We start from the raw sequence: 144,179 nt of genomic DNA, 5'->3' as shown, positions 1-144,179 counted from the left end.
TCCATGCTTATGTTTTTTTAAAAAGCAAAATGAGCACAATTAAGGATCGTTTCATTAATCTATAAATGTCTGTAAGAAAGCAGAACAGCCTGCCTGTCCTCAAAAGGATGCACCCTGCTTATTTTGTAAGCCTCATGACAAAAATTGAAAACCACTAACTACTTTGTTAAGAGTAGCCCTAACACAGTAGACTTGTATTGAACCACTAGCCTGGAAGCCGTAACTAACAAGGAAGTGCATGCAGCTCAGTGCAGGAAATTTTATGCAGAAAAGTGAGCAGGTGGGTGGTGGAAGGTTAGAGCTCCATTTCCTTCCTCTGCACTCTTTACGGAAAAACAGCACGCTGCTGTGTTATTCACTCCTCCATTACTAGTAAAAAGCTTCTTCCTCTTTGCATGCTAGTAACTTATTTACAAGGCTGCAGGGGTGCCTGCGGATGTGCACTGCGCTGACTCCCCAAGTAATATCAATTTAAAGAAAACACCACCCCAAAGCAAACATTTTAAAAGTAGAAATCCCTAAATTATAGGCATTCTGTTGGCATTACCAACTCCACTTACTTCTTCGATGCAACGTGCGCCTTCGGTGAGTGAGGGTGTTTGGGTGTAAGAGAGAGCGAAAACCACCAAGTGCATTCGATTTCCCCAATAACTTTCCGCCTGCGGCGTTCTTCAGCGGCGCGGGGGGCCGTGCTCTCTGCGTGACGCCGCGCGACGCCGCCCAGCCGAGGTTGCCCGGTGTAGCCAATGAGCCGCCAGGAGAGCCAGGGCGCGTGCGCCGGGGAGCCCCGCGTGGCTATATAAACATGGCTAACGGAGAGCGGAGCCGCTTGGGGGCTGTTCCTCGGGGCGGGTCTGGGAGGCGGCGCGGGGCTCCGTAGGGCGTTGCCGGCTCGCGTGCGCCCCTGTCCTGGCTGGAGCCTTCTGCTCCAGGCGAGAAGTGCCTGGCGCTACACGTGCGCGCCTCTGAGGAGGAGAAGCCGGCAGCGGCTGCGGGACCATGTGTTTTCTGCAGCCGTGCCCCTAACTCTTGCTTGGTCCGCGAGCGGTGCAGCCTCTGAGGCAGCTTGTTTCGCTGGGGACTCTGCCGCCGCCGCTGCCGCTGCTTTTGCCGCAGCGGCGGCAGCTTCGCCGGCTCCTGGGCCCCCTCGGAGGCTGCTATGCTGTGGACTCGCTCGGAGTCTCCGCCAGGCTCCCGCACTTTCCGCCGCGCGCCCTCTCCTCCATGACGACGCCGGGAGCAGCCGCGCCGGGGAGGGTCCTGCCCTCCGGGTCTCCGGAGCTCGCTGCCTTGGCGGCCGGCCCCGCCGCCGCCGCCTTGAATGGGACCGGGGGGCTCCGCGAGGCCCCGGCTGCGCTGCGCGCCCACAGCGCGGCGCCGCCCGCCTTGAACGCCGAAGTTTCCCTCAGCAGAGTCCCTCCTCCCGTCGCCCAGCAGCCCCGAGCGGCGCCCGCTCCCAAAGGGGCGCCTCCGGCTCTGCAGCTCCCCCAGACGCCCGGCGCGGGGACCAGGCTGCCGGCCCCTCAGCCCGGAGCCCCCAAAGCCCCGCAGACGGTGACGATACAGCTACCTGCCAACTTCCAGATCCCGCCGGGTGAGTTGCCTTCTCCCTTTCCTGGCAGCGCTCCTGTAGGATGAGGCCAGGCGCCGCCGCCAAGTTTTGTTTTGTTTTCAGCTAACGGGTCAAGTCATCAGGGACCTAGTGGCGAGTTGTGGGCATCGTGGTGGGATGTGCCTTCTAAACATGAGAGCTGGGCCGATTGCTTCGTGGCAAAGAACTGATTCTCATGCAGACGGTCCCAGGTTCAATTTCTGCTATGGGGGGGGGGCGGGGGCGGAGGACAACTCCTAAGCAAGTTAAATGGTGTTTATTGTGGGGATGGAGTAGCCTTCATCACCCCTTCCGATCTTTCGCAGCACCTGCCCACTGAATGTTGTTGGCACCAAAATGCCAGCCTGTATCTCTGCCTCCCTCCCCCTCCCCCCGCATTCAATGCAGATTCCTTGGGAAAATCAGATAGGACTTTAAAAAAAATGTTTCCAGCAACCCATCTACAGTATCTGTACTGTATGGTTCACAGCATTAAGTCTTTATATGGAAACACTGACTCAATATTAAGTGAACTTTTTTATGTTCTAGAAGTGTGACATAGACTATCATAGAAGTAAAGGGAGAAAGTTAGTATTGTAAGCCCTTTAAAGTTTCACTTGCTAATCGCAGATCAGTGACTTAAAAGTTCCCAGTGCACTCACACAACTGCATATTTGCGTGAAATGATTCCACTGAACTGTTGCTAAATTGCTCATCTAAGTTATGCTTGTGCCACATATAATAAACTGACATGAACTTTTTTGCCTGCCTGAGGTAGGCTTAGTTTCCTTCTCTTCTCCCTGCCTGCTTGCAAAGATGTAATATACTTGCAAAAGTTTTTCAAAATGTTTTGACACCCAAACTTTTAATGTCGAAGTTTTGATATCTTGTGCTATTAAAATGTGATTTGACGCTAGCATCAGCTTTGAATTGGTATCATATTTTTCTAATTAAAGTTCTACCTTTTTGAGAAATTGATATTACTCTCATTTACCCAGACTTCTTCATTACTTGACAGGTGCAGGTGGCAGGTGTTAAAATGAGAGAATATTAGGAGTTGGAACAAACTTAAATATTAGCTGTTAGACTTTGGTATGGCAGAATTTCTGTGTAGCAAATGTGACAATACGAAAATAGTTATCTAATTAGCACCCCTGGCAGGAGTGCCACTGCAGGGGCCTGTTCAGACATTGCTCTTCTTGTCACCAACAACATATGTCATGAAATCAGGAGCAACTTGACAAGTTTCAGTCTTATTCATTGCTCCCTTGGTATGCATGAAAGGGAGTGATCATCCTAGGAGATCCTGCAGTTCAAACTGAGTGTGGGTGACCTTGGAGTTGGTAGTTATCTATACCTCATGGTGCTGCTTGTCTTTTTGAGGAAACGTGGCAATGCACTGATTTTCCTGCCCTAATTTTGAATCTGTGCCAATGTATCTGTTGAAGGAAGGTCACAGGTTGGTAGACTCCAGAGCAGCTGCAGCTTATTTCCTCCTCATTTGTTTCATATACATTTTAACACTAGTGGCAGAAAAAACTCCTGCATAGTGGTGGCAGAGCTATTGTTGGTCACACACAAACTTTGCCACAACAAACATTACTTGCCATGAGTGCCATTGACTGACAGAGTGGCTGCAGGCCCAGAGCAAGTAACAAGTTGAAAAATGTACCTTACCATATTATCCAAGTATTAATTGTTGCTGTTTGTCCATGCTGCTAGCTGTGTTAAGGATGACTTGTTACATCAAGGCAACCTGCAGTGTGTCTTCACTGACAACATCTGAGCATTACCGAAGGCATCAGTGATAGGGAGAATTTGCTGGGAAAAATATTGCTACCATATTTTTCTACATAATGTTTTCAGTTTTAGAAATTCATTGTTTCATGGGATTGGCTGCATGAAAAAAATACATGCTGAGCTAGGCAGCTAGAATGAATAATAATGCTAGTAAAATGTGCAACCAAAGTCATAATTTCTTATGACTGTTCCCAAGAAAACACAATTACTTATGCATACAGGTATTCTAGCATGCTAAAATGAGTATTTAACAGTTTTTGACACCTTAATTTCCCCCCTCAAGTCTAAAGTCTGTGAATTGTAACATCTTAAAATATTTTGGAGCTTTATCAAAAGCTGCATTTCTGCTCACTCAGACTTCTGTACATGCAATTGAACTTCTCAATGTACATGCAATTGACACCCTCAAATTCAGCTCTAAAGGGTTTGGGTGACCCTCCAGAGCAGATTTTTTTTTTTGCGGGGGTGCATTAGGGAAGGAGAAGAAACAAAATCCCATGTGTACAGAAATTCACAGCACCCCAAATAATGAGGGCTGCAAGAGCTGGTCCAAACAGAAAAAAATTAACTGCCCTCCTAAAAAATCAAGCAATGTACCATATGGCTTTCCTATGGAAGGGAGTTCCAGGGATTAGATGCTGCTATAGAATAGTGTTTACAAGCATTTAAATACAGTCAAAGCTCTCTATCATTATTTTTATTGAAACATAACACGTTCTTAATCAAATATTTCTATTCATCTATTTTGAGCTGCTAGAAGGAGTTGAGGTTTTTATACAGCATGTTAAATTAACACGGAGCTCATTTTTTTTACTTTTTTAATAGTGTAGTTAAGCGTGATACATCAAACCATAAATTTAGGGCGATGAAACATCTTCTGATTCAAAATTTTCCAAAAAGTCCCACATCGCTGTTGGACATAGCCATAATATTTTTTGTTTTTCTTACTAAGATTGCACAGCTTTGAAAAACAGTAGCTGATATTGCAACCCACATGAGCGAGACATCCTTGAATGCTCAGCCTCAATGGATTGGCATACATAGGCAAAGCTTGTTTGTCCTTGTCTCTACCTTTGCCTGTCCGCCACAGTGATTTCCTTTATTCTAGTCAAAATGCAATTACGTAACCCAACTGTGCTGATGGTTTCCAGATTTTGACATGCTTTCTACAACAGTTTAAATTGGCAGCATGAATTTATGCATCTGCAGTCTCCCTCTGTGTCTTAAAAAAAAATTCCAAAGAGTGGCAGACAAGTAAGAACCTGTACATGCATCTCTAGGGATAGCATAGGATGAAATCTACTTTCTGCGCTTTGGCATTAGAAGTGACTTATGTGAGGACTAGGACAATTACCTAATTAACACATGCACTCTCTATTTTTTGAAGCGATTATTTTTAGATGCAAGCATGAGCTACAGTAGTCATTATCGTGGAAGAATCATCCCCTTCTACTAGGGAATAATGCCTCTTCTATAATGCTGATAGTATTAGCACATTTAAGACAAATCATTCTGATTAATTGGGGGTATGCTTTTAGTCTTTTAAAATCAGCTAAACTTGTCAATTAATAAAAATGGGATTCTGCAATAGTGCCAAAATAGAGGGTAAAATATAATATTGGGTAGACACTCCACTGCACTGTAAAATCCATGTGACCCACAGTGAAGTCCGTAATGAGCAGCATATGGTCCACCAGCAGGCTAGTGCTTAACTACAAGGCTGGCTGTATGCAAGTTGCTGAAACCAACTTAGAAATTGTACCAGCAAGATTATCTAGAAGTTACTGATTTTGTTTTTTCTTTCTGTTTGCTACTGTTTTCTGTTTGGTCGCTACTTTTTCTTGCTTTCTGTTTGCTACTGTTTCTGCAACTTGCTTCTTTTGACTCCTTTTGTAAACAGTTGGCTGAACAGCACATGTGCTTGACGGCTCTGGGGAGTTGGAAGCAGTTTGCCTCTTCCCCTTAAAAAATACTGCAGATCAGGATTTCCTTGAGTCTAGACTGGGGATGTCTAAAATGCTGGTGGCAACTGTTAGTACAGGCTAGAGCTGCAATTCTCTTAACTACCTTGCAGGGAGTGTCAAGAGTGTTGTGTCATCACTTGTAGCCCATTATTCATTGTTCATACAGTTGCACACACAAACACAATAAAGCAGTATTTCTTTAAAATACAACTTACTATATCATCGAATACACCGGCACCACTTTAGCCAAATCCTTGGGTGAAAATCCACTTTTTACATGCTGTCAAAAGTCTGTTGTCATTGGTACTGATTGCACCTCAAAGGCCAGGGTATTCCAGAGAGAGTTGTGAGGGTCCCTGCTATTGAGAAAGTTGTATTTATTATACAGGATTAATAATGTACTGAAAGAACTTATTTGCATTCTGCACTGGGAATGGTTGTTCTTGCACACTATTATTGCCATTACTCACTAAGGTAACTATTCTTGAACTTGGCTAAAGAATTGGGAAGTAACATTTTCTGCTTTGTAGTCAGCAAAAGCTGGTGCTCTGAAACAGCAAAATTGTGGAAGCTTATGAGCCAGGCCCAACCTTCCCCAACCTGATGCCCTCCAGATACTTGAACTGGAACTCACCTCACATCAGCTGCAGCCAGTGAAGCTGTGGCGGGTGATGGGCATCATAGTCTACACCTGGAGGGCACCAGATTGGGCAAAGGTTGCCCTTGAGCAGGGGTAGGGTAGCCAAGTTTGCTGATGGCACTAAATTGTTCAGGGTGGGTAAAACAAATGGGTTGTGAAGAGGCAAATGCAATTCTGTGTAAGCAAGTGTAAAGTGATGTAAGTTGTCGCAGAAAAACCTTAATTTCACATTTTAAGAATGTGGGGTCTGAACTTTCTGCTATGAGGAAAGGCTAAAACATTAGGGGCTTTCTCAAGGGTTTCAGAAAGTTTTCTGATGCATAGGAAATTTATACAATTCAGAATTTCCCAATTTCTAAAAAAACAACCCCTCCTAATATCCCAAATTTTACGATGGGAACCATTGAACTTTCAGCCTTTAGCATTCAAAGGGAACTTGTCATAAGTGCCTTTGTAGAGGTCTCAGCTGATTAAGCCACTCAGTAGCATTTTACTGGGTTGTGTTTTGAGGACCTGAGTGTGCTCCACAACTTACTTTCATAGTTATTCTTCCCTATGCCTGTCTAAAATGCAGGAACAGGTAAGTGGAGGCAACAGAGGGAAATATTAAAATCGATCTTAAGTTCTCTGGCACAATAATAGCTTCTTGCTTTGAAAACCAAAGCAGAAGTATATTGCACTACTGCATATATAGTTCTGCATATATAGTTCTGTTCAGATAATTCCTGGGTTGACTTAGCAGTTATTAGAAAGATTTTCAAAGCTGATGAGCAAGATAGCAATAGCTAGGGTACCTGCGCAGTGACACTTTTGTTGCTGTTACCAAACACTGCCTCCTGTGGAGCGAAGTAGCAAATAGGTTTTCTTCTGGTAATGTGTTGCTTACCTGTTCTTGGGATTCTTCCAGATGTGCACTGTCCCCTTCCTTTCTATGCTCAGGGGCACCCAGCCTCCTAGGCAGCTGTTCTAAGGCAACAGACATCAGGCCACCACACACAGCGCTTGTTTCGGTTCAACCCTGGAACTGTTTTTCCAGGCAGGTGTTCAAATGTGGATGAGTGTTTGCACCATTAGATGGCAGTGTTGTACAACTATGTTGCAGTTAGCGGACAGGATTATAACTATTGCAGAGCCATGTGCTTCATTCTTAAGGACATTTGGACACATGATGCAAAAAGTGCCTCTTGGCCTTTTATGCAGCCCATGTATACAAGTGAAAAATAAATGTAGGGTAGAAAGTAGAACAAAGGCACTAAAGCTTTGTGGCACCCGGGCTACCCTATGTAGATTGTGTATTTTGTACTGAGATGTCAAAGCATTTTTTGGTGTGTGTGCGTATGTGGTTTTTTTTACAGCTAGGTCCTGTGCATGCATACTTATGAATAAGTGTCAGCCTGCATGGTAAGCTTATTTAGACATGTGTGCTTAGGATTGCAGTTTCAGGTTTGCAAATTGCAGATGAGCATGAGACCCCTAATTTGCAATTTTGTCTTCATTTATACTCCTGTACCCAGCACTTCTTTACCCACACCTTTGGGAGTTGCTGATAGTTGGAAGCACTTGGATGTTTCTTACTACCCCTCTTTACACACTGCTACTCTTTTTGTGGGACGTGGGTGGCGCTGTGGGTAAAACCTCAGCGCCTAGGACTTGCCGATTGCATGGTCAAATGGTTCAAATCCCCGCGGCGGGGTGCGCTCCTGTCGTTCGGTCCCAGCGCCTGCCAACCTAGCAGTTCGAAAGCACCCCCGGGTGCAAGTAGATAAATAGGGACCGCTTACCAGCGGGAAGGTAAACAGCATTCCGTGTGCTGCGCTGGCTCGCCAGATGCAGCTTGTCACGCTGGCCACGTGACCTGGAAGTGTCTGCGGACAGCGCTGGCTCCCGGCCTCTTAAGTGAGATGAGGCGTTGCTCTGACTAGTTTCTCTTTTCCCTCTCCCTCGAGACCAACACAACCAATGGCTCAGCCCCTTCCATTTTTCCCTGTGACGGGGATCCCCCTCTCTCTGAAGCACCCCTTCCTCCCCAGACTCACTATCCTCTTCTCTGTCTTCTGAGGAGGACTCAGTACTGAGCAGTGGAGATCGTTCCCTGTATCCTCTAATTCTTTCCTCCCTCGCTGCCTGCAGTTCCCTGACAGGTACCTTTACCTTTACCTTTTACTCTTTTTTTATTAATGAATTTTATATGTTTGCTATTTATCATACAGTTTCTGTGAAGGGTGAACTATAAAGTCAACAATAAATTAAGTTTCAAGCATTTCCTCCTCTGAAGCCACAGTTTTCCCGTATGTTTACCAGTCCCCCTCCTCTTTTCTTTCTTCTGCCTTCTCTTCTGTTACTTGTGCCCTAGTTTATCCTTCCAAGCTGTCCCGGATCCTTCTTCCTCCCCCAACTTGGAACTACACATACCAATTAAACCTTTTCTCTAGCAGTGGTCTGTAGCTGAGAGAAGATATCAAACGCTGGCCTTTGTTAGGCTCTTGACTTGCTACTTGCAGAGTAGCTGAGGGAAGTGTTGGTGGGGGTGTCAAGAGCTTTGAGATGGTTGTTTCTCCCTAGGGAGAAACGAAAATGGGGGTTTTGAAAGAAGAATCACTTGATAGTGTTGTAATAGACAGCCATACCACTCTCTTTAGAAACAAACAAGCTTCACAAGGTTTTATGTTGGTTTTGAAGCAGCCTTGGTTAGAGGGGACAATAGAGCAGCACTTTCAGCTCTCTAAGTTCTTGTTCTCTAACGGCACCTACCATTTAGAGGATTTAACAAGTACCCAGTGATTACGCCTGAAATTATTGTAACTTTAAACGTCCACCGCCCCTATGTGGAAAAGAGGAACATACATTTCTGCATGGTTTCTTGGCCCTTTTAAGGATAAGTTGGAAGCCTTATTAAAAAGTATATTTAGCAGGGATGGGGAACTTTTGGCCCATAGGACAATCTTGGCCTGCAAGGCCATTTCCCCCAAATGTGGGATTTGTGATATCAGCTAATGGGCACTAGGGCTGGGTTAAATCCTGTGTTGGCAACATGCCCCTGTTCCAGCGGTGAATAGTTTGTGGAAGTAGGATTAAGAAGAAGAGTTTGGATTTGATATCCCGCTTTATCACTACCTGAAGGAGTCTCAAAGCGGCTAACATTCTCCTTTCCTTTCCTCCCCCACAACACTCTGTGAGGTGAGTGGGACTGAGAGACATCAGAGAAGTGTGACTAGCCCAAGGTCACCCAGCAGCTGCATGTGGAGGAGCAGAGACGCAAACCCGGTTCACCAGATTACGGGTCTACCGCTCTTAACCACTACACCATGCTGGCTCTCTTGGGAGGGGTGTGTGCCTATGAGGCAGACTTCCCCTTACTACTTTAATATCATAAACGTGGATAAGTGCCTTAAAATTGGTATTAAAATGTTAGATTCTAGAGTTGTATATCTAATTAAAAATTCCTGATTTGAGCAAAAGAAGGCCTCACCTTTTTTTTTTTTTTTTTTAGAATGAACCTTGTCTGGTGAAGAATATCAAGCATGAGATTTCTTGCCTAAAAAGAAACACATAGGTGGTCTCAGAAGTGTGCAGTCACACAGCATTGTCTATCAGGACTATGATAATTACTTTTTAAGTAAGGCAGGACCTCCCCTTGGGTGCATCATGGTCTTTTCAAAGGCAGGTGAAAACACACCTTTGTCCAGGCCTTTGGGGCTGGGTCTGAGGTGCAATTTGGCTTGTTTCTCCTGGCTGCATTTTCATTTTGTTGTTGTTGCCGTTTGATTTTGTTCATGATTGTTTTGTGTTGATTTTATATATTCGTGATTTTTAAGTGTTTGTACCCTGCCCTCAGACCCCTGAGTGAAAGGGGGAGGGTTATAAATATGTGTAATTTAAAAATATTTAATACAGAAGCCATTGCAGGACTAACATTGCGGTGTGGCATTTTCTTAACATCTCTATATTGCAAGCTGTGAGAGCAGAGATGCATGACTAAACTAGACCAATTCAGAATTTATTCTTAAATATGTTTGATGGATTTTTAAAAGGCCAAACAAAAAGCTACGTCTGTCATAACACTAACTGGAGCACAGCAGGAATGTAGTAGTCTGCTGTTTAAACAGAGGAACCTAGAAGGGAAATGTGCAGTACTATAGAAGGGAAATGTGCAGTGTAATATTGCATAATTCATGTACTGTTTATGCTGTCGATTTCTTGCTTAAAAGTTTGGATTATACAAACTCAGATTTATGTACTTGCTCTTAAGACTGTGCAGTGGAAGGATCTGATAGTATCTTCTTTCCTGCAGGAACGGTTCTTGTCAGAAGCAACACTGGACAGCTGATGCTGCTGTCCCAACAAGCACTTGCTCAAGTTCAAAGCCAATCCCAAAAGAACTCAATTGTACGACAATCATTGCCTGCAAATGCACCTACAGTCAAAATACAGACTGTACAGGTAAATACCTCTGTAATAGCAGTTTTGTTGTGTATTTCTTCTGCTACTATAGCTTTTCACAGGACTTGGGCCAATGTATGTCACTCTCAGGGATGTGGGTGCAGCAGTGAAGTGAATCTAGTCTAGATGCAGGAATCATTTCCATTTTCTGCTGGCACCACTTGCCCGTACGTAGGAGCTTAAACAACTTTAAAATGTTAAGCCTTAATTGCCTATATAGTACAGTGATTTTCTGTTCTTTCCTCTGCATTCAACTTGCTCATACCAGCTATCACTGTTACTACATGGATGGAAAAATTTCAATACTTAGAAATAAAAACACTTGAACAGTCATAGCCTGAAATGCTTCTTAAGTCATAGCATTTCTGCCTATCCATAGAAAGAAGCCTTATCTACTTGGCGTGCTACTGGATCCTCTTCTGCATCATTTGCATCTTCCTGTTCAGAAAAGACTTTTGCCCAGCATATTTGCAGTTGGGACAAATAACACTGATGTGTCCAGTTAGAAGGAAATGGTGCTTGGCTGCTTACCCGATATTTCCTTTTGAGGCTTTTACCTAACAATATATATTCTATTATCTTTCTGAAAGAATTCTGGAACTCAAGTACTGAAAGTATCAGCTGCTCCTCATACAACAGTGACTTGGACAACTCCTTCTGTTAATTCTAATGTTAAGAAGCCTGCTGTAATCCAGGTATGACTTCCTTGTTATTTTCTGGCACTTAAACCTTTTAGCCCACTGAGTCACAAATCTAATAAATGGCCAGGTGGCTTTATAAATCATGTTGTGTGTATTATTATTATTATTATTTTACATGTACCCAATGGTGCACTTGCCAATGGAACTCAAAACATACTGAGGAACAGGAAAACTAACCCCCTCCCTGGTCATCTGCCTCATTCAAGTTGCCATATGGGTTGGGTTAGTCATCCATATTCTCCAGCCTATGGTAGTGTCTAATGCCTGAATCTGACTGCAATAAAGGAGTCTACCTCTAAACATAATGCTTTATGAGCTGTCTTCAGTGATGGTCATTCTCAGCTCCTGGTGGTTGATGGAAATGTGCATGGTTGTTAGGATTACTATCTGTCAGACAAAATCGTTATTGCTAAATCTAAATGTAGGTTCACATGAGCTAATCTGCATGCATTATGTTATGTGTAGCTGTTTGCTTTCTCCTAAAAGTGTGAATGGGAGACATTAATGGAAAGTTGTGTTGGAGGGTAGTAGGCACCAACACCAGTAGAACAAAGGTGCCTTCCTGATACTAATATTAATGTAGCAGCTTTAGTTTTGCTTTTTCCTGTCAGAATTGAATGTTTAATTTAAATGTTTAATTTCTTAAATGTTTAATTTCTTCCAGTCAATAGCATCAACAAATAATAGCAGCACCACAGTTGTGGCTGCAAAGTCTTTGGTTACCGGACCAGTGGCAAAGCCTCCTATTTCTGATTCTTCTGTGCTCTCTCTTGCTACGAAGCCGGTCTCTGACACGGAAAGTAGGACAGTAGCACAGGTCAGCACCTCTAAAGTTAGTGCAAAGTAGTCTAAGATTGCTTACCTTTCCCAGTATTTCAGAACTGAACAGAAGTTAATTTACTCTTTTGGCTTCCTATCAGGAAATGCTGGAAAATGTGGAAAAGTGCAAAAATTTCCTAGCAACACTAATAAAACTGGCATCCAGTGGGCCTCAAGCACCTGAAATGGGGCAGAATGTGAAGAACCTGGTACAAAGTCTGTTGGTAAAAGTTCATCTGCAAGTATTTGTGCCCTGATCCTAAATGTATTTACTCAGAAGTGATTTGTGTGCACACAGGAAATAAGGGTGTGAAGTACGGGATGGATTAATTACATGGGGGCATACTAGAGGCCACAACATCATTGGCTACGGTGCACAGTGGGGCATGGCATAAGGCAAGGATCCCAGTCATCAGGCAGCCTGGCTGCAGGCCAATGTTTCAGTTCTAGCCTGAGTACTGGGACAACATTCAGAGAGAGGCAGGATTCTCAGGCACATCATGTGAGGCACTCTTGCAGACCTCTCAAACAATGAAAGACTCCTTTCCCCCCAATAAGTTTTTCTATACCATGTTTAGATATGCATGTGCCTTAATGTTGGAGTGTCATAATTGCCAGAAGCTGATCCCATTCTTTTTCACAGAGTGACTGGTGTAGAGTGTATGATATGGCAATACTTCTGTAGCTGTTTTTGCTTTTCCTGAGCATGTTCAGAATAGGCAAGTTAAATACTGCCTGTTATAGTAACACATGCTGCAAATACAGGTGGGAAACAGGAAAGAGAAGCTAAACAAATAGGAAGGGTTTTGTTTTATTTTACCTGCTTCTGGATACAAACTAGGAGAAATTTGACTCTCTGCAGTCTGTCTCTCTAGTCATGTGGCAGAAATATTGCACAATTTTTTTTACCGCCTTGGTACATTTCCAAGTTTCTAGTAACAACTTAGAAATCTAACTTATTGTTCGCAGTTGCTGGTTCTTAACCAGTGAAGAATTAATCTTAGATTCCTTTTGGGAGCCTGCTGATACTGTACACTTTCTTCAATTTAATTGTTGACTAGAATATTCAGCGTATGAAATTGTTAATACAAGAAAGTGAGTGAATTGGTGGGTTCAGTTTAGGCACATCTGGAGAAACGACACATTACATTTGTGCAACCATTTCCTTTCCTATCTAGGAAGCCAAAATGGAACCTGAAGAATTTACTAGAAAACTATACATTGAGCTAAAGTCTTCCCCTCAGCCCTATCTTCTCCCTTTTCTCAAGGTATGTTTAAATGAATTTGGTCCCCATTTTAAGTATCAAAGTGGTGATGGTCCTTGATGGCTGGGTGAAAGGTTGTTTTGAAATGTCAGGAGAATTAATTTGTAAAGCAAAACACACTGGGACTCAGCATGAAGTGGTTGGTGTGGGAAAATGAGCCTCTCCAGTGAAATTCTGTCCATGCCTCCATGGTGTTGTGATGAGAATTGGGACTCCCCAAATCTGTGATATCAGACCATGTAGTGTGAGGCTAGCTGGCACAAACCTGCATGTACAATTTCGGTAAATTCTATCCATTCAGGGGAAACTTCCTGCCCATTCAGGTTCTTGTGGCTCTCACACATGCAACAAGAGCAGGACTTCAGGACCAGCTTCATAAATGTGTCTGGGATGTTGTCCAGTGTGCTTAAGTCTCCTCTCAAAGTGCAGATTTGTTAATGATTGCAAAGGCAAACAGCCTGAACTTTAGGAATCTTCCTTGAAGATCAGATGTGATAATTTGTATTGTTTAGCTGGTCTGCTAGTTGTCTTTTTAATGTTTTAGCAGAGACATTGATACTATTCAATGAGACACAGTGCGGTGTCACTGGTGGAAGGAAAATGCAGGATCTTAATTTTTTTCTATTGCTTTCTTCCTTGCGTAGAAAAGTATGCTTGCCTTACGGCAATTAATGCCTGACGCGCAGGCCTTTATACGGCAGTGTCTTCAACAATCAGGACCACAAACAGCTCCTCCTATTTGTAGCACAGCATCATCCGCTTCTTCGGTACCTGCTGCCAGCACTCCTGTGACTGTGACCTCTCTTAAAATTCCGACGGGGATACCCTCCCAACAGACTTCAGGCCCAGTCCTCTGTACATCAGGAGTGACAAGAGGATCTGGTTCTCTTCAGCTTGTTCAGACCACGCCTGTTTTGTCAGGGACACTCTCCCTTCAAGGTGCCAGTCCCGTTCCCTCCACTAAACCAACTACTGTGAGAGCTGTACATCCAGTCTTCTCCACTGCAATGGTGGCAACTGGTACCACTTCTCTCCAGGTTGTGAAGCCAGTCCATACCCCTGTAATGTCGTCATCACCTGCATTTACTGCTCCTAGTTCTGTAAAGCCACCATCTTCTGCTGCACCAACATCTCTACAAGCTCTGAAGCCAACCTTGACTACTGCTGCACCAGCTGCTACAACAGCAGTGACCGCGTCTCTCCAATCCATAATGCCAGTTGCTGGGAAACCAATCACGATCAAAGTTGTCCATCCCAGTTCTGTCCTTTCCCATTCAGCTCAGACACAGGCTGTAAAGGTAAAGTAGCTGATAAGTTTATCTTGCTCTTGATCTGTAAAGCTCTGAAGTTTTCTAACCTTAGCAGTTCAGCCGAGCCAGCAATTCAAAGGCAGTTTATCAGCATATAATTAAAATGGCACTTGTTCATTTGCCCCTTATGTACCTTGCATAACTTGACACCTGAGATGTCCATTGTAAAAGGTTAATAATATACGAGGAAAGGGGCAGTATGGAGATATGTGAGTACTAAGCAACATTGAGGAATATATCTGTCTGATAGTAGTCCACTCAAAGAATCAGGAATGTTTAGCACCCATCTCCATGAATAAAACTCTGGCAGATACTAAACAGAGCAGCTTTCTAGGTATTTGACAATGTAAACTAAGCATTCCAATACCAGAACTTTACTGAGCATGAATACTTGAACTGCGTGTGTGTTTGCACAGTTCACCCATTCTGTGTACTTCACCGTAGACAGACCATTATATCTTGGCCTCATTCCCATAATACAGATTGGGGGGGGGGGATGTGGTCTACTTTACTGGGTTATTGTACGGATTAAAGACTATGTTACATACTTTGAATGTTCAAGGGCTGTACAAATGTTAAATGGTGATGGTTGACTCAGCTCCCCACTGCTAAGTCTGTCTCATTTGAAGTCACCATAGGTACTGTTGTTGGACATCCCTTTTCTCCCTGATCTACCAACTGAAAGAGATGTTAAAGTTACCGTGCAGTTATTTTCTGTTTGATAAGGAGAGCAGGAAACCTTTCACAGACAAATAAAAGAAAGCACTACTTCATGCAGCACATAGTTAAGCTATGGTACTTGCTCCCGTGGGAGGCAGTGATGGCTGCCATCTTGGATGTCTTTAAAGGAGGTTCAGGCAAATTCAGTGGCTACCAGTGGCTACTAACTGTGATGGCTGTGTTGTGCCTCCACGGTTGGAAGCAGTGTGCTAGAAACTGCAGGAGAGGAGAGTGCTCAGGTCCTCCTTGTGCATTTCCCACAGGCATCTGCTTCTTGGCTACTGCAAGAACAGGATATTACACAAGATGGGCCATTGGCCTGATCCAGCAGACTTTTCTTAGGTTATTAAATTTGCAGTGCTGCAAATTGTACATACACAGTGTGGGAAGAGCTCCATTATTAGGTATCAGATACGGCCTCTTAAGGACAGGGGTGTTTTTTTCTGTCTGATCTATAACGTTTTCTGGACTGTTCTGTCTCTAGAATTGGTGCTCTTCATCCTTGGGATCCTTAGACGCTGTAGAACAGCAACTTTAATAATTCCTGAGAGTTAGGGCTAAGTGACAGCAGATGATGGGATCTGTAGTCCAGCTGGAGAGCCAAAGTTGAAGAAAACATCAATGTTTCGCTTGGCAGTTTTAAAATGCCCATCTAGTTCTTATTTCTAGAGGTTCATGTCACTGGGAAGATTCTAATTACATCCCATGGAAATGGAACAGTTTTACCCTGATTTTTCATGTTTGGGGTGGGGTTAAGCATCTCCTGCTTTTGGCATAAAGTTCACACCATTCAAAATTCACCACAGAACCCCCACATCAAACTTGTTAGTATTCTGGAAAGCTGTTGAATATGTGGGAGCAGGAGAGGTTAGAAGGCACTTTTAGTCTTGTAAAACATTGGGGGTACATAATGTCTTTAACTGTGAGCCATGGCAAAATGGCTTCTGATATTTGCCCTTTTGAGTCGTAGCAGTAGGTAGCTTTGATCTCATTTTATGATCAAACAGATTTATTTAAGATAATTTCATCCTGCTTTTTGACATTATCCCCAAAGCAGTTTCATGTGTTTAAACCAACATCAAACAGCCAATAAAACAGTAAAAAAATTGAAGAGGAGCACCAGCGGTTTGACACAAGTTCATAAATTCACCAGATCCACAAATCCCTTCTGAAGCAAATTCCAGCTGTCCTAAACAGGAAAGACCAGGGGGAGAAAGTTTCATAATCTCATTGGTGCCACTGGGAAGGGCCTGTTCCATATTGCAAACTTTGGCGCCTCTGATAGAAGGGAGAACACTGAGCAGTGGTTCTATCGGTGTCCTTTAAGTGTGCAAATAAGTTTATATTGGAATGCTCACAAAGCATGTGTCCTGCCAATATGATTGTACCCATTATTGCTGGAAGAGGGGGAGTGTAGTCAGACTTCTTAAAGCCATTTGACATCCTAATGTCATTTACAAGCTTGATCTTGGATGACTTGGTCAGCCCTGATCCAAGTGTTGCACTTTCATGTGCATGACTAACTTGATCTAATATTGTGACTGTTTAGGTTTGCAATGTGTGCTGAGTACTTTTATGTGTAACTTTTCCAGATAGTCCAGCAGCCTTCAGGAAGTATCTTGAAAAAGGTCACACTCGAACAGGCTTCACTCCATGCTGTGAACAAATCAGGTGAAAAAATGCCATTAAACACTTTGATCCAGTCTAGCCAGCTTCCAGCAGGTACAGTTAAAAGTTATCTGGCTGATTTCAGACCTCATACCCAAACCATAGCTTGCCTAGTTTTCTGTGAACTGCCTTGAGACCTCCGGGTATAGGGCAGTATATAAATTCAAAAAATAAATAAAATAAAATAAAAATTGATTTGAACCATTGATTGCACACCATGCTGTTTCCACTTTACAAATGTATCACTGTGCTTGGTGGGGTGTCCTGCATGTCAGTGGGTACAGCTCAATGTTTTGTCTGATGTCAATAAGCAGGGAATTCCAAAGTGTCCAAAGTTTCTTACAGCTGTGGAACTAGTATTATGTGGCACCTGTAATGGCACCAGTTCCACATATCAAAGTGGTTGAGTGGGCACATTTGGGTTAAGGTGATCACGCAACTGAACTGCTCCCTAGCCATTAAGGGCTTTATATACTTGGCCAGGTAAGAAAAGGACAACCACTGCAGATCTCTGAGCAGGGGTGTTGCATGCTCACAGATTCTCATGCCTGTCACCAAGTGAACTGCTGCTGTATGCACTAACAGCAGTTTCTGGGTTAAGCACAAAGGAAGCCCCACATAGAGTTGCTTGGTTGCAGTAATTCAACTCTGAAGTCACCAGGTTCACAAAAATGTTTAAAACTGGGATAAGGTAGGCTTGGGCATCTCTGTTAGTGTTGCACACTGTAGTTAATTACAACATGTTACTCAGCTGCTAAGATACTGGCACTTGTTGCCAATTTTCCAGGCTCAAAGTTGTAAACAACTTGGGCCAAAAATACATTAAGAGTTTGTCTGATTCTATGTTCCATCACTGAGATCCTCTGATGACGAACTTCTAGTGGTTCCACTTACCTCTGATGTTTGTTTGGCCTTTACTATGAGCCAGAACTTGGTTGTGGCAGTTCCAGACCTGTAGAACTCACATCCAGAAGAAATTCAGCAGGAACCATTTCTCGCTTTTTTCCAATGTCTTTTGAAAACTATGTTGTTCAGACAGGCCTTTTTAATATGAATTATCTCTTTTTAACCTTTCAGTATTTGTTGGTGCTTTTTAATTTTTTTATGAATGTGTGGATTGTATTCCTAAATGTTGTATACCAATTTGATGTTTTTATGAAAGTCTGAACTATGAATATGTCAATAATAGGTACCATGATACATGGAAAAACAAATTCCAGTATTTGTTTATGATAGCTGAGCTTTGGCTATCATGATGGTTTTATGATGATAGGAATGAACCCAGATGAGCCTCGGGCTGCTGAAGTTCCCCTCCTCTCAACAAAGCTCTACTTTCTGTTACAAACCATCTATAAGATTAACCATTTTAGGGTTAAGATGTAACACTACACTGTGAATAAGCAAAAGCTTCTGTTCTGTCTTCTTGGCCACACTGGAAGGTGGCCAGGAGTTTTGAGGAGGAGCAGCTTGCCCAGGCTTGTACCATTTACCCTAAGCTTTCTCATGAAAGAAGGTGGCGCTGTGGGTAAAACCTCAGCGCCTAGGACTTGCCAATCGTATGGTCAGCGGTTCGAATCCCTGCGGCGGGGTGAGCTCCCGTCTTTCGGTCCCAGCTCCTGTCCACCTAGCAGTTCGAAAGCACCCCTAAGTGCAAGTAGATAAATAGGTACCGCTTCATAGCGGGAAGGTAAACGGCGTTTCCGTGTGCTGCGCTGGTGCTGGCTTGCCAGAGCAGCTTCGTCACGCTGGCCACGTGACCTGGAAGTGTCTGCGGACAGCGCTGGCTCCTGGCCTCTTAAGTGAGATGAGCGCACAACCCTAGAGTCGGACACGACTGGCCCGTATGGGCAGGGGTACCTTTACCTTCTTATGATATCCTGAATACCAGAAATGCATTTTCCCAGTGATAGATGCTACCTCTTGAATATTGGCACAGTACTATCCATTGACCCATCCACAACCTTTAAGAAAGATGGCTGGACCTTGCACAGCAAATGTATTAACTGTGCTAAAAGCAGTTGTCTAGAAAATCACTTGGAGAGTTCTCTTAATTACAAGAGGGAGCAGCCTTTGTTAAAGGCAACAGTTACAGATAACTTTGATGTTGGAATATTCTTGGCTATAGCACAGTTGTCCAGGTGTCCATGTCCTGATAAAATAACTTGAGCAGATAATGTGTATGGGAACTGCATTTTGACCTTGAAGCAAATACACAGCTTTCGTTAAAAAAAAAAAACAGAAAAGAAAAATCCTGGACACAGTCTCTCCAGATATCTGTTCTTGGGTGCACTGTGCGCTGAATGTCATTAAGGATTTTGCTTTCTGCTACGGATTGTTCATCTTTTTTTTTTTAGGTTCCATTGTGAAACAAATTACCCTGCCAGGAAACAAAATTCTGTCGCTTCAAGCATCTCCTGTTCAGAGAAATAAAATAAGGGAGAACAGAACAAAATCCTTCAGGTAAAAAATAAACAAAGCCGGAAGTTTGTGTACTATGCAAAAGCCTGGCTGGGAGGTGGGGTGTGGGGGTGGGTGGGAAGCAAACAGTCACAGAGAATTGAGTGATGCCTAAATAAATATTTAAGATTTCTGATGGGAGTTTTTGCTTCCTTGGTTCTGATGTTTTAGTGCTAATGAAAGGAAAAGCCTAAAAATTGCCCTGCCAGCTGTTTCAGATATTTACATTCCAGAGCTTGATTGGGTTATATGCTCCTGAAGTCCAGGCTTTCATTTATCTAGTTGCTAATCCTAGTTCTTTTATTTTGAACTCCTTATCGTGTCTTCTAACTGTCCAACTCATTAAATGAATTCGCACATTGCAAAATATCAGTATTGCTACCTCACTGAAGGAAAATACAATTTAAGTCTATGGGAACTAAAACTTCACACATTTTAAATCTTTGGATTTGAGATTGCTTTATCCTAAGCAATATGAATAAAATGCTTGAACAAATGATACATTGTAAAGTATATGTGAGCGGATTTTAATTGCACACTTAACATTCAAAAAAATATTAATGAAATTAGATAATTCAGTCAATTCTTGTTGGAACACTTAAAGAAAAAGTGTTCTTGTTGGAACACTTAAAGAAAAATAATGTAATGCAACATTATTATGAACAAAGATTGTATTTCACTGATCCTTGATGAAAATAAGTCAGCTTCATTAATAACTCTACATACCATATTTTTCTTAGTTATTCTGTTGGGGTTTGAGGTAGTCAAATATACTATATTTGCCCATTGCTGATAGATTCAAGCTAATTCTAAGTTGGCAAACTCTATTCCTTTTAAATAGCCCAGCAGCATTTTTGTAGGGTTCAGAAGGGTATCATACCTGTTAGCTGAATCTTAGGGTTTAATACAGACTTGAGATTTATTAACAGATTTCAACTGAAATCAAATGTGTCTAGTTGTCTGTGATTGTTGGAAAAGAAGCTGTATTTGTTTTCATCACCCTGAAAAAATCATTTTAATGTGGCCAATAACTGGAAGGAAAATCCCTTTCAGATTTCTGTTGCATAGAAGGCTCAGAAGTTGACACATTAGTGTAGTCCACTCTTGGGGCAAAAAATCACTCCAGAAGATCTTGGCCCCTTCCTTTATTGGGCTCTAGCCTTTCCCCTTAAACTAGTGCTGTGCTACCTTTTGGTGTAATAGCACGAGGATTTAGTACAAGTCTGTGCCATGCATAAAATGTTTTGGGTTTGGGGAGGGAGGCAAGGATGTCAGTGGCATCTTGTGCAGAAGGGGAACCTTTGGCTGTTCAGATGATGTTGGGACTACAACTCCTGCCATCCCTGACCATTAGCCATGCTGGCTGGGGCCGTAGGGCATAAGTATGGCATTCATCTAAGTTTTAGACACTTCAATGCACATAAGGTAGGCCCAGTAACCCTAAGACTCTGGCAATATCTGGTGGAGGGCTGTAGGTATAAGATGAGAAAGCAACTCTACTAATTTAGTGCTAGTATACTATGGCAGGGACGCGGGTGGCGCTGTGGGTTAAACCACAGAGCCTAGGACTTGCCGATCAGAAGGTCGGCGGTTTGAATCCCCGCTATGGGGTGAGCTACCGTTGCTCGGTCCCTGCTTCTGCCAACCTAGCATTTCAAAAGCACGTCAAAGTGCAAGTAGATAAGTACCACTCTGGCGGGAAGGTAAACTGTGTTTCCGTGTGCTGCTCTGGTTCACCAGAAGTGGCTTAGTCATGCTGGCCACATGACCCGGAAGCTGTATGCCGGGTCCCTCGGCCAATAAAGGGAGATGAGCGCCGCAACCTCAGAGTCGGTCACGACTGGACCTAATGGTCAGGGGTCCCTTTACCTTTTATACTATGGCAAAAGACTGTAGCAAGGGAGCTTTCCCCCTCCAAATATGGAAGGTTAGGGTAGCTACTTTAGCTGTAGTTCAGGAAGTTTCTGTTCTCACTACTACTTCTAAGTTGTAGCATAAGGTCTGACATCACAGCAGTTAGCAGCATCAAATGCTCTATTGAACTTCTACCATATAATTAAAACTGAAAGATAACTGTGATAATTCATGGCTGTTAAGGAAGATTATTTCACTATCTCTGTCTGCAGATTCTAGCTGGAAGTTACACTACCTACAAGAGACTATGTACTTGGGGGTTGAGGGACTTAATGCTTTCCCCAAACTCTGGTCTGTGGACCACATAGAGCTTCATTCACATGGTCCATGGGCTGTCTGTGCTTGAATGTGGAAGGTGGTGCATCCATCATGTTAAATATTCATATTCATTTTAATTGCTATTTCTTGGTTTCATTTCTTACATTGCGTTACAATTTGAATTCTATGGAATTCAAATTGTAATGCAATGACATACAATATATGGGAAATAAAAATATGATCAAAATCATGCATCACCTAGCACAGCACATTAAAATCGCTACAACATGCAGAAAAAAAACATTAAGTTGGTCCACCAAGACCTGTTGCAATTTTCAAGTAGTCCATGGTGAAAAGCGTTTGGGAGCCATTGTTTTTGCAGCATCACACTTCGGTAAAAAGAATGGTAATCTGAAATCCTTCATCCTAAAGCTAGAACAATCTTACTTTTGTCCAGATGTCTTAATTTTGCTTTTTACCTGTGTGAGAGCTTTCTTAAATAGAAAGAAAGACAATGAACACAGATGAGTATGTAGCTGCTACCAACCTAATCCTAGATTAAATTTTAAATTGTTCCATGCAGATTTTGATTAGCAGCCTCTGGCTGGCATCTTACGGGTTTTAGCTCAAACCTGTCCTTATTTTTAGAACAATTGTGTAATTAAAATAGTGAAAAGTGCAGGGCCAATATTTGAACAGCAGAGGGTGCTAAAGACTTGTTTGTCAAGTTTTTGTGTGTGTTTCTTCATTGAAAAGTTTACTAAATGAGATATACTAAATGAGAAAACCAGGAGGGACTTGCTTCAATTGGAAAGTTTGATTAGATCAGTGTACTCCACACTTAAACATTTTATTAGTTTGGTTCATAACTATGTCCTTAAGTAGAGAAGCAACTTCTGTAATTGACAAAATAAATGTCCCAGATTAATGGTTTCTGTGAATAATCCATAACTACCACAGGAGGAAATATTATTGATGTTGGCAAACAGTCTGATCCTGGGGACTCAGTCCCAAGCATACCTGCTTGCTAGGTCCTAGTGAAAAGATCAATTCATGCCACCCCCTAATCTTGAGCATGTTACTCAGTGACCCTTAAGTGCATTTTTATTACCATGTTCACTAAAATATGAACAAATGGGTTCAAGACCAATCCCAACAAAATCCCACTTCTTTCCTTTCAATACTTGTAATACTTGTAACTCTTTTTTTGCTTGTTGAAAGGAATATTTTTCCTTGTGGTACCATATCAAATGCTCTACTGGAATGAACTAGAACGGCCCCAGCTTGCATATCAAATTCTCTTAAATATTAGGTTAATTGAACAATTGAACCCATGTTGCAATACACCCTTGTTACTCATTTTGTTGTAGTAGTAAAGTTCCTTTGACCATTACACAGACAAGTTCAAGTCCTTGTTTCTCCTTCATTTCTCTGATAACCTTATTTTTAAAACTAAAAGATCGAATACTTTTCTGACTTGACTGTGCTTATTTTTCTATGCGATCTTGCTCTTGGCAAGCTTAAAGTATTGGGCCTACCTTGAATGAGCTGGTGCTGTGTCCACTGCTACACACACACACACACACACACACACACACACACACCGTATTTTTCGCCCTATAGGACGCACTTTCCCCCCTCCAAAAATGAAGGGGAAATGTGTGTGCATCCCGCGGGAGTTCCCGCCGGGCTCCCTAGGCTTGCGGATAGCAGCCTGCACCCCGAAGCTCAACCTCGCCATTGTTCCCGGATCCGTTCTGGGGGCTGGGGTCGGGGAATTTTTTTTCTTTATTCCCTCCCCCCCCCAAATAAGTGCGCCCTATGGGCTGGTGTGCCCTATAGGGCGTAAAATACGATATATATAAGCTCACCCTGGATCCCCTAGTCTGTGGTTGTCATTGGCTGGTTGTGGCAGAGCAGCTGCAGGCATTATTGGGTACAACCGATAGTCTGGACCCATTTTAGTCTGGTTTCAGACCTGATGTTGGGATGAAATCAGCCTTGGTCTCCCTGAAGGGAGAGCAACAAGCAGAGTGCAACCTTTGTGCTTTTGCTTGATTTCTCTGTGGCTTTTAATACCATCAACCATGGACCTGGACTGGCTGTGTGACATAGGTGTCAGGAACATTGTTTTATGCCAGTTCATGCTACCTGCAACATCAGTTCCAAAGAGTGGTATGGGGGGTGTTCATCAGGCCTGTGACATTTGTTATGAGGTGCTGCAAGGAACTTGCTTGTTCCCCAGTGCTATTTAACATCTATATGAACCTATTGGAAGCAGTCATTGGGGGATATGGAGCCATGTGTTATCAGTATGCTGGTGGCACACAGCTCTGTTTCTCCACAGTATCGGATCAAGAGCGGCTGTGTGTGGCTGTACTTGTGGGCTGTATGGTGGGCCCCCAACAAACTGAGATTAAGCCCTAACAAGAGAGAGTGGTTCTGTGGGCAAGTGGTTCTCGTGTCCAGGCAATAAGTCAGTTACCTGTTCTAAATGAGGTTGAACTTCAGTGCTTCAAATTGCCACTTTCCCAACAGTTTTCCCTCTGCAGAATTTTGAATTCTTTACAAGGACGTTCCCACTTTCTTCTCTGATCCTAATCTCCCTACCCACAAAGTCTCTTCAGTTGTTGTTGTTTTTAATGTCTCACTCAGCCTTCAGACTTCTAATCATGGTCAGTGACGACTTTCTCAGGAGCCTTCACTTTCCCGCTTATGTCATTTGTAGAGAACTATGCCAAAGTCGCCAAGTTTACCTAAACATTGAACTTGCAATGCTAAATTCTAGCTAGTGCAGATCAAAGAAATAAAGCAGCCTAGTTAGTGACAGGACCTACGGTCATGTTGGTAAGCACAGTGTTTAATAGAACAGTTTGCCTTTATAACCCAATACAAAATATAATAGAAATTTTGCTTGTAGAGATGAAGATGACATCAACGATGTGACTTCTATGGCTGGGGTCAACCTGAGTGAAGAGAGTGCATGCATATTCGGTTCGAAATCTCAATTAATCGGCGCAATTATCCGGTCTTGTCCAGAGGAGCTCTTCCTTTCTTCAGATGCACTGCAGAAGAAGATCCTAGAAATGGGTAAGAAAATTGGGGGGCGGGGGTGGGATACTTCAGAATGCAAAACAGGCTGCATAAATCTTAACTTTGACACCACCTCTTTCCTGAATGTACTGTTGTTGCTCTGTACTGAGTTACGGAACTTGTATTTAAGCAGCCAAATTTTTAAATAGCAAATTAGCTTGGATCGCAGCAGCACTGAAAGTGAGATTATGAAGCAATATTAATCTTAAATATGGGAAACTATAGATTTTGGCCAGTGCTTTGCAGTCTTTACTACTCAGTGCTAATGTATAGTTAACACACGTCTGTTTGGTTAACACATGCAGTCAAAGACTTCAACCCCTGCCCAAGAAATCTTGAAGCAAGAAACATGGGAATTGGGTGGATGACCTGTTCTTGCAAGGGCTTCATTCACCCTGCAGGAACAGGTTTGCAGCCTGGGAGTACCTATAGATTCCAGCCTGTCACTGCATCCTCAAGTGCAGTCTGTGTGGCTAGGAGTGTTTATGCTTGTCTTTGGTTTGTTCACCAGCTATGGCTGTTTATGGACTGGGATAGCCTGGCTACAACTGTCCATGCTCTGTTGACCTCCCATCTTGACTACAGCAATATGCTTTGTGTGGGACTGCCCTTGAAGACTGCCTGGAAGTTGCCACTGGTGCAGAATGCAGCTGCTAGTTTAGTGAGGCAGCACAATGTGACTGTCATGAGTCCTGAAAGTGCTAAACTCTGTTTAGCGTGTTAATACCAGCATACACAGCGCTATGTGGCTCAGGCCACTAGCCACCTTGGACCTATAATCAACAGGGGAGACCTAATTTGTTGGTGGCACCCAGTTGATATTTATTGCTGACGGGGCTTTCTAGGTGGTGGTTTCCAATTTGTGAAATCCCTTTACTGAGGAGATTTTTTTTACTGATGTTATGAGGGTTTTGTTCTATTTCTGAGCAGGCCAGCAATACATCTTTGAAGCAGTAGATCAGAGAGATGTTCCATGAGCCATTGTGCTGGTGCATAGGCTTCTGGGGCCATTTGACCAAGCAGCTATGAGAAGGATAGTGCCCAACTCATCAGCCAGACAGCAAAGAGATCCAACAGCAGTGCTTAAGGCAAATCCCACTATTGGTACAATTAAATAGGAGGGGATGTTCTAGGGTTGTCTTCCCCTTAAAGATCTTTTTGGGTGTGCATACCTTTCCCCTATGGTTGGGGTGGGGGTAGAAGGTGCAGGTATGTCTTGGCCACAGGTTGCTCCTGGAAAAGGGTTACCGGTATGTCATGTGAAAGTCTGTTCCAAAACCACCTTGACTTGGATCCCCAGCTTTTCTCCCCTGCCCCAAAATGGCCTCAGCCAGAGGAAGGCGAATGGCAGAAGCATATGGCCACAAACTGAAGTTAGGTGGCTAGGTCCTACAAAGCCTAAATCATCTAGCTGCAAGTGTTTCAGATATAGAGCACAGACGCTGTTTAGTAACGGGGACTCTGCATGCAAAACCCAAAGAGTTAAACATTAGAAGTGTGAATTTAATACTGTACAAGTAGCATTTTTCATTGTCCTTCATGGATGAAACTTGGGCACACACCTTGGTTTAAAATTTAGCATGGCCACCAGGGGCCAAACAGAATTGCTTTGGAGGCTGCATTTGGCCCAAGGGTTGCAAATCTGCCATCTCTGCTCTAAACAAATCCTAGTTTTCTTTGTTTTCCCAAATCTCAACATCTTAATTTCCGCAAATGTTTGCAAGCTACCAACAGTGAAGCTGCTTTGCAGAAGTGTAAAGTGCAGCCTAAACCAAATGTTGGAATATGCTTTCTGCCCATAAACAACTTAATGTAAAAGGTGATCATTTTAATATTAAAACAGTAGCTTGTCTTACTCTCTGCCGAGGTTCGTGATAGTAGCCAGCAACCCCTTGCACACCTTTTTTGAGGGTACATTTTATTCTTGGCATGAAATATGCCTTTTCTGCATTAGTATACTTGTTGTTTTAAGTTCTCAAATCTCTGAAGGGGAGAGAGTGCAGGTTCAGGAAAATGCCTTTGGGTCTGCATTTAATAGTAATTTTGCTTCCATGGCACTGAATTGCCTGGGCAGCTGCTACACCTTACGAAGCCTGTGCTGAAAGCAGGGTCTGTTGTCAACCAGAGGAAGCCTTCATTAGTTACATGCGCTACTGCAGAGCACTGCAGAGAAGATGCTTAGCCTTAGTGTAGGGTTCAAGCAGCTTTCCTTAAAGCAGTCTGCCTCTGTGCCATTGCTCTGAAAATATTAGGGGGAGTGAAGGGATGCAGAACGAGAGAAAAGCAGAGCTCACCCAGGCAAGCTGCAGTTATGGGTGAAGAGGAAAGGGGGCCGCTTTAAGGCCCTATTGGACTTCGCTGTTTTCCAAGCTGTTGCCTTGAGACACTGGGTCAAGCTGCCATATGCTGTTGGCTGGACTGGAGTATGAAAAAGGCCCAGTATGTTGCGAAAAGCTACTCAGTTCATTAACATGTCAAGATTTAACAAGCACTGTGTCAAAACAGGGCAAAACGTAACTGTGCGTGTGGTTTTGTGTTTTTTTTTAATTACTGAAATTAACCGAATATGGCACTAATTTCTACAGCTACTACTACTTCCCTTCTCCCAACCACAAGCCTTGATTTCTGTATTCTTATTAACTTTGTCCTATAAATGACCTTGCAAGGAAAGTGATTCTAGGGGCTAAGTGAAACAATGTCTATTTTCTGAAGCTGTAGGCTAGGTTTTATTAATGTAATGTCTAAGATCTTTGAAGTTGTGGCTTTACCAGGAAAATCACAATCTCCCAAACCTTTATTCATAATGGGTATGACTTCCAGGGGGAACAGAATGCCTGCTGTGCTAATTATTTCAATTATCAGCTAGTACTAAAACACGTAATGGATTTTCTCTGCCTCCACAGGTAAAAGCCATGACATTACGGAAGTTAATTCAGATGTTCTGAACTTGATCTCCCATGCTACACAAGAGAGATTAAGAGGGCTTCTGGAGAAACTAACTGTAATTGCTCAGCATCGTACGATGACCTGTAAGGTAAAGGAAATAATCATTAAGCTTCTTGGTCTCCTAACAGTCTTGTTCCAGTCAGTGGTTTTTTAAAAAAAAATTAAAAAAAGTAATTGTATTGGCATCCTATATCTAAAATCTGCCTTAAAGTATGCTTCATCATGGACACAGGAGGTTCTTGGCTATTAGGTTGTAAGAATAAAATGCAGTCATGGAAATGGCAATAACCAAAAGGAAGCTAGGTAAAGGTAAAGGGACCCCTGACCATTAGGTCCAGTCGTGACCGACTCTGGGGTTGCGGCGCTCATCTCGCTTTATTGGCCGAGGGAGCCGACGTACAGCTTCCGGGTCATGTGGCCAGCAGGACTAAGCCGCTTCTGGCGAACCAGAGCAGCGCACAGAAGCACCGTTTACCTTCCCGCCGGAGCGGTACCTATTTATCTACTTGCACTTTGATGTGCTTTCAAACTGCTAGTTTGGCAGGAGCAGGGACCGAGCAACGGGAGCTCACCCCATTGCAGGGATTCGAACCACCGACCTTCTGATTGGCAAGTCCTAGGCTCTATGGTTTAACCCACAGCGCCACCTGCGTCCCCTAAAAAGCTAACACATACCAATTCCACCTACTGGTTCATTTAGACCAGTATATGTCTGCTTTAACTGGCAGCAGTTCCAGGCTTCTCTCTTAACTAGAGTTTCCAGAGATTCCTCCTAGGACTGTCTACAATCCCAAGCATGCACGCCTGTCACTGGAGGTACAGCATGCTTCCAATTATATGCCCCCCTTCTTCCCTGCCTTTAAGTGTCTTCAGGCATCAGTTTAGTTCAGTGCTGGGCCTGTTTTCTGAGCTTGGAAGCTTGAAACTGGACATAGGCAAAAATGGTGGTTGTTTTTTGTGGCGGGGAGGGTTGGAGCGAATGGCTGGTTTTAATAGCTAGTATAGATAAGCTAACTGAAAATCTGGAAATGCTTTGGAGGAAAGTAGCTCTTAATGGAATTTAAATTTAATAAATAATAAAATAAGCAGATGCAATCTTGGTAAGCAAATGTGCATTGAATTTATTTTAAACTTGTCTATTACGTTAATGCAAGCTGACTTGCTTTTAACATCTAGGTTGGGGGCCAGTGGTCCATGTTGTATTTTAAAACAACCATAAATTCTCTCTCCCTGCCCCCCCCCCGCTTTTTAGGGGAATGACAAGTACACAATAACTAGTGATACAAGGGCCCAGCTTCGGTTTCTTGAGCAGTTGGACCAGATCGAGAAACAGAGGAAGGATGAAGAAGAGAGAGAAATGTTGCTCCGGGCAGCCAAGGTGAGAGAATTGTTATTTGCAGAAGACTTACGGCAGCTAAATATTCCTAGACCTAGCTGCTGCCAGTTTGCTGCAGCTGAAAGAACTATACAAGCACATCCATGTAGGGGATGGGTATTTTACAATAATTGGGTACCTTGAGAAGTTGGACCTCAGAGAAGGGATTCAGGGACTCAGGGACTCTGTGGATCCCAAGGTTTACCAAAAAGGTTCAAACTCTGGCAAAGTTTTTCCGCAACAGTGGACTACTACTCTCCATCTTTCCAATATTTTCTATAATAATAATTTTTATTGTATTGTATTTATGCCCCACCTATCTGGCTGGGTTTCCCCAGCCACTCTGGGTGGCTCCCAACAGAATATTAAAAACACGATCAAACTTCAAACATTAAAAACTTCCCTAAACAGGGCTCCTGAGTCCAAACATGTTGTAAACACTTCTTGCATTTGTGTGTTTTTTGTGTAGTGCCAGTGGGCCCCCTTGACACTTGAAATGCGTAGGAAAGATATCCCATAGGGGAAAAAAAAGATTGATGTTAAAAGCAAATAGGAAAACGTCATACACTTTGGTTATATTACTATTTATCACTATTTCAAAGTTGTTGGTAATAAGCCTATGTCTGGGCTGTATGACTCTAGACCATTTACTGAATGCTGCTCTTGCTAAAAACAGAAGTAAGACAGAGCCAAACACTCAAAAATTAGAACTAGATGGTGGGGAGTTTGTAGCCTATCCTTCTATTATTATTTTTGGTTGCTTCATGTTGAAGACAAAAATGGATGAGCAGCAGCTAGAGGACACTTCTGCTTCCAATTCTTAAACCACTTCAGTCATCTCCCACCAGACTTCTCAGTTTTTGGCAGCTGGTACCTCTTGCCAGAGATTTCCATATTGCATGTCCATGGGTCTGTGCAGAATTCAGTAGCCAAGCATAGAAGTGCAGGAAGTTATCTCTTTATATAGCTTTCAGTTTGTCTAACTTTGGTCTGATGAAGATGTAACTCTAGCCCCCTGCAAACTACTGGGCAGGGGACTATATCTTGGGACAGGTGGATTCTGGCTATGATTTGCAAGGACCCAGCATTAACCTTTGCAAAGGTTGCTGGCAACCTTCCTGGAACCACAGGTCAATGGTGCAACAAATATGAATTTTACCTTTGTACAGTAGGGCAGTTCACACCCACACACCTTTCCCTGTCCTCCGACCAAGCAAGCAGAGTTCAAGGACAGATTCCAGCCAGGCAAAAACTCTCAAGAAGAAGGTATGAAGTAGGGCTTGGTGATCAGCATGGCCTGGGGAAATGGGTGTTTCCTGGACAGAGTTTTGAGGGTCAGATAGAGGACTGGAGAGGCCACCTTTGGACTCCCCAGGCCTGAGGTTCCCCATACATGCCTTAGAATTAACTTAAAGCAGTGTTTCCCAACCTTGGGCCTCCAGCTGTTTTTGGCCTACAACTCCCATCATCCCTAGCTAGCAAGACCAGTGGTCAGGGATGATGGGAATTGTAGTTCAAAAACAGCTGGAGGCCCAAGGTTGGGAAACACTGACTTAAAGGGTACATTCCTATTATCCCACATTACAGATCGCAGGGGATGACTGAGCTTTGTGTGGCCTTCAGCAAGTTGCTTATGCACTGAGCTAGGAGCTTCAAGGTTACACCAATTTGCTAATGGACCTAGAAGTCTTTCCTTCCCCTACCGGATGATCCACTGGTAGCTGCCTGGGACCTATTAAACGTAACCTGTTATAACTCTTGCAAATGACCTATTTTAAAATGGCCCAATATAGGAACTGAAAAAATAGGCTCCTTAAGGAGGTCTTCTGCACACCCATCAAATATGGTGCCGGATCTTTTTATCTCCCTCCTTGCTGCTTTTCTCATTTTCCCAAGTGTCTGTTGCTGACATGAACATCATCACGCCTAGGCTGGACCTGACTGACAATGTTAGCATCATTTTTAGTTCAAGCTTCCTCTGGGCTAGAATGGAGGCAGCAGTCCCTGATGAAGAGAGGGTTTTTTTGTGTGTGTGTTTGTGTGTGTGTGTGTGTGTGAGAGAGAGAGAGAGAGAGAGAGAGAGAGCCAATCTGGCTTGAGGCATTCGTTCCCTGCAGCTAAGATTTCCAATCAGAAGAGAAAATTGTAACTTATTAAATATTTAAAGATAATGTTGTGTTTGGGTGCTAGTAATTTCTATTAAACGTCTTTCTTTTTCTTCCTCTCCCTCCCCCCTTCTTTTCCTTTCCTTTCCTTTTTGATAGAGCCGTACCAATAAAGAAGATCCGGAGCAGCTGCGATTAAAGCAGAAAGCAAAAGAGGTATGACTTTTTCAAATCCCCACGCTTTGCCTTTGTATTCTGAGGGAAGGTTGGCAGCCCTCCTCTCCTGGCAATTAGGTCAGGGTTTATTTTGCTGTTGCATACCATTTGCAGAGGCCTTGGGGAAGGACAGGAACTGCTACAGGCAAGGGCAGCACTTCAAATGAGGTCAATGAATTATGAGCTCTTAACATTTTATTTTCATAGTTTACAAAGAACTATTTCTAGACAGGCCTAAACTATACAGCAGTGTGTTTGGTAGGAATATAATGTGGGATTGGGGGGGGGGGAAGACACTTTGAGATTTAGCATCTGGGACTGTACAATAGGCTACATTTTTCCAGGGTAATTGTTCGTTTTGTAAATCTGATACTGCTTATAATTCTTTGGCTGGGAGGCGGTACTGGGATTTAGTTTTAAATGGAAAACGCCTCTGGCTTTTAATTTTCTGGGCCCAGCAGTTTTCTGTTCTGGAATGGAGCCCTTGTTTCACGCAGTTCATGTTTAGCTGCAGGGGTTTTAGTTTATAGCTTAGACTGGTTAAGCTTTTACTCCCAGAGGCCTCTGCATAGCAACTGCAGAAATCAACAAATAAGTTCATTTATGTCTGCTGCAGCCTCCTCTCAGTAGCTGACTTTTTACATTTCCCAATATCCATTTCCTGACTTTTCTAGCCGGAGAGAAAAAAGCTCCACTAATTGGAGCTTATTTTAATTGAGCCTTAATATTGGATCTCACTGGAGTTGCCCCCAGAGCTACTGGGAACAGAATTAAATGAAAATACCTAAGGTTGAAGACTGTGTGAGTGAGATTTTTTTTTTTTTACTTGACCTACAGATTCTTTTCCCCGCTGAATAAATCAAGCCTGTTCACATTTCTGATTAAGGATCTGACAGCAGACAATAATAAAGACAATTGAGGTGTGAGATGTGTGATACAGAGCTGAAGAAATTGGTTTCTATAGTTACTTGACTGATTCCATGCCATTTTTAAGGATCTCTGTGGTAAATGAGTGGTTGTTGTTTTTCTGAGCAATCTTTTTCTTAACTGTGCCTCTTGAACTATCAAATTTGTTGTTGCTTAACATTGCTACGGTTGGCTTCTAAGTGCCAATAGCAGCAGCAGCAGCAGCAGCAGGTTATTTATGAATGCTTTAAAGGGCCCTCGTTGTTTGGATTAATGTAGGAGGAGAGGCAGTACAAATGGCAATCCCGTGAAATGGTCTCGGCATCTATGCACCAGACTTCAACCAAAGTAAAGGAATGCCCACAGAATGCAAGGAGAGCATAAGTGAGGGAATTTGGACCCTCTGCATCAGAAGGTTTCCTTAGGCGCGTTGAGTGGGATTGACGTTATACATCAAAATATGCATATTACTTACAACTTACCATTGTTACTTGCCTAATGCTACTTCGTCTCTGCCCCTCTAAGTTTTGCTATCAAGAAAGCAGTTCCCTATAAGATACTCTTAATGGATATTTACCTCTAGTTGTGCATTTTACTACCCTAAACCTTGGGAGGAGTGACTTGAGAATGGTGCAGTGCCCAGTTATGGAAACATTTTGACTTCCTTATACATAACGCCATTAGTGTTCAGTAGTGCTTTAGAATGCAAAAGGTGAGCTGCCTGCCCCAAAGAGCTTACAATGCAAAATTCAGTACCGGGGGAGGGAATTGGAATAATAATTAAAGTAATATGCCGTTTTAGTTACGTATACTCATGCCCACACCAGAAGCACATTCAACCGGAGGAGTCACTCTGGTTCTTTTCAGGGTTGTATCTATCAATATTGCATATGCACAACTCCATGGATAACAGTGCTTTGGTACTGTCATGCTGCCTTGCCATCATTTCCCCAGTAGAAATGGAACTTGAGAGGTAACTTTCAAAGTTGATTTTGGGATGGGAATAACTAAAAGGGATTGCTTTCCAAGTTGAAACCATTCCTGATGATTACAAGTTTGACCTGTTGGTCAAAACAGCTCATCTTTGACCTTCTGGTATTTGTTCTCCTTTCCAATACCACCCTTCCTCTGGCTTTATGGTAAGCTTTAGATATTGCTTTCATTCTCAACTCTTACCTGTAGCCAGAGCATAAGATGTGGTGGTGGTGGTTTCAACAATCCTCACACTGAGTAGGTAAAATGTGGTTTAAGATAATGCTGGACAAAATTTCAAGATGCTGCAAGTTATTCTAAGTCATAATCATTCCTCATGGAGGCCACGGAGCAAGAGGCAAGGTGTTAACCTAATATCATGCAGTACCCAGGATGTAGTGCAGGGGTCAGCAAATTTTCCCCCACAGACTTTGTGGGGGGCCGGACTGTCCGCAGGCTGGATTTAGAAGGTGATTAGGCCGGATCCAGCCCCCGGGCCTTAGTTTGCCTACCCATGATATGGTGTTTAAGTGTTGCTGGACCACTTGGGAAAAGTGGCCACAATATGTAAGGGGAAAGTTGCTTGGAAATTTCAGCACTTGCACCTGCCTTCAAAAGATGAAACTTCTCAAATGAGGAGATTAGTTAAAAGGAAGTTGAAGGGGTGGGTCAGGTGGGTCAGACCTCTTCAGGCAGCTTTGAAGTTTCTTTTAAATCACTGCAGTAGTACTACAGACTAGAATGGTGATGAACAAGTGCCAAGAGGATTCAAGCAGGCATAAATGCCAAGGTCAAGGAAGCTATAAATGGGAAGAAGGGTTCCTTAAAAAATAGAAGTCTTATCCAAATGAGGGGGGAAGTTCTCATAAATGAGCATAAACTGAAGCAAGCAAAGTAATTTGAGAAGCTGATGGCTGAATACATTCTTTTTAAAAAATAAACCAGGAACAGGAAAAGCTGCTAAGCCAGTGTTTCCCAAACTTGGGTCTCCAGCTGTTTTTGGATTACAACTCCCATCACCCCTACCTAGCAGGACCAGTGGTCAGGGATGATGGGAACTGTAGTCCAAAAACAGCTGGAGACCCAAGTTTGGGAAACACTGTGCTAGACAGTAAGTTGAACTTTTTGACAACAAAGGTCTAAAAGAGAGCAGGAAGATTGCAGAGTCCATATGTGAATATTATAGGCTGTAAAATGGTGTTTGGTTTTATTGCATTTTTCATCTTGTGTATTTGTTTGGGTTTTTTGTGTGTGTTTGTGTGTGTGTGTGTGTGTGTGTGTTTTTAGAGTGGTTAAGCTAGAAGGGACTTTGGAGATCTAGTCCAACCCCCTGCCTAAAAGCAGGACATACTGCATCCCTGATGGAAGCCTGCCCACTTTTGCTTAAGCACCTCCAGCAAAGGAGAGCCCACCAACTCCCAAGACAGTTTGTTCCACTGTTAGTGGGGAAGCTGTTGCTATTTGGAAGTTTCTCCTAATGCTTATCCAAAATCACCTTCCCTGCAATTTCCACCTATTATTTCTAGCACTGCTCTTCTGGAGCACCAGAGAACAAGTCTGCTCAATCTTCTGTGTGACAGGTCTTCATATAGTTCAGCCATGTACAACACGTCAATTGCGAGGTTGTTTCTGGTCAATCACAGGGCCTTTCTCTGAGCAGCGCATGCGGGGAGATGGAGGGAGGCACGAGGGAGGTGGGGGGAGGTCTGTGTGATGCTGCTGGAAGAGGGGAGGTGGGTTTAGCCTGGCTTTCTCAATGGGGAAGGAGGCGGCTGCCAGAGACAGAGGGAGGAGCTGCTTGGGAAGGCTCCCTTTGATGGGGGCGGGGACAGAAGCAGTGAAGGAGAATCACGGAGCAAGGAAGGAAGCAACTCAGAAAGGAAAGAGTTAGCACACACAGAGAGAAGCTGGCTCCTTAGATCTGTGCAAACTAATATAAAAATATAGTTTGACTTTCCTTACTTGTTTAGTTACTTGTCCATCTAGTAACTATTTGGATCTGTCATAATGATATCCAAATATAGCTACTATATCTGTGAAATAAAGATCCATTTATTTATTTATTTAACTTAAATGACTTTGGAGGGTGGTAGATCACTGCCAGTTTTTGATACTTGTTGATAGATCGCAACCAACTTTAGGTTGGACGTGCCTGATATATTTGAAGGCCACTATCCTGTTTCTCCATTATACTCTCTTCAAGCTAAATATACTCAGTTCTTTGAACAGTTCTTTATGGATGTGGTTTCCAAGCCTTTTGTCCTGGTTGCCTATTGGACACACTACAGGTTTTTTTCCAAAGGCCTCCTTAAACTGTGACACCCAGACTTAACACAGTTCTCTGTTTGGAGTAGGTATACATTTTCCAATAAAACCTTCCATCAGTCCATGAAAGCCACATAGTAGCCTTTGTTCCTATAAACTTTCAGCTGCAGTTGTTCTTTTTGTGGGCTGTTTGCTGTCCCACATGAGAATGCACCAAGTCAGATTTGCACACCATGTAAAACTGCACAGTTCAAAATCGGGATTGAAAGTTCAAGTAGATGAGACAAGAGGACAGTGCATACAAGCCTGAAACTTTCCATGTCTCATTCATGCCATGAGAGATTAGTTTCCCATTGCATCTGACCTGAACTAATGTCACTCGTTTTACATATCAGATGGCATGACAGGTGGTAATAGGTGCAACAGTCATTGGATAGTTTAGTTGCATTTGCATCTCCTGTTGGAAGGGCAACATGGAGAGGAATTCTGCTGGCTAAATTATGAACCTATGAGGGCTAAAGGTTTCAAACCAGCTTCCCTTGAATGTAAAATGGCACTTGAAGGCTGTTTGGGGCCTTCACTGCCCTCTGGAATGTATTATTTCTGTACCTATCAGGTGGATAATGCTTGCTCTGTACCACAGTGAAGTAGATAATGCTTGCTGTTTATTAAAGCACATTAAGTATTCAGAATGCCCTGGTGCATGGGCAAAATAAAACAATAGTTCAAGTGACCATCAACTGTCTAGCATCTGAAGAGTTTAAGTGCGTCAAAAGCAACAAGTCAATGTACTTCTTCCTAAACTAAAATACTTGCCCTTCCTACTTGTACTGAAATATGGTGTGTGTGTGTCTGCAAGTTTTATGAAAGTGGAAAAATCCAATTTCTGTGAGATGGTAAGGAAATCTTTTCTTAAAACTGAACAGGAGAACAGAGCAGTTTCCCCTTCTTAAAAATTGCTTCATGTGATTACAGCTATGCTGCAAATGCCATTTCACCATTGGGAAGGGCTTAAAAAAATGTGCCTCCACTTTATTTGTGCTTCAGGTCAGATTAACTAAAATGGTTATTGTGTCACCTAGAAACTCCTGACTGCTTCAAGACCAGACTTTTAAAAAACCTATATATTATTATTAAAAAGGCCAGCAGCAACAAAGACCATTTTACAATTTCTGCAACGTTTTCATAGCAATTTGATCTTTACACAGGTTTTTTTAAAAATCTTTGTACTTGTAGCAGATGGAAAAATCGAAGAAGGGAAAATGGGCTTGAAATGCTTTCTGGCTGGCTTCTGATCTCAAGACTTGTGCCTTCTGAGCAAATATATAGTAGTGCTGAGAAGTCTATAGAGTACTAGTCTTGAGACTTGGTGGGACATTGCTTCATCTGGTTTAGGGATAAGTAACATATCTATCCTGTGGTTCTCCAGATGTTTTGGATTCCCAGCTCCCATACTCCCTGGCAATTGGCCATGTTGGCCAGGGCTGATGGCAGTTGCAACAACATTGGGAGTGCATGTAGCTATCCCTGCTATAAGCTGCTGTAGCTGAATTCATCCCTCGAGGGATGAATTTAGGGTGTAAAGACACATGGGAGCTGGTTCACATAGCACAACTGTCTGTCTGCAACATGCAGTAAACTTATTTTTGTGAATTGGCCATGGCAGATTTAACAGGTTGGAACTTGATACCTCCTGTGCAATACTTCTCAGTAGAAGTGATTCATATATTTGCATCTTGTCACAGTGCAGAGTTCTCAAGTATCTTGCATGTATGTATTTGTGATCTGGTGCTAAGAGATGTATGCGGTGGCTACCTGCATTGCTCTAGCCATCTCAGCCTATTACAAATAGCAGTCAGAATGAGGTTTAGGTAAATATTCATAAATCAAAACTGCTTCCTGCAAGACGGAGGAAACATAAGCTAAAACAGTATTAATAGATTCTTTCAGAATAAATATTTTTAATAAAGGAAATGGAGAATGGGATGCTTAATATTAAAGAGTTTATTACATACTTTCTTAAATGGTAAATGTTCCACTGAAGTACGTATTTTTTTCCAAAACAAATGTATAGTGACCTATAGAATGATGTCCCTAAATATGCTTCTTGTTGAACCTTTTTATTGCTATACAAATGGGATAACAAGCAAACAAGAACACACTCGGTTCATGAATTTCTAACTGTAGAAGACTGGCCAAGGCTAAGACTAACTGACTCAAGTTGAGCCGTGACTTTCAGGGTACTGCAGACCAACCTACTCATAACTTCCTCTTTTCTTCCTAAATTAGTTGCAGCAATTAGAACTTGCACAAATGCAGCAAATGGAGGCTAACCATGCAGCTCTGGCAGCCATTGGACCAAGAAAAAAGAGGCCACTGGATTCATCCGGACTGGAGGTATGTGCAGTAACCCTTCTTGGTTTAGTATCCTCCAGCTGAACTGTGTTTCTGTTTTGTATATTGTTGGAATTTCACGTGACTTGATATTTATCAGTTTTAGCGGCAATGAAGCAGCCTCTTGGCATCCGGAAAAGTTCTGCATGATTATGAGTTGTGTTCTGAAAAGGAATGGTGTTTTACTACTCCTGTAGTAAAACGTAGCAAGAGGACAAGGGTGGCTAGTGTCTTTTCCATTGGCTGTGGTTGTGCATGTCATGGGCATCATTTGTATGATATCTAAGGCAAGTCTCAAGTCTTTTCCCACCTATCTTGGATGTCTCACAGCATTTCAGAATTCTCATCCTGAATCTCATCTCATCTCTCTCTCTCTCTCTCTCTCTCTCTCTCTCTCTCTCTCTCTCTCTAAGTTCCCGAATAATGAAAGAAAATCCATTTGCTCTTGTTATCCCACCTGCTTCTGCATGATGGTGAATGGAAAGTTCCTGGGTTTCCGTCAGTCGAGAACTCTTCTTCTGCCTAACTATTTTGGTTGCTGTTAAGTCTAGATATAAAACGAATATTTTAAAAAAGCTAGAATGATCATCTGAATACATTTCAATCCCCCCCCCCACACATTATAAAACTAGCCAGCTATTTCAAAGAAATTTAAAAGTTCACTTGAAATACCTATTTGCCTTTGCTAACATGGCGTACTCCCGATGAGGTTGGACTGGAGCACCCATCGCCTGCGAATGGAGGACACCCACACGGGATGTTTAAAACCAATGGCTGTTCTCTAACAATGTTGCCCAGAATTTTAAGGATGTTCAGGGGACAAGTGAGCTCTGGTATGATATTTTGCTTCTCAGGGTAAGAATGGTGGAATAAATTTTTGACTAGCCAACAAAAGTGAATCAGTCCACCAACAGGGATATTATCTTGCCTTTGAGCTTGGGTGTGTGCCTTGAAATTTTAATAAATTAGTGGCTATCTTCTTGCAGCCTGTAGAATGAGCTTTTATCTACCTTAATTACTGCTAAAAGATTTAAAATCATGAGCTTGGTATAACAACTTTCCCAGGTCCCTCCCTTAACCATTCGGCTTTCATTAGGTAAATCATGGTGTTTACTATTAAGTAGGTGAAGGCTACAGCAGAGCAAGGTAGTAATTATTCTTAGCTTTTACTTTTCTATAATTCTAGAGGATAATATAATGGCTGCCCCTTAGACATATTCTTGCTGTCACTGATGCTGTTCCTACCTTATTAAACACTTGTGCTGTAACCCTACATAACACTAGATGAAAATGCCAGTGGCAATAGAGTTATACATCAGAACAATAGCATCCAACATTTTGTGCAACATAAAGGGAAGCACTCATTAAGGCATGCTATGCCTACACTTTGCATCTTTATAAGGGTGTCTATAAAATATGTAGCAAGTCAGTTAATTCATTTGGTTTCTAAGCACCTACGAGTGATGCTCCAAACATAGCAGAGGTGGGGGACCTGTAGATGTTGATGGATTCCAACTCCCACCATCCTGGCCTTTGGTCACATTGGGAAGGACCTATGGGAGCTGGAGTCCAACAACATCTGGAGGCATGAAGGACCCCATCCCTGCACTACAGAAATTAATCCAGGTTGGTCAGAGTGGACTTTCAACAGGGAGAGACAACCAACTGCAGCTCACCTGCAAGTGTAGCTGTGAAGTGGGAACACAATGTTGTGTTAAGACTTAACAGTTTTAGGTGTATGAAGAATATATTTTGGTATTCAACTACAAAAAAAGCAACATGACCCAGGTTGAATATTTGAGTGTGATAGGGCCTGCTTTCTTGAATATAATTTTGCCAAGTAATTTGAGACAGGCCATAACTTTAATATCACTAGGTATGGGAGTGGGAGAATGTGGCCACCAATATTTGCCAGCCCATGCTGCAGAGGCTTAGATTTCTAACCATGAGAGGAAGAGTGGCATGTGTTGTAACATTATTTTACAGTACACAAATCTCTGGGAGCTTTAATCTTTTACATAGATGCTAGGACTTCCTGTGCAAATTCCATTTTAGTTTGTCGGCTATTAGAGTGCTGAAGGGTCCAGCCACTAAGCAGTTTGTTCCAACCAGTGTTGAAGTGCCCTGGTTCTTTGCTGGGGTTTAGAAATGGTGAGGTGTATTGTAAATGGATCTGAAGAGTTATGACTGTAAAGTAGTTTTTAAATCAAATAATCTCTGAGAAATCTTTTTTTTTTATAGAAGCAGAATGCTTGCAGTATACGCATAACAAGGAAAGCAAAACATCCTGATGAGTAAACAGTGTTGTGTTCAGAGATGAAAGGATGGCCTTGAAATGGAAGAATATGGCTTGGGGGCCTGTACACACTAGGAATCACCAAAAGCATATTTTGAGAAAACATGTCTAATTTAAATATGTAGAACTATATCCATCGAGTGCAAAGATACTTATTTTCTAAAGCTGTTAAATGTCAAAGAGCTTAAGCAGTTTGACACACATCTGACCGTTTCCAGTTATTTATCTTTCTATAAGTGTTAAATAAAACTAGTGGCAATGCACCAGACGCATGCATTTTTCATATATATACAGTTATATGGATAGCTAAAGCATCTTTTTTTGGGGGGGGGAGTGAACTAGTTTATGTTGCTCATGCCCCTCCCAGCGTGCCAAGTGTTTTGGGTAGACATCTCCTGGGAAGGTTGCCGTTATTACCTGAGGGCCAGGTCACTTTTTCCAGACTTCTCCTTGGCACTTTCCTGTGAAAGCAGTTAAACTCTGCCCAAGGAAGTCTTCCCATTCATTGCCACATATAGAACATTAGTTGGTGACGTTCCAATCCCAGGGTTCCTATGAGTACCCTCTTCTGTGTTGATGCTGCCATTTTGACTGCATAAGCCTGGACACTCTTCTCCTGAAGATTAGAGGTTTGAAGCAAGATTTACCTTTTGATTTGATTCTTCAAAAATCACATTTGCAGCACTGTGCCTATATGTTCATATCTATGTGAAATAGAGTTGATAGCTATCTCTTCAGTATCAGTGCGTGCACCATACTTGACACTATTGGTGCATTGGCAGTAACAGTTCAAGTCCCCTTAAGCGCTGACTCTCGTGGTTGTGGAATAATGCACAAATTGACTGACTTTCAGCTAATTGTGCAGACAAATGTATATTCTAGAGCAGGGCTGTGGAACTTACTGCTGCCCCATCATCCTTGACCGTAGGGCATGCTGGCTGGGCTGATAGGAATTATAGTCCAACAGCCTCTGGAGGATTGCAGATTCCTTACTCCTGGGTTCAGAAGCTTGTCAGCTTCCTTGACTTGCATGCTGACTGAGTCCCCTCAATTGTAAGTGCTTGGTGCATCTTGGGACTCTCTGTAACTGAGACACAGTCTCATTGGAAGAGACTAGGAAGCAACAAATGTGTTGTATGTCACATCTGTCAGTGGATGGTGGAGTTTCAGTTTCATCTCTGAATTTCGTAGAAGGTTGTCAGTTTGGGCCACACTCACGACGTCAGATGTTTGCCTGTAAATTGGCTAAAATATTCTAGACTGCCATTTATAGGTTTAAGCAGTGCAGCTCACAGGCCCATAGAATGCCATTCCTGTACAGAGATGAACTTAATTATTTTCTTGTGTGAAAGATATCTGCAATTTAAATGACTAATTGTATTGTAGCTCTGGGCTAAACATATTGATAACACAAACGTTGATGACATGTGAAGGGTCAAGAGTTTTATAATTTAGTTGATGATATATTGCCTAAAATGATGTGGCAAAGAGCCAGAATATTTCAGTTTAATAATCGTCTATTAAGTTAACATGACACATTTTGTACAGTATTTGTTACCTCCAGGTACAGATTAAGGATCTGATGCAGCCACAGATAGTGACATGTAAGCATGAATCTTGGGTATAATCATGAGTAAACTGACACTACATTTGCAGTAATTTGTCTCAATATGTAAAACACTCTGTTGGTTACATTTGAAAGGACTTGTAGAAATGTCACAATGTAAGTTGGGGGAGGAAAGCTACACAACAGAATATTAATACCTAGTCTCTTGCAGATCTTTGACAGTTTAGTGAAGTTCTAGCATGAGTGAAGATAATTGGATCATAAACATACACATTTATTCCTAAATTGTTCAAGTGAAAACATGTCTGTCATGCCATGAGGTGTCCTAAGAGTTCTCATTCTCCTTTTTAAAAATCAAAAGTGCTGTATAGTATTTTCATTTACTTATTTTACTGTCAGAGGGCTGTCTTGGAGACTTTTTCATCCCAGTAAGAAATAGAAGGTCAACTGCAGTTCTTTCTAAGTGTTGCTTTTCAACATGGCACATTGATGGAGCACCTCACAGTGGTGCTGTGGGCACTTGACCTGTAGAAGAAGAAGAAAAAAAAGCAGAATTCTCTGGTTTGAAGCATGTTTTCCACTTTACAATCTCTTGGCAACTGAAGTTTGTTTCGTTTTCAGAATTCTGGTTTCATTGTGAAACCCTAATCTTGCATTGGCTAATAAAAACCTTAAAGGAAGTTGTCTTAAATGAGATTTCTACTGGTTTTATTTTATATTTTTAAAAAAGCCAGTGTAGGTTTAAAACTTTTTCAAAAAACAAAATGCAGCACAGCATAAGGTTGCCATATTTCAAAAAGTTAAAAATCCGGACACAAAAGCTGTTGAGCTTTTTTTGTATTGTTTCATTTGGCCAAAGTTTGCTGCGTAGATTTCTCATGAGAATATTCTGCAATTGACTTGATGGGGAGAGTGAAAGAAATTCCACTGTTTGGCTAACTCAAGCTTATCTGCCCAACGGTAAATGAGAAACAAGGGTGGATCTCTTACCTGGCATGACTTCATTACATGTATGTATTGTACATGCATAAGAAAACATTATATAAATGCTTTTGGAACAAATTGCAGAACCTTTAAATTTAATGCTCATTCTTCTGATCGTCTCTTGAGAATGGATACTATATAATTGTATTTTTGCCCCTTGAGTATTTCTTGGACCAGTGATGATTAGCTTAGTCCATCAACCATGTAACATTATTGCTAATGTCTGTTAACTTTGTATTTGTCATGCTAACTATTAAAAGAATGCAGCAAATTGTTGGCTGGATTCGAGGAAGGATGGTGTCTGTGATACGACTCATCAGCTTTCATATACAGCAGCAGGAAAAACGAAAACCTTGCTACAGCTTCACATTCTCACAATGTGGAAAAGCACACTTTTATTTATTAAATTTGTATCCTGCCCAAAGGAGGCCAGAGCAACAAACATCAGAATGTTAAACAATACAATTTAAAGTGAAATGAAAACATACTTTAAACAATCTAAAAACATTTTAAAGCAATTAAAGCATCTAAAAAACATAACATGCATACCAGCTTAAACCAGAGACCAATCTGGTTTTGTATATTATTTTTTTGTGGGGGAGCCCTAGATAGGATTTTGCATGACAGTTCTTTTATTTTGGCACATAATGAAAGGCTTGGATAAGTCTCACAGATTTTATGCCAATCTTCCATTTAGAGTTCAGTTTGCACATCTGTTTCCAAATTCTACATGTAAGCTAAAAGCTATATGGGCTATTGTGTGCATTTGATTAAGTTATCATATTTATCTACTTCATAAAAATATTTCTAGACTGCCCCTCATATAAAATATTGGGGGTGTATGCAACAACATTTAGAAGTACAATAAAACATAATATAAAAGAAAGACAATACAAAATAATCATAAAAATGACGTGCTCACCCTGACAAAGTTTAAACAACTCCACACCCAGTGTGGGAGAAGCTCAAATCTGTTGCCTTGGGAAAGTTCCCTGAGAGAGACTCAAGTGTTGCTTGGTTAAATAGATGTTGGAGGAAAACTTCACTTAACCTTAACCAACACTCATGGCCAGTAAAAAAAGAGGCGATGGTACTCTGTTCCATCACAAAAAAGGCACTGCTTATATTTGTGCTTTGTGAGACAACACGTGAATGATGCAAATTCAGTACTTTGAACAGAAGAGAATACATGGGGAAGATATGTAAATTACTGGGCAACCTTGTCTCCAGTGGTATGAGTAGTCTACTTATTGGGCCTGTGAAAGAGGCTAAAATGAAGGCAACACAAGAAGCAGGACAAATATAATAACCAAGGTTATATGGTCAGTAAAAACTTGAGATGACAGGGAGAGAGTCAAGTTAAATTATGCTGGGACTGGTTTACGGCATGTATGTACATGTTCAGACACTCTCCTCAGATTTACAACAGAGTGACTTATTTTAATCCCTAAGTAATTGCAGCCAGCACCTTCAAACATGGAAGCAGTGGAAGAGGTTTCGGAGCAAAGGGTGTAACATATGCTTCAGAAATTATGCCGTGTATTGAGTAACTGCGAAGAACTAGGGCAGGCAGCCTTTCTCCATTATTTTAATCTACAGAGAAAATCAAAAGAGTGTTATTTGCATGGTTTAGGGTTGGCACCGGGGGGGAGAGCAGGGCTCTTATGCTTTGAACAGCTGTGTGGCAGGCAGAAATTGAACAGGTGAAGTCCTTTCTAGTATAGAAATACAATTATTGTTTTGTCAGAAACATTGCTTGCTTGCTTGCACTTGGCTCCTAATTTATGTTTGTCACCTTCACCCCACGCAAGGGAGGATGTAAATTTGCATATGATTAGAAGCATACACAAATATGTGTGCTCTTTTGTGAATATGGCAAAACCCATAATCCACATGCGTTGTACTGGTTTAAGAAAATCAAAAACAACCTCCTCATGCTTACCCTCAGGTTGAAAAGATTCCCCATCCTTGCAGTACACACTATCCCACAAGGAAGCCCCACTGAACTCAAACCTCTGAGTAAACCTTACATGAGCTCAAGCTATGACTGTTCTCAAGGGTGGAGAGATGGATCCAGATACGGAGATTGCTCATGGGGAATTTTGAGGTTTTTGTCCTTTCAAAGGGCTACATGAGAATGAACAGGTTTGTGTGTGAATGCTCAGTTTTAAGCCCTCTAAGCTGGTCTCTGTTTAGAAAGTAAATACTTTCCCCTCCCTAAAGTTATTTGACTTCTGAAGGACATGGCTATCGGATTGCTGAGGAATCCCCTGAGGCTTGTTTCATTTGTAATAATGCCTTGAGCTTTCTGCTGCATCCTGTTGGAGTGACCTCCTCTTCAACCCTGTAGTGGCAGCTGTGCTACAAAGCTAGCCACCCCCCTTGCTTCCCCTCCCCATAAGGGGTTGTCTTACTTTGAACTGTGACCCTTTTGTGTCTTACCAAGACAAGAGGGACCTCTCTCTTCCTGTACATGGCCACGATATTTCTCCCATGCCTATTTTGTTCCAAGCCATTGAACAAATGGAAAGCTTCAAAACGATGGCATTCTTATTTCAGTTTTCAGCTGGTGTTGTCTTGTATCATGTTAGTGGGAGAGAAAGCAGGTATCAACTTAAGTCTGTTTGCTGATGTCAAAGTAGTAGCAGTAGCACTTCCTACGGATATACTTCATGCCAATCGCCAAGCGTTTAAATGTGTTGGCTTGTATTGTTTCCCTACTTTCTAAACGAGTCTAAAATTCTTTTGTTCTATATCCTTAAGGTGGTTTGGATTAAATAAAAAAACCATTTCTGTCCCACTTAAAGCAGCTAATGTTAATAATAACAATATTTTGTATGCTGCCCATCTGACAGGGTTGCCCCAGCCACTCTGGGTGGCTTCCAGCAATAATGAAACCATATACTAAGGTCAGAATCATAGAATCATAGAGTTGGAAGAGACCACAAGGGCCATCGAGTCCAACCCCCTGCCAAGCAGGAAACACCATCAGAGCACTCCTGACATATGGTTGTCAAGCCTCTGCTTAAAGACCTCCAAAGAAGGAGACTCCACCACACTCCTTGGCAGCAAATTCCACTGTCGAACAGCTCTTACTGTCAGGAAGTTCTTCCTAATGTTTAGGTGGAATCTTCTTTCTTGTAGTTTGGATCCATTGCTCCGTGTCCGCTTCTCTGGAGCAGCAGAAAACAACCTTTCTCCCTCCTCTATGTGACATCCTTTTATATATTTGAACATGGCTATCATATCACCCCTTAACCTCCTCTTCTCCAGGCTAAACATGCCCAGCTCCCTTAGCCGTTCCTCATAAGGCATCGTTTCCAGGCCTTTGACCATTTAGCTTGCCCTCCTCTGGACACGTTCCAGTTTGTCAGTGTCCTTCTTGAACTGTGGTGCCCAGAACTGGTGAGGTCTGACCAGAGCAGAATACAGTGGCACTATTACTTCCCTTGATCTAGATGCTATACTCCTATTGATGCAGCCCAGAATTGCATTGGCTTTTTTAGCTGCCGCGTCACACTGTTGGCTCATGTCAAGTTTGTGGTCAACCAAGACTCCTAGATCCTTTTCACATGTACTGCTCTCAAGCCAGGTGTCACCCATCTTGTATTTGTGCCTCTCATTTTTTTTGCCCAAGTGCAATACTTTACATTTCTCCCTGTTAAAATTCATCTTGTTTGTTTTGGCCCAGTTCTCTAATCTGTCAAGGTCATTTTGAAGTGTGATCCTGTCCTCTGGGGTGTTAGCCACCCCTCCCAGTTTGGTGTCATCTGCAAATTTGATCAGGATGCCCTTGAGTCCATCATCCAAGTCGTTGATAAAGATGTTGAATAAGACCGGGCCCAAGACAGAACCCTGTGGCACCCCACAGTTATATGGTCAGTTTTAAAAGCAGTGTGAGATAGCTTGACATGAAGCCTAAGAAGGTGTTTGCTGTTCTCCTAAAAGTGAAAGAGTTTCTGGCTACCCCATGACCCCTAGGAAAGTTCCACATGCTACCATGGAGGAGCAGCACATGGGCTGTCACACTTTAAACATCTGGGTATTGATAATGGGACCTCTCCAATAGATCTTAAGGCTGGGGTGGAGTTTTTTGAGGTCTCCTTTCAGATATTCAGGACGAGGCCATTTAAGAGCTTTATCCTATTTTTTCCTGAAGACTCTGAACACAGTTCTTTGAGAAACGGGTCTCAGCATACTGAATTGCATGTGTTTCCTGCAAAGACAGCTGTGCCCCGTCGAGCAATCACTTGCATGGGAGACCTCTAAAGTTAGGGCAAATAATAAGGGGTGAAGCTCATGCAGTATAAGATCCTATTGGAGTTGCACTTACGTTGTACAGTGAGTTTTATTTATTTTTAATGACTACTCACCTTTTCTCTCCTTTCTCCTGTTCTAGGGCTTAAACAGATCACCCAGCCTTGCAAAACCAAATCTTCATCCACGAATAACACGCATCTGCCTCAGGGACTTGATATTCTGTATGGAACAAGAAAAAGAGCTGAAGCACTCTCTAGCCTTGTACCGAGCTCTTCTGAAGTAACGGCTAGGCAGTTTGTGTTTGGGCTTGCCGGCATTTGTTGCCAAAGAACACCTGTTTGCACTATCTTGAAACCTTGGTTTACAGTGATCACCTGTTTCCTTTTCCTTTTTTCTTAAACGAAGGGAACCACCTAGAACAGTCTACTGGGTGGTTACTAGAAACATGTATGCTGCCTGAATGCACTGGAGACAGAAGGCTTCAGGAGCCTGCAAAGTTCAGTATAAGCGACACTTGTGTCAGTATTTCAATCTGCAATATTATCCCATGAATATTGTGCCTTGTAATGCTGCAGTTGGGGAAGGGTGGTATGACGAATGTATTTAATCACAAACCAGCAGACAAGCAGCTTGCTAGCGTGTTGCCTACAGGATTCAACCTCGCTAGCTGTCCTAGTTTTTAGAGTTTGCTATAGCTAGCTGGAAGAGAAACCACTTGGGAGCAAGCCAAAGAAGTGCCAAAGTGAGATCTGCAATCTATTGCCTCCAAAGAAAGGGGGACTTCCCAGTGGCATGGCTTGTGCTGCCAGTACTACTGGACAGATGAAGCAAGCTGGAACTGTAAGAGTTCGGGCGAGCAGCTTTTGGAAATGTAGTTGCCGAAATCTAAAAGGCAAATCTAGTGGAACACTTAACACAGGCCGATTGCCCTTTCCATTCCATTTCCAGCATAACAATGACTTTGGATGCGTTTGGTTTTGCATCTGTGCAGACTTTAAAGCAGGGAACTATCTTGGAAGCTCTTGCAGTGTGGAACACTGCTTTATGTAAAGTATAGAATATAATTATTTGATCTCCTGCTTCCTACATTATGGGAATCAAAGAGCAGATGTACAGTTATCAGGGATTTGATCTTAAACTGGAAGTTTGGATGCGATTCCGAAATCCGATTAATAGGGAGAAAAATTCTGCTGTGGCATTTCGTGGGAGAGCACAAAACTCTGCAAGGAGCTGAAGTGATAGTTCTGGTGGACTTTAAAGAGAGCCTGCCGGTTTGCCTGCTGTGAATCACTCCAGAAGAAGTTGGTTGTGGAGAGCCATATGAAGACACCTTTTGCACTTTTCTACAAATTCTGCACTACCCTGTGCACATAATGTATAACATTGGGTGTATACTGGGATGGGTAAGAGATAGCAGCTGAATGTCTTTACCATTAAAGTCTTTATTTTCAAAGGCTTTCAAAGCTTTTGGGTATGCCACCTTACAAATTGGGGAAACCGTCTAACTTAAGACACCAGGACTACTGCAGAATGTTGAGAGGCTCTAATCTAGTTAGTTTCTCTGTTAGAAAAACTGAACTAAGTTAGTTAAACCTACATAGTGAATTATTTGTGTGTGTAAAATGTCAGCAAGATACTGGTGGGATAAGGCAGACAGAAGAAGAAAGATAATTGTATAATAAAATGCATAGCTTTACTATTTATGTAAAGTACAGCATTTCCCTGGTTGTGTATTCAGTCTTGCTGACAGATGTTTAAAATTATTTTAAATACTGCATTAAAATAACTATTTTATTAAAAATGTTAACGAGTATTTACTCCATCAAACATCAGAGATGGCATTATTGCATCCAGCACTGTTGTCATGAAGAGCTAGCTGTCAGCACATCAAAGCAGAATGTCCGCAATAGCAGAGAATACTTCAAGAATATAGCTCAATATTTGCATATAGCTTGTGTTAAAGCATTTTTGTCTGCACTGTTCACATGTAAGGTAGGAGTTGGGGTCTTTTTCCTCAAAAGTGCATGTGTGAGAAGTGAAACCGGCCTTTCTTCCCTCTCCCCCATCCCATTTAATTACATTTATATCCTGCCTCTCATCAAGGAACTCCCTCTCCCCCAGGCAGTCTCTCATCCAGGCCCTGACCAGACTCAGACCTGCTTAGCTTCTGCAAGGTAACTGCACCATGTGCCCTCAAACTAGACCTGTAAGGGCTTTATGCAATTATCTCATTACCTAGCTCACCTTTGGTATTGGAACTGAGCTGCAGAAAAATGGCTTGAAAGCAGCAGAACACCATAAGATAAGGGTAGATGAGTGTTGCCATTTGTGAACTTATATGACTGCCCCACACATCTAGTTTGATTTGTTGTTATTAATGAGAACCAGTGTATATCATAGCCTTCCTCCCATGGAAGCCCAGGAGAAAGGAGGAATTACGCACGTCTTCCGTCACCTTATCACATCGTAAGCCAAGCCAGTAATCCCCAAACATTGCAATAGAGGTTGGCAAGTGTGCTGTGTGAAATTGTGCCCTGTGAGCCCTGAAGGTACTCACTGACAAAGACTACTTGCTGCAGCTCTGCACAATTGGCTCTTCTAACCTTCCAGTTGTTCTTTGTGAGTAGGTAATCCCTTATGCCAGGGACGGGGAATCAGCGATCCTCCAAATTTTTCTTGACTCACAACTCTGTTCTCCTAGGGATGTCATTCCCCTGAATATGAAGATTCTGATCTAGTTGTTTAAATTCTTCTTGTGAGTGTTCTTAATGTTTTGATGGGACCGTATTTAAATTACATATGGATACAGTTCCATCAAAGCATTAAAGGCACCCACAATTTAAAATATACAGTGAAACAAACCTGCTAAAAGTATAGGGGTTAAAACAAGATCAGAATGTTCAAGTTCAGGGGAATGTTTATCGAAACAGGTATGTCTTCAAGATTCAGAAAAATGCCCTGCCAATAAGGCCGCCTGTATTTCTGCAAGGAGGACATTCCACAACACTGGTACCACCAGTGCAAAAAGCCTCTGTGCCTCTGATTTTAATGTAGCTTAACTACCAGATATTGAAGGAAACCAATCATGTTGGGTCAGAGGTGTATCTCAAAACACCAGTTGTTTCCACTGCTTATGCTTGGGCTTGGTCCAAGTCCTTTCCTGGTGGTAACTTTGTTAATTATCAAACCTTTTAAATTGTGGACTGACAGGTTGTTCAGATAGGGATAACTACTTTACTCCTTGATGCTGCAATTTAAGCAGATAAACTTACCTCCAATAACAACAGTAACTTTCATTTGGAGGTCCTGGGACTTGATTTGCTCAGGTCTGAATGGGATGACTACAAAGATTCCCAAAATCTCTTTATTAGCTGACATTGTTATTACGGGTTCCTTGCTATAGCCAGAGGATTGGTCCTGCGGTCAGCTAGCATTTCTTAATGTTAGGAGCTCCTACAAATCCATTAGGTGTAGGTATAAAACAAGTTTTGAAAAGGGAACTGTTAGATGAGAAAATGAGCTTGCATCTAGGATTTGATAGTCCAGCAGCTGAGATTTGTTTCTTTAATGGGAGAGCAGCTGGATGAACTTGGAAGATCCTACACTTGGCCCTTTGAATCAACCATTTTGTGGTGTCAGCTTAATTTGTTCATGCCCAAGTTTAATAGTTGCAGCAGAATCCTATGCCTGTTTACTCAGAAAATCCCAGTGCTCAATAGGATGTGCTCCCTAGTATGTTTCTATTTCTCTCACCTGCTTTTGTATTTTTTTAAAAATAGGTTGCTCATTAAATCTATGCTTTCTGTGAACCACTTTGAGCCCTTCTTTACAGGTGGGAAAGGCAAAGTATGAATGAATGAGCAAATTATATGTGTAGGCTTGCAACCTTTGTCCTAAATATGGTACTAGGTTTGTGCAGGAATAGCTCTGAATGCATAAAATCCTATTTAAAGGGACTTGTTTTCTGATTCCTGTGACCTTTCTTCTTCTGCAAAACATCTTGGTGTTTTCATTGCCTGAGGATACCCAATGATGGATATCCGAAAACAACTATTGCTGCAGATTTTTTAAAATTTTTTATGTGAAGCCCTTGGGGACTCTATAAACCTGTCCCTTAGGAAGAAGTGGCATATTGCTACCAAACTTGGAAGTGGCTGCTTCAAATTCCAAGTCAAATATTATTTTTTTCTCTCCTCCTCAGACTTGTGGAAAGCTCTTTGAGTGGAGCTGAGTGGAACATTTAAATACTTCTGATGCTACTGAAACTATAGTAAAAACCTGGTGTTCCTAGTTGAGGACTGGTCCCCAACCCTGGTTAACTCAAGAAAGAGGTTTGAAAATCCCCTTACAAGCAAGGCAATCCTACCCACTAGTAGGAGATGAAGACAGCCGAGGTAGTATCTTAGCTGGAAAAATGTACAAAGGGGGTTCATCTGGGGAACTCATGTGGGAAAACAGCTAAAGCTACTGAGATCTGTTGTAGACATTGAGGTGACCTTTGAAGAGGAATCTTGGGATTGAGGAGTGCAGAATAAGCTCAAAAATACAGATCGCAATGTGGGGTGCACCATGCCTCTCCAAAATGGAGTTTCTTCCAATGCACAAGCATTACTAGGCCCTAGTCATTATGCAAAGCATTCCTTACTTGCCTTTGCCTTGGAAATCACCAGCAGCTGGGCTTTGACAGTGGCAAGGTTAATAGTGTAATAGCCAAGCCCGTCTTACCCATTGAGGCTAGTGGTGCGGGGTGCCAGGACACCAAGTTCTGGAGGACGCCAGGCGAGAGTCCGGGGAACACCGAATGAGCGAGTGTCGGCTCGGTTTTTTCCCTTTTAGCCTGCAGGTGCCGAATTCTGCAGGGCGCCAGAAGGCTAAAAGGGAAAAAATTGAGCTGACGCTTGGCGAGAGCAGCGCACGTGCCCTTGCTCACTCGCTCAGCGCAGGCCACTCGCTTGGTGTGATGCCAGGAGGCGCTGCATCCAGCCTCTGCCTCTTCCCTGCCAGAGAAGCTGCCCTCCAGCCACTGCCTGCCTCCTCCAGCCCTAAAAAAAAAAGATCAACTCTGGGCACCGGAGAGATCTTTGCATCACGGCGCCGGATATGCTTAAGACGGCCCTGGTAGTAGCTCATTCCCAGCCAGGTTTCTTGTAGCAGCCTATGACACAAGACTTCAGCATCTGCTTCCTCCAAGATTCTGGATGCTGTAAAGGAAGGGGACCAGCAGAAGTGTCACTCGTGTGCCACTTTTCCTCTGTCACAGGTAAGGTACAGCTGAGGTGCTGATATCTTGGCCTGGAAGGGGACAAGCATTTGTATAAAGACTGCTTATTACCCGAATGAGAAGCACAAAGGCAAAGAACACCCAGAGGCAGCTTGCAGAATGTAAGCATGCCAAGCTAGTCCTCGTTCTGGGAGCTTTATTTTTCTTAGCTTGTAATTCTGCCTGTCCTCCAGGAGCTCTGAGCTGCCTCTTAGTTTTTCAGCCACTCTCTGTCTTGTAAAGTAGCTTAGCTTAGGTTCTATGTGGTCTGAACGGAACCTGGGTTTCCCACATCCAAACTGATCATCCTCGCTGCTGTCCCACATGCAGTTGCATTTATTTATATTTTTACCATTTTGTGTATGATATGTCATGAGGAAATGCTAAGTGTTTCAAGTCTTATTACATTTCTGCACAACTTGTGGTCAAACTACTGTTTTATGGGGGATTTTCATAAAGGAACATGGTGGCTTCCTCACTAATGACATCCGAGATAAGGGATGCATTTTAGTTTAGTTTAGTTTAGTTTAGTTTAGTTTAGTTTAGTTTAACAGGCTGAAAGCTGCCTTAGGATTTCTGTTTTTCTTTCTTTTTAAGGATGAAGGTGTTTAAACAATAAAACAAAAATCATGTTTGGCCCTCAAAAGTCACACGTAGAATAAAGCTAGTAATACACACTATTGGCATATTAAAATTTATATAACCAATTTGTTTTAACCAAATGTCTTAGCCCTAAATTGAGGCCACAGTAATATCAAAGTTAAAGAAGCACAGAAGCATATTCCCCAAACCAATGGCTACTAGCCAAGATGGCTGTGTTCTGCATTCACAGTTGGAGGCAGTAAGGCATGGCCCTTTAAAACTGAATTCTGTAGCTGCCGGTGATTCTGTTTTGCTGGAACCTTCCAGCATTAATCCTGCAGGGTGTTTCTGCCTTCCATCTTCTTGTTTCTGCATTCCCTGCTGATGGTTCTTTAATGTAGCAGCATATTGACTCTAGAACAGAGAGCACTGCATCTCTGCCATTACAAAGGGTCATTGGGAAAGAAATGCCTGACTTGCTAGTCTGCAAGGCAGCAGCCGAGTCTGCAACGTGTGACTATTTGAAGGACAAATCAGGTGTGTTGCTCTCCTCCCCTTTGGCAAAGAAGAGCTTTAGGGGAAAGAGGAGCTTCAGCATTCCTATGCTATCTGACCCTCTGCTCCAGCTATCAGCACACCTGATACAGCCACTTATCACTCGCTTCCTCTTCCTTTCACTTCCTTGGCAAAATGCTTTTGTTCCATTTTTTTTGGTCCTGTTAGTACGGCTTGCCTCTCAACTACAACGAAATGTCCTTTGCATATAATACAAAGATGTGATCAAAATTTAAAACCCGGTGTGAACCACCTTGGCTGTGTGCAGCTTGTGTGAGAGTGTGCCTAGGCCTGAGGCCTCCTAGATAAATCTAATACTTGGAGATCCTCTGATAAAAGGTACTATATATGCAAAGTACTTTATAAACATTCATTAGCTAACGCTGGAAACTTTGCCACCAGCAAAAATCTTTTCCTATCTCCCTCAGGTCCCTAACGACACAAAGTTAATGATTCTTCTGTGGGAGCACATTTTAATTTGCACACTCTGGGTTGTGCGAGAGCACTGCTCTGCTAGAGCTTTGAGGGGCTGAGCCTCGCCAAGCAAATTCAGCTGTGAGAACACAGCGCAGCTATTGTAGTTAACGTGCACATGACTCTGCCATGGTCACTGGCAAATCGCGGTCCCACTCGCTCTTCTAGTCTGTAAAATGGGGCTGATAATGACCTATTATGGCAAGGGTTGGGGGGCCATTTATTGTTGACTACAAGTCCTATCATCCCTGGGCCATTGGCCAAGCTTGCTGGGGATGATGGGAATTGGAGTTCAGCAACAAAGATTCTCCATAGCTGTAAGGAATTTGTGAAGAAAGGATACTACAGTGGTACCTCTGGATACGTACATCTCTGGTTGCGTATCCTTCAGGATGTGAATGCGGCAAACCTAGAAGTATTTTTCCAGGTTTCGCTAAATGCGCAGAAGCGGCACCTCCAGTTGCGAACTCCTCAGGATCCAACTGGAGCTCCAGAATGGATCCCATGCACAACCGGAAGTACCACAGTACATATAATTGGGCATTAGATGGGCCATCACATGATGTAAGTTTTTTCCAAGTAGCTCTGTATGTAGCCAGCTACCTAGATAAGCAATGAGAAAAAACTAGATTCCCTCCTACCCTAGTGACATAAACATACTTCTGCAATCTTGATTAGACTCATATTTATAGGTGTCCTTGTATGCTAGAGGAATGTTGGTATACAATGTGAATGTTTGCTATCATGGATGTGATAGTGGCTAGCAAGGCATCTGTGGGCCGCAAGCTCTTAAAAAGCAGCATAGAGGGATGTGGGGTGGTATCCTTCCTAGGTGTTACCAACCTCAGTTGGAAGAGGATGGGGACCTTTTTCTCGCTTGCCTCTGTTTCACTCTGCCTCCTGCTGTGTTGGGGAAACACTGTGCAACACACTGAGAATAGAAAGCATCCAGAAAAGTAGTGAACAGAGATGGAAGGATCTGTCCAATTTTGGTTCTCTCTATTTCTTATTTTTCCCATCTTATACCCAGTTTTCCACATTCCTGCAGGAATTAGCAATTTGTTTATTTTTTTTAATTAAAAAAACCTGATGGATTTTAGTGCAATTTTCTGCTCAATCTTTCCATGTAGTTTTGACGACACAATTTTGCAAGCCATTTTCTCCAATATAATGCATTTTAATATGTTATTTTTGTGAATATAGTTATCTTTGTGCACACTTTCCCCCTAATATATGCATTTTTAAACATGATTCAGCTGGAGAACTGAACTGCAAAATTCAGAGAAGTGTGAGTTTCAAGGGATAGGTGTGTTGCTGTCCGCATATTGTTTTGGGAAGTGCCAATTGGAAAAACTCGTCTTCAAATGTGAACTGAATCTAATTTCTCCCATGTCCTTAGTTAGTGATACATATGGAAAGATGTACAGAAGCAGAAGTGCAGATGTACAGTTGCAGCAGGATGTTTGCCAACATTTCCTTGCTAACAATCTCCACCCAAATCATTTAGCATGTTCCTATGTCCTGATGCATGTTTCCAGTTGATGACTTTACATAGAGTTCGAAGGTGGTAGCATGCTTTGAGTCTTATGCAGTCTGGAAGTAGGTGCAAGGTTGCTTTTGCAAGAGGTGATAGGAGACTGATCTCTATTTATGCTTAAGGGTTGTAAATAAAGCATATTTGTATGTAGGCCTTCCCTTGGCTTTGTGCCAGCAAGAGCTGTCACTTTCTGTGTGGAAAATGTTGCCAAGAGATTAATGGCTGCCATTGCTGCATATGCACTCAGGTTGGGAAACGAGGTGTGAACTGTGGCTGTAGCTGAGCAGCTGGGAATCGGGACTGATGGCTTTCCCAGCCGTTTTAACTGCAGAGATACTGTCTTACTGTATTTGTGTACCTGGCTGTTCTTGTTATGGTCCCCTCTATAAACATGCAGTGTTCACGATCGCTCTTACTGAAGTCTAGGGTAGAGTGGTATAGAAACTAGAATGTTCCTGCTGCTTCGCTGATCAATGGAAGGATATTTTGTGGGCCAGAAGCAGTCTGGGGAGTGCAAATGCACATTTCTGAACAAGAACAGTATGCATGTTTCTTGGAGACTGCATACTGACTGGAGAATGTGCAGATTGCCTGGGGGAATATACAAAATGCACTCGATATATGCACATTCCCAACAACCTGTTAGGGATTGTGTGCAATGACTAGCAAATCATATATTAATTAAATTCATATACCGCCCTTCATCTGAAGATCTCAGGGAAGATCACAAGATAAAAATTCAGAATATAAGCAGAGATAGTATAAAAATAAAACAAAAATGCCCACTCCTCCAAACACATTTAAAAGGCTGTAGAATCAGCCAAAGGCCTGGTTGAAGAAAAATGTTTTTGCCTGGTGCCTGGGATGAGCATTCCACAAATGGGGGGCCACTGCAGTAAAGGCCTGTTCTTGTGTTGCCACATTCTGGAACTCTTGTGGAGGAGGCACACAAAAAAGGGCCTCAGATGATGATTGCAGATCGCAAATGTGCATGTCCATGAGGTTGGGTGAATGTGCACAATGGCTGGTTGTCATGTACATCAACTGCTCAGCTTGCGTTCCCTTTAACATATACATTAACAATGTTGTCATCCAACATTCCAAAGTTCATGTCTAATATTTTTGTATGGTTCAGTTCAAATCCCTCCCCCCCCCATGAAAGCCAGCTGCCAACATTTTAGGGAAACTATGCCACATTGAGTGCTGCTTTAGGTTTACTTTTAATAAGTCGATTAGACATACTCTCCCTTGATTTTTGGCCTGAGAAGTGCCACCATTAAAGGAAAGTGTGTAAAAATGAGAGATGAAGGAAAGAAAAGAGAGAAGCCAAGTGACACATCATCAAGATGATGCCAAGGGCTCTTTCTTGGGAGCACTTTTAGCTAGAGTCTGTGAAGGCCAGGGCTGAATCCAACCACCACCCGCACTTACGTATTATGAGAGGGGTGGGGAAGCTGTGGTCCTCCAGATGGTGTTGAACTCCATATCCAATCAGAGGCAGCCAGCATGGCCAATGGCAGGTTTAATCCCGTGACATCCAGAGGGTGGGAGGTTCCATGTCCCTGTACTAATTCTGTCTTTGTGGGCAGTGGCTAAAGGTCCCTCTTCATAGCAGACATAATACTTAATAGGTGTTCAGAAGTGGGCACCAGTGCTAATGCCCACAAGCCCAACAGACCCATGAATTGTCTGCAAGGCCCTAAAATATTGAATCATTTCAGCTCTGCCTTCAGCTAATTTAAATGGCTGTGCATGATGTGCAATTTCAAAGTGGGGTGTGGGGTGGGAGAGAGAAGAGCTGTAAGGTAGAAAGCTATCATTAAAGTGGTAGGAGCTGTTTCCCCTAAGAAGGAAAGCCTGAGGCAAGCCCCTGGGCCCGCTGTCTTTGCAACCCATCAGACAGAAAAGGACAGCAAGCAGGAACACAGGGTAGTCCTAAGCCTTGCTGGGAACCAGTCATGGGGAAGGGCGAGCACAATCCAGTTGGGGATGCAGGGTGTGAGAACTCGGAAGAGGAAAGAGTGATCCTGGCTCTGCTACCATAAAAAAGGTAAGCAACCTGCAAACTCTTAACATGCCAGTTGCCCTCTTAAGCAAGCGGTAAGGTTCAATCCTTTCTCTCAGGAATGAGGAGCCTATGGTTCAACAGCTTGCTGGAGCACCCTTTGCTGCTTAGCCTTGCCACACATGAATAGCACACTTACACTGAGTGTGGACCATTCATGGAGCCAAAATGGCACCACCCATACAGAAGAGGGAGGGTTTTTGGGGGGTGGACTCAGGGTTTTGCATACCAAAAACTGACTAACTGACTAAAACACCACCTTTGGGAAGGGGGTTAGAATTAAACAGGCCAATGAGTCCCCAGCCAGAGAGGTGAAAACAAATAACAGGAATTGTAATGGAGTAGATTGGGAGTGAGCATGGCTGGCTGGCTGGCATTCTAAACCAAGACAACGCCACAAAGCAACATTTTGTTGCAGGTAGGCCCCACTCCTTACAATAGACCCTGAGGCTGTTACCATTGTTAGGTCTTTTAAACCTTCCTCTTCAAAAGCTCCATGCTCTCGTCCATCAAATCTATTTTCTTACCCACCTCCCTGAAAACCTTTGTGATAAGTATTAATTTGTAGCCTGGAATGGGAAAATGTCCATTTTGCTTTCTCATTTTTCCAAATGTAATTTCAGGTCTTCATATTTTCATATCAGGTTGTTGTTTTTTAACTTGAGTCCTCATGAAAATTCATCAGAATTTTACTGCAAATTCCTCCTAATATACACACATTTGTATGCAATTTTGCCCAGTGCAATGCATTTTTATTTTATTTTCATGCATTTGGGGCTGGAGAATTGCATTTGTAGAAGTGTGAATTTTGAAAGATGGCTGTTACTGTTGAATTATTATTTTTTTACCAGAAAAATCAAATTAGGTATGTTCATGTCAGGACGGGTATCAGCAGGTCAGGAAGAACTCACAAAGTGTTTATTCAAAGAAACAAAACCACTCAGGCCTAGTGAGTACAGTAACTCTTCCCATCTAGCAGTTGCGAGGACTGAAAGTCTGCCTTCCCACAGCTCTCTAAGGCTCCTCCTCCCTCAGGTCCTTCCTAAGCAACCTGAGGCTCCTTCATCTTATGTCTCCAACTAGCTTTGGGAAGGCGGCATGAGGGTATGTCACATCAGGGTGAGGGGCGCCCCAAACATCTTGAAAGCTACATGCAGCCCTTCGACTACGCGTTGGCCCACTGTGTTCTAGTGTAACTGTAGCACCCTGCTTGTGGTTAACGCTTAGCTGGAATGAAATATTCAACGCAGCAATAGAGAAATTAAAATAGTAATTTATTTGTCAGACAAATAAATAAGAGGCACAGTGGTACGTGGTTACCAAGCTCTGGCCTGGCCTCCTGCCATTCTGGCCAGCACTTATATTCCCTTAATCCAGCCCCCTTTGCTCCTCCTGTGGCTGCCTCTGTCCAATCAACCTGGTTGAAATTCCTATTGGCTGTTTGGTAGAACCAATCACAAAAGATACACCCACAAAAGATACACCCACTTCCTTGCCCTTATAAGGGAGACAAAGAGCTATATATATGACATATAAGTAATAATATATCTTACATGGAATCTTAATTACCAGCTCACCTCTTGCCCTCCTTGCCCTATTGCCTTCTAAAACAAATGGTTAATCTTACATTTTTATGTTCAACAGATGTCAAGGATCTTGAGTTTCACATCAACATTGAAAGAGTTCCTTCATTTAAGGTTTCTAAACAAATGCCTGACAACTATATATCAAGACTGCTTGGATGGCGTCTTCTGTCTGGCAGGGGGGCTAGGCTCATTTGCCCCTCTGGTCTCCTATTGCAATATGACTCTATGAAATAAGAATCTAGCATTTCTTAAATCCTTTGCATAATTACATTTAAACCAATATATTTAAGCTAATATATTTCATACATTTATCATAGGTAACCTCTTAAAAGAATAAAGCTTTTCAAAGTAAAAAGGAAGAAACTCAGTAAAACACAGCTTTTAAAAGAAGCCTCTTCAGTTTACACTTCCCCCTTTCACTCTCCTTTCCAGCCAGCTGCTTTCCCAACATTTATTGCCTTTTAACTCTCTCAGTTTAAGAAAGAATGGCTTTAGAAAAAGACTTCCCCAAAAATGCTCTCTTTCTTTCTGCCAGCTAAATGTTTTTCCCCATTTGCCTCTGGCCTTTGAAAATACAACTCAAGGTTTAAGAGAGGCCCCATGGTATCATGTTACTATTTGCCCATTCCTAATGGTGTTTTCTCAGCCTGCAAGGGCAGTGTATGTAATTTCCCCTTTTTATGACTTTGAGAATTGTTTTTCTACTATAAATCAATGGGGCCCCCTTGTCTTAGGAGAATGGCCAAGGTTTTCTCTGCCTGGCATGAAACATTTGAAAATCTAAGCCCATTTAATTTAGGAACCTGATCAAGATATAAGCCAATATAAGTCTTGATTAAAAATGCAGTCTATATTCAGATGCCACATAACCACTTAGTAACAAGAGCTGTGGTGAGCCTAGCAGTGGCAATAACTCACCTGTGCTTAGCAGGAGAAACTCGAGAAATATACTTGTGTGCATTGTTATTAGCAAACCATTTTCTCTTTCCTAAATGATACTAAAGTGAAGAAATTAACAGGCCTCCCTATGTCCCTCCTCACCTTTTACACTGTGAATGCAGATGTCATGGCGTGAAGCAGAAAAGAGAGAAAAAGATATACAGTGGTACCTCGGGTTAAGAACTTAATTCGTTCCGGAGGTCTGTTCTTAACCTGAAACTGTTCTTAACCTGAGGTACCACTTTAGCTAATGGGGCCTCCCACTGCCGCCATGCCGCCACCGTGTGATTTCTGTTCTCATCCTGAAGCAAAGTTCTTAACCTGAGGTACTATTTCTGGGTTAGTGGAGTGTGTAACCTGAAGCGTCTGTAATCTGACGCGTCTGTAACCCGAGGTGCCACTGTAAACAACACACACACACACACACACACACACACACACGTGTGTGTGTGTGTGTGTGTGTGTGTATAAAACTCTTGAGGCCAGGCTTACTGAGCTGGGCATACCACAAATGTATGGTTTAATGAACAGAACCAAAATACTGACAACCTTTTTAAGCAACTTTTTTTTAAAAGCATGATTTTTTTTGCCTCCCTGCTTCCCCCTCTCTCCTTTAGCAAAAGAGAGATGCACCAGAGATTATTTTTGCATTCCTCCTTCAAACAAAAGCAGGCATGTTGGCCTGACAGCTTTATGAAATAGCCTAAAAACATTTGCCTCGGGCAGCTGTAGCCCAAAATATGTAAAATGACGGCAGTGTAGAGCTTCCTCTGTTAGGCACGGTTAATGAGATATGATTTTTGAGGGCAGGTTGGAAGAGGCCCCCACACCCCACACCTACACTTTAGTTCACAGCTTCACCGTGATTCCCACAGACATGCCTCAGCTATTAGAGCAAACTCCTGGGGAAAGAGCTGGTGCTGTTGAGAAAAACACTGCAAATTAACCGCACTTCCCGCCCTTTGCAGTGCCTCGCCGAGCCAACACATCAAATACCTTTACTTCTCTGTAAGGAGAAACAGAGAGGGGGGTAAATAGCCTGAAAGAACGAGGGAAAACAGGGGTCCCCCGCCTTTCTCTCCATCTCTCTGCCATGCTGCAGGCAAATGCTAACTTTTGCTCTTGTAAAAAGCAATCTGAGGAGTTATGGAAAGAAAGCAAATTCCACCCTGTCCTCTGGCAAGCAAGCAGAACAAGACTGAGGCATTTTTAATTGATGCTTGGAGAACACAAGGATCTGAAGCTGGCATTAAAGAGCACAGCTCTATCTTCCCTTCATGCCAAACCCCCTTTTTGGAGTGTTTTTTTTTAAAGTCTGGTTTACCCAGGCATACCACCAAAGGGCATCAGAGAGTCAGCAGCCCTGTGGCGTTTGTCCTTGGGCTACTGCCAGTGAAACCGGTTTCAGCTGGCAGATGCATGTGCAAGCTGCAGTAATTGGTGTGTGTCCTTTTCTGCCCCAGATTTCTTATCTCAGGCTGATATATTCTCCCCCTCCTCTCTCCAAACCTCTCCTTCTCCAGCCATTTGTTTGTTTGTTTGTTTGTTTTCCCCCCACTGTAAATGTTTTATTAGCAAGATGCAAATTCTCAGCTCTGCAGCAAATTGGTGTTCCTGGATTATTTCAGATGTACTGATAGATGTTTCAAAACGATCCGGAAACGGGAGCGCTGCTTTGTTTGTGCAACGAGGGCCTTTTAAAGAGTTGAAGCTTCATGAAACAAGCCTAGCCTAAAGGAGCTGCTACAATAATTGGCGTGGAGTCCAAACCCTGGCCAGGAAGCATGTCAGGCTGCAAGTTTTCCACATGGGGGTCAATTCAGTCTGCTTTGCTCTGTGGAAAGCCAGATGGAGAAAATGCAGATGCTGCTGCTAACTCATTTAATATTACTTTTTTCAGCATAGCGGATAAAGTGCTCTGCAAGAACCATCAGCCGTGCTGCTTCCCAATAGGCCTTGGTGCAAGCTTATACCTGCACAGCATGTAAAGGGGCCTTATTTGAATGTCTGCTGCCTCCACCCACATTCTATCTTGAGACTATTACAAGATCCAGATTTGGACACCAGGTTTTTGGTCCCTCTTGCCCCACAAGCAAACACCTCCTTTGTTTCTCATCTAGTCGAGGAAGAGTCCTGGAGCATGCCAAAGCTGGCACACGCTTGTGAATGCCCTGAACAAGGTATGGTGCCATCATAGCAACTTTGTGGATTGTTTTCTGAGAGCCCAACACAGCTGCCTTTACTTATGAGAAGACACAGTATACCCAGTGTTATTTCTCTAGAAAAAGAGGGGCCAGAACTCACTATGAATGCTTCCCTTGGTCTCTTATCATGGCAATGGCACACACCTGAGAGGTGCCAGACCTGAGTTCCAGCAAATTATGGCTTAAAAAAAAAAGCCCTGAGTATATTCAAATATTCAGAAGACCATGAACCACAGACAACAATCTGTATTTCTTACAGTGAAAGAAAAAGCATCTGATTTCTTTGGTATTATGTGGTATGTTAGACATGGAGCCAAAGTCCTCTTTGAGGTGGCAGGGTTGTAGCTCAGAAATAGAGAATCTTTTTTGCATGCTGAGGTCCCAAGATCAATCTCTGGTGGGGCTGAGGAAGGCTGGCTGCAACCCTAGAGAGCCATAGCCAGCCCATGAGGACAATGCTTGGATGCCAATGAATGAAATCTAGAATCCTGACTTGTTTTTTCCTCTGCAAACCTTTGTTTGCCATTTGATTTTTAAAAATAATCTTTATATGCCGCTTAATTGTAGAGCTCTTTGTTGTTTTCTTACATTTTTTTTTAAAATTCTCCTTACACGTGGAAAAAGTCTTGACCCTTAAGGAACGACAGCTGCCAGAATTCTCTCAGTTAAAGCGGCATAAAAGTACTTTAAGTAGAAGCTGCAGATGTGGCTCAGGTTGCCACTGACATCTAGAAGCCAACACTACTCAGCCCTGCATTATTTGATGGGAGAATTTGTACCCTTGCAATGGCTTACAATATATTTCAAATACAACAACCCAGACAATGAAGTCTGGGTTACAGCTGCAATCTGTCAGCAAAGAAATGTAAATGAAACCCATGTTAGATAATCCCGGGCCTTCATTTATGTAGCAAGCAAAACATGGTTCTCATTAAAAAAAGAAAAGGGGGGAAACCCCAAACATTTTCTTTTAAGGAAGAGGTTGAGCAGCCATGATTATATAGAAGCAGATGGGGGCAAAGAAGGCTGGGAGAGATGCCTGAGGAGTGATTGAGGAAGGGAAGCTTTGTGGAGCAAGACAGGCAGGTCATTCCATGCAGAGGGAGTGGTGTGGAAAAAGAGCCCAAAGGCAAGAGTGGGAAGAGAGAGATGGAGTGATGCAGGAAAAAGGAGTGGTGGAGAGAGAGCTGCAATGACTGGGAGATGGCAGAGATGCATGCAGGGTGGAGATGAAGGTGAGAGCGGGAGTCACATACACTTTTTTAAAAAAAAGAGTTTGGAGGTGTGGCATCAGATTCAAAAGCCTTTCCCCCTGCATTGCTTCTTGCACTCAGCCCATACTTCAGCCTTTAAAGTCAAGCTCTGGTGGTGGTTGTTGTTTAGTTGTTTAGTCGTGTCCGACTCTTCGTGACCCCATGGACCAGAGCACGCCAGGCACTCCTGTCTTCCACTGCCTCCCACAGTTTGGTCAAACTCATGCTGGTAGCTTCGAGAACACTATCCAACCAGCTCTTGTAGATGGCAGCAAAACAAATATCCCTTTTGTGACAAAACCAAGCGCAATCTTTTCTTTGGGAGAAAAGCATGGTATTTGTCATATAACACATTAATTCACCTCTCTGTGTGTGCTGTAAGTAAAGGTACCTGTAACTTATTTTTTGACCCGGGATGGTTTGGAGAGCATCTATCCTAGTTTCAGGTCCTGGCATCTCGCCTGAAAAGGATCAGATGCTATTGATACAATTTCCAGATTGCAGAGTAGAGTGAAGAAGGAATACGTACAATTTATGCGTTGCCGTCATTTATCCTGAGGTGACATATTTCACCTTTTGACATTTCCTACTGCCATTTTATTTTGATGCATTGTTGGTCCAAGTGGGATGGAAAAGTCCTTTTGAGGACACATACCAAATTACACTCGCTCCTCCCCCCTCGGGACAGAGCTTAATTTGATCCAGAACTTGTTTGAACACATGGATGTACCTGAAAGCCATTTTATTTATTAAACAGGAACAGGAACAGTATTTCAAAGAATGGCTGAATGGGGCATTTCCCTCAATAAATGAGAAATCACAGGCCCTCATGGAAGGAGATCCCATTCTTCTTCCAAGGATCGCAGGACATCTCTCTCCCCCGCCTCCTTTATCTTCACAATAGCACTGATACATAGTGGCTGGCCCAGCATCACCCCAAATGTAGTCATTAGGGAAAACCTGTTACATCACACTGGTCCTGGTCTCCATAGCAGAGCCTATGAGTTAGTTAGTTAGGTAGGAATGGAAGAAAAATTAGTTCAGTCTGCATTTTTAAGCAAATAAACTAATCCATATCTTTCAGGCTATTGTTACATCGAATGGGACACAACTATCCTTCAGTTTCCAAATTTTCCAATACAGTACGAAACTAAGGCGGATGGGAAGCATACGTAAAAATGCATATTTTGAAATAAAATACATTTAGATATAACGTATGTTATCTAAATACTTTTTAAAAAATGGATCTGAAAACTAATGCAGAAACAGGACAGAAGAGACTCATAAAAGCACCTGAGAAAAATTGACACCGAGTAACAATAAACCTGTGGTGTCATCCATCTCAAGGTGCAGGTGCCCACCCCTCACTTAACAGAGGAGTTAGGGAGGGCTCTCAAGAACAGGTGGAGTAGCTTGCAGGAATTTGAGGCACAGCTGCATCCAGGGTACGCTGGTGTTTCAGCAAAGCCTCCACCTACTGACTAGCCTTAAGCATGGTGACATTTGGAAAAGCAAACAAACTTTTGACAAAGGAGCATGATTAGGGAAACAGCTCATCATTGAATTAAAGCAGAAGTGTAAATAAGGCCACAGGTTTAGACCATAGTATAGAGACATGTCACATACCTCCAGCTGTAGATGCATCCGTCTTGTTCCTTCCTGGGCTTGCAAAGAATAAGCATATACTCGGGGTGAAAGCACTAATTGTCTTGTGTGATTAATGAATTAATTACTCACCGATTTAGTGTGTGTTTTAACTGGATTTTCATCAGGCCTCTCCCCAGGAAGGGATGTTCAGTGCTGGTAGCATTCTTGTAAAACAATTTGTGTCAAATTGCCAGATTGAGGCAATTCATTTTTAAGATTAAGAAACGGTTCTCCTTGCAAAGCTACAAGATACCCTTGCATAGACTGAGATAGTATTTAAACCAAATATTAAAGTCTATCAAAAAGCACCCAGAGTGAAGCTAACTGGAATACTACAAATGGAAAAAGTTCTTTGCCCCCTTTTAAATCCATAGACCTGCATTCCCAGGGTATGTTTTAATACATTGGAATGTAATGTTACTCATTCAGTTATATGGCTTCACATGAGGCTAGCAAAGTTTTGCGCTCTACATTTAAGAAGACGCAGTAAGAAAATATGTCCTGGATAATCTCATTTTTCAAAGAGTAAACACAATTTGAGCCATGGTGTGCAATCCGCCCCCCAAAAATGGCTGGTGTTCATTAAGAGGCATGGGAATCTACTCTCAAAAGTGATCTTATAAATAAAGATGAAGCAATATATGGATTATAGCAGCATTCTATGTAATATGGCAGTCCTGGATTTAGGACAGTGAAGGTGGTTTCCCCACATGACGTGAGCCAAGGGGGCACAAAATAAAAAGTTTTTAAACCCTATTTACAGGTACCTACTCAAAGTTAAGCCCCAGTCAGATGGGCAATTGAGTTGCTGCAAGGGGGGGGGGCATGAAAATAAGAAATATTAGGGTGGAGTGTCAAACTAAAATACAGTTTCAGACTTCTGGTTTAGCTGCGTCCTGAAACAGGTCGTGCATTCGAGCTCCTCGGAGACTGAAGCCTTCCTACTAGGCATAATGAATAATAAAATACCAAAAAGATTAAGGAAAATATGTATGTGGTAGTAGCAGCTAGGATCGTTATTGCTAAAATATGGAAAGGGGACTCCACGCCCACAAAGCTAGATTGGCAAAGTAAAATGTCAGAATATGCTGAACTAGCAAGATTAACAGCAAGATTCCAAGACTATACAGCTCAAATATTCAAGAGAGAAGAATATTTATAGAGACTACTTAAATGAACATTGTAATATCACCAACTGGACCATAAAGAAGGCTGATCACCGAAGAATTGATGCTTTTGAATTATGGTGCTGGAGGAGACTCTTGAGAGTCCCATGGACTGCAAGAAGATCAAACCTATCCATTCTTAAGGAAATCAGCATTGAGTGCTCACTGGAAGGACAGATCCTGAAGCTGAGGCTCCAATACTTTGGCCACCTCATGAGAAGAGAAGACTCCCTGCAAAAGACCCTGATGTTGGGAAAGATGGAGGGCACAAGGAGAAGGGCACGACAGAGGACGAGATGTTTGGACAGTGATCTCGAAGCTACCAGCGTGAGTGACCAAACTGCGGGAGGCAGTGGAAGACAGGAGTGCCTGGCATGCTCTGGTCCATGGGGTCACGAATAGTCGGACACGACTAAACAACTCAACAACAACAATATCACCAATTCATTGGCAGGCTTGGATTGAGTTTCTGCTTGAAAACAAGAGATTGTTACAGAACAAAAATGATAGAGAATCTATGAGAGATAAAATTAAGTGCGCAGTGAATGGAAACTTAAGAACCACGGGGGGGGGGGGGGACCAGAAGTCACTTTTGTCCTCACTCAGGATGCTATATTACCCAAGTCCACCCCTGAAAATTGACATGGCCAAGATTCTGCCCTCACCCTAGGAGACTTTCTGTACTTCAGCAATGATGCTGAGCTACTGCAAGTATTTTCTAGGTCCTCATGTCTTTCTGCGACCTGTTTATTGTACATTCATCCATCTTGTGCAACATTTTGAAATGTAAACATGACTTGAGGGAACATTTGTGGCATTATGAAGATCAATCGGAAACTAACCCCCCAATGCACAAGACATGTTGGACACAGACACACAAACATTACATGGAATAGATTTCTGCTAAATATTTTTCTACATACTTGCAAAATGTTCAGAGTCCACTGATCAAGCAGTAAGTGGCTTCAGGCAAACACATGGCAGTTTGCCTGAACAGGGGCGGAGGGGTGGGGGAAAGGCGCTTGAAGACTCAAGTCACATGAGGCCTCAACATCCTAAGGAAAAAGCTTTGTTTTTCTAGCTGAAAGTATGTCAGCAATGCATCCAGAATGATATGCTCACCTAACACCCCCACCCCAATCCCTTTCATATTTACCTTAGGACAAAATTATACACTTCCAATTACAGGGGCAGTTAAAATCGATACAAAGGTGGGAGAAAACAGATCATTTTTCTTATGGAACTAACTGTTTTCATTAATTTTTCATTAGTCCTGCTTCTGTTTCGCTATCCATCACTAGCGGAGCTGCTTTGCAGTAGATTACATTTCAGTTATCTTCCATGCTTCCAGGATTTAGTAGATATTGCTTGATAACGCTGCAAGCTTTGTGGCTTTAACTTTTAATGATCAATAATGCACCAGGAGAGGGTATTTTTGTGTTTGTGTGTGTGGCAGTAGTCTTGTCTCTAAGACAAAAATGGTTTGCTTCTTGAATAGTCTTTTAATGTGGGTCATCTATGTATTAAAAAATAAAATTACTACTAAGTAAAATGTTCACTGGTTGGCCTTGAAATGAAAATACTCCCAGGAGTAATAGATACCTTCTTAAGAGTGCAACTTGAATACGGATTTGCAGAATCAAATGTCTAAAGAACAAAACATATTGCACTCAACACATCCCCTCACGCACCAAGATTAAACCCCACACCCATGAAATGACAATCCTTTTCTAAATTTCTGTTATGCAAAAATGTACTTGGTATTAATGCTAATTATGAAGCAACTTCCTTTGTGTTACCATTTCTTGATCTTTTGACTTGGATCTGCAAATGCTACCTGTTTTAAAATATACCATGCTGAGACGGGAGTAAAACAGGAGCAAATGTGCTAATACATGCTTCCCAGAAGCAATCAAAGCAGCCAAGTAGATTGCCAGGCTCTAATCCAGACACTGCTATGACCATCTCGGCAGCCTTAGGAGAGGCACTTGGATTTCAGTCTTTGGTTCGTGTTCTATGTGGTATTGCTTACCAGCCTCACTAGGGAGCTGCAATACTTCAGTTAAAGCCACAGTTTCCACAGCCCTTTCATAATGCAAAGCAATGGTCTGTAGACCAGTGTATTTATTAAGACATAAGCAGGAAGCTGCGTAACGCATTCAGTGATAACGTGGGCATGCATGCACAGAGTCACTCCAGTTTGTTCTATTTTGCACAATAAAGTCAAATAAATGATTATTAGGAAGGACTGTAGCAGATGCAGATCTTTGGGAAAGAAGGAACCCCACCAGACAGCTATTCTTGCATCATGTTCAATTCTGCTCTATCAACCACACTAAGGAAAACATTGCTCAAATCAAAAACAACCAAAAATGAGAGTGTTGCACAGAAACAGTGCCGGATTTATGTATAAGCTAAACAAGCTATAGCTTAGGGCCCCACTCTCTTGGGGGTCCCCACAAAAATTAAAGGAAAAAACAACGATGTACACTTCCAAAATATAAGATAGAAAACAAATAAAAACCTACATACAACAACAGTGTTTTGTGTTGTGTAGGCTCCTATGATGTAAGTAATGGGCCCCGCCTGCTAGCCTGCTCCCTAAAATATCACTGGTTTGCTAATTTCTATATATAGGGTGCCTACATTCTGCGTGTGCAAATGGCTTTAGATACCTATTAGGTCCATAAATTACCATATAGCATATATTCAACACAAAAACAGCGACAATTTGTTGTTGACAAAGGACAGCTGGACATATAAAGGGCCCAATTACCTTCAGTAGCTTAGGGCCTCATCAAACCTAAATCTGGCCCTGCACAGAACTGATGTGCCCAGCTCGCCTTTAAATGAACCACTGGCCACATGCGGAATGTGCTAGGAAAGACAATTAACATGTTGTAAGCCTATAAATCACATGCTGTTTGTACCAGTGACTAGGCAAGACCAGGCATCCCAACAGTGCAGATTTTCCTCTGGAAAATTAATGCTGACAAACAACATAATAGAGTACCCTTTTTGTATTACGAGGTAGCTCATTTGTCATCTTCCCCGGCTCAGCCTACAGAGACTTTTTTTTCTTTTTTCTTTTAACATAGCTCTCTTGCTCCAGTCCACCATCTGCTCAGGATAGCAACTCTAATATAGTTGCCCACTGGCTTGGTGCTTGCAGACAAGAACTCACCCCTGTTATGATAAATTTTCAGGACAAATTTTCCATCCTAGCGCAAGCCCCCAAACAAGAGTGGTCTCAAGAATGCAATATTTATGATGCATAGAGACTAGACCCACTGAGGTTTCTTTCCAAACAAGTATACTGACCATGTAGTCCATCTTTTAGGAGAGAAAATTTCTAATGCAGCACTAGTTTCTGAAATTTGGGATGGTAAAAACAACAACAATGCTACACACCACAAGTCATTACATTAAATCTTAGGGACACATGTGGCACAAGTACACACTGCAAAGAGATGAGCTGGCATCCTGAACAGCAGCCTTGCAGAGAATTTCCCTTCCTCCAGTCTAGTTCAACTTAGCCTTGACACTATAATGGTATGCATTTTCCTGTAGGCAGTAGGACAATGATAAGAAGCAATGGCAGGGAAATAAAAACCTTTATGAGGTCAAGGCATGAGTAAGTTGAACTAGATTTTAAGGAGGAAGAGGGTAAACTTTGCACACGAAAGAACAGAAGTTCAATTCCTGGCATGGAGGACCACAGCCAGTCAGTGTAGACAATACCAAACTAGATTAACTGCTTGTCTGAGTCTATAAGGCAGCTTCCTGTGTTCTCATATAAAACATAAAGGTAAAGGGACCCCTGACCATTAGGTCCAGTCGTGACCAACTCTGGGGTTGCGGTGCCCATCTCGCTTTACTGGCCGAGGGAGCCAGCGTACAGCTTCCGGGTCATGTGGCCAGCATGACTAAGCTGCTTCTGGTGAACCAGAGCCGCGCACGGAAACGCCGTTTACCTTCCTGCCGGAGCGGTACCTATTTATCTACTTGCACTTTGACATGCTTTCAAACTGCTAGGTTGGCAGGAGCAGGGACCGAGCAAAAGGAGCTCATCCCATCATGGGGATTTGAACCGCCGACCTGATCGGCAAGCCCTAGGCTCTGTGGTTTAACCCACAGCACCACCCACGTCCCATATATAAAACATAGTTCTACCTTAAATGCCAGAGAGTACTTAGTCTGGCATTCAATATCCCTTACTTTTTGATTCCTGACTGCAAGTCCAAGAGTTAATTACACACAACCATTCACTCTCCCTTTTGTTGAAGAGCACACATGGTCCCTGCAAAAGTCACACAATACAATTATGCAGCCTGATGTTAAATAATAGCTAGCATACAAATCAACAAAGGCTAGTTGTTAGTTTGTAGGAAAATGTAGATAGATGCTGTGCCTTGGGCTATGGATTCTCTTCCCTTACAAACAACAAACCAGCCAGCTTCCCCATCTCTTCCCATGACATCTTGCATTGCAAATGCAAGAATGAGACTGTATTTGAAGCAGAAACAGTTTCAGACTTAAATACAGAACATCTGATCCAACATGTCCAGGTTTGTGCTTGTTTGTTTTTTTGAGGCCTGGGTAACCAGATCAGTGAGGAAATAGCCAAAGATAACAGAAAACCTTAATGCAAAGTATTGATCTTGGTACTGGTGATCCCTCCAGTCCCTCAAGAAATAATAAACCACTCACATTGAAGTCTGAGAAAATCAACTGGCCTGAGGGCCTTGAAGGTTTCTTGGTTTCATTTCCACTGTAAATAAACCTCAGGCAGCAAGAATGTCTGCATTCAAATACCAGTTGTCCAATAGAAATAATTCATAATATAGAATTCTCCAGGACAGGAATGACAGAATGAAGTAATTGGTTTTAGCTTCTAAACAAAAATAAAAATATAATTTGAACAATTGTCAATATTGCAGTCGTGGGGGTTCCTCCCCCATATTTAATCCAATTCAAAGCACACACTCTCTTTGGCAAACTGGTCATCTTAAGACAAAAATGTATACTACAAATACAACTTTTAAGAAGGTGTATTCAAAACTATTTAGCATCTGCTTACAAATGCAAAACCAAACTTAGCATAACATTAAAAGGAGACCAGCAATAACTACATTTCCTTGAAGAATCAAGCTGTTCTTTGATACAACTTCAGCAGTGAATGCTGGTTCCATCTGTTGGTTTCATGTGCAGTTGGTGCTTCTTCCCAAATACTTACTAGACCTGTCAGGTAACAATCCAGTGTGGACAAGTTTACTGCTTGCGCATTAGTAAAACACGTTAAAGGCTCCTCACTTCATCCTCCAAGCTTCAATTTATTATAATCTCCAGTTTCTGCATTGACACACTCACCCTTAACAGCACATCCAAGTGACTGTTGCCCCTCTGGCATCAGTACCGTCAAACAAGAACCTACTCAAAACCTACCTGGGCTGCTTCTAACATAAGAACATAGTAGCAACCAAAGGCCTACTTAATCCAGCATCCTTTTCTCGCAATGGCTGCCCTCGAGCAGGACAGGAGTGTGACAACATTCTACCCACTTGCGATTACCAGAAGCTGGTACTTTTAAGTTCACTTTTTTGAACTATGATCCCCACCCCCACCCCAAGTTTCTATATTTGATATAGTGGTCTGATGGTGCTTTTAGGAAATAATCAGAACACACAATGAGGAACTAGAAAGAGGTATTTGTATTGGTAAAAATGCATTGATCATTGATATAAGCAACAGTGCCTTCAATTTGCCTTTGGAACCTAGTTTCATTTCCACCTCCAGCCACATTTTTACTCCGAGGAAGGTCACGTTGTGTGGCATTTCCAGTGTATGTTCCCAGCAGTCCCTCTGCTACCACTTAATCATGTTGACAGAACACACAATGTTGGCAGCTGATGTTCCTTTCCCTTTTTCCATGCATTACAGAAAAAATACAGCACCTGCTGATGGCATCAAATGCAATTATTGTCATCATTATTGTTACTTTTAAAAAGTAGCTAAATTACAACTACAGTGCATCACAATGTTATTAACCTGTAAAAAGAGAGCTGGTTGCCATCACTGGTTTTTTCCTTATTCAATATATTTATTGCTTGTATCTATTGATCTGATTTAATAAATGACATTTGACAGATTGTTAAAAGAGTCTGCTTTCTTTGTAAAGGGCTAATCAGTGTCACCTACAAGTCTACATATTGTTTACCGTTGTTGCATTATTTTTATTCAGTTCATGACCATGGAGTCCATGTCTGCGACCTAGAGTACAGTGCCATTAACATACCAGACCTCCACAATTTGTGATTCAGTTCAAAAAAATAACATTCAATGCAGTGTTTATCTGACTATTCAAAGATTTAGAAAGGAGCGAGATGTTAATGTTTGCTTCAGAAAACTGGACAAGTGTGATGAATGATAAGGGCCTCAGATTGTATCAAGTGCAGCCCAGGAACAGCAACGTTAAGCTGCAGCATTTGTAAGGGGGAAGACTAACTCCTGTGTGATAGTATTTCTTTCAAAATACCAAAACACAGAATCCGAAACCATGTATACTCTGTTGGTGTCTGTCAATTATGCTACATTTTGGGCAAGAGACAATTTCACATAGTCCCACTCCTCAAATCTAGAATCTCCACCCTTTTCTTTCAAAGTTATGTGGAGTGAACATGCAAAATATTCCAAGTTAAGTACATGTAGGGTACTTAAAAAGTACTTTCCCTACATGTTTACAGATTATTCTACTGGTTAAGTACAGTTTTTAAAATGTGGATGTACCAGAGTTCATATTCCTTCCATTTCACCTCAGTGCAAAAAAAAAAAAAAAAAAAAAAAGTTAAATAAAAAAATGCACATACATTTATTTCATTAAGACTAACTGCCATCATTAAAAAACCAAAACATTTAACAATGATCCAGAAACAGCAATACAATAGAACTGCTATTGTCCAAATTTACAAATCTGAATCCAGAAATTTACTCAATCTACCTTCTCAGTGCAACTCTATGTTAACATCATTTGCCATTTTATCCAGTATTTTTAAGCTTATCCGCTTTAGATATACACCACACTGGAAAAGCGAAGTTGTATTTTATTTTACAAGCTGATATTGTAGGGAAACTCTGAGTTTTGCCATCAATGTACTGAACATTTATGTATGGGATTTATCCTAACCACTTATTTCCTGGCATGATCAATTTAAGTTCCCCTGCCATACCCTCTAGGAGATGCAAGACTACCTGCCCTTATTTTATAAAACCCAGAAGAATTCCTTTAGCTTTTGAAGGTTTGAGATATACTAGAATAGACCCTTTTCGTTTGATTGGGAAAAGCTTGAATTCAGAGCTTCAAGTCTCACAATAAAATAAAATAAAATAAAACGGAATGTTTGCACCATTGTTTCAGTTCACTGTTCCATAAGGAGGAGGAGTGTGTAGTCATAGCTTACTTAATATACAGTATTGCATATAAAAAGGTATTTTGGGTAAGGATAAATGTGGTGATTGGTGACTGGTGAGTCTTATGCCACAAAAGCATCACCTCCAGTGAACAGTATGGGTTTTCTGTTGTATACCTTGTAATCTCTGTTGAGACAAGCCAAAACCAATTAAGCAATTAGAATAACTTAAGACAATAAAATAAATGGAGGCAGCTATGTTGGTTCTTAGAAAAAACCCAAATAGCAACAGTACCAGACCTTTATAAGGACCAAATTAAAAACTTAAAAACAAACCCCAAAGCAATGTGCTGGCTTTTGAGTTTTTAAGAATTACTACATACTGTATCTGTTTTCTGGGTTTGTAAAGTCAGAGGAAGAGTGCTGTTTGGGTTTCAAAAAAACCCAAGAAGAGGGCAAGGGAGGAAAGAAAATTGTTTCAGTCGAGAGGCTAGCAGATGCTCTGGCTGCAATACATTAGACTTAAATGGTGATTCAGTAAGCACTTTGCATACTAAGTAGTTCAAATTTTGCCAAGTGTAAAAATTCAAAGGATGCTCCAAGTTAGACGGGGACCAAAAATATTTGAAAAAAATAAAACTCAATGCCCACTGTCCTTTCAAAAAATATATACCAGCCATTATTCAAATTGTCCCTCCCTTACAAGGAAGACCTAAAGAAAAATGAGATAACCCTTATATTAGCAAATCTGGAGAGGAGGTGGGCAAAGCACTCTTATGTTGCTGCTGTTGTTGCTGCTGCTGGTAGTTTCCATGGGAGAGCAACCAGAATGGTCAAAGTCCTGCTGGATCCCTGTGTGCAGGGTGAGAATTAGGAAGCAGATCGCTTCCCCTGTTACTGTTAAGAAAACAAAAACGTTTATATTTCCTTCCTATTGTGGTCAATGGCATGGAATTAACTAGACCGGATCTGCAGTTTAAGGCCCATTTTGGTGAGGTGTCAGGGGAACAAGGGGGTTTAGGACCCTGCAGAACCTAGAGACGCGCCCCCCCATCCTGTCCTGGCCCCCATAACTTGTGAAACACCACCACTGGGATATCTATGTCACATACTAGGGGCTCTCAGGTGCCAGGAATGTGTTCCTAAAAAGAAAGAAAGGAAATGGAAGTAAAAGTTATTACACTAACTATCAGATACATACTTGAATAATAAATCTGTAATAGGCCATAATCATTAAGGATATTACAGCTTAAGCCAAACACATTTTGACAGAGGTGGTCTAAATATAACAAACAAAGCAGAACAATTCAATTGGCTTTATAGTATATGAGACCTCAAATGAGAGCAAGACCTTCAAAGGAGAAGCAAACCCCCTTGATTAACAACCAACCAAATTATTGTTCACAAGGATAGCCATTGTCTTGACATAATCAGACTACACTTTCTGGAACAGACAATGAAGAGGAACACATTTATTATGGCACAAGACTATAGTCCATCAAAGAGTACGCCCAAATAATGGTGTTAGTCTTTAAAGTGATGTTTATCTGAGCAAAAAATATACACCTTCGTTTCATTCTTGGAGTCTGAACTGGAGGGGTCTGAACTGGACCAGGAACGAGACTTGTAGCTAATGGAAGACTTGTAGCTAATGGAAGGGGTTGTAGCTAATGTAAGATGTCAACAGCACCTGTGAAAATCGCAAATTCCATGCTAGAGATCATTAGGAAAGGAAATGAAAATAAATCTGCTGATATCATAATGCTGTTATACAAATCGATAGTGCAACAGCATTTGGAATACTGTGTACCGTTCTGGTTAGCCCACTTCAAAAAGGATATTGTGGCGCTCAAAAAGCTTCAGAAAGTGGCGACCAAAATGAGAGCAACCCCTGCTACGTGGAAAGGTTGCAGAGTTTGGAACTTTAATAAGAGAAAAGACCAGTAAGAAGTGACAGGATGAAGTTTACCAAATTATAGGACTTCCGGGTTGACGCGATCGGATTAATGGCGGATTCCCTCCGAGCTCCTGAGGGAACCGGCTCTGCTGAGGGCGGGTCTTGCCGCGCCGGCGACGCGGGGACCCTTAGAAACCACAGGTGCGGATACCTGTGGACTTGGTGACTCGGTGGGCACCTTAAGCGCCCTCCTCGACAGTCAAAGAGCCTTTTTAAAGGCTGCGGAGAAGGTACGAGGAGTGGCGTGGTGCTGAGAGTAGACCGCTACCTCAGTGGAGTGAAGCCGCAAGCCATTGCCGGAGAGCGTCAACTTTCTTCCCGACATTTGGACCGAAAGTAAACACCCCGTGAGTAAAGGAAATTCGGACTTTAAAAGAAATTTTATCCTTAATCTGGCGATCGGGGGGGATGTGCTAAAGGGAAGTCCGCACCCCCCCCTTCATATAGACAATCTAAAGCAAGGAGCGAAAGCCTAAGATCAGAGAGAAATAATCTCGTGTCCTTTGGAGACTGACAGAGATTCCATCAATTTACGTGAACAAGTTGTTGTTGTTTTTTTCTAAGCTGTGCTGGAGGAAAGAGGAGAGTTTTAGAAAACTTCTGTGTACCCCCCCCCCCGAACCCGGGAGCACCCTGTATCAACCTAGCGCGAAAGAACAGGGTTTTGACAGCTGTCAATCGAGCTGTCAAATGGCAGGATTAAGAGAACTGTATTACTTTATATCTCTTGGATTTAAAAAGTGTTATATTCAACTAGAAGTGGTTGGAAACAAAGTAAACAACAAGGCAAAAAGACTGTTGGTATAGAACTTTAACAATGGCAATCCCTCTAGAGGGGACTGGAGACATTACAATGGATGCAGAAGGAAAACTACTAGCAGAAATAGAAAGAGCCTTCTTTCTCGTGGGAACTTTACAAGAGCAAGCTATGATTATGGACAAACAGTTGATGACCTTGATTTCTAAGACAAGTAACCCTGCTGATGGAATGAAGGAACTGACTCTGAAAGATTCTGCAGCTGAACCAGAAAAGACATCTTTGGAGTTGGAGGAAAAACAGGTCGAAGGGGAGAAAGTACAGATATTAAATTTCTTACAGGACTCCTTGCAGCCAAGGAACAGAGAAGCTCTTTGGATTACAAGTCATGGAGGGAGAAAAGTAAGGGAGGAAGCCGCTGGACACAATGGAATATGGGAAGTTAAAAAAATAAAGAAATATAACTGGGGCTTCCTCCTCTTTTCTGGATTTGATGACTTGGGGCTTTGGGGACCTTTGGCAGAACCTTGGCAGCAAGTCTTTCTAACTAGGACTGACCTGAGAAAGGATGAAGAGACCCCCCGAGACTTGAAGACCAACAAAATGGATTACCAACAGAACAGGCAGGGAGAGACTGAAATAGATTTAAAGGCCTCCGATGTGAGAAATCCGGGCTAGGGATCTTAGAAGAGGACAGCTATTTGGGAAGGGATAGATACCTGGGGCAGGGAGGGAAGGGGAAAAGTAGAATTTAAAACTTTATGATTTTTGGGTTTTTATAATGTTGATTCATATTTTAATACAAAAAAGGGGAAATTTTTGGTATAAGAATTTTGATCGATCTTAGAATAAGGATCTAATGTATATAAGCAAAGGATTATTGAATTGGGCCTAACAAAAAGAATCAAATTTAAATATAATAAGAACAGGATTGGGGAAGGAAACAAGAACTTGCTGAATTTAATATGGAAATTGGGATGTATGGGGGTGGGGTGGGGGGAAGTCAGGGAAAGAGGGTTATGAAAGCAAGGATATGAAAGCATTCATATGTGTGTTGTGTGTGTGTGTGTGTGTGTGTGTGTTGTTATAAAATGTGAAAATCCAATAATTTTTTTTTTTAAAAAAAATGAAGTTTACCAAATTATGAATAACATGGAGAAAATGGGTAGGTAAAAGTTTTTCTCCGTCTCTCATAACACTAAAACTCATGAACATGTATCTGAATTTTGGAAGGTTCAGAACAGATAAAAGATAAAATATGAAACTGACTCCCATGAGAGGCAGTGATGGCCACCAGCTTGGCTGGCTTTAAATGAGGCTTAGCCATTGGGGCTAGTGGCCATGAATTTGTCTGTGTTCTACCTCCTCTGTCAAGAGGCAGTATGCTTCTAAATACCAGTCGCTGGGAATCGCTGGTGGGCAGAGTGCTGTTGCTCATGTCCAGTTTGCAGACTTCCTACAGGCATCTGGCTGGTCACTGTAAGAGCAAGTGGTGGAATACGCAGGTCAGTGGTGTGGTCCAGCAGCCTCTCTCTATGTTCTTAAGGTGCCATGACACTTTTTGTTGTTTTCACTACTCCTCTGGAAATTATGAAAAATGCTTCCCAGAGGCTTTGCTTGTTTAGCTCTAGGTGAGAATGAAATCCTCCCCCACCTTTTTAAGATGGCTCCCCCCGCCCCGAGTATTACAGAAAAAAATAAAAACATTCAGTACTATGCAATAAAATAACCAACATATAGAAGCCAGCATGAGAACCAATTATAGTCTCTTTTTAACTCTCACATCTTGTGACCTCGAAAAATACCACTTTGAATCTGTAGAAAGAAGGTAAATCTGTATGGTTGTATCCTGGGAAAGTTTACATTGATGGAAACAGAGATGAAAAATAATTTGGTTGGTTGTTAATAAAAGAGATTTGAAGCCAAAGTCAAGAGCTAAAGCCTACAGAATGGTTGCACTATGTTTCTTTCTATATTAAGGCCACTGATTAAGACCTCTGTGTCAAAGTGCGTTTGGCTTATGATGGGATATTATGAACTTACTATTGTAGTTAGTTATCTGATAGTTATTTTTACTGTATTTTTGATCCTTTTTTAAAATACAGGCTTCTCCTTATCTGATTTTGGTCACTAGGTTTTGTATTAAGGATTGTTTTGTCTGCAGTTCTCTGTATTTTGTGAGTTTTGTCCTGCCAGTGGATCTTGTGCTCCACCAATGGAGCAGTAGTCATACCATTTCCTGTGGCCCCTCAACTGGCTTTGCAATTGCTCCTTTTGATCGGGGTAGGCAGACTTCAGGATCTACCAGCCAGAGTCTGCTGCAAAAGATATAAATTTAAGATTAACTAATTCTGATTCCAGAAGTGCCAGAACTGGATGTTGTGCACAGTCCTTCCACACAAAAAACACATTCTTGGTTAGTCAAAGTTTTTATCATTAGGGTATTATATGGGGCAGAGGTGGCTCATTTGTTTGTTGCTTTGGGAAGTCAGAAATCACAGCAAAGCATCCACAGATCTGCTAGTAGATCCAGATCTACTTTCTGTCTACCCTTGACTTTCCAGTTCTCTCCCATCATTATTTATTTATTGGCGCCGCACGTATACACAGTCACATGCAAGTCAAACAAACATATGTGGGGACTTGCCTGTATTGTTACTCAGCGGCTGGAGGGCCTGCCCTTCTCCTTAAAACAACATCTTCGGCAAAACCGTGCAGAATTATACTACTCAGAAAGGAAAACAATACTTGTGATTTTATGGGCAGTGATGAAATTATACTACACAGGGATGTTAGCATTAGATAGACGTAAAAGCAGTCGTACAGGCCTGCATTTAATGACTTTACAACATAATTGCCCAGGACTGAAAAGATCGTACTAACCAACATTAGGTCACTTGTCTCAATGATGGAGAGAAAGAAGCACCCTGAGGTGCATCAGAACCGTTTGCCACTATGAACTAAAGATAAAGCACAATGCCTTTCTTTAAGTAACGTATTTGTGCCTTCATATTGTTTGTGTACAGAATTCAGCACCACTTACTGTCCAATGAATGTATCAGATGCATAATAGAGCAAGTTAAAAGCAAATGCTCATCTTGATTTTTAAACATTTTTCATTTTTTCTTTACTATTGTTGACTTAAATCAGGACATTAACAGAATTTAGTGTACTTCATTTGACTAAAAAATAGTAAAAATGAATGTACTGGAGTCAAACCAGAGCAACTCTGCCATGTAGGAATAAATTCTGACTCCATCTGATAAAAAAATAAGATAGTTCACATCTGTCAGATGGACAGAAGTGTGTGACTTCCTGTTCATGACCTCTGTTGTGTAATGGATGGATGCTTTCTAGAGTTGTGCCCAGTCATCTCTAACACAAACACCTGCAAACCTGATTCAGGATGTACATGCTGAAAAACAGATCACCATTTGGCAATGGAAAATGGAAGGGAGCTGTGAGCCTCCCCTTCTGGCAATGGCTTCTTTATTGTAAATCAGGCCTGACTATGGCCTAGGACACTTAATGGCCCTCACAGCACCAATCTCACCTACTATCTTAAGGGGTTTTTCTTTCTTTTTGCATTTCTAACTTTTTACATATACATATTTTACACCTTGAGGTTATTATTACTAATCCAAATGCTCCTGTATCAATACAGGTATGGTCTCTATATTTGATATAAATGTGTCTTTATTCAATGTTTCATTCCAGAGCTCTTTTGGTGTTCCGACTGCCCATGGAAAAGGGTCCCCTTTTTTGTTGTCGCATAAGAAAAAAAAAATGTCCTTAGTCCAGAGGCTCTTGCTTTATTCGAATGACAGAGGATGAACGAGATGTCCTTCTGAGTTCTCGCCTAAGTACATATTCACTGAACTGGGAAGAGTCCACCCCTCCTCCACAGGAGCCAACAATTTCAAAGCCTCTTTGTTGCAACCTCTCAAGTACCTACAAAATAGGACGAGGAAAAGATTGGGTCAGAACAAAAGATTAAAAAAAACAACAGCAGCAGTGTAATTGTGAAAAACAAAATCTGTTTTCATGTACTTTTTAATTATATGCTTAACTACTTTATATTTATGCAACATAAACTCCCTCCTCAATGATAACTACTGGTAAATTTCAAGACATTAACAGCAGCTACTGTAGTTAAATGAATACTGAAATTGCAACCTCTTCATTCCATTCACCTTTGCATGATTTCTAAAAAAAATGTAGGGCAACATCCAATGCCGTCGTCCCATCAGTGCGGGAGTGAGAAACTTTCAGCCCATGGGCCAATCTTTGGCATGAGAACCATTTCTCCCAATCCATGGCCAACTGGCCACCAGTTGATGTCAGTGGTAATGACAATAACAAGTGAACTGATAGAGGTACAGTGTCTTATGAGCCTTCCATTCTGGGCTTTATTTTGGGTACTCCAACAGGTCATGGATGCAATAATAGTGCATTAGTGGTGGATTTATACCGGAACACCCACACATCGTTCCACTTTATCAGTCGTTCTGTGATGCTTCCCTAAAGATGCTACGTTTTTGCCACCTGGAAAGACACTTCTGCTGTGGCACAACAAAAGCAGGACAACCCCCTTCCCCTTGCAAACTTTTGGGGTATGGAAAGTTACAGGATTTCAGTGGCAAACTATGGGATATGCAACTGCTGGAAACTAAGTAGTATGTTTGTCCCAAAACCTTTGCAGGAGCAAATGGAATTGAAAGTGAAGTTGCCTATAATCACTACAATACTATTGTGAGAATAGCTTTTCATGAATGCACAATATAAAGGATATGCTAAGTCCATTAACATGTGTACAGAGAGATGAGACACACCCAACATCTATATGGAAATATCTAAATTGGAAGGAAGTACATGAAAAGTCCACTAATTTCAAGGTTGTTGCCTTTGATATGACTTACTGCTCACCTGATGAGTAAGTGCCTTTAACTCAATGGGGCTTACTCCTGAGTAGACATGCAGATGATTGTGGTGTAACAGTAAAACTCCATTAACATCTAGGCTCCCTTTCAAACTCTCACTGGAAAACTAAAACTGAAAATATGGTAAATATCCCTTCACCTAATGTGCTCACTAAGATTAATGTAAGCATCCTCTTGATTATTCTAAAGGCCTATGACACAGACACACAAAGGTTTTCCTGATAAATGCTCCATGCTTTTGGAACTCCAGAAGCATGTTCTGAGAGTACATGATGGGCTTATACTGCTGAAGCTAAGGTGGCTTGAGTCTGGATAGGAGACCATCTAGGAAGGGAGACCATTTAGGAACAGTTCATGATGGAAGAAAATTAGGATATAAACGTGCTCATAATCTCCAATCCTCTAGTACTTCTGTGATCTCTGAACTTCTTTATTTGGCCCAGTGTTTAGAAGCCAAAGTTAAAATGATCTGGGGCAGGATGCAGCTGGTATCTTTAAACTGTAGCTGTAGGGATTTGTTTTAATCTTGAATGTTCAATGTAAATTAAAAGACATTGATTAAAACAGAAGAAACCAAATGTTCAAGGCAAGGTCTTTCAAAGACTGATTGGAATACAGGTGTTGAACATTAATCAGATACGGCCAGACCTTATTCTTCAGGAATTTTTCACTGTATTATTCTCTCTCTCTCTCTCTCTCTCTCTCTCTCTGTGTGTGTGTGTGTGAGAGAGAGAGAGAGAGAGAGAGAGAGAGAAGGCATAATATTCAAACTTCAACTGTTTCCCCGCACTAGGAAAGTTAGGGTAAAGTAGTGTAGGATAGAGGGGTAGACGTACTAGTTGATTGATCAACTAAAGACAGGTCTTGTGTCAATCATGTAGAATATTCAGATGTTTTTAAATTCTGGCAGCTAAATAAAATGTTCCTGAACCCGCAACGCTTGTTGAAAATAGCTCCTAAAACATGACACCATGGAGTAGAGAGAAATCTCATAAGCCACCACAGGTTGTTCCATAAATGGTTAGCCTCCTATGTATCTTCCCCATAGATATTCAACAATACCTTCCAGGATGAGTTCTGCAACGTATTTTTTCACTAACCCAATTCATTTAAGTGATGGTACGTGGCTCTTCTCATCATGTCATATGCAGCTGCTGCTGAGAACATGGAAACTGCCTTGTTGTCAGAAGCATCTGCATACTCCATTATCTACTGAATAGGTTCAGCACAAGCCATTAGACCCAGTGTATCAAATAAAATGTGTTGTGGGAGGGGGAATCATTGGCTGGTTTTTGTTCTTATTTTTATTACATATTTTGTGGTTTTTATATTGTATTTTTATGTTGTGAACTGCCCTGATATCTACGAATGAAGGACGGTATACAAATTTAATAATGAATAATAATTTAATAGATAATAAGAAAGAGAATACAACCGATCCTCTAAGGAAGGGCTTGGATTGATTTACTTTCAAAGTTTTTGTTTGTTTGTTTTTTTAAACCTCACTCTGGCTCACATATTTATCAGCTTGCCCAAAAACTGATATACTGGTGTCTACATACCTGAACTGAATTGAGATGACAATAGCCATTTAAAGGAAATCTGATGACATGTGTTGAGTCGTGATTCCAACCTGCATTGACTGAATTGCACATCACATCACCAATTTCTGGGAAAACCTCTTCTATCAAAGACTTGTCGCCACTCAAGGTAATCCTCTCTCCAAGATCCGGAGCAACTCGCACAACCAAACACTCGCAGGATTTTGAAAACCGGCATGTCTCCCGATCCTGTTTCCACCTTTCCATCTCCCCTAGCATGGGCTGAAGCTGAAAATACTTTGCTTCTTCATACAACAAGCTGTAATCCTGAAAGACACATAATTTTCATTGCCAATGAGAAACATACATGCCGCTATAGGGTACGAATGGCAATCCAACATTGTCACCTTGCTTGTGGAACAGACTTCCTCATCATTTCCTTTCCACTGCAGCCTCTTTCTTGTTTGCCACCCAAAAACTCCTATGGGAAGGTTGGGGGGGCAGAGGGACTGCAGTGGTGACATGCCTACCAGTGCAACATTGGATCTCATCATCCTACATCTACAGTATATAAGAAAAATAAACTCAATATTGAATTCACTTCAACACGTGGATAGGAACTGCTCACCTTCCCCATCTAAGAAGGTCGTATGGAAGAAATATACACCACAATTAATAGGGATGCTTCTGCCTTGCATTATCTTTTTCTGCTGCCCTATGAGTAGTAAGCTTACCCATGTCCAGGCAGTCATCATACTGTTTGTTGGGGTTGGGGCTGAGGAGTGGGAGGACTATGGCTCATTTATAGCATACATTGTTTGCCTGCATAAGATCCCAGGCTCAGTTCCCTGCAGATGTAAAGGTAAAGGACCCCTGGACGGTTAAGTCCAGTCAAAGGCGACTATGGGGTTGAGGTGCTAATCTCGCTTTCAGGCTGAGGGAGCCGGCGTTTGTCCACAGACAGCCTTCTGGGTCATGTGGCCAGCATGACTAAACTGCTTCTGGCGCAACAGGACACCATGACGGAAACCAGAATGCATGGAAACGCCATTTACCTTCCCGCCTATTTATCTACTTGCACTGCCGTGCTTTTGAACTGCTAGGTTGGCAGGAGCTGGGACAGAGCAACGGATGCTCACCCCGTCATGGGGATTTTAACAGCCAGCCTTCCGATCAGCAAGCCCAAGAGGCTCAGTGGTTTAAACCACAGCGCCACCCGTGTCCTTTGCATCTCTAAGTAAGGCTGCACTGACAGTACTGAACTAGATAAGACTAAGCCTGTCGTGATTCATAATAGTGCAGCCTCCTATTTTCTTATGCATTTTTTTGCCCCTGCCAGTGACAATTGATGCTGAGCAAGTTTGAGGAAAGCACATGCGACATCAGAATACAACTAAGTCTAGGGGACTAGATGCAGGGCAATTGCCGTGCTAGTTCCCAGTACAGTACAATAGAAAATAAATGGAAAGAAGAGAAAGTTGGTGCTGAACACAGACTGGCCTCTAGACCAGACCATCTAAGAAGCAAGGGATACAACATTTGCTACAGAAATATAGTTAATATAGTAGGGAAGGTTGTAAAGACTGGTGTTTGAAAGCATCAAAATGGAAATACAGTAATTTAGGACACATAACATCGATTTGTTAAAAAAAGGGGGGGACTACATTCCCTTTGATATGACAACTGTCTTGATGGATAAAGGGAACATAATCTATTAGTTTAAGTGAACATTTAGACATGGTTCCATATAACATTCAAAGTTATTTATAATGCAATCCTATTCATGTCTACTCAGAAGTAGGTGCCACCGAGTTCAATGGGGCATACTCCCAGGTAAGTGGGAATATGACTGCAACCAAAGATTAATATTTAATCTGCACCAAAAGACTAATATTAAAATGGTTGGTCTCAAAATAGTCTCTATTCTGGACCCACTGCTAGGAAGATGTATTTTACGACATTTTATTGTACTACATATAATAATTACATTGGTGTGTATGTTTTGAATTAACTATATTTGTGGCTTTAAAGTTTATACTTTGGCTCATATGTGCTTTGACAAGAGTATTGTGTGTGCATGTACAAATACAGAAATAATAATATTAATGAGATTCAATGTTTTCTTCAAATTATGAGTTACAGATAGGTAGCCGTGTTGGTCTGCCATGGTCAAAACAAAATAAAAAAATTCCTTCCAGTAGCACCTTAAAGACCAACTGAGTTAGTTCTAGGTATGAGCTTTCGTATCTGAAGAAGTGTGCATGCACACGAAAGCTCATACCTAGAACTAACTCAGTTGGTCTTTAAGGTGCTACTGGAAGGAATTTTTTTATTTTGTTTCAAATTATGAGATATTTCCAAGTGCTGACTATCTGGCTCACATCTGAACTAAGCAGTAAAGGTCATCAATATGATCTTTTGTGTGTGTTGTTTTTAAAAAAAGGAAAAAATGCATTTTTGACCTCATTGTAAATGGTATGAGGCATCCCGACTCATACATACATCTGGATGAGGCTAGGCAACTCTAGAAACATTTCCCCCCTTTGAATTTCTTTACCACCCTCCATCGAAAGATCACAGGGTAGTTTATAATATAAAAACAAAAAAGCATAATAAAGAACAAAAACAATACCCACCCACCCCACCCAAGTCTAGATGCAATGGCCAGAAATAATGTACATTCTGGGATAAGACAGATTATGGCAAACCTGATACATGTAGATACCTGGCCACATCCCCAAATATCTTCTTCATTAGTATTGATGTTTGGTCCTGTTTTCATATTTGTATATAACGCTTAATACCAGAATTATTATTAGGACTTATTAGTTACCTAAAAAGTCTCCAAAAAGCTTACATTTGAAAACATAAACACATGACATAGAAAACTGTGCTGTTTACAAAAAAAGATAACAATCAGTAAATGTGTGTTTGTGTGTGTTTATGCAAAACAATGAAGATAAAAGTCTACAATACCAGATGAAACAGTAACATTCCTCCACCCCAACCAGAAAACAAACCAGCACATTTCTAAAACATCGTAAGAGTCAGGGAAATGACTAGATAGCCTGGCCACCAAGTACCTGCAAGGTAGATGGAGGATCAGAGAGGTATGGCCTGCAGCTGTCTGGACCCCACCCCAAAAGTATTTAAGATACACCCAAAGTTCCGAACTGGCCCATGACATAGAAAGCCCACAAAGCATGCCTCACCAAGATCATAATGTCCAGTTTAAAAATTCCAGCAAAAGCTAGAGAGAAATCAAAATCAGCAAGGAAAAAAACAGGAATTGAAAATTCATATTACAAGTTAAGGTGAGAAAGGGAAGATCAAGGTCTGGGTGGGGTATAATAATTTTTCAAATAGCAGAGGAACATGCTCCCATAGAGAGGAAGACTAGCTGGCAAGCAACTGGTTCCAGCTATAGCAAGAGCTGGTTCAGGCTTGGAGAGTAAGAAGTGCTTGTGTATGTGGAAAATGCTGCTCACAAAAAGTGATAAGATCTTGTTCTCTAGACTTCTTCCAAGAGGAAAAAATGTGTCAGAGATACCTTCTGTCTAAAGAATCCTGCCCGTGGCACAAGTTTGGACTAGGTGACCTTGAATGTCTCTTCAAAACTGGACTTGGTTATATTATGTATCAAAACAGAATGGACAGGCACATCATCACAATTTGAAGTGGCTAGGTTTTAAATCTATTTTACCTACACTGAAAACAAATATGAACAGTGAACAAGAAGGGCAACGTTGTTCCCCCCTTTTAAATGACTGACCTACCTTCAGGAAAGAAAACCATTATGGACAGTGTAGAGGCAGATGCTGAGTCTCATGTGGACATGTGCGCTTAAAGGCTATTTTTAGACAGCGCCATTTAAAGAGTGGTGTGCCCTAAGAATGCTTGCGAAGGGCAAGTTGGTACTACGGGGTTTTGTAAAGACTGCAGTTTAGCTCTGTGGCTGGAGCTAGAGCTCATTTCATCAGTCAAACACATTTTGATTTTCCTACTGAGCAGATAAGTGGGGCCAGATGTTTCCAATAACCTGAGGCTGGGTTTTTAAGAGTGCTCACACAAAACCTTTTTTTGTGAAAATACAGCCCCTCAAGCAAGAGGGATAAAACAATTACACAGTATCTTGAAATTCTTCACCTCTTTTCACGGTTCCTCCCCCATCAAATCTGAATGAGAGAGAAAAAAAACCACCCATCTGAATGCAAACAAATGCCATGTTAGGGCATATCATATTAAGGTGTGGATTAAAAAAGAGGGCAAGAAAATATTAATTATGATGGCACACAGAGCTGTATAGTTTTAAAAGCCAGATGTTTAAAGTAAGAATAGGTTTTATGAATTAAACTAAAGTTGCTCATTTAAACTTGTGTTTTAAAAAAGTTTTTCTGCATGTGTATGGAAGTGTATTATTTTTGCTGATAGGACCCACATTTTCACTATCATCTATGATCTATCTATCTATCTATATTAGTTTAAGCAGGCTGCATCCTTGCACTGGATAATTTCATTCTTCAGAACTGCGATCCTAAATACACTTAACTACAGAAAAGTAGTGGGACTGACTTAGTCATGAAGCTTACTGGGTGACTTGGACCAGTTATTCTCCCTTAGTCAAGCCTACATCACAGGATTATTTTGAGGATAAACAGGGAAGAGAAAGAGAGAAGAGAACATGCATACCACCTTGATCTCCTGGAAGGAAACTTGAGTACAAATGCAGCAAATAAAAATAAATAAATCATGAGCTCCTTGATCACAGGTTACGTTGCTCATTCAAGTAGATGATTTGTATGAATAGCCTACAATTATCTGGTTCAAGTCAAGATTCTACGTGGGGACTGCTCTGAGGCTGTTGCTTCATTCTGCGATTAGGATTCAACTGTGTAGGTTGTGCAGTTAAAGTGGATCTGGTGCTCTTGCACAACCAATCTGCTTCCAAAAAACAATCTGAACTTTTTACAAGTAAGGGACAACAATTACTTAGCATGATACACAAGCTCTGAAGAAATCAGAATGAATACTCAATCAACAGGGGCCATTATCTAACTTCTTTGCCAACCTTCTGCAAATGAATGCTCAATAAACTGGTGGAGTGACTAAGGTTTTGACTGCATTCCTATGAATGTTAAGAGTCCTGTTGGATTAGACAACAGTCCATCTTGTTCCCAACAGTAGCCATGCTGCTGGGGGAAGCAGGGGAGACTGTGGGTTGGGTGGGAATGTGCCCCACCCCTGGCATAAAGTCAGTGGCCCTTCCCTGCTGCTGCCCACTGGCAATTGGTATTCAGGGGCACATTGTTCTCCATTTGGAGGTTCCATTTAACTATTAGACTGGTAGCTGTTTACAGACCTACCTTCCATGTGCCTCTCAGGGACTCAAAATGGAAAGATAGCAGTCTTCAATCAGAGTACAGCTGACAATGTTACCCTTATGGTGGCTTATGATCATAGATTACCGGTAAGTCTCTGTTATACAAATGGCAACCATGGGGGGGGGACAAATGGCATGGGGGGGACATTCAATGGTATGGATGTCTACAGTTTAAGACTGTCTGGTGGTTCATCTCACACTTTCCTCTATTCACAGGCACTGCCTCCCTGTTCATGTGTTCAGGAAATATCATGTGAAAGCATGCTTAACATGCATAGACTCTTCCCATGATATGAAATGTGTTTTATAATTCACTTGTTAAACTGTATGCTCAATATTTTCAAATATTCATTTAAGAGATCTATTATTTGCCAGCATCCATCAATGCAACCCACAAGCATTGCTCCCGGCACATGGCAGTTTTGATTACTCTACCTCCTTTCTAAACATTTCAAATAGGATGATGACGATGCATAAAATTTCACCTTGAAATCATCTGGTATGAGGAGCTTTGATGTTCGTAGAAAATTCAGGATATATCTGAACATTTGGCCATCTCTGTCAATGAAGTAGTGCTGCTTCAGGCTGTCCAAAACAATTGGCTCTGTGCCATCAAAAAGCCTCCCAATTCTGAAAATGAGAGAAAAGTCAATTTGCAGTCAGCATATTTAAGTCACTAGGAGTCACTGACCGTGGTCACTGGAATTTCTTGAATCCACATTTTTGCATTAATCAAGCTCAGTGATAGTAACATTTCATGGTGAAAACAATATTATGGCAATGAACATGACACAGTGATATGTTATCAATGTGAATTTTTGAATCAATTTTGAACGTAATGAGAGGACTTGTCTCCTCAGATATTTACAATGAAAATAGGGCAGTACGGAATTCATTTCCATTTCAATAGTTTCTTAAAACATCTTTGAAAGTGATGCTGAATGAAGAAGGCATGCCCATTAGAAGTACTTTTACCCATACACATAATTTTCTTCTATTTAAAACTTATTGCAACATAAACCTTCAGGGCTAAGATTTTTTGTGGTATTTGGATCTAAACCAAAATAATCTAAGCATGTGAAATCTAGTAACCACTCTCTTTTGATTCTAATATTCTGAATATTTCATGTTTTCATTCTTGGGGTTGTGTTCCTCCCCCACGTGTGAAAGACACCAGTGTTGCAATTCTAAATCAGAAGAGAACTATTTCAGCATTTCATTTTACTTATGATGCCATTAGCCTTTCATTTTTCAACCATCATTTCCACTTCCTGCCAAGTGGAGGCAAAGGGGCTGGTTTTGAATCCAACATATCCTGGGCTAGCTTAGCTCCTCTCTGTCGCTGGAATGCCTCATTTTGAGGTTTTCCATCAGCTGTTACCAACAGGGATTCTGCCACTGGCCCTTCTGCCCACCCACCCATTTTGCAGGTGGAGCAGGGAGTTCCATGCTGATTTCCACCAATGTAGTGATGCAAGTATCACTCTGCCAGCACAAAGCAATGCCAGCATTTTTGTGCTGGCAGAATGATGTTGGCATTGTTCCATGGGTGGAAGTCAGCAAGGACTGGGAGGGCTTGCAGGAGGGGCAAATGGGTTTTGGATTGTAGCCTAAGCCATCCAGATTCCCAGATGAGCAGCAATTTGATATTGGTTGTCCCCTCTAGTGTCCCATTTGATTTATTTCCAAAATAAAATACATAATGACCTTCTGTGAGTGAATGTTAATCAAGGTGGATCCAGTAAGGTTGCTAACATTAGAGTAGACATTAAAAGCTTTGGACAGAGGACCACTCATTTCCACAATACAAGTTTTTAAGCCTAGTGGTATCTCTTGCTGATGTTCAGAGAAACGCCATACATGTTTCCAATTTATATCACATTCTGTATTCTTTATGTTGCTGATCTACCCTGAACATTAATCAATTTATCTAATTTTACGTAAATAACAACATGGCACAGAAAATGCAACTCAGCTAGAATCAAGTCCTATTAAATCTGAATACAATTTAGTAATTTGTATTTTTAAACCATCTATTTTCACTCTGTGAAATCACTGATCTTCCACTGACTTTCAGGAACAGCCCATTCAGATTACATATTAAAGTGCCCAAAGACCCTAATTTTGGACTTTATTTCTTTTCTCATTTACAAAGTAAACTGACCACTTAGAACAAGACTTATCTTGTCTTGAAGGCAGAAAACATTCAGCAGGATCATATGGGTCATGACTTTGGACAGCCCCCATTAGGCAACAGGTTTGTTGTTCTCATTATTATTAGTCATATATCAAAGCAAGCAGACACTAGTGATCCAAGCTTTAAAGAATGTCAATAAAATGGAATGTGGATGTCAATACTATTCTTACCAATGTTTTCCATTAGAACAAATGCCTGTTACTTTTATGTCACCTTTAGAGACCTCACAATGTTTTCTTCTCCTTTCTAGGTCCACTATTTCCACCATAAAGCCACTTACAGGAGAAGGTAGTTTAAAATGCAAGTTGATGCTTCTTCCTGCCATTATCCCTACCACCCACCCGCTGTGCTCGCCAGTGCACCTCATCCTCCTATCTAGAAGGTCAGTCTCTCACACATGTCTGAATTGGTTTAATATTTGCTTCTGAACTTCCAAGTAGCAACCCGATGAAACTGATAATTTTTGTCAGACTCACTGTGGCCCAAGGCAGAAAGCAGCTGTACAAACTCAAAATGCAACCCGAGAGGCAAATGAACTGTTCACAGATTTAACAAAATCGAAGATTTAGATTGGGAAAGTTGTCTTTGAAGAAAGTAAATAAATAGAAAAATGGACAAATAAAGGGTCGAGAAATGTTTCAAAATGGAGTGGGTTTGACTAGTTCTCCAGACATTTGTCAACATTCATGTAGTTTTGCTTCTAAAAACAACAACCCTGACATCTTTTTTCCTGAGTGATATTCGTATTGTATTGAAAATGACTGACAATATGAACAATGTAAAAAGGGACTTAAGAGTAAAATCGGTGAGAGAAATTGAAGAAATTAACTGAATAGTTAAGAACATAAGAATATATGAAAAGCCCTGCCAGACCAGGCCTATGACCAATCTAGTCCAGCATCCTGTTCTCACAGTGGCCAACCTTTTGGAAGTCTGAAAGCAAGATTTGAGCAAAAAAGCACTGAACCCACTTGTGATACCCAGCAATTGGTATTCAGGACCAGACTGCCTCTGACAGTGGAGGTAGAACATAGCCTTCTAAACCATGAAGTTGTCTAACCCACTTTTAAAGCCATCCAATCTGTGGTTGCTGTTAAGCAATCACTTGCATAATTTGACCAGTTCCTTCCCTCTCTTTCCCAAACAGGTTTGTGCTAGCCAACTCAGAAGACAGAGCCAACCCTTATTCAAGAGGAGAACAGATATGAAGTTGCTCAGCAGCTGGTGCCAGCTAATCTCGCTCCAAGGCAAGGATGTGTGAACCCTGGCTAGGCCTGATAATGTATAAAAACTGCAGACTAAGTCTATTGGAACTGACTCAGATGGGAACAAGACCCCTTAATCATGGATCCTGATGAGTTTGCCTTCATTCCCTGTTTTCTAGACTCCTAGGAATTCCCAGGCTTGAAGCCACCCTATCCCTGGGTTCCTGTTCGCTTCAACAACTAGTCATCTTCTCTGCAAACTGTTTTCTATGAACTCTTGAGATTGCACATGAGTTACTCTCTCAATGAAGCCATGTTATCTGTTAAATAACACCAGAAGGAGATGCGTTTGAAAAATATAATTAAATGATTCATTTAAAAATATTTTTGCACCACTAAAAACCAGAAAGTGATGTATAGCACAATGTAACAATTAGAATAACACTAGACCCTGCAATCATCTGGGGCCCTTCTTTATATGCCTTCTCTACAAGAGGTCTGGAAAGTCGCAGTACAATAATAGGCCTTTTGGGAGGGTGGCTCCCCTTGTTTAATGCTTTCCCCAGAGGCTCACCTGGTGCCTTTATTACATATCTTTAGGTGCCAAACAAAAACATTCCTCTTCTTCTAGGTGTTTGGCTAATTAAACAGCACTATTTGTGGGATGCGGGTGGCACTGTGGGTTAAACCACAGAGTCTAGGGCTTGCCGATCAGAAGGTCGGTGGTTCGAATCCCCGCGATGGGATGAGCTCCCGTTGCTTGGTCTCTGCTCTTGTCAGTTCAAAAGCACACCAGTGCAAGTAGACAAATAGGTACTGCTCCGGCGGAAAGGTAAATGGTGTTTCCGTGTGCTGCTCTGGTTTGCCAGAAGTGGCTTAGTCATGCTGGCCACATAATCCGGAAGCTGTACACTAGCTCCCTCAGCCAGTAAAGCAAGATGAGCGCCGCAACCCCAGAGTCGTCCTAACTGGACGACTGGACCTAACGGTCAGGGGTCCCTTTACCTTTAGGGTTATTTGTTTGTTTGTTACTATGGTGTGCATTTTTTTGTTTTTATATTGTAAACGGCCTGTGATTATCAGATGAAGGGCAATATAGAAATTTTAGTAGTATTCGTAGTAATAATAATAATAATAATTCAACAACAACAATAGAAACCTAACACAGATTAAGGACTGGGAAGCTAGATAAAGAATAAATGAGTCAAAATCCCATCAATGTGAACACCTCCCACAACTCAGATGGAACATGGTTCCCTAGAGGGGATGCCACAACTGAATAGCCTCCCTCTGGCTGCCACAACGTGGACCTCTGCAGGTGACAGCACAACCAGGAGGGCGTCACTAAGCTGATCTGAGTGACCGGGTAGGATGATATGGAAGAGGCATTTCCTACAACAATAGCCTGTTAAAAAGTTTGCAAGCCTTTTACAAATTGGTTTTCGTTGAAAGGATTTGTTGTATGGTATAACATATCATCTATCCCTTACGACAAATGCTTTCAACATAAAACAGTTTGTTTCTTTCCATTTGAAATATGTTAAACATAACTGAGTTAACTTTCAAGAAAGGAAAGCAATACCAACCTATTCTGGCTGATACCGGTTTACTTCAATGATTGTGGCAGTCTGCCTATAAATACTGGGGGTGGGGAGTTATCTGATTTTCACCTTGTTTCTTCTGCAATGTATCATCAAGATGATGATGTTTGTGATGAAGTGTCTCACACAGGGGCCTGGAGATAATGGATTCAATGGATATCCTTAAAGGATCATTTGTCAATTTTGTATTGACTATTTGTGTTGCTCCAAGACAGGAAGAGATTTCATTTTTTTTAATATAGGCTCTGAAGCCCTGAGGCATCTTCTTAAACCGTTTAAAAAGAAATCAATTTTCAGATGGATAAAAGGGAAGCTAAGAAGGGTTTTAATGAACTTACTTGAGCAGCATGTTCTGGACCTCATTCAGTTGAATCTTAAACAAGGCCAGACAGGTTTAGAACCTACTATCAGCAGAGGAGCTGTGGCCTGGAAATGCTTGCTGCTACTGTTTAGAATTTGCGGTTCTGGCTCCTGGAGTAAAGCCATAAATTACTGTCTTAGTACCTGAGACATAATATGTAGTTGCACAAGAGTGTAAATTAATTGCTACCACTAATGAGGATAAAAGGGAAAGCAGTTACTATGCAAACTAGATCTCTATGTTTATGTATAAACCAGAACCTTGTGACCATGTTACATAATCTCCTCCCAATTATATTCAGGTAACTACATACACACAACCCTAGTGAAAAATCACTGTTCTGGGTAAAAGCCCATTTCAATTAAATGTTACAGCTTCTGCTTTGAAATTATAGCTGGATATGTGTTATGGGGATATGGAAGACACAAGTGAATTTATGCTCTCCTGACAGGATATTCTGCCCAATATAAATTACTGCAGGGATATTTTAACAGAAGGAACACAGAAGAGCTCGAGTGCACTGACAACTAAAAAAATATGTCAAATGAAGCCAAGAACATTTCACAGATCCGCAGGGCAGGGACAGGGATTCACTTATCCCAAGTGCAGCAAGGCAAGGACCCACCACATCCACATTAGTAAGTACACTGGCCACAAACAGGTCTTGAAAAAACTCATGGGCACAGAAATCCAGAAATCTTGTACCTGCAGGAAGCATATGCAACTCAACTACTACAGTGTGCAAAATTTTTGCACAGACTGCCGTCTGCTCTGCCTTGTCCTTTACCTACCTGAGACAACTAAAGAACACAAGACCATTTCTATTATCTCAATTTCTTTCTTTTTAAAATCTTTTTTAAAACTTGACTGCCAAGCTCAAAATATATACTTTGAATAAAAATTAAGTCAGTCAATCAGTTACTTTTACATGTCATATTATCTTAAAGCACAATCCTAACCATGTTTAATCAGAAGTAAGCCATACTGAATTCAATGGGGCTTGCTCCCAGGTAAGTGGAATTAGGGTTGTAGCTTTGGAGCATTTTTAATGGAGAAGTGGTTAATAAATTACATGAACAGCTAAAAGTCATCCTATCCCATTCACATGTGTGGGTTATGTATGCTTACTGGTAATGTCCACTGCAGCTTAATTTCCCTAAAAAAAAAGAAATTCTACAATCTTTATTTATTTAAATTTATGTCTCACAAGGGATTCATTTCATTCCAATTTATTGTACAATTATAGATTTCTGGGGGTTGAAAACAGAGAAAATAAAATTTGATGAAAATAAAATTTGATGTGGTCATTACAATAGCAATAATGTGTTAACTACTTGGGATGAACATGACAGATGCAAATGCTAGCATAAAAGTATAGAATGAATCTCTTCACTCAGCTGAAAAATACACATTATAAATGTATTCAGGTATTAATATAGGCTTCATAGCGTTTATATCTTAGTGTTTGAAAATAAACTCATGCATGTTAAGGAGACAGAGGCTGACAGTATTGAACGCTGCATTGTTCTTGATTTGTCTGGGAGTAAACATAGGCTGCTCAAGGTCAGTGCTGGGAATTGGTAGCAAAATGGTACACAGGCTCTCCTCTTCTTTGGTAGCACATAAAGAGGGAGAATGCACAGGGGAAGACTAGCTTGGCTCAGAGGCGGCACAGCTACTAACATATCTGTACAGGAAAAGGAAACTTCAAAGAGAAAGCAGAACTCAAGGGTGGCTGATACAATAACAAAAAGGGGGCCTGAAACCCAGAACTTACTTTATTTGATCACTGGGAGTGGAGCTAACTCCCTGGATTGTAGAATGGGGTTTATAGGATTACCACAATAGATATTTAGATGTGTTGTATAAGCATGCAAACAAAGCCTGTTCTGAACTTCCTACTTCTGGAACAAGAGACTAATCAGGACACCCTCATTAAAATGCCAGAGGTTTTGGGGGCTGTGAGGGTCCTCTGAGCTAGGAGGAGGTGTGAGGAAACTTTATAGTGTAAATGTTTTCTTTCTTTAATTCTCTCTTCACTGTGAAATGTTTCTATGGAAGGCTGAATGTTGGAACAAAAACTGGGCTGGCGGTAGGAAGGTATAGAAGTCATCAGCAAAGAGCAAATGGCAGGAAAAAGTGCTAAAACAAGCTATGACCAGAACTACATGAAATGAAATGAAAAGCTGTTACAGGTGTTCAAATCATTTAATCATCAAACTGCAGAGTTGGAAAGGACCATGGGGGTGATCGAGTCCAACTTTGGAAAGGACCATGGGAGTGATCTTTTTGCCCAACCATGATAGCAGAGCTTGTGGCTGATTAATTGATGCTGTAGCTTTACATTTCACTGCACTGTGAACTTTCATTTTCACTTTCTCCAGGTCTTCCCCATTTGGCCTGTCAGGCTACTTCCGTCAAGCCATGCCTAGCTGCCCTACACCTGCACTGCAAGGGGTTGGGACTAGATGACTCCTGGGATCCCTTCCGACTCTACAGTTCCATGATTCTATGATGTCAGCTGATTGTCCGGGCTTGCAGAGCGCTGTACTTTTGCCCAGATGGTTTGCTTTCAAACTGCATGGGCAAAACCAGGTCACCTGACAAGAGGGCAAGATAGGGGAGATAAGCACCCAGCTTGCTGGTCAGATCCTGCTGCCTGTCCTTGCTCTACAGTGAAATCACATGCTGGCTTGTTGAGAAAGGTAAGATGGGAAGTCACAAAGCAAGACTGTGGCAAGAACACATGCATGGGCAGGAGCCACAAGCCTGGCAGTCTACCAAGGACAAACAAAGGTTTGCGCTTGTCACTGATCCTGAACATCCTCCAAGTTGAGCAGAAGTGAGACAGCACCTCAGACATCATGCTGAACTTTGGAGGTAGGGAAAGTGCCAGTATCACTACTAGGATGAGCCTCGCACGTACTCAGTTTATTCATTTTTGTAAACAGGGAAGGATGCTTGCAATGGAATTGGTAGAAAGTAAATTTTGATGAGCCCTGTATATGGAGTAGAATTAAATTCAAAATAAGCAATGGGATTTAAGCATCCACTGGCTTATGCTTTCAACAAAAGAACCAAGTCAAACAAAGCATTACAGTAAGTGCACAACAGGCAACTTTATCTTTGTTTTTTTTTTCTTGACTTAATTACAGGTGTGGACTGGCGATGTTCCTGGGGACAACAGTGTATGGGGAAGAGGATTTAACTCTTTTCTCCCCAGCTGTGATTCCAATACACACACACACACACACACACACACACACACGCACACACAGCAGTTATAAGGCTTAGAAACAAATTTTCAGTGATGACAATGGAAGTGTTTTGTCTCTAAGTCTCCTACCTGCACAGGGGTACTTTTCATTTGGAACACAGCTAGAAAGGAAGAGTTAAACAACTCCTCTCTGCGCTTTGTGGTCCCAATGGAAAAATTGTCCCTATGACTGTAATTAAATAAAGAAAAAAAAACACGGACAGCTAAGCAATTAAGCTAACTTCTGGTTTTGCCCTCAGCCAACAACAAATCAGAGCAGCAGACATGAGAATCTGAAAAGAGAGAAGAGAAATTCTGATTGCAAAAACATAGTTTGAGAGGGTCAATAACAGGGGGAAGTAAAATTTTGTGGCCCTCTCCCCCTTGTGTGATTTCACATAATGCATGCCATAAGAACAGGTAAGGTTTTATTGGCCAAAGCATCAGTTTGAAAATAATGCCTTCAGATCCAAAGGCTCTTCCTCACCTCGTGGCTGTCTTTTAACAAAGCATTGGGAAACAAATCTCAAAAGGGGCAAAGCTTTCCAAATGCAAAGCCAGCAGAAAAGTGGAACAAAGCCAGCAAGAAACAGCAGAGAACCTGGCAGCTATATACTGAAGCTTCAAACATACCCTGTGGGTGGCCATGGGTGTTGGCTGTAAAGCTACAAGCAGACTCTGTTTAGTCCTGCAATTATACACAAGAAGTATATTAAACTGCTTTGAAACCATATAGCAATTTAGGAAAGACTAGCATAGCAGAAGCTGGGGCGCTAACTTCATGAATTCTCAGAAAAGTAAGTTATATGAATTGTTACGTTTCTTCATGCTTGGACACAGAGCTTTTCTTAAATTCTGGTCATGTATTTGTAAGGTGGTAGTGCTGCTGCTGGGCCCACCACAGATTACTGGGTCCCAACCCACCAGCTGAAGACCAGACTATTACTGCTCTGTTTATTACTGTTCTGGAGTTCTGGGTTTTTTTAAATTGCTTGTGAACAACTTATTATATTTTTGTTCCTCATTTACCATCACACTCTTCCTACAAATTCAATAATTTAGTACTCTAAACTAAAACTGGTAAAAATAAATAAATACTGGCATGTTGCAACCCCTCATATTCTAGAAAGATCCCAATCTCTCCTGAAATCACAAATACTACAGGTCTGGCTTCCATAGATTTTTTTCTTAATTTATACAAAAAAGAAAGCTGACACAAGGGAACACAATGTTGCAGTTAGTTAGTTTACAATTAGTTATTCTGTACCAATAATGGATCAAGACACTATAGCATCACCTGTGAAGTGAAAAACACTTGTGGGGGGTGGAATTCATTCCTTAGTGAGAGCCGCTCATTTGACTATGCAAATTTTAATGACTTTGTGAGCAGGCACAGTAGGTTTTTGTTGTGGTTCAAACAGAAGTGACACCACCACTACCACCAAGATCTAATATATTAAATCTAGCAGGTAGTGTTGCATCAATCTCTCTAGATGCCTGCTCAATATAAGTAATGACATAATAACTATTTCCCTGTTATAACTAAATGCAATTTCTCCTTACCCAGGAAACAGATTTATTTATTTAAGACATGTACAGTCTTACCTTGGAATTCAAATAGCTTAGTTGCCAAATGTTTTGGCTTCAGAACTATCAAAAACTGGAAGTGATTGTTCCAGTTTTCGAATGTTCTTTTGGAAGCTGAAGGTCTGGTGAGGCCTCCACACAGCTTCTGATTGGCTGCAGAAGCTTCCTGCAGCCAATTGGAAGCCGTGCCTTGGAAGTCGAACGTTTTGGAAGTCGAACGGACTTCCGTAACAAATTCTGTTCGACTTCCAACGTACGTCTGTATATACCATTTAATCACCAGCATATCTTAGTGTAAAAATAACGCACACAGAGAATAATACATGTAAAAATAACGCACACAGAGAATAATACCTTTAGAAATAATTATGAAATCTAACTTAAACTCAAATGCTGCCTTAAAATGCCTGCTAAAACAAGAAAGTATTTATCATGCACCTGAATTTTGCAAGGTGGGTGCCTATTTAATCTCAGGTGGGCCTACTACACTGAATGCATGGCATCTAACAAACAGTTGGACCTGATTAAGCAAGGAGGACCCAAAAGTAAAATGTGACTTCCACATGCAGATTCCCAGCTGAATCAGAAATTGAAATGCCAATTGATACTGCACACATAATTCTAGTCACCAATCACTACTTGCAGGAAGCATGTGGGAGGTCTGAAACTAGGCTTCACTCCCACAGACTAAATTACTAGTGCTGTCAAAGATGACAGTGATGATCATCTGATTGGCATACTCAAATCGCTGTTTGCGATTTCAGTCATTGAGTCTATATAAAAATTATTTGAAGGTTTTAAAAACCTATTACTCAAGCCCAACTCTAGACCAACAGTACTTACTAGACCAGTGTTTCCCAACCTTGGGCCTCCAGCTGTTTTTGGACTACAACTCCCATCATCCCTAGCTAGCAAGACCAGTGGTCAGGGATGATGGGAATTGTAGTTCAAAAACAGCTGGAGGCCCAAGGTTGGGAAACACTGTACTAGAGTACTGTAAGTACATAAAATTCGCAGTTACCCAGGTAACTTGTTTCCTTTAAAAAAAAAGAAAATTACATTAAAGTTAGCAAAGATGCATCATTTGTTCAGGTGCTTGTCAGTAAATGCGTTGTCCAGGACTATGTACATGTTTATTACGTAGCAAATATTTGTCTAAAAATGTAATTATTTTATGTTTTAATTGTTCAGATACACCCTCTATCCGAGATTCTGATGGCAAAAAATTCCTCCCTCTTCCAGGTCCAAAAGAAAGCCAATCCTCTTCTTCTAAAGCAGATGATTTAAATGCTAAGTTGGAACCCATTATTCTGAGGTGATATTGTGCGGAAGGACTGACAAAATTTCAACAGAAAGTGTCAAAGAAAAACAGCAAAAGAATCTGGTTTATGAGTGATGTGGGTCAGTTACTCGTGGGTTCTGGGTAGAGAACCAAAATCCACTGGTGTGTTTCATTTAGCAAAATCCTTTCCAACTACGACTTTACGTGTATGGATTCACCTTCAAGTTAAGTGGTTTTGCACCAAGTAAGAAGGTTACAGAGGTCAGAAGATAGAAGTGAGTAAATTCACAAGGCTGCCAGAGACATGCAACATAGTCCTTAGAATTACCTTGAATCAGGATATTTAGTAAGTGTGGCCAAGCTGCTGGTATACATGTGCCCACCCACATCAATATGTACCGGTGCATTGGATTTTGTGAGCTGGGCCGGCGTGGGGATGCCTTGATTGTTCAAAGGAGATGCAGGGGACCTAGTGATCAGAGGTCTTGACATATTGGGCCGACTGTCCTGTGAAAAGACACAAACACCATTAGGAATTTGAGTTTCTATTTTAGAAAAGCCAACAACACAGCTAAGTTCACATTTAAGACTGAATAAAACATCACCAGCACCAAACCTCAGTCTCCATCTTTAAATATAGCTCAGGAAGTCAGTTAAACTTGAAATCTAGTTACATTGCAAGATTGGGGGGGGGGGGAATAAAGACAGTGTTCTTTGAACACACACTATGGAAAAGCAGTATTTTCAAACTTCTGTTTAAAAATGAAAACCAGCTCAGTGCTCATATTTCAGAGCTAGATTAAGTCACTAATAATGACAAAGATCAAAAAAATACAAAGGGAGAGGGAAAAAAGCAGGATTTTGCTATGTCCCAAACCCACCTATGCGCTATGCAGTTAAAATAGGTAAATACAAACCCTCAGCTCTTCCATTCTGCCAACTCTTCTCTTGAATTTCCAATTCACATATCACGCAAACAGAAGAGGAAACACCTGGACTAGCCAACTGTTCATGTACTGTAAAACACGGGGCACCGAGAGCCTTTGAGCAAGACATTTTCCATGTAAATATTATGCAAGTTGTGACAGATGCCCCTCTGCACCCAAAGAGGCTGCTATCCCCAGAGCAGCTTCCTGAAGAAATCTCCAAAAGGGAGCACCACAAGCAGATGCAGATGAAACAAACGCCTCAGTCAAACTGGAAATGCAATGTCAGTAAACTGCAAGCACTAGCCCTGTGCAAAGAGTCAGGGTGGGGCAGAGCGAAGCAAAGCATTTTGCTGAAGCCAGCAAAGCAGACCAGTTTCAAAATTCTGGAATGTAAACAAAACAAAACCTGGGCACATTTCTAAGGCAACGGCACTTCCTCTTACCATATTCACTCAAGGATGTAGCTGGGATATTCCAATTGAGGATACAGAATACTCCCCAGATTTTTTATTTAGGGTTGTACGCATATTATCAGCAATAACCTGTGAGGACTCAACTAATCAGACAGGCATAGGGTTGCACTGTTAATCCCAATTACCCATCATAAAATGAGAACAACCCCACAGAGTTATTAGGATTATTGGGCCATTGGGATAAGCACTGTAAATCATTTTGCATATAAAGGGGCTAAGAGGCTGATAAAATTATAATGAGCTTCTCCAGAGTATTTATAGTTCTGCACAGCGGAGAACAAATATAATATTAACACATTTCCATTTGTAGGAGGCCCAAACATTGCATTACCACATCATTTTAAAAGATGAATCTGTACCTGACCATTTAAAATATTTTTTCACTAAAACGGTTGGACATTATTCAATATTTGTTTTGTCTGCCTAAGTCTGCCTGAGCCATTTGGATCATTCACAGCAAAAAGAGGCAACTGCATATACTGTACTGGACAATGTAACTGAGCATACTAACGTATGCCTGACATAAGATAACACATACCGTATTTTTCGCTCTATAACACGCACCTGACCATAACACGCACATCGTTTTTAGAGGAGGAAAACAAGGGAAAAAACATTCTGAATGAAACAGTGGATGTATCATTTTTGTGCTTCATGCTGTGGCCACAGACATGTGATCTGATGGTGAATTTGGGCTGACCCAATGCAAAAATCCTGAGAATCCCTGTGCATCCATGGTTTGTAACCACGTTTTTGCACCATTGCAGCCCCAGGCAACAGTGGGTGCGTGATTTTTGGGGGGCAGGCTGTAGCCATGGACATGCTATGTGCTCTGATGGTGAATTTGGGCTGACCCAATGCAAAGATCCTGAGGATCCATGTGGATCCATGGTTTGTAACCACGTTTTTGCACCATTGCAGCCCCAGGCAACAGTGGGTATGTGATTTGGGGGGGGGGCAGGCTGTAGCCATGGACATGCTATGTGATCTGATGGTGAATTTGGGGTGACCCAATGCCAAAATCCTGAGAATTCCTGTGGATCCATGCTTTTTAACCACATTTTTGCACCATTGCAGCCCCAGGCAACAGTGGGTGCGTGATTTTGGGGGGGCAGGCTGTAGCCATGGACATGCTATGTGATCTGATGGTGAATTTGGGGTGACCCAATGCAAGGATCCTGAGAATCCCTGGGGATCCATGCTTTTTAACCACATTTTTGCACCATTGCAGCCCCAGGCAACAGTGGGTGCGTGATTTTGGGGGGGCAGGCTGTAGCCATGGACATGCTATGTGATCTGATGGTGAATTTGGGGTGACCCAATGCAAAGATCCTGAGAATCCCTGTGGATCCATGCTTTGTAACCACATTTTTGCACCATTGCAGCCCCAGGCAACAGTGGGTGCGTGATTTTTTTGGTGCAGGCTGTAGCCATGGACATGCTATGTGATCTGATGGTGAATTTGGGGTGACCCAATGCAAGGATCCTGAGAATCCCTGTGGATCCATGCTTTTAAACCACATTTTTGCACCACTGCAGCCCCAAGCAACAGTGGGTGCCTGATTTTTTTGGTGCAGGCTGTAGCCATGGACATGCTATGTGATCTGATGGTGAATTTGGGGTGACCCAATGCAAAGATCCTGAGGATCCCTGTGGATCCATGCTTTGTAACCACATTTTAAGTGGGGAGCGAAGGAAAAACAAAGAAGGGACATTAGAGGGGTGTGCAGAGAAGCAGCTGGCTAAGAATGCAGGAGAGGGATTTAACGGGAGGGAGGAAAGAAAGGCAAAAGTTTCCCCCCACCCAAGCCAGCCATCTCTCTCTCTCTCTCTCTCTCTCTCTCTCTCTCTCTCTCCCCTCCCTCCCTCCCCCTCTCTCGCCCTCCCCCCCTCTCTCCCTCCCCCTCCCCCCTCTCTCTCCCTTCCCCCCTCTCTCTCCCTCTCCCCCAGCAGCACCGGAGCTTGCCTGGAGGGGAGGGGCTTTCCCTGCTCTTTGTTCCGTTTCAGCAAACACAGCAACGAAACAGAGGAGGGTGGGCAGTAAGACCCTGAGGCAGAATGCAGGAAAGCAGCCGCTTCCTCTTTTCAGGTTTCGCTTCTCCGTGCAGCGTGCAGCGCCGCGATTTGATTTTTGCATGATTTTTCGGCTCCAGGGACCACACATTCGCTCTATAACACGCACAGACATTTCCCCTTCCTTTTTAGAAGAAAAAATCTGCGTGTTATAGAAGGAAAAATACGGTAAGTAAAAAAAAATACTTAAATCTACTACATTCCTTCAAAACAGTAGCTCAAACTTAAAAAGAACAGCATGAGAGATTTTATAATTGAAACTAGGTTTAAGGGTCAGAGTTGCAGAATGCATTCAAGCTTCTTGGATATTGGGCCCAGACAATTAGGTCCAAAGGACAGCAAACAAAGCAATAATGTAAGCAAAGAGAGTTAAGATGTGACTTCTATCATTGTTTGAAGAATGCTATGTTCTTAGGATTTGGAAAGACTGGAAGCCCTACTTGGAGAACAACAAAAACTGGTCTACACATCCCACAACCACCTTGAGTGGGAAGACCGTACATTCTTTTAACATAATGCTAGGAAAGAGAGAAAAAAATTTAAAATGTTTAGGAGATGGCTATAGATAAAATGAAGAGTTTGGGAATATAACAAACAATAGCTTTGTGGCCTATATGAAACATACTGTGGGTTGTATCCAATGCTAGTCCTACTCAGAGTAGACCAACTGAAACTAATAGGCACAACTAATCAGTTCCATAAATTTTAATGGGTTTACTCCGAGTTGGATACACCTCTGTATGATTTTCTTTATGATTTCCCCCCATATCTATTATAATTTAGAATACAATAGTGTCAAAAAGACTTTGAAGAAAATATTTTCATAAAGGAAATCTGGCATGTTCTAATGTATCATCTTCCTCAGGTTCCTTGAGCAGCAGGTGTTAGTTCTGAAAAATGACTCTCTTTAAGACACAAGTGGAAAACTACAGTATATCCTATATAATAAAATCTAACCCAAGATTGCTCACTATAGGACATGAAACTGGACTCTCTACCTTTAATACACAACACAACTTTAAAACATAGCTCACAACATTCAAGTTGACTATAAATCCTTACTAGAAAGAACTCCTTTCCCTGACAAATATGTCTGGCTTATATTTGTTGGGCTTATTTTCACAGCAGGGGTGGGGAACCTGTGGCTCTTTAGATGCTGTTGAACTAAAACTCCCTGTCTATGGCTTATAGCAAAGGAACAGGTGAGAGATCCCAGTAATGCACCTGACATTTTATACATGGTGTCAGTTAATAGGAAAATGCATACTTTAGAAATGGCACTACTATAGAAATTCACAAACAGCACCTCACCTTGATTATCATTCCCAAAATTCTGAACGCTTTAAAATTATGCAATGCTTTCATTGCAGCCCACTGTGCACATGCATCCTGGGAGTTCTGGTTTGTGTGTGTGTTTAATGTTTTAATGTTCTGCACTTTTGTGACACTTTAAAATACTGTCCTAGCTGAACTTATTTGTCTTTCTTGCAATGATTCTAAAGTACGTGTGCACATAAGTAGGTACTACAGTTATTTGTCCAGCTTAAGAACACTACAAGTGATGCAATCTTGATCAAATAGACACACACACCTTGATCAATCTTGATCAAATAGACACACACACACATAGCTTGTTTAGAGATCAGGAGATTGTCAAGAAGGCCCAAAAAACTCTAAAGGATTATTTTGAAATAAATATGAACACTACGGTGGAAAAAAGAACTATCTGGGACGCAAGCAAAGCTGTCATGAGGGGGTTCTTGATACAACAGAACACTGTAAAGAAAAGAACACAAAATGAAAGGAAGGATAAGATTTTGCAGAAAATCAAAGAATTGGAGAAGAAATTAAGATCAAATCCGAAGTCACAGCCGATTCTGAGAGAAATTAAACTGTATCAAGCTCAATATTCCAAATTGATAAACCAAGAAATAGAATGGAAGATTAAATTAATGAAACAAAAAACTTTTGAATCGGCAAACAAATGTGGGAAACTGCTAGCCTGGCAGTTGAAGAAGAGACAGAAACTAAATACAGTTACAAACCTAGAAATTGAAGGAAGAAATATCCAGAACCCCATGGAAATTAGAAAGTGCTTCCAGAGATACTTTAAAAAATTATACACTCAAGGGCCGCAAGATGAGGTTGAGATTAAACAATTTTTGGAAAGAAATGGTCTAACAAAGTTGTCACAAAAAAACAGATTAATCCTGAACAACAAAATAACACAGCAAGAGATTGAACAAGCTATCCAGAACATGCAATTGGGCAAATCTCCAGGGCCAGACGGTCTGACCTCCAAGTATTATAAGACACTAAAAGACTATCTGATCCTACCATTGATGGAGGTCTGTAATGAAATTATGGAGGGGAAGAAGGCGCCGGAATCGTGGAAGGAAGCTTTTATCACATTGATACCAAAATCTGAAGCTGAAAAGACACAACTTAAAAACTACCGTCCCATCTCCCTTCTGAATGTGGATTACAAAATATTTGCAGATATTTTGGCAAGTAGATTTAAAAGAGTTCTTAATGAAGTAATTCATAAAGACCAGGCAGACTTTCTCCCAGGCAGACATATGTTTGCAAATACTAGGAACATTATTGACGTTTTGGAACTTTTGCAAACAGATATAAATACAAAAGCAGTGTTAATTTTCATAGACGCGGAGAAGGCCTTTGACAATATTTCTTGGAAATTTATGAAGGGAAATTTGAATGAAATGGGAGTGGGACGGGGGTTTGAGAATGGGATTGACGCAATATATTCAGAACAAAAGGCTAAACTAATAGTTAACAATGTGGTCACAGAAGAGTTCAAAATTGAAAAAGGAACACGACAAGGCTGCCCGATTTCCCCTTTGTTATTTATTTCGGTTCTGGAGGTGCTCTTGAACTTGATCAGAGGGGACCGGTTGGTGGAAGGGATTCAGGTCGGAGCGAAACAATACAAATTGAAAGCTTTTGCAGATGACCTAGTTTTGACTCTGCAGGAGCCAGAATCTAGTACGAAAAGAGTATTACAACTGATACAGGATTTTGGTCGGGTGGCAGGATTTAAATTAAATAAACAGAAAACTAAAGTGTTGGGAAAAAATTTGACAGATACAGAGTCGGAAAGGTTTCAGAGAGAAACAGAACTAACTATGGTTAAAAAAGTAAAATACCTAGGGGTAAACATAACAGCAAAAAACCTGAGTCTATTTAAGGATAATTATGAAAAATGTTGGTCTGAAATTAAGAGAGACTTGGACAGTTGGACAAAATTGAAGCTTTCTTTGTTAGGCCGAATTGCTGCTATCAAGATGAATGTATTGCCAAAAATGTTGTTTTTGTTTCAAACATTACAGATCGTGGACAAAACGGAGTGCTTCCGGAAGTGGCAGAAAGATATATCCAGATTTGTCTGGCAGGGCAAAAAGCCCAGAATTAAGTTTAAGATATTAACAGATGCGAAAGAAAGAGGGGGCTTTGCCCTGCCAGACTTAAAGTTGTATTATGAAGCCGCAGCTTTTTGCTGGCTAAAAGACTGGCTACTTCTCGAAGACACTGACGTGTTGGACTTGGAAGGTTTTAACAATGCTTTTGGTTGGCATGCATACCTATGGTATGACAAAGTTAAGATCAATAAGGCCTTTAAGAACCATATTGTCAGGAAAGCAGTGTTTAATGTCTGGACAAAATACAAAGACTTACTGGAAAATAAAACTCCAAGGTGGCTCTCACCTCTGGAGGCTAAGGCCCTAAAAAGACCCAATATGGAGGCTAAATGGCCAAAATATTGGGAAATATTAGAAAAAGATGGAGACAATTGGAAATTGCAGAGTTTAGAGAAAATGAAGGATAAGGTGCGAGACTGGTTACATTATGCTCAGATTAAAGAAGTTTTTAAAAATGATAAAAAGTTAGGGTTCCAGGTGGAGAAATCGAAGTTAGAAACTGAATTGTTAGAACCAAAGACTAAGGTATTATCTAGAATGTATAACTTGCTGTTAAAATGGAATACACAAGACGAAATGGTCAAATCGGTTATGATAAAATGGGCACAGGACATTGGGCATAACATTATGTTTGAGGACTGGGAAAGGTTGTGGACCACTGGGCTGAACTTCACCGCATGTAATGCTCTGAAGGAAAATGTAATGAAAATGATATATAGATGGTACATGACCCCAGTTAAACTTGCCAAAATATACCATTCGTCTGATAATAAATGTTGGAAATGTAAAGAAAACGAAGGAACATTCTTTCACCTCTGGTGGACATGCCCTAAGGTGAAGGTCTTCTGGGAAATGATATATAATGAGCTGAAAAAGGTATTTAAGTATACCTTCACTAAGAAACCAGAGGCCTTCCTTCTGGGTATTGTCGGCCAGAAGGTGTTAAAGAAGGACCGAACATTCTTTATGTATGCAACAACGGCAGCAAGGATACTCATCGCAAAAAACTGGAAAACTCAAGATCTACCCACACTGGAAGAGTGGCAGATGCAACTGATGGACTATATGCAACTGGCCGAGATGACAGGCAGAATCCGTAACCTGGGAGAAGAGAAGATGGAGGAAGACTGGGAGAAATTCAAGAAGTATCTACAAAAACATTGTAATTTGGTTGAATGCTAAGAAGGATGCTAGATTATAAAAAACTGGCCACCACTAAATTAGATTTGAAATTTGATGATAAGTGAGACTAAAGAAAATATAAAATTTTTTGGAAGAAGTGCTAGATTATATTTGAATGAGTGGACATGAGATTGTAAACAAGTTGATAATTTGTTTGGAAAAAACTTTTAACGATGTAAATGGGAGCGGGAGACGTGAGGAAGTCCAAAGAAGTGATGAAATTATGTCTGTGATAGAAGTAAGACTGTTTATTATTTGTGCATTTATATTTAAAAACTTTAATAAATATTTATAAAAAAAAAAAAAAACAAATAGACACACACACCAATATGTATAAATTTGTTTTCACAACTTAAAATACCTCAAATCCCATGCTGCACTGACCCTCAGGTAAATATGCAAATATACCTGACCAGATCCAGTGCTCTCATGCAGGTATTATGTAATGGATGCAGTTTCTGATGAATTTCATCATTTCCCTGAATATTCTAAGAGAAATCAATTCAATACTCAGTAATTTTAGCAGAAAGGTTTTGAGCTACTATTTTTCAGTTTATTTCAGTGCCAACAGAGCCAAATATCTACCAACCAAAAAGTCTTTTCTCATACAAATGTGTGTTTGTGACCTCAAAATTTCCTTTTCTACTGATGCTATTTTCTTAAAATCCTTAATGTTCAAATGTTACCAACACTCATATACGGTACTACTATTTTGTAGTGTGGTGTTTTGCTTTCCTTTTAAGTTTCAAATTAATTCTTGTAACATTCCTGTGATACATCAATATTATTATCCCCATATTACAGGTGTGTGTGAGAGAGAGACAGAGAAAGATAACACGGGAGGAGGAGCCTGATAGTCAAGGACCATCATCTTTTATATTTTGGAAGCTAGAAACAGGAGGATTCTTATGAATGCTACAGAATAAAAATGAATTAAAACTTAATGGAAAGTAACTCCTTCACTTTCTGTAGGTTCGCATGATGCTAGAATCTGAGTCAATTGCTGTAACCATTTCTTCAATTGTTTCCTGTGTACCATGTATGAAATAGTTCTCTCCACTGCTACTACAAACTTATGAAATAACTCATTTTCAGGAATGAAGAACTCTGAATCACTGCAAATATGATGTCAAAATATGAACTGAATACATCTGTAGGAATGCAGAAAAACATTGCAGTGGTCCTAGACAAATTCTCTCCCTATCCCTGCGTGTGATAAACTATTTTTTAAAAAACACAACAGAAGCAATCAGAAGCAATACCAAAACCATGTGATCGGCTTGAAATCAACTTGGCTTCTACATTAACACTTATTTATACAAATTAACATCATGACTGTTCCTAACCAAACTGTACCACAGCTGTTCCTACTAGAACAAAATGCACGTGAAAAAGCTCTTCTTAAGAATCACTATATGTACAATACTTTCAATTATGTATGCAGATTGAAACCTAAATATCCTGCAACAGGATATTGTATGCCATCCCCATAACTTAGAAAAAAATATCTATTCATATAATTAAATAAATATATCTTCAACATGCTCCCTGAGATGTCAACAAAATATTTAAGAACTGGCTATATATGATATTTCTCCCAGTCCTGCCCATAATCATTATGGAGTCCCTGGCACGATACTGCTGCAACCTGCTACATCTACAGTATTTTTACATTCATATCCTGCTTGCAGACTTCCATAGGCATCTGGCTAACTCCTGTGAGAACAGGATGCTGTGCTACATGGGTCTTGGGTCTGATTCAGCAGGGCTCTTATAATGTTTTTGTACTTTTACTTACACTTTTTAAAGGGATAATATACAAAGTAGCACACCTCTGCACACAAACTCATGCAATATTAGGATAACAAACATAACTTACTGCATGTAGCATGACAACACAGCTGGCACTATTAACTGCTGTGTTCCTTAATGTGGACATATATATATATGACTAGCAGCATATGTATTTTAAGATGACCATCCACTGATGTTTTCTGTTTTGTTAATTTGTAATAAAATAACATCTATCAATGCCAACATCCTTTGAAAAGCTGCTTTGGGAAATAATAGAACTGTGCCAAATTTTCAACCTCATACATTTGGAAATGCCACATATGGGAAAATGCCGGGCGCACCCAGCAACCCCAGCCAGAACAGCCAATGATCAGAGACGATGGCAAACATAGCGCAACAACCTCTCAAGGGCCACAAGTTACCCATCCCTGTGCTATATAGGAATTGTCAGGGGGTGCAAAGTCATACCGTCCTCATTCTGAATCCCAGGCCCACTCTAGCCATGCCAGATTTCAGAGACATGGAATCAAACATCTTAAGCATGCATTCCATCAACAACAGTGAAATGTACGCTCCTATATGCATTCAAATGCTCATTCAAATGTGATTTCCAATATTCAACAAGCCTGACTGACGCTTCTCATTTTCATGCACTGAGTGCAGCAAAAGAGGAACTTTCAGCCTTGTTGCAACAGGGTCAAACGTCCTTCTCCCACAAACACTTTCACGTCCTTTCAAACACCCCCCCAATTCCCCAATGAAAGGGTAGTTTTGTAGGACATGAAATTATTCAGGATATTTGAACCCCAAGTTTTGACACAGCTCCAGGAAACAATATGTCTTCCTTTGCGGGGGTGGGGTCAGGGAGCGAATACCTGATTGTTCTTGACTTGTGCCAAGGTAGTTCACTATTCCAGGTTTTGACAAAAGTGATTGCTTTCTTTTGTCTGCACTTACGAAGAACAGAAGTACTGAATTATTTCTTTTGGAACTTCAGCGGCACATTCCCTTGGGATTGTTCCAGATCATCTACCTAACAGCAAGGAGAAGCTAACACCCATCGTAAAACTTTCGGAAGGCGCATTAGATGTTTATTCTCCCCTTGGCAATTTCACCCTCAGAAGTGAAAAAACAAAACAAAACACTGCCAATTGCCATCTTTGCTGAGAGAGCACAGATATAATTTCACCCTGGGAAAGTTGCAGGTTTGGACACTCTGGGGTGACAAGACACCTCACATTTACAATCCAGTGGCTCTTTTGAATCAGAGTTTGCCAGTGATATAAAAGCAACCCCTCCCCTTGAAACTGCCAGCCTCTTCTTTTATCAGCTTTAAAAAATATATGTATTCAAACATCTAAAATACTTAGAAATTCAGCACTATCATCTTGACATAATGCACATATACTTCAAAGACATACATGTATGCTACAGAGACATAGTGTATTAACTAGTGAATTAACTTGTGTTCTACAAGAATAGGTATCCTCCTGACAAACATTGCAAATGCTTCTGAGTTACACAAGCCCATACATATGGTAGTGCAGGATCACGTGCATCACACATTTAATAAAAGTATTTTTAACCTGCTCTTCAGCTCAAAAAGTACAGGCAACCCCCGTTTTGCATGCATTCAAAGAACATGCAACCTTGCATGTGTGGGTCATTTTTGGAAGTGGAAGAGGGCACAATGGAGGCTGGATGTAACAGGCAGGCATATGCATGCTCTGCAGGAGCGAAAAGTGACTTGGAACGCAACCCCCTCGCAAATCAGGTGTTGCCTGTACCTCAGACCAGCTCATAATGATCAGTAATAAGACCATCCCTGCCCTCAGGCTCATAATCTTAAAAAAAGGAAACAAAAAACCACAACACAAAAGGTTAAGGGATTGGGAGCAAGTCTGGAAAAGGTAAACAGACTAAGCACAGATGCATTTCTCTCCATTATGGAAAGAAACACCAGGGATCCCAAATGGATTTTGTGGGCTGGTGAACTGTAGGTGAATTGTGGCCTCATCTCCACCCCCACTCCACAATCTATTAGCAAGAACTGCTGCTTATGCACATGTATTAACTTAGCCTAGCTGCTATTCCTAATATTTGATTTCTTAGCTGCCCATCACTGTATGGTTTAAAAATAAATTACAGTTGTAGGAAGAGGGTGGCTCCTACTGCTAAGATAAAAGGGCGGTAGGTAATGTACACAACTGAGAGTTCCTGAATGCAAAAGCAAGTTACAAATATGTCATTCACAATATCCCCCTTGCTTTAATTGCAACATTTCATAGTTCTCCTATTCACAGCAAAATACCAAAACAAACAGTTTGCCAACCCTGATAAATAAAAACAAGCTTAAAAGTACTCCCAAGTACGTATGTGCAGTTTCACAAATTTAGCGTTTGAACTACCAACTCTCAGCCTAGCCTACCTCCCAGGGCTGTGGTTAAGATAAAAAAAGGGGGCAGGGAGAAGGGAAAGAAAAGGTACACAGCCTGGATCTCCCAGGAGAAAAATCAAGATACAAAATATACAACAAGTGGCAACAAATATGTGCAGTTTCACAGCTCTCAGCAAAACTCAGGCACAAAACATATTGCCAACTCTGATAAACAAACAGAACTACTGTGTTACAGTACAGTCCCTAGATGAACAGTAACCTTGCTGCAGCTGCAAAGTGTTTGCAGATTCATTTCACATTTTTGTTTATGGTGATTGTATATTAATAAATAACAGCCCAGTGATGACAAGCAGAACAGTAGTGATTGGGTGGAAAACAAAAAAAGCAGGGTGGGAAGCTTACAACAGCACCCTTTTTTTCTAGTAGGAAGGAAGCCTCATTTATTTCAAGGAAATTGCTTTTGAGTAGAACATACCTAAATAAGCAAATTAGGTTTTACTCTGTAAAGGCAGCCCATTTTGGGGTGAAGAAAATATTGGGGACATGTATTAAACATACATACCTCAGTATCTTCGTCCATCCTGCATACAGCAGGAACTACTAGTCTCTCCTACTCTTTTGTTCTGCTCTGGGAGAACCAAGGACCAGGTGAAGGTAGACCACATACCTTTCTTTAATTGCTCAGCAATGGTGATTCAGCATCCTTAGCAATGGTGCTTACTGCTAATTGCTGCACCCTTAAAGCTGCCTCTGCTTTCTAACTTTCTTCAGAAGTATTTGATTGACATTTTTTTGTAAAAGAAAACCGAGAGGCAGGAGCCCCTGCTGGCTCATAGTCTGGTACATGTGTACCCCCTGTAACCCCCCCTCCCCCTGTCAGCAGCCCTGGAGGTAAATAGCAGCTATGATGAGTTAAACTTCCATAAGGAAATGCAAACTTGCATAAAGAAAAAAGCAGCCTACTAGGATTAGAATTTTGTGCACATAATGTGAAGAGAAATCATGTCCTTTTGATGTTCATAAATGCCATTTAAAATAAAGGTTAGTTTCAATATAATGAAATCACGACACTTCACACGCAGACACGGAGGTATGTCGAGTTGTTTCCATATGGATTCAGGAAAGCAGACTTAGGAGGTTGTAAAAGACCTGTCTTCACCCTTTGTAGAGGAACTGCTCCTCAAATCCTAAAAGCCACAGAAGCATGGAAATGGTGCGTGAGGAAGATGGCATGCAGGCAGTAGGTGTAAAGCTGAGAGGAGAGCAAGCACAAAGCCATGCAGGTCACGCTGCGTTTCGTGGGATAGGAAGGCATGCAGTTGTGTTTCACTCAATGTACAGTGCTGCAAAGCTCAGAGAGAGCTGGCTTCTGGGTGAACTGTCAACCAAGCTTCAGGTCTGATCCAAGCAACAGAAAGCTTGAATGGTGGAGTGGGTGGGTGTGTTCTGTCATGCTCCTTTTCTCCTCTGAAGCCAGCACACTACATGGACTGAGGAAAAGGCAAAGAGCTGAATTCTCTCCTGCAGTTCCAATAATACTTTTTCCTACTGTATGCTTTGGAGGGTGTCCCAGAGAAGCAGTGGGAGGGCGCTTTAAACCAACAGGAGGCAACACAGCAGGCCTCCCACCAATCCTATCACTCTAGCCCATCATTCCCTGGTAAGGGAGCTGCAAAGGTGGAGGGGATTGCCCCAAGTAGGTATGTGTGCTATTTATTCCTGCAAAAGCATTCTGGAAGTTCTCCTGCACAAGCCTCAATGAGATCAGCACAAGAAAACCTCTAGGTAGACTGTGCCTCACACATGCATTATCTATTTGTTTAAGCTACCATTTAACATGATCCATACTGTGTGCATAGACTAATCAATCATGTATTATAGTCACTTGAATCTATTTATCTGAAACTGGGGGTTGCCTTAATAAGGTTTTGGTTTAAAAAAAACCAACTCCACCCCTCCTCCAAATGATACTGTTTTGTTTGGAAGACTTTGTTAATTAGCTTCTTTTTATTCTTATTATTTCTACATTAAATAGGAGCCAAGTCATGTTGGAGTAGTAATAAGGAATGGGGTTAGCTTGCCAGTGATTTGTGTGAAGGGGCCACAGCTGGGACGGCCAGGAGCAAAATATGGTCACTGAACTCTGCAGTACCAAACGGTGACCTGCAGCTGAATTCTTTACAACAGGAGTATATTTGCTACTGCAAACAAAAGAACATTTCAGAAGCACATTAGTCTGAGAAAGTGGTTTTTGAGAAGATGAAAGAAAAAAAAAGAAAACCTTGCCACTTGAAAACTGCATCACATTGCATACCACGGCACAGTTATGGTGGCAACCCCAGAACATTTCTTTCCACTGTAATTACTAAACAAGAGGAATGCTACTTTATCTTCAGGGCCTAATTAGATATTACACAAGACACAGAGCTGCCACTGCCCTGCATTGTGTTCCCTGGTAAAATCCTTTATGAATATTTGTTCTGTAAGTTGTCCAAGTATATACTAAGGCTATTAACTGTATTTTTCTTTTTGTGTATTCTGTTATATAACATTTCAAGAAAGAAACAAAGATTATGATACCCAGTATTTCCCCTGCCCCTCACTTTCCTACCTGCCAATATTCCAAAGCTCAGAAACAGAGCAATATGGTGCCTCTGCTCATTTTTGTCAGTTACCTTCACCCAGCCCCAGCCCCATACATACACACCTCAACACATTTATTTATAAAGGGCATAAAAAGTAAGCAATAGATCATTTGAAGACAACGGAATCCTAAGAAGTATTATGACTGTATGACCAAAGGGAAAATGAGCATCCCCTCCAGTAAAAGCAAATTGTTTGTCAAAATAGAACTTCCATGTGCAGCAATTGTCTATCTGAGGTCAGGTTTTGAATTCTATTTATTTGGTCACAAGACCCTCTGGTTTCCTTTTAAAATGTCCTCCCCCCCCCCCTTGTGTCTTTTTGCCACCCACCCCTCTCCTTGGTCCTGTGCAAACCCCTTTCAAAGAGTTTTGACGTGTAAATTTACTCTCAAATAAGCTTCAACAAGATTCCTTTCAATTTTATTTTTCTTTAATTACTCATTTTAGGAAATGATAATTTTGTAGTCACTTAAGGTTCCATGTAAGGTGAAGAAATGCTTTTTGCAAGTCTAAAGTAGAAAGTACCCTCCCATTACAATCCTAATACAGCCGGGCTGACCAGAACTTTGCCAGGAAACTGCCTCTGGCAGGAAAAATGCTCTCACGCTCCTTACTTTCCTGTGCGTAGATCATGTATAGTCTGTAAAATGACTCAACGTTAGCTATTTAAACACATTCAAAGTTCTGAAGGGATCATAGAATCATATAATTGTAGAGTTGGAAGGGACGCCAAGGACCATCTAGTCCAACTGATTCTCTTCCTCAGCTTCCTGCCCCTCCTTCCGTCCCTCCAGAATTTCATTCTCACACAGTAGCAAACCCACAGGGGATCCCAGCAGGCATCCCCAAACTCAGCCTTCCAGCTGTTTTTAGGACTACAATTCCCATCATCCCTAGCTAACAGGACCAGTGGTCAGGGATGATAGGAATTGTAGTCCCAAAACAGCTGGAGGGCCAAGTTTGGGGGTGCCTGGACTGGAGAGAGCCACGCAGCCTCTCCAGATTTTCCAGCTCTCGCTCTCTCCCTGTATCATGTTGTAAATGAGCCTTCTTCAGCTTCATGGGGAAAGGGGAAGGATGGAACTCCTGCTGCCATTCACTTTTTCATCTTTCTCTCCAGCTGAAGCCCAGACATGTTGAGAGGCTGGCAGCCTCAATGGCGCCTCTATGGAGGCTTCACCCAGGGCAGAAACCCTGGCTAGACCCCCCCTCCCCCTAGCCATGGCTCTAGATCAGCAATCATAGCTGCCAAAAGTTGGGAGGGGGGCAGAATCTCACAGCTGGAGCCCCAAATCACAGAAATGTAGAATCATAGAATTGTAGAGCTGGAAAATGACATACCATCATGTTTCCCTAGGCTTCAAGTGCAATTATTTGCAGATTTCGCAAAACAGGAAGAAGCCAAAAAGCTCCTCCAGCTCTAACACAGGACCCTTCAACTATAGAGTCCAGAATCCAGACCAACAACAGTGTACTATATTACCAACATAAGAAAAGATGGCATACTCTGGGAAAGCAAAGGGCACAACGATGGCAGGCTACACAATACGGGAAGTCCCAAAGGTGCTTGTAAACAGTCAGTACCACGCATGGCAGAGAGAAAGGAAGCCAGCTCTCCTTGTAGCCTTTTTAGAATTACCTGAGGAAGAGCTTGTGGCTGCTTGAAATGTGCTGGACGTTTAAAGAGGAATTGCATTTCAGATATTTATAACCACCTTTGGGGGGGCATTTCTTTGTGTACATCAAATGGCTCCGGATGACTAAAGCAAGTGAGCCAAGACACGTTTCAGGGGATTATTTTATGTTCCTTGAGATAGTTCCTCAAGTCAGGCAACAGGGATTTATATCAAGCCAGTGCAACTTGCAACCCACCAGGCTGAAACTGCCCACCAGCCATATATTGTGGCTTGCCAGGTGCTTGACAACTTCCTTATTTTTGCAGACCCAGGCAAGCAGCAAAACCAGAAGATTTACAGAGCATATTGCATAGCTTGTAAGCTGTGTTTGGATGGGCGGGCCATAGCTTGTGCTGGCCTGATTTATAGCATTCACTGAAACACACACCAATATTTGGATTTTTAGTATTTGATTTAAGATGTTTTTTAATATGAAATATCTATCAGATCTGAAACAATGCACAGATGCTCCCAAGGACCTTCGTGGGTTTCTCTTGCTTCAGTGAACTGTAAATGTGGTTTATCTGTAATAATGCAAGAGTATCTCAAAAGCAACTATTTTTGTCTAAGCAACTGAACCAGCTTAATTCATCCTGCCAGACCAATGCAATGCTATAAATAAACTACAGTGACTACAGGTGAAAGCAGGTGAAGCTTCTCTCAAGGCAAGAAATATATGGAGTTATATTTTGCTCATCCCAGAAAATGGATAGGCAGTTTTGGCACAGTGTACTGCATCCATACAGCAAATCCCTGAACAGAATTAAGGCAAGAATCGGAAAGGGTGGGGCAGGCATCATTTAAGAAGCAAAACAAAGGGCACAATTTGAAATCAATCAAGGCATCCCAAAGATTTTACAGAAGTAAAAAGAGAATGCTAATCTGCTGTATCGGCCCCTGATGATCATAAATATGTTAAACGATATACAGTGGTACCTCGGGTTACATACGCTTCAGGTTATATACGCTTCAGGTTACAGACTCTGCTAACCCAGAAATAGTGCTTCAGGTTAAGAACTTTGCTTCAGGATGAGAACAGAAATTGTGTTCCAGCGGCACAGCAGCAGTAGGAGGCCCCATTAGCTAAAGTGGTGCTTCAGGTTAAGAACAGTTTCAGGTTAAGAACAGACCTCCAGAACGAATTAAGTACTAACCCGAGGTAACACTGTACCTGGGGAGGGGAGAACAGTAAATTGGTACAAGAACCATATTCAGGGTAGACCAACCCTTCAAAAACTGCATGTCAAAGTCGTCTCCAAGCATGCACCAAACATACAAACCACACCCATTTGCAGGCATATAGCTAGGGCTCTCTCTCTCTCACACACACACAGCTTGCTTGATCAGGTCAATATCCCTTGTAGTCCAGTATCCTCACAGTAGCCAGCCAGATGCCTGTGGGAGGCCTGAAGCAGGATGCAGGCCCAACAGCATCCTACTCATTTGTGACTCCCAGCAATTGGTATTCAGAGTCATGTTGCCTCTGATCATGGAGGGTGAACACACAGAGAGGCACATAAAGCTTAAGCCTCTCCAAACAGTACAGCTGAAATAAGGTGATTTCTCCCATGGCTGGGGGACCACTTCAAACACAACTTGCTGCTCCCTACTATATATACCAGGCACCCCCAACCTTTGGCCCTCCAGATGTTTTGGACTACAATTCCCATCATCCCTGACCACTGGTCCTGTTAAGTAGGGATCATGGGAGTTGTAGGCCAAAACATCTGGATCGCCGCAGGTTGGGGATGCCTGATATATGCACACAGGATGGTCCCCTGCTTTAAAAAAAGAAAAAAAAGACTGGGATGCTGGACATCCTACATGCCAATGCTTCAGAGTGTCAATCCTAATTTTCCTGTGATTGTTGTGGCATTCATTCAATGGGACCAATTTCTCAGTAAGGTTGTGTTCCTCCTCTGACTTCAGAGAAAAATAGCTTAATGAAACTCATGCCCAAATCATTGGAGCGGTGCCCAATCACAGAGAGCACATCTACAAATCAATTATGGATGTGCTGGATCAGTGTCTTGTCTTGGGAATGGACTGGGTGAGAGCCAACAAACTGAAGCTCAATCTAGATAAGTCTGAGGCCCTGTTAGTGGGTGGTTCCCTAGACTGGATAGGTGGAAGATTGCCTGCTCTTGATGGGGTTACACTTCGTCTGAAAGAGCAGGTTCATAGCTTGGGAGTGCTCCTGGATCCTTTGCTGTGGCTCGAGGCTCAGGTAGGCTACCTGAGTGGCATGGAGTGCCTTCCATAAGCTTTGGCTGGTGGCCCAGCTACACCCCTATCTGGACAGGGATAGCCAAACGTCCGTTGTCTATGCTCCAGTAACCTCTAGGTTAGATTACTGCAACATGCTATACATAGGGCTGCCTCTGAAGATGGTTCAGAAACTTCAGTTAGTGCAGAATTCAGCGGTCAGGTTGTTCACTGGGGCAAGATGGTTTGAGCATATTACACCGATCCTGGTCCAGCTGTACTGGCTGCCAATTGATTTCTGGGCCCAATCCAAAGCTCTGGTTTTGACCCATAAAGCCTTAAATGGTTCAGGACCACAATAACTCAATGACAGCCTCTTCCCAGATGAACTGATCCGGACCATGTGATCATCATCTGAGTTTGAAAGATGTCAGCATCTTTGTGTCTGGGTGACTTGCCTAAACTAAAACATTTTAAGTGGTGTCACTAGCAGGGTGGATAAAAATCAATGATTTAAAAAATATATCAAAAAAATCAGATTTTTTAAATTTAAATTGGATTTTTTAATTTAAATTGGATTATTAAAAATAAAATGCTTTTGGAGGAAAATATTTTCTAAAGATAGTTTTCTATTTAAGTTACATAATAGTCCAAAGGCTATTCATCGGGGGAAAACGATTTGTTTTAAGTTTTTCATGTGTGCTAAAACTCAGTCTAAGTTTTGTTTTTTGTTTTTTAAACCGTTTAACCACATCAATTAACAAACCTGGATACATATGCTATAATGTTATTGTTTTAGTTAAATAATTGTTTAAATTGTTTTTTAAGGAAATGATTATTTTTCTCCTTCCAATAAAGTACAGCAGAAAAGTTGTCCAAATATAAACAATTAAATTATTAAATCTCACAATAATTTCATAATTATCGGTCTTACTGACTAGTGATTTAAATCGTGATTTAAATTGATTTGATTTAAATCAAATCCACCCTGGTCACTAGGCAGGGAGTTCTGAACACTAAAAGTTTGATTTCTTACAACTGCGGAATGTGTTTCATGTGGTACCTGTAACAGTACCAGTTCTACAAACCAAAGGGTGTGTGTGTGTAGCAGTTAGCTACTTTCACAGCTTTACGTGTTCCAGACTGGAGAAAGGCTCAAATATAAAAATACAAATTGAGTGATTGAATAAATAAAGTGATCCAGTGTTTCTGTCCTATCATGTTTGGAATTCACGATTTTGCCTATGCAAACAGTGCCTCAGCTGGAAACACAGGGCAAGTTGGATCTTTTACCATTGACATTCTAGTTTCTCTCCAGAACATAGTGGTGCTGTTCTTATGCTATCGTAGGCATCATTCACACTTAGCTACCAGCTAATACATGTTGTATGATTTACTGCAAACAATAAATAAAAACATGTCTCAATTACTCTTGCATAATGAAACACAAAATGATATAATGAATCTTCATAATATTTATCTGCTTGCTATATGAGGCTTAATATTAGCTGGTGCGATTTAATGGAGTTTTTAATCGATTAAAGGCTAGAAGCCAGAGGCTTCTCAGAAGAGACAGATGCAAAGAGGTTGAGAGAGAAGTAAAAATGGCTCAACAATTAATTAGCAATTATTGCAAAAAGGTTTAATCATATGTATGTACCAGCATAGTGCCTTATATTTTAGTACTGTAACAGCAGTTAAAGCTGACCCCTGTCACTGAACCAGTGCTGGTTACGGTAGTTCAGCACCAAGTCAAATATTAGGTCTCAATCAGAGGTTTAATCATGATCACATCAGTTTCACAACCAGATGGTAAATACAATCATTTGTCTAGTGCATGGGTAGCCACCATGGTGCCCTCCAGATATTGAACTACAACTCCCAACAGGTCCAGCCAGCACGGACAATGGTCAGGGGTGACAGGAGTTGTAGTCTAACTTCTGGAGGGCACTATGTTCACAACCCCCAGTCTAGTGATAGTACACCATTTCTTTTAGTCCTTTAAAATTGCAAACCACCTTGGGTGCCTTGGGAAGGAAGATGGCACATAAGTGCAATGAATGAGTAAGATATGGAGTATTTTAAAACAGCATGGCAAAATTATCCTCATCACCTTGCCGTACCTTGTGTTACCCCTACCCAACCTTCACTGGAGGATTGTGGGATCTTTCTGGGCAGCATGGGCACTGCAGTGACAGAGGAAAATGCTGAGAAAATGGCCTTCCTGCTTTCTGCCAGTGGGGTGTTCCATTGGGCTCTCTACTGAAGTTGCACAGAAGCAATGTTTCATACAATTATGACCCTGGAGTCTAATGTCTGACATGGCACTATACTTTTTCCTCTAGACATGAATTTTCTAAAAAAATGAAGAAGTTGGGGTGGATGATAGTTGTTTCAAAAGTGCTTATATTTAAATCTTCCTTTTTTAAAAACAAACAAACAAACCCAATGTATCAAACCATTTTTAAAAGCCTTTTAAAAAACTGCAGCTGGACTACGCAAGTATTAGATACAGCAACCCATTTTCCTTTAGAAAACCAGTGCCCAAAAGTCAGGGCTTATAACAGGCTGCCCTTAGGCATGTACTTTACAAGTTTCTGCAAATGACACTGAATCCAAATTGTACTGAAATCACTTCCCCAGAATTCACAACATATGGTCCATTAAGCAGTAACTGGCACACTGATATTTCAGAGCCACCTTCAATGCTTTCTTCATTTGAAGAGGGCAGGCGGGCGGGGGGGCGGGCGGGCGGGGGGGGGATGCACATGCTTCTGACACACCAAAAAAGAAAGGGGGAAGAGAGAAGACAGGTCTTCCAAAGTGGCTGAAAAATCTACAACATAACTAATTAGGTTCCAACTTCTAACACAATAGTTGGTGTACTAGGGTCTATTATCAAGTTTCTAGCTAAAGGCAACAGACAATACAACCCTACATTCAATTTAATTACAGCCCATGGCTTTTGCAGCAGTGGCGCATTTCAAAGGGTTTAACCACTCATTTATTTCTAGCCCATACATAAAATAAGTCAGCTCACACTGTCATACAGATTCACCAATTAAAAATGAGCATTTTCTGATCTCTGGGTCTCTGCAAGGAGAACAGTGAGCAAAAAAGGAGCCCTTTTCAACAGCAAAAGCACAGAAGCTTCATTTAATAGGGAAAATGCTTTCAGGCACCTGCAATTCTAGTTTGTGCATTAGGACTTTGATGTTCATATACTGAGGGTAGTGAATTATTTAACTATCTGAGGAGAGGGGTTTTTTTGTGAGGTGCTACTTCAGCTCTCCAGCCATAATTTTCTTGCCTCTCCTGATGGCACCCATGCAGACTGATCAAGTCTGGCCAAGACACAAAATATTAAATATTCTCTGGCTCAGTTTTTAATGACTGTTGCATACAGACCACTCAGCTTGAAAACGTAAATGTTTTATTCAAGTATTGTGCAAAGAAATGGACTTAAGAGAGGCATCACATAGGTGAAATGACAAAAGGTTAATGAGGTAGGATATTATACAGGCACTTGTTACCCCAAAAGTATGGGAACTTCTTGTCTTCCTAACTAACATAAAATTCTGTATTAAAGTCAGTGGGTGGCATTCAAGTCTAGCCCTACTCAGCGTAGACCCATTGAAATTAATGGGCATGATTAACTTAGGGTGATTAATTTCAGTGGGTCTACTTTGAGTAGGACTTAGTTGACTACAACCTGATGTGGTGTAGTGATTTGAGAACATTGGACTAGGACCTGTGAGACCAGGGTTCAAATCCTAAGTGGAAAAACTGGGTTGTAGGGCCAGAAAAGCTGGCATGAAATTCATGTGTCATGAGTTCATCTCACCCATGCTTCAGTTGCCTCCAGAGTGAATTATTGTAATGCTCTCTACATGGGGTTGCATTTGAAACCCAGGAAGAGGCAACTGGTCCAAAATCTGGAAGCTGGACTTTGGTCTGGCACTCTAAAGAACTTTGATATGATGTTAGTTCTAGCTTCCTATTTGCTTCTGAGCTTCACTCAAAATGACAGTATAGTCTCCAAAGCCCCAAACAAACACTTTCAAACTAGGTTAACTTAAAGAGTACTTCATCTGATACCGGTTAGAACAAAAGTTCAAATTATTGTCAGAAGCCTTGCACTTGGTGCAATCCTGGGAGAGTTGATGAATGATATTTTCTGTGGTGACAACATGATTTTGGACTGCTCTACCAACTGAAGTTCAACAGGTTCCCTCTTTGTGCATCTTTCACCAGAAATAGAAGGTGCTTCTTATTCCACTGGTTTTCAATATGCAACACATACGTTTTATTGCTGCCAGATTTAGTGTATAACATCTTTAACCCTTGCTACTTGTGGTTAGGCTCTTGCTTTGTTGGTTTCGTATTGCTTTTAGACATTGTTTGTTAACTGTGCTTATTATATTATATTACAATCATGTTGTTTGCCTCTCTTGGTAGAAAACCAGAAGATAAATATTAACAACTTAGGCTCAGGTGTCACAGCCATCTCAGCAGCTGGCAGCCACAGAAAAACAGCAACTTTGTGTGGACTTTCAGCTACATCAGCAAGCAACAAAGCAGGCATCAGAATCTACTGTCAGGTGTGGGGTTCAGCCGATTTGACTTTTGATATGCCACTGACTAAAGCTGAATCCTGTCTATATCAGCGGATGTCTACAGTTGCTTCACCCCTGACACAGCTTAATGTCAGCACAGGGCAGCTGTCTCCCAGAGGCTACCATGGGCGGATGTGATTGTGGTATGCTTATTTGCATTCAAATCATTTGACTATAAGAATGACTAATAGCATGTTTAAGAACAGGACACAAAACCCTTAGCTAGACAGTGCAAGGTGCTACTGTATGTCATTTTTAATAATTACTGTAATCATTTGTCTTTCTTTATCTATATTGAATTCCTTTGATGTAGTGGTCTTGTCTTGAGCAATCTCCAGGTCCACAATGATAAACAAATGAAGTTGAATAATTAACCCAAAGATATTCATTACCTCAGTCACACCGACTTTCTTTCCTTATATACACAACACAGCATGGTTAAGCACTCTCTGACAACCCAGTCTTATGCTCTCTCTAACTGCAAGAGGACCACAGCTATGAATGAATAGTAATCCATGCAGTAGCCTTTGTATCCAAATACATCTAAGCTACAACAGAAACATGCATCTCATGTTCCCATTACAGCCCTGACTAATGTCAATCTAGTCTCTTACGATAATTTCTAAACATTAATAAGTTAACTCAAAAAGGACTGATTAGATACCTCTTAATAGCTGTTGCACTGCACTATTAGAGATCTTGATCATTTATGAAAAATGAATACACAAGTATGCAGCAGACAATTTAAAAACCTCATTCATCAGTCCCAACTATGTTATTGCATCACTGTAGTGCTTCAGAAGCAAAAAGACTGAAGTCAAGGTCATGGAGGCTCAGCCATGTATGATTAAAATACTATAATGCCTCCTGTGTCTGCTACCTAAAGCGATAGCTGGATCAAAGGAACATTTAGCATGCCTTCTCCTCATTTCATTGCTGCATTCTACAATGCCCCTGTATCTCATACACTAAAAGATATCTCCACAGAACAAGAAAAGATATCTTAGTATGAAAGAGAAAGGTGGATGTAGTAACAGTTATCAAAATCTTGAACTTGGCATTCCTGAAATACCAGTACATTAACATCTGGTAGCTACTGGCACATTAAGTTATCTGAATATGTTTATGTCAGTACTTTATGAGGCAAACGTAACTGAAATGTTTCCTGTGTCTAGCTGTGAACAAAAAGTCACCCACATTTTACATGTTTGCTCTGGATATCTCCAGTATTATACTGGTATACACAGAGTGAGAGTGAATACACCCTTAATTACACATATGATCCAAGAAGTCAAATGCACACAAATGAATGCACACACATATAAAACACACAACATGCTTTCCTGTTCTCAAAGAATGGTCTCAAATAGTTTCATCAAAAAGCCAAAAGTTTTAGGCCTGACTAGATGAGAAGCCATCTGCAGACCCAAGTATACCACTTTGAGCTCCATGGAGGAAGCACAGGATTGAAGCATAACCAGCAGATATTCTATTCAACGAACAAAGGAATGTACAACCTGAGCAATCCTTGCACAGTGTGTTTTCATTCACACAAAAAAACAGGAAGCCTTCATATGCAAATGTGGGGGTCATGCCCACTGTAGTATCATAGTGGTTGGTCACTGGATTCAAAGGAATATATATTTCATTTCATACATCAGAGCCCAGGCATACTTAGTGTCAGGATGCCAATATTACAAATTATAAGAGCACCAAATATGTTCATCAAGTAACTCGAGGTGAAGCCTTAACTTTCTTGATTTCAAGGAGATCAATACTTTACCTCTAGTCTTCACCTAAAACTAGAGTGCACCATTTATTTTTAGACTCGTATTACTGGCAGCGTGTACATCTTTATAATACTGAGAGTCAATAAAACTATCAGTCTATGACCTTCAAGACCTTGAAGCTATCATGAAAGCAGCAATATTTGTCAGCCATGGAATTCAGTGGCACACCACTTGATGAAGTCAACTCAGTAATGACCTGGAAAGTCTATGTTTATAATTAAGCAATAACTATTGTGGGTCAAGTCATTTCCTCTAGATTAATGGCCAGCTACAACATTTGATGGCTCAAGGTAGTGCTTTGGGCTTATTCACCCAGCCATCCATTTCTTCAAACAACTCTATGACTTTATCATTATGGCTATTTTCATTTTAAGAGACAGCAGTGAAAGACTCTTAGAGCGCAACCCTAGCCATGTATGTTCAGAAGTAAGCCCTACTGAATTCATGTTTACACAGAAGTAAGTCCTACTGCTTACTCCCAGGTACATGGGGTTAGGATTGCAGACTAAATTTATTTTCCCATGTTTCAAATGCTTTCGGGGCCAGCCATAAAAAAAAAGGGATGGGAATTCTGCAATTGTTTGGAAAATAATAACTGCAGATAGAATGGTTAGTAGACAGAGCCTATTGAAATTGTTTCTTTTGCTTAAAAAGAAATCACACTTTTGATGCACAAAGCAAATGAAAATATTTATCCCCACCCCAGTCCTGTGTAGAAATGAGTGGACAGTCAATTACCCTACCTAATCCTAATACACACATAAAATAGGGGATTACTATTAAAGTACATTTTAACATCTTCCAATCTCACTGAATGCTCATTTCTTGGGGGGGAAATATGAGCACAGAAACAACAGATGTCTTTATTCTATCTACCGCATATACAATTTCATCAGCAGTCTGACTTTTCCTCTTATCTGAAATGTCTGATTTAGCAGTCAGCAGCATTTAAAACAACTACAAAAACTAAGTTCACCTTAGGTAAGCTTCTTACTTACGCAGTTCGGGGAATACAATTATAAATTATTGGTTAAAGGGGCTTTATAAATTATGTGGTAAAAGTGATTCGCAGCTTAATGAGCAGTTCCTCTTACTAACTGCAGTAACATACGGTGGTGAACTACTACACTTGCATACAAATATACTTCTTTTAAGATGGATTGTCTTTTTTTATTTCTTGCTCACAGACATGCAACATAAGAACACAACTCTGAAAGACGTTTTCAACCATCCATCCCAACTTTTGGTAATCTCATGCCGACTATATATAAGATGTACCATAGTTTCTTTCATCAACAAGCTAGAATAAAAACATTATCCACACATCAGCAGATCTCTAGTCATTCACAGCCATAAGATACACGCAGCAGGAGACCAAAGTACAATACTCTACTCAAGTGGCCCCAAACTCCAAACAGTAAAGAGAGGTCACATGTATTTTACAGAAGACAGATGCTGATGCAGCCATTCACAAAAAGGCCCATTCTTCAATTAGCCTTCAGGCTGGCTGATTAGCTGGCAAACTCCTCTGAAAGGGTCAGTTTGTACAAAACTGGTATTTCCACTTTGGAAATTGCTCAGGCATGTCATATACCTGTACCCACAGAATAGAGCTCTTTCAAAGCTTAGCTGAATTCATTGTTAACGCTGGAGACCAGACCATCAGGAGGTTCAAGAGTCAATTGCAGCAGCTTGTAATAACATTGTTGACTCAAATGTATTTTATAGGATGCTTTTTTTTACAGGGAGGATCCTTATATAGTGACAATATGGGAAGTGAAATAATATGTGATTAAGATCCAATTACTCATACAGTAACTGGTTTTCAAAAAAACACCTATGCCCCAATTTAGCAAGGCAAAAGGAGTGGACATGTGAAATCAATTTTACGGAGTGGGGAGGGACTTCTGAAATCTGAAGCCTTCCAGCTCCCATTGCTGATGAGGACCTAAGCTACTTAGATTGTCAAGGATACGAACATTTAAATAAGGTCTCAGAACCTTTTAAAATTACTTTTGACTCACTTTCCGAAACTCTGATTTCACTTAGGTTCTCCAGCAGCTAAATTCTGTCCTTTGGTATATAGTGGGTGGGGGCTGAATGTAATTTTAAAAATGCTTCTCCTCCAGATTTCCCTGATAGCATAGTAGAATGGGAAGGGACCCTGAGGGTCATCTAGTCCAACCCCCTGCAATGCAGGAATATGCAGCTGTCCAAACCTGCAACCTTGGTGTTGTCAGCATCGTGCTCTAACCAACTGAGCTATCCAAGTCAGGACAGTTATTGACCCAAGCAGAGGTGGGGGAAACCAGGAAAGTTTCCTCCAAATCACCTCTCCTCCAGATTTCCCATGGGCCAAAGCTAAAAGTCAGGACAGTTATTGTCTCAAGTTTCCAAACTTGCCCTAAGATAGCTTCCTCGGAATCTAAACTCTGGAGGAGGCTGCCTGCAGTGGGCTGCAACATGCACCAGACTTTTGGCCTGGAATTCCCTGAAGCTGACAGGAGGAGTTGGGAAAAGGAAAAGGTGTGTATGGGGGGAGGGGGGAGAAAGTTTTTTTCTCTTCTTTTCTTTTTTGTTACCTGTGTGGGGGAAACCATAGCAGGTGACATGACAGTGGGAGAGTTGGTGCTTCTGTGCCCATTGGCCTCGGGGATGAGGAGTGGCAAGGGGTCGTGTTTCACTGAGACCACCACCACAGACGCCGCCGCCGCCGCCGCGTCCAGGGGCTCGGCCGGCCTCAGGCAGAGTCTTTTGGGGGACGAGGAGGGGCCGCAGGCGTCGCCCCCCGCCGCGGCCCCGCCCCCCGCCGCGTACATCGCCTCATAGAGGGAGCGCTTGGCGGGAACCACGACGGCCGCCGCTTCGGCCTTGACGCCGGCGAGGTCGTCGCCGTCTTGGGGGAGGACGTAGGCGCCGTTGTTGGCGGGCGGGGGCGGCGGGGGCGGCGGGGCGCGGGCCCTGCCGTTGAGGTGGGCGTAGCAGCCCCCTCCGCCCGCCGCGGCGCCCGAGGGCAGCTTGGTGCCGATGCCGGCGATGCTGTTGAGGGTGGCGATGGAGACGGCGCCGATGCAGTGGTTGGTGTAGGTCTTGGAGAGCTTGGCGGCCTTGGAGAGCATCTGCATGCGGGTGCCCAGCAGGTTCTTGCCGATGGCCTTGTTCTCGTACCAGGTGACGTCGCCCTCGCTGCAGTGGTCCCGCGGGCGCTGGAAGAAGGCCTTGCAGAGCGGGTTGCGCTTGGCCAGGTACTTGACGAAGCTGGCGTAGGGGCAGAACTCCGTGCCCGTCTCGTACATGCGCGGCAGGTTCTCCTCGTCGCTGCTCTCGGCGCGCTTCTTGCTCCACGACGACGAGCGCGACTTGTGGTAAGGCCCCAGGGCCTTGAAGTAGACGAACTTGCGGCCGTCCTCGTCCAGGGCCAGCCCGAAGGAGTCCTCCTCCAGCTCGCGCTGGTTCTCGCGCCCGCGCGTGCAGAAGTACATGCACGTCTCGAACCAGACCTTGTTGAGGAGCCCGAAGGGGCTCTGCGTGCTGAAGACGCTGCAGGTGTACAGCTTGCGCAGGTCGGCGCGCGTGATGGCCTGCTTCTGCACCACCGGCCCGGCGCCCTGCTCCTCCAGCTTGCGGATGACGGCGGCCAGCGTCAGGTTGGCGGCGCGCAGCTCGGGGTCCTTGGTGAGGTCCAGGGTGCGGCAGTAAGGCGGCTCGTTGAGGTAGCGGTTGAGCGAGCTGCGGATGCTGATGAGCGACGACTTGGAGTACAGCTGCCCGCTCTTGGAGCGCGCCTCGGCGTAGAAGGAGCGCAGCACCCGGCACAGCGCCCCCTTGTCCATGCTCTCGAAGTCCGGGCTCTGCGCCTTCTCGCTCAGGTACTCGCGGAAGATGCGCACCGCGTAGCGGGTGGCCAGCCGCGTGTTCTCGCTCAGGCGGGCCCGCTCGGGGCGCTGCAGCAGCAGCTCCGCCTCCGGGTCCGAGTCGTCGGTGGGGCCCGCGGCGGGCGCCTGGCCGGCCAGGGAAGCGGCGGCGGCGGCGGCGGCGGTGGCAGCAGCGCCGCGGGCGCTCACGGGCACCGAGGGGGCGCCCCCCGCCGAAGCCCCGACGACGCCGCCGCTGCCGCCGCCAACTCCCCGGACGCCTCCCAGGCGGCCCCGGACGCCGCAGACGGCCGCCGCCGCCGCCGAGTCCAGCAGCACTCCGGTGCCCTGGTCCATACGGATCATATGGCCCGGCTCCTCCGAGGCGGCCCACTCCAGCCCCATCATCATCATCTCCTCCTCTTCCTCCTCCTCCTCTTCCTCCTCTTCCTCGTCGTCGTCCAGCAGCAGGATCCCTTCCTCGGCTCCCTCCTCGTCCCCCGTTATCTGCACCTCCTGGATCTCATCCTCGTCCTCCCCGTCCTCGTCCTCCCCAGCGCTGCAATAGTGGAGGGGCCGGTGGGGGCCGCCCCGGCCGGGCTGCCGGTCCCCCGCATTGTTCTCCCCGCCGCCCCCTCCTCCTGCGCCGCCGCCGCCGCCGCCGCCGCCCCCGGTGCTCCAGTCTCCGCCGGCGCCGCCGCTGCCAGGCATTCTCGCCATATTGCCGTCTCCCTGCCAGTCCTCGGGCAGGGCGCATGCGCTATATTGGACCGCAGCGCTGGAGAGCTTTTGTGTTTAATGACCTTCAGCTACCGGGAGGCAAAGCTGGGCTCTTAAAGGGGCCGCGCGCTCCCAGTGGTTGTGGCTGATGTGCGAGGAATGGAGTGGGGAAGCCGGACTGGAGAGGAGGAGAGGACGGGGAAGAACGAGGGGGAGACCGACCGAGAGGGAGACTCGCCACCGAACAAGGCGCAGCAGCAGCAGCAGCAGCTTGGAAGCCTTCCATCGCCCAGCGTTGCGCTTCACGCGAGGCGATCGCCATGCAAAGGGTTACTTTATATCGGCCCGTGCATGCACCCGGGAGAAGGGGAGGCTGGGACTGACAGATCCACTCACCCAGCCTCAGCGCGCGGTGCCAGCTGCTGTCCGCTAAGTGATGCCCGAAGAGCAGCCCGGCAGCCCCCACATTCTCATGGCTTACGCGGGGAAGGGGCGATTTACCCCACCACCACCACCCACTGGCGGTGCCCACTGGAGGGGAGGGGTGGGGTGGGGGTCAGAAGTAGGGAGGGGGAGCGCAGCTGCAGTAACAGCGGCAGGTGAGATCGGAGCGAGGGGGGGGGGGGGCAGCAGGCGGCTTTTCGCACAAGGCAGCTCCTCCCTACGGATTCCTGGCAGCCAAGCGCGGAAACGCGGCGGAGGCAGCAGCAGCAGAAGCAGCAGCTTGGAGTTGACTCCGGTAGAGGAGAAACTTCTCGGATCGTCTGCACTTCTCGGCGGCTCTCCCTCCTTCCCACCCCTCCCTCTTCCTCTCCCCGGCCATCCCACCTACCCCCCCACCCCCACGCCGCCGCTCCATCCAAAAGGGGGAAGGGGGGGGGAGAGAAAGAGGCCACTCTGGCTGCCTACCAGGCGCGTCGATCTCACGGCGAAGGCATCGAGCAGGCTTCTCTAGCCAGCCAGCCAGACACGTTAGGCTGCGGCTGGGATCGGAGAGGGCGAAGCTGGCGGGGAGGCAGCTGACTAGTCCGGAAAGAGCGAAAGCGAGCGAGAGAGAGACCGAGCAGGGGAGCCGGAGCGGGTCCCAGGAGTGCCCTTCGCCGCCGCCGCCGCTGCAGATCTTAGGGGGGCGATGTGGGGAGCCTGCGAGTGGTGCCGGGCCGGCTGTGTACCAAAGAAGGAAGCCCGCTTGTTTCCTGCCTGGCGCTAATAAGCCGAAGGAAGCCAGCAGCGAGGAGCAGAGAGGAAGCCGCCAGGGCTAGTAAAACCCACACAGTCCGCAGCCAAGAGGCAAATCCAGAGCTATTCCCAGCCTGCGGGGACAGGCAGCTGCAACACTCGCGCGCTCACACACACACACACACACACATGAGAGAGAGAGAACCGGGGGGAGAGAGGGAGAGAGAGAAGGCACAGCCTAGCCCTGCAGAGCTCAGCCATCAACATTTCTCTTTCTCACATACACGCACAGATCCACCTCCCCCCCTTCTGGCTTCCCGCAATCCTCGAACCATTTGTAGGTTTTCCAGCAGGCATCTTTTCCTCTCCCCCCCTCTCTCTCTCCTCGCCGCTACCGCACCCCCGGGGCAATACGGGACTTTGCAAGCCCCGGCGCTGCCAAAAGCCGCCCTCAAGTTGAGTAGCCGCCGGAATCCCGTTACCGATTCACACGCACAGCCGCGCTACAGTTCATTTCCGCCTGCACTTCCAGCTGCCGCAAAGCCTTCCCTAACTTTAAGCGGTTGTTGCGCGGCAGCGGCTCCCTCGATCTTAAGCATTTTGCCGCTTTTATTTCAAAAAGAGAGGATGGGACGCGGGGCAGCGGGGGGAGGGTGGTTGGCAGTCGCGACACCCACAACGAAAGGGAGATGTTTCTAAGGCGGGTTTTAGCAAGGGGCGGCCAGACAGTTCTGGGCTGGGGGGGGGGGGGGGAGAAGCACGTCTGAACTTGCCCAGGCGCTACACGCTGCTTTCTCGGGGAACACAAAGCAGGCGGCTCTCGCAAACTTGGCAGTGCCAAACTGACGCCACTGTGTCTTGGCATGGCACTCCTGCGAAGGGAACGAGTACGTTTTCTCTCTTTGCTCACCCACCTCTTTCAATATCGTGCTTTTACCCTGAACAAAATTCTGGGGAAATCTTGCTAAGCTACAGACAAGTCACAACGAGCCATCGCAACATCCCAGATATGATTCACAGATAAGGGCAGAGATGACAGTTTACTGTTGTCCTGATCCCTAAGAAAAAGAGCAGGGAGGTAATACGAAAGCACCAAAGTGCACGCCGGTTTTTTTGTTTTGTTTTTTAAGTGTGAAAGGCATTTCGGGAAAAACAGATAACAGTCACTCAAAGTGGTTCAAACCACAGTATTGTACGCCTGAAGTCTTCATAATTCCAGCATATGGGATCCTGCTCTTTCTGACCCCCACCCAGGCCCCCCAAATTCGATGGGCATTGCCATTCAAATAGTGTCCATGTACCACATCATGTGATCGATTATGCGGGGCGGGGCTTACCTGTGCCGCCCCCCGCAATATTTTATTCAAGTTGCCACCCATGAACAGGAATAGGTGACATTTTGCGGAAAGCACTGTATTGCCACGGGATATATATTTTTAAGAAAGGGTTTAGAAATTATTGTCATGCTCTATTATCTTCCTGCATGGCAGGACGAGATGGTTGGACGGTGTTCTCGAGGCTACCAGCATGAGTTTGACCAAGTTGCGGGAGTCGGTGGAGGACAGGGGTGCCTGGCGTGCTCTGGTCCATGAGGGTCACGAAGAGTCGGACACGACTAAACAACAACAACAACAACAACAACAACAACAACAACAACAACAACAACAACATTATCTTCCTACCACGAGTTCTCCATCCCTAAATTATGTAGTAATTGTCAGTGAGGTCAAAGCCATACTGCCCCGATTCTGAAGCCCAGACCCATGCTAGCAATACCAGAATATAGAGATGTAGAATGACACATCTAAGCATGCATCCCATCAACAACATGTACTCCTATGTGCATTCCAATGTTCAAAAACCCAGCTTGATGCTCCTCATTTTCACCCACTGGTAGCTTCACTGCCAGTGTGGCAAAAGAGGAAGTGTCAGCCTTGTTGCTAAGGCAACAGGGTCAAACTTCCTCCTTCCACAAATACTTGCATGCCCTTTCAAATACCCCCCCCCTTTTCAAAATGAGGAAGTAGTTTTGGAGAATGCAAAAATATCCATGACACTTGATGTCCAAGTATTGCTCAGGAAACAGGCTGGCTTTCTTGTGGGGTGGGGTGAGGGGAAAGAACCTCTTTGTTGTTACCTTATTCCAGAACATTTGGAGGGCACTGGTTGGCTACTCATCTCTTACATTCTACAATTACACTGTGATGCCAGCCAATAGCTTCCATATTGGGATAATCATAAACTTGAGCCAATGCACCACTGGATGGTGAGTGGAAGCACTCCTGTGACCTCTGCTTGTCTGCATTGCTGCTGCATACTGGTTAGTGAGCTTGGTGTGGTACAAATGAACTAGCAGGAGTGTCAGATTGACTCCACCTGACCTTGTTGCTCCTTAGCCCCTCCCCACTCCATCCCAGTATGGAGGAACAACATGGATGGCCAGCGATCAGATGAATGCCACTGCCCCACCCTGTCATTGGCTACTATGACAGTGGTCTTTCTATCTATCTGGATACAGTCATACCTCGGGTTACAGACACTTCAGGTTGTGCGTTTTCAGGTTGCGCACCGCGCCAAACCCGGAAGTACCGAAATGGGTTACCTCCGGGTTTCGGCGCTCACTCATGCACAGAAGCACTCAATCGCGCTTTGCACATGTGCAGAAGTGGCAAATCATGACCCACACATGCACAGACGCGGTGCTGTGGGTTGCGAATGCTGTGGGTTGCGAACGTGCCTCCCACACGGATCACATTCACAACCCGAGCGTCCACTCTATCTGTCAGTCTGGAAGGCAAACTGGTGCCCTCCAGATATTTTGGACTACGCCTCCCATCATTCCTAACAATAATTGGAGTCTAGCAACATCTGGCAACTTTCCATAGTCAAATAATACATACTTCCGTCAAAATAAGAAAATGCAAAACCTTGGATTTAGAATCTTATGAAACTGACTCCAATTTTTCAAAAACGACAACCACCTCACAATAAAGGTACTATTTTGCTGTCTAAAACACCCCATTTCTTTATTAGCACAGTCCGTTTATGTTTGCGTGAACTGGCAGTATTAAATGCCATGTAAGGAAAATGACTATTTTTGTAGCTGGCCCAAATAATTTGTTACACAGCAGATCAATCACTGGATTTCCTAAAGTAATCACTTTCAGAGGAACAGAGGAGAGTGTCTTTTCCGTGGTGGCACCGTATGCCAACATAGTGTCAGTTCTGCTTAGTTTGGGGTTTCAGGTCAAAACAGTTAATTTCAATAAAAGTTTTTAATTGAACAATGATATTATTTTTTTATAGCTGCTTCTCACGTTTCAATGCCATTCAGTTTGCTATCTTGCTTTATGCTGCTTTTGTTTTTCCCATTTTATTATTGTGATGATGATTGCTTCATTGGTTGTTATTTTGCAGTTTGATATTTTATTTTGTATACTGCCCTGTGAGTTTGTACTTTATTGTTGTCTTTTTTATACACTGCTGTTTGTACTTAAATTGGAAGGTGGATGTAAACATATTTAATTGTAATAATACATCATTGGGGCTCACCGCAGTTTCATCACTCTCCTTTTATAAATTATGATCCTGTAACACTGTCTGTGTGGGTGTGGGGAAAGGTCTGGTACACTGCTATCACTTGTCAAATGTTTGGGTTGAAATATGTTGTGGAATAATTTGATTGCAAGTCTTTAGTTCAAAGGAGATGCTTGCAAGCCTGTTGTTAAAACAAGCAAATAACACTTATCACTCTCTCAGCCTTGGAAAAACACAGTGTTGCAATTAAACATTGCAGGTGCACATTGTACCCATTAACACATCCTGGAAGAAGATGTATCAGGTTATTTCAAGTCATTTGCTACAATCTGTTGAAGCATTTAACCCTTTCTGTAGCTCAGCTTGATACATAGGATGCTGCCCTAAACCAAATCAGACCACTGATCCATTTACGGTAACTCAGTACAGTGGTACCTCGGGTTATGAACTTAATTCGTTCTGGAGGTCAGTTCTTAACCTGAAACTGTTCTTAACCTGAAGCACCACTTTAGATAATGGGGCCTCCTGCTGCTGCCACACCTCCGCTGCACAATTTCTGTTCTCATCCTGAAGCAAAATTCTTAACCCGAGGTACTATTTCTGGGTTAGCGGAGTCTGTAACCTGAAGCATCTGTAACCCGAGGTACCACTGTACTGAACTGGCAGCAGATTTCCAGGTGTCTGGCTGGAGTCTCTCTCAGCCCTATCTTGATACTCAAGGGACTGAACCTCGGAATTTCTGATTGCAAGCGTGCACTCTGCTGTGGAGTTATAGTTCCCTTGTTATTTGTTAATCCATCTCTAGGAATACAGAGAAGGCTCCCTATCAAACATTCAAGGGTTCTTATTTCACTAGACCTGTGTGAGTTAAAAAAAGAAAAAAGAAACTACAAGACATTACTAGTTTGCTATAAAATCACTGATGTTAGATGTGTGCATGGCCCCCAAAGTGGTTTGTTCATGATGTTAGGTGACAAGAAGCCATTGTGAGCAGGGCTTCAGCACCTTTAATTGTTGTGGTGTTGTTGTTTTTAAAAAGAAGCGTTTCATGTGTCTGCATTTTCTTTCTCTGCACAACTATTTAGTGATGTTGTTGAAACTCCCCGTTGGAAATACACATTTTGCCAGCTTGTAATACTTGCCCAGAATACGAAGCAAGCATGACAGCCATGATATATGTTATCTGGCTTGGATTCTAATCTGATCCAGAGAAGAAAAAATATTTTTGTTGCAGCATTTTGTACCAACTGGAGATTCTGGCATCCCCACATGAAACATACTACAGTAGTTTAGTCTTGAAAGTAACTGAGGCTTATGTCGCCATGGCCTGATCCGCCCTGTATTAAGGACAGGTGTGGCTGGTGTACCAGCCTAAGATACAAGCTGCCGCCTGAACATCTAATAGCAAAGCTGGCTCAGGGAGCACTTCTACTCGAGCATAAAACCTCAACCCAAACAGGCCAAAAATCTTATTATTTTATCCACATCTCTACTGACCAGACTTGTCTGCATTAAGTTTCAGTTTCATAGCTCATATTCAGTCCTCCACTGCTCTTGGGCACTGGTTGAGAACTGCCACAGCCACAAGAATAAAAATTATGAATTAATCTTAAAAAGAGAAAAGAGCTTCCACAGCATATGTAGAATAAGAGAAAATGAGAGATGGAGCTGAATTTCCTCCAATCTCTGGTTGATCACCCCAGGAGTTCATGAAGATGTCAAACAGGGATAAAATTGGAATTTGCCCAGTACCATAAGCAGATAGCAGTACCTTCTGAGATCTCTCCTCCACAGAAGACAGCAAACACCATATATGGCATCTTCAAAGCCAACCCCAGATCAACAGACCAGGAGGTCTGGAATCAAAACCTCCCAGAGTTCCAGCAGAACTAACAAGGATGTATGCCATCTGTCTAGCACTCAATTTTGGTCATCAACCAAGGTGACCAAGGCAGTCTGGTTCTGGAACCAGATTGCAAAGGAGCCAGATTATCAGTTTCATACAGAAATATGTGGCCTCCACCGGTTTAAAATGTTATTCTGGATATGTGTGGTCAGTGTTCAGAACACTGGACACTGAAACCTAGCTTCTTTGTAGGCCCACACAGAATGTCTTAACCACTTACTCTCAATGGAACTCTTGTTAATTGCTGTGAAACAACATGAATGGCATATAAAGCCAGTTGATATGTAGATGTATGTGCAGAAGTTACAGCTTCTAAGGGAATACGTGCATTAGCTTATGTGGACGGCGCAGTCAGTGTGCACACAGCAACATTACAAAGCTGAGAGAAATGCTGGAAAACGGACAAGCTTTTTCTTTTGACTTGCCAAGAAAGCTCTTAAATACTGAACCTATTTCAAATTGAGCTGGGGGGAGTTTGCCCATCACTCATTTGGCTATTACTGTTTAGAAACCTCAGATCTACACTAAACAAAATGCCTTAGTTTTTATGGGGGGGGGGAGGGACACACAGGAATTTGAAAACTTCCATGTGGTGTAAGGCCTTTAGGTTCGACTCCCTGTTCAGCAAGTGGTAAAGATCACTGGATAGTTGAGAGGCAAGACCCAGCCTAGTCTATCTCACATATGTTGCTCTGAATACTTTGGGGGAAGAGTCAGGGAGAAATGTAGTTATGGGGGGGGGGGAGGGAGAGGGAGAGGATTTGGGGGCTGCAATCCAGCCTGGAGATTTCCAAGAAGCAGGCAGAGCTAGGTGCTAGATTGCAGCTATTTAAAACAACCTATTCAATTCCCATAGTAATATTAATTAAAAACTGACAGTGTAAGCTTATGCAAAATGCTCTTAATAAATTATCTAAGGTTTGCTTACTCAGAGGACACACCTTCCTCTTTCCCCTGATTTATGATAGTAATTGTGTTGTAACCTCGCTTCTATGTCTTTTGGGTTATGACTTAATTCATTTTTGTTAAATATTCTTATCCACATTTGTCTTTGTTAATTGGTTAGTTATTTTGCAATGTAATTACGTGCACTTTCATAAAATAAAAATATTAATTAAAAGAGGCAGAAGCATAATCTAGCCCAAGATAATTTCATTGATTTCAATAGGAGCATTAAGCATATGCTTAAATGCAGGGCTGGTGTGCCCATTAGGCAAGGTGAGGTAACTGCCTTGGGCAACAGGATCCAGCCTCTGAGGAATGCTTGACTCACTGCCACTGCAGCACTCTCCTTGGAGACTGGATCTGCTGCCTCCTTGGCAGACCCCTACAATGCTGCCTCCTCAAATATGAGGCACTGCTGCCCTCCTCCCTCCTAGAGAGGAAATGGCAGGGCCTGCCCTCTTGGGTCCCCCAGTGTCTGCCTCCATCCTGATGCTGTTGAAAATTAACAGAGGTTGCAATCCCATGCCCTCTTACATGAAAGTATGCCTCATTGGACATAATGGGACTTACTTGTTGCTCAGTTTGAGTTGCAAGTATGTGAGAGATGGGACCAATCACATGATCCCATTTCTCCTTACATGAACCAGGCTTGAACCTCTGACTTTTAGATTTCTTGTTAAAACTAAGGAACAGGTGAATTGAGAGCAACATAGAATGTCAGGCAATACTTCAAAGGGCAAAAGGTAAAACTGCCTGTCTTCCTAGCTTGCAGAAGCCAGTGTCTACAGAAGATGGCAAGGGTCCTTTAATAAGACAGTCCTCTCACCCAGGGAGGCAGAGCCCACCACACTTGAGGTCCAGGGTCAGCCTACATAAGGCTCAGTGGGCTCTAGCTTACCACGGGTGTACTTTCTCTTGTAGCTGTCTTGGGCCCCTTGGAGCTGTCCAGGGTGCTGTACATTCTCTGCTTGACGTGAACTTGTGACTGGACATTCCCTGCTTCCCCTATGAACATCAGGTGCCTGCAGATACTCTGAAATTGTAGTTGATTATAGAGAAGGAGAACTATGTTCCTTGTGGAGAGACAAAATTTAGACAACTATCACTTTTCAGATGGCTGTTGGATTGTTATTACAGTATTTCATAGTACACGAAAGAGCAGATTTAAAAATAAACCACATTTTCACAGGCAGCATACAGAATACAAGGTGCTCATTTTGACCTTTAAAGCCCTAATGACCTGAAATCAGAATACTTCAATAATCACCTAAGAATTCTACGCTACATCTAAGGACAATATAGGCCCCTGCCATTAGGGGCAGACTTTGGTCTTTCAAATTTCAGTGGTGCCCTGTGCAAGGCCAAAATTCACTGCCCCATCTCTCACCTTCTGTTTGGTTCAATTCACTACATCACAATTGTGACACCCTGCAGCGCTCCCTAGGCTCAGTGCCCAGCATGGTGGAACCAGTTGCTCTGCCCTAAATCTGCCTCTGCCTCCGTATGGTAGTGGTTGGTACCTGGGAGAAGGGCATGGGAGCATTTAGCCCTTTGAAGGACTTTATAGTGACTGGTACCTATGATCTGAATGCCCCTCTGTCCTGCCAATTGGTCCATCCAAATGTCGGGTAGAAGTTACTTCTGGCAGCATCTCAGCTGGCAGTGGTTAGCAGAAAACCCCCAACTCTGGTTAATTCAGGGGAGGGAAATGGGTCAGCACTGGATTCACTGCTTCTGTCACATGACCACAATGGGCCTGACAAGGCCTTTCTGCTGCTCCAGTCTGGAAGCGGACATGGTAATGAAAAGCCCCTCCCCAAGCTGATGCAATTTGTGCTGTTCCATCAAGCCCCACTGCTGCCAGTCAGGGGTTAGCATTACACCCTTTTTCTATTTCCTAGACTTATTTCTGGCCTTTCTTCTCTTGCAAGTAGTCTTGGTCTAGAGTTGGTCTGACACCATTTATTCAATCAAACAATGAGATCAATCACTTTATTTGTACATCATGTTTCCACAACAAAATAGTGCTGAGGGTGATTTGTAACAAACTAAATAACAGCAGTGAACAGCAGGTATTCAATATTGGCTTCAGCCAAATTCAATTGGAGTTCTTGCAATAAATGTGTAGTACGACTGTAACAGTTTTCCTAAGCATATTAGGCTGTGATTATAGCCTTTTTATATGATACCACATGAGCTGAGCTCTATAATATTATCCCCTCCCCTCAAAAAACCTCTGCCACCTGGGGCACTTTCAAATGGGTGGGTTTCAAATGGGTGCTGATGATGAATACGGCCCTAGCCTTAGTACTCAACATCTCCAGTTAAACAATATGAGGGTTGGGGGAAAACAAAGAGTTGGTTTTAAAAATTTGGCTATGATTAACTGGAAAAAATAGAGAGAAAAACTTTCTTAAGTGAAAGGGCAGCTTAATCACAACATTGCAATGGAATAACCGACAATCTATTGATTTATTATATTTGCAAATAATTTTAAAAATAAATAAATTAAGGAATCTTTTGTTGATTTGGCTGTTTATGCCCTTAACTCTTGCGAAAACCTTGATGTCTATCTATTAAGTATCTACTATTTTACAGGTGCTGGGTACATATTAAATGATGATGAGATGAGGTGTGGACCTTTTCCTTGCACTGTAGAAGACAATTTCATCCACTCACAACACTCTGTATTTATTCAAAAATGAAAGGCACACAAGATTGTGATCAAAATTAGTTTGCATTGTTCTGCTCACTTTTTCCTCTGGCCCCAGCAACTACTGGCATGAGGTGCCTCAGAAATTGCCCAGGAGGGAATGCAGTCCTCAGGCTGAAAAAGTTCCCCTCCTTGTCTTAGCTAATACTTGTGAAGAACTAATGAACCAGCTTCTATCAATTTTCTAGTTTGCTCTCTAGAACACAAAGCCTACTTGGCCTACATTTCTTCACCTTTCACATCTACAGTGAACAATGCTTTGTGCAGCTTTTCAAGAATAAACATTCTTAGTAAAACCAAAACCCAGCTTAGTTTCTTAAACTGCAAGTGTACGTGTATTTTTGTTTTGCTTTGCTGAAACCATGTTAACCTACCTACTCATTTTGTACAATCAGCTTCTCCGCTTTTCCTAAAAAACCCCACTTTTCAAACCCAGACACTACAGTGGTACCTCAGGATGCGAACAGGATCCGTTCCAGAGCCCCGTTTGCATCCTGAATAGAACGTAAGACGCGACTGTGCGTCTGCGTGTGTCGTGGCTTCCGTGCATGCCCGTGATGTCGTTTTGACCATCTGTGGATGCGCAAGCGGTGAAACCCGGAAGTAACGCACTCCATTACTTCCGGGTTGCTATGGAGTGCAACCTGAAAATACTTATCCTGAAGCATATTTATCCCGAGGTATGACTGTATAATGAATTGTATCTCTGTGTTTCATATCTTCTAAAGTGGATTGCTTGAAATGTCTAAAGATTTTCCTGGCTCCCCCCCCTTTTTTTTCCTTTTCAGACTAGTCTCACCAAGGCTAGAATTCAATTTCCTGAAGGTTACTTGCTCCCTTCCGTTCATTTTATTTATTTATTTTGCTCTTGCCTTCCTGCTGCATTGTTGGTTCAGGAGTACGCATACCTTCTGCAACTCATTATGCCAGTACTTAAATAGTCCCATGCTGAGTTGAAGGAGTTTAATTTCCTCCCTTGCTTCTTCCATGCCCCCAAGTTCAAAGCAGTTGTTGGACTATTTTTATTTTTATTTTTGGGTGACTCTACTATACCCAAATGCAGCAACTTATATCCCTCTCATTTTTTTAAAAAAAGTCTTATGTGGTGTGGTCGTTGCTGTTTGCGTATGTATATTTATTTATTCAACAAAATGTATATACCCCTTGATTGTAATAAAATCTCTAAGCGGTTTTCAAGAAATGCTTTGAACCCCCCCCCCAACTCCTTTAATTTTGGATCTATCCAAAGGCCTCACAGGTTTAGGCATGTTAGAAAGCAGTTACATTTACAAAGCATTTCTATGCATGTTTACCAAAGAGTGAGCATTGCTGTGTTCAGTGCAGCTTGCTCCCATATAAGCAACTTATGACATAAGCTTTCATGAAGAGCCAGCTCTACAATTAGGGAGAGTGAAAGAACTGCCTCAGGCAGCCAATTTTGGATTTTAAGAAAAGGCAGTAATACTTTGTTGCTGTCGCACTGTTACTCCCAGGGAGAGCTGCTTGTGAAATTCTGTCCCTCAAGATGCCAAAAGATGTGGTTGGTGTTGGGTACCATACACCTTGACTTGCAGGGCTGAGGGATGGAAAAATTTAACACTCCAGCTCAGGCAGCAAAATGTTCTGGGCTGGCCCTGCTGATGCAGTGCATTAAATCTTATTCTCGGTTGACAAGCATATAGGAAGTAACATATTCTGAAACTAAATAGAAAAGAAAGGGGGAACACTTTGAAAGTCCAGAAAAAAGGACAAAACAAATGGGCAAAATGAAGGGTGATGGGATGGAAGAATAGGGTCATTTCAAGAGACTTCAGGGGTTCTGTAAAATGAAATCAGGGGTTACATGAGATCCTGGGCCACAGGTTATGCACCTCTACTCCTCACACAAAAATAGACAGCTGCCACCCCATTGTCAGTCCCCTCCTTTGTCTTTGGAACTGACAATTGGGTTTGGCAATTGCTGATCCCTGTTCTAGCACCACTGATCTCAAGTATGACTTATTAGCTTAATTGAAGATGGCACTACTCTAGGTCACTCAAAACTAGGTTATTCCTCAAAAAACCTCATATGGTATACATTAGTTACTTAAGCAAGCAGCTACTTGCAAAGCATTTTGGTGAATCAATTCTCAGTGTGAGAGGGGTTCAAGCAGATAGAGATGGATGCATTCTTATTGGACTACAAGCTAAGAGGTCTTTGTTCTGGAGACTAAAGACTGACAGTCAGCATTACCAAAGGGGACAGTTTAGCCCCAAGACCTGTGGGACCGTCAAATCAGTGCTTAAGCTGAGGGCGTATGTACAGCATGTCTCAAAGGACACATCAGTTACACACTGCCTGCAATGCCAAAGCAAGTTACCAGGATCAAGGTGCCAATCTGAATTTCTTTCCCATCAGTTACAATTCTGAATATCTTAAAAACAAACAAACAAACAAACAAACAAACAAACACACACATCAAAAGTTCAATGGGTATTTCAACAACATTCCATCAGACCAATATTGCAATTTTGAGCAATATTTCAGTGCAAATACTTCTTAGGATGCCACGTGATCCCTCTCACAAGCAATGTGCATCACTATTTTCTCCAACTGGCACAAAACAGTGTAAAGTGATCCTGACGCTGCATCTCCTTCAGAGATGGCCAAAAAACCCACAAGATTGTTAAACCAGCTGAGGGGCTTTAGGATCTGGCAAGGGCCCTTGCCATACCAGTAGAACACTCTTACAAATATACGGATATGTTGGTGAAGTTTCTTCAGTACACCCAAGGAATGGCTGAAATGGGGTGGGGGTGAGTCATGTGTAGGAAGTGGACAGCATGATGGGAAAGATGTGTGATGCCTTCACTGTTGGCACAACTTTCCACCAGCCACAAATCTGGACGAAATATTTTCCCTCCCATTCACTTCAATGGGATTTAAAAAATGATAAAAATAAATAGCTGGCCCACCAGAACTGGCAAAAATGGGTGGGAATTGGTTCCACAGGCTGCTCTGAGGGAAACTGCTTGGATTCTAAGTCTGCTTGTGGACAGAGTATGGTATGGGTGTGTGTGTGTGTCTTAGACTCCTTCCTGAAAGGCTGCCTGAGATCTCTAGAGAGCTGCATACTTGCTGCCTGTTCTGCTGGGGATCATTTTTTTTTTGGTACTGTGGAACCACTGTGAATATTGTGCCAGGGTACGGCCACCTCCCAGCAGGATAGGATTGCTCTGTTAGGTGCTTGGGTTTCTAAAGTAAAAGGCATAACCTGCCATCTGCAATCACAGAAGTACCAAAGCAGTACCGAAAAACCTTAAATAATTTATGCAAGTAGGTAACTTCTTCTTCTTCTTCTTCTTCTTCTTCTTCTTCTTCTTCTTCTTCTTCTTTATTGGTATTATTGCTATTTCAATTTATATCTCATCCTTCCTCCCAAAGGAGCCCAGAGCAGCAAACACCACATTCTCTCAGCCTATCTCAAGTTAGACAGGAACAATTTCAGCCATAAAATGCCTGGGAAAAGAGGAATGTTTTAACATTCGTCCTGAAAATCAGTATGGAGGGAGGCAGACCCACCTCACTAGAAAGGACATTCCACAAGCAGAGGATGCAAAACTGTATTCAAATGGCAAACATTATGTGTATACATCACAATGTGCTTTTTTTTTTTTTTTTTGGAGTAAAAGTAATTTTATGCCTTATCACTCACAAGAAAACTAACCCTTGATTGCATGTTTAAAAGACATTAAACTGATCTGAAAGAGAATTGCATCTGCAATGACCAACATCACTCCTCCAATTTCAATGAAGGAGGACGTCTAACTTAATGTTGGGAAACCGCTGGTGAATATGCCTGTGACCACTCCTTGAGTGGAAAAGCGAATCGAGTCCACTGCCAGAGTTATGAAATAGTCACACAGTCACCTAAGGTGCAAGATGGCCAAAGAGTCCTGTTTGTAAACTGAAAATCTGAGGGGAATCCATTCATTTGCAGTGACTGCTTTATCCTGCAGCAACATCACCTGTAGCGGAAAGAACTCCTGAGTGGCAGGATTTGTCAAAATGCCAGGAGGGAAGCGATAAGGGGATCTAAACTCCTCTTGGCCTCAAATGCTCAACAACTCAGTCAAATTGCCTCTTCTTAGGACTGCTTCATACTTTGCATTCTTACTGTGTGTCTCTTTCACACACAGTAGGACTATAGTGTGTAGTATAAAGGCATATAAGGTAGCTTGGTGGCAATTTCAGGTATACATGCAGATCAGAACATTCATGGCTTCTGCAGGTGTTGTGTGAAGTGACTCTCAGAATCTCAGAGGGCAGAGATGAATAAAACAGGAACACATTGAATACTAGAAATGCTATTTGTAAGTACTAAGTGCTTCACATGTGTTCAGTAATCCAACATTTCTAGAATACAAGCCTGCATTATACCCATAATGCAGATTTGATTA

General features: G+C 42.3%; 2 protein-coding genes across 3 annotated transcripts; one reads left to right on the top strand and one right to left on the bottom strand.

The window, feature by feature from the left end:
* Positions 1–566: 566 nt before the first annotated feature.
* Positions 567–48,102, top strand: TAF4B (TATA-box binding protein associated factor 4b). The gene is made up of 15 exons (XM_081873681.1): positions 567–1,594; positions 10,287–10,435; positions 11,026–11,130; positions 11,801–11,968; positions 12,057–12,179; positions 13,134–13,223; positions 13,865–14,518; positions 16,843–16,972; positions 19,273–19,378; positions 24,468–24,637; positions 27,544–27,674; positions 28,839–28,964; positions 31,226–31,282; positions 37,715–37,822; positions 47,066–48,102. Exons 1-15 carry the CDS (start codon positions 1,225–1,227, stop codon positions 47,207–47,209), a joined length of 2,631 nt encoding a protein of 876 aa, XP_081729807.1. The 5' UTR covers positions 567–1,224; the 3' UTR covers positions 47,210–48,102.
* Positions 48,103–79,992: 31,890 nt separating this feature from the next.
* KCTD1 (potassium channel tetramerization domain containing 1) lies at positions 79,993–127,719 on the bottom strand. 2 transcript variants are annotated; one of them, XM_081873685.1, is made up of 5 exons: positions 127,468–127,719; positions 99,993–100,171; positions 88,661–88,805; positions 82,817–83,122; positions 79,993–80,265 (listed from the first exon to the last, which is right to left on the bottom strand). In XM_081873685.1, the coding sequence occupies exons 1-5, from the start codon at positions 127,702–127,704 to the stop codon at positions 80,107–80,109; spliced, it is 1,026 nt and encodes a 341-aa protein (XP_081729811.1). In that variant the 5' UTR covers positions 127,705–127,719; the 3' UTR covers positions 79,993–80,106. The 2 variants fall into 2 exon arrangements, with proteins under 2 accessions (XP_081729811.1, XP_081729812.1); XM_081873686.1 differs by lacking the exon at positions 127,468–127,719 and adding an exon at positions 100,582–100,724.
* Between the last annotated feature and the right edge of the window lie 16,460 nt (positions 127,720–144,179).

This window comes from Podarcis erhardii (assembly GCF_964252035.2).
Source record: "Podarcis erhardii genome assembly, chromosome: 8".
Classification (NCBI taxonomy): Eukaryota; Metazoa; Chordata; class Lepidosauria; order Squamata; family Lacertidae; genus Podarcis; species Podarcis erhardii.
This window is presented reverse-complemented; position numbering and strand designations above follow the sequence as displayed.

Coding starts and splice junctions, on each gene's coding strand:
- KCTD1 (XM_081873685.1), bottom strand. CDS start 127,704: ATGTACGCGGCGGGGGGCGGGGCCGCGGCGGGGGGCGACGCCTGCGGC. Junction 100,172..127,467: donor CTATGGTTTCCCCCACACAG/GTAACAAAAAAG, acceptor GTCTTTTCACAG/GACAGTCGGCCCAATATGTC. Junction 80,266..82,816: donor GTCATCTCAATTCAGTTCAG/GTATGTAGACAC, acceptor CCTATTTTGTAG/GTACTTGAGAGGTTGCAACA.
- TAF4B (XM_081873681.1), top strand. CDS start 1,225: ATGACGACGCCGGGAGCAGCCGCGCCGGGGAGGGTCCTGCCCTCCGGG. Junction 16,973..19,272: donor GTCTAGCCAGCTTCCAGCAG/GTACAGTTAAAA, acceptor TTTTTTTTTTAG/GTTCCATTGTGAAACAAATT. Junction 24,638..27,543: donor GAAGAAGATCCTAGAAATGG/GTAAGAAAATTG, acceptor CTGCCTCCACAG/GTAAAAGCCATGACATTACG.